The sequence below is a fragment of the Dermochelys coriacea genome, chromosome 8, assembly GCF_009764565.3.
Source record: "Dermochelys coriacea isolate rDerCor1 chromosome 8, rDerCor1.pri.v4, whole genome shotgun sequence".
In the NCBI taxonomy this organism is placed as follows: Eukaryota; Metazoa; Chordata; order Testudines; family Dermochelyidae; genus Dermochelys; species Dermochelys coriacea.
The window spans coordinates 7678495-7800390 of NC_050075.1; the positions used below are offsets into that span (position 1 = coordinate 7678495).

Below are 121896 nucleotides of genomic sequence, written 5' to 3' on the forward strand. Positions count from 1 at the left end.
CCTTAACTAAGATTAAATGTCTTTGCTAAAATGATAGCAAATGTGCACTGCAAAGCCACATTGATCAGGACATATTTGCATATTAAAATGTTCATAAAACTCTGCCAAGCATACCTGCAGGGACTTCAGTGGCTACATATAATAACTGGCCTGCTGGTTTGCCATAGAATGGTCATTTTATTAAACTTACATATTCTTAGAACCCACTAAATCAGTGGTTCTCAAACTTTTGTACTTTCATATAGCAAGCCTCTGAGTGTGACCCCCTTATAAATTAAAAACACCTTTTTATATATTTAACACCATTATAAATGCTGGAGGCAAAGCGTGGTTTGGGGTGGAGGCTGACAGCTCATGACCCCTCATGTAATAACCTTGTGACCCCCTGAGCAGTCCCCACCCCCAGTTTGAGAACCCCTGCACTAAATCATCTGAACGTTCCTATTGTGTCTTCATTATCCTTGCTATCCAAGGGCTTGTCTCCAAACAGTATTGGCACAGTTTACGATATAAGCACCTTTTATACCAGTATAACTGTGTCCATAGGGGTCTGTATCACTTTAACAATATCAGTTTATAAATTGATATAGTTAAAGCATTTTCACAAGCATTCCAACAGCCACTATAATCACTAGCTCTTACAAGCAAAGAGGGGTTTCATCTACTCTTGACATGTACAGGCAACTCTCACTAGTATCAGTGGAAATAGCATACATATATCAAACTACAAACAAACCCATTAGTTAAAATGTGAAGACCTTTCATACTCCATTGCTTCTTTTCCACTGTGTGACTAAGGCCTTGTCTATACTGGGTTTTTAATCACTAGTGCAAATCTTTTAGTGTAGCCGTTATTTTCATTGATGCAATGCTATTTGCAAATGGAATCAGGTACATTTTAAACTAGGGTAAACTGCACCAGTCCAGAACACACTGCCTCAGTCATGTCTACACAAAAGTGGTTGGCTAGAAATGAAGAGTAGACAAAGCCTCAGTAAGGACTATGGAATGGTAGTTATATCACGGTGTAAACAAGCACATCACAGAGTACCTGTTGAGGAAGCAGTAGTTTAGAAATAGGAAAGCTCCATTTACACAGAAATATCTTGGTAAAAGTCAATGTTGGGAAAGGAAATATGGGGGGAAACCAGTACATCACCATCTCAGAAAATGTTAATCAAATATCGTCTTTGAGAATCTGTCCAAGTGTAGCAATGCTCCCATGATGAACATTTCATGACCATATCGTGTACCTTGGGGGAATTGCTGTGACTGAGCTCCAGCCTCTTGTGACATAATTCCAACTCCAGTTACGGAACAACTATAATCCAGCGCAGAACGTCATGAATCAGTGCAGATATTCCATCATGCTCTGCAACAGAGGCTGCCAATCTAATCCCCTCCACTTTGTTGTCACACACTGCCTTTTTAAATCCTTGGCATATTTATTTATAATGATTTAGTTAGTCTTTCTGTAATAAAATATATTTCTGGTGTGCAGGGCCTTTGTCAATGACAGTCTATTTTGTTCTGCACTGTTTCAGCATATTTTCAATTTCATACCAAGTTCAATGAGCTATAGAGACAGCTAGAGAAAGCACTCAGAAATGTGCTTTGGATGATAAGGGTGACATATTGTGTGGGTGGAAGGGGTGATAAATTAGGTTATGACACAGGGGGTTTAATCCTACTTCTCTGGAATATTTAGTGTTTCCTGGGATGGAAAATAACATTACAAAATGAGAACTAGAGAGAAATGAGAACATTAGACTTGAGAACTAAACCTGTTGGAAAACACAGGATTGAACCCTTATATATTGTGCTGCCTTTATTGTACATTGTTCCTCCATTTCCGTTTCCTCTCCTTCATCCCACTAGAGACAAATGTATGTGTGGCACCAGTGCTTTGTGAATATAAATCTAAAGAAGGACCAGAGAGAGCTACACAATTCAGATCTGAAATCTGTATTTTGATACCCCCTTTCTCTGACAAAGTTTGGGGCTGCCTGGATCCAGGGTTTTGGTTTGGCCCATTACAGAGGTGGGGATCAGCTGCAAAACTCACCTTTAGATCTGGATTTAGATTCCAAATCCCTTAAGGGTTGGGAATGTTTGATTATGAGGTTTTAGTTGAAAGCAGCCTCTATACAAGAGAGCTCACAGGCATTCTCTCTTTCTCGCCCTCAGACCCCATCCATCACGCCATAGGCACCCAGTATAGCCAGGTAGCGCAAACCCACCTCTTAACTTCCATTTCCGAAATGGGAATAGTGACTCCACAAATACCACCCATGCTCCTCTCTCCCTCCGGTGCTCAAAGCCATGCTGGAAGCAGCAGGTGGCGCTGCTGGCTTGGCTGAGCCCAGTGCAGGACATCCGGACACATCACTTCCACTCCATTGCATTCCGTGTCTTCAATCAAACCTTAGAAATATCAGGAGGAGGTTAAAGATCCATGCTGGTTTTTGTGCTGCTTCTTCTTTAAGATTAACACAGAATGCAACCAATGTTAATGCAGTGTTTTTATTTTAATGGATCTTCTTTGACTTTTACTAGCAGGTACAAGCCACTGTGAGGCTATCAAGTGTATATTAATGATATACACTGAGAACATGAAACAATGGGTGTTACCATACACACTGTAACAAGAGTGATCCGGAAAGGTGAGCTATTACCAGCAAAGGGGGCGGGCACCTTTTGTGGTGATAATCAAGGTGGGCCATTTCCAGCAGTTGACAAGAGCTCAAATAAATTTGTTAGTCTCTAAGATATCACAAGTACTCCATTTCTTTTTGCGGATACAGACTAACACGGCTACTACTCTGAAACTAATGATATAGTATTTTTTTTATTATAGTGTTGCCTGCTACTGGCACTACTCCAGCTAAATGTATGTCTGTGTTTGTATTATAAACATTTCCCACCCCAACTCCTAAAATGACGTTTTAAATTTTGTCACGTAAAATGTTTTCCCAAAACTTTTAAGAACAATAATCCCCCTCATGCTGAAAGCTTCGCTATCAAGGACATAGTCTCACAGATGAATTGAGAGGGCCATTTAATGTAGATGATTCAGTCTTTTCCCTTATACAGTGGGGCTGAAAAAATCTGTAGGCTATAATCCTGTTTTTCCCCCAACATGTAGCACGTTTTAGTTGCCACAAAAGTGAGTATGCCTTCGCGTTCTCTAATGAAAAGTAAGGAAACACTTTTGAATATAATATCCCCAGCATCTGTGCACCTCCACACGCTGAAAACTACATCGATGTTAAAGCTGACACCAAGTAAAAATATTGACATTCTGAATATACTCAAAAAGATGAAGAATGAGGCACAATAAAGTGATTTAAGGCCGTAATTAATATGCTTGCAACTTAAATTTATGGTTTATTTACCCGCTAGCTGTGAATGTATTTGCTTTTATTGTTTTGGGTGTTTCATAATTTTCTTTTTTATATTTACATTTAAAAGTGTTAAAAGGCTATTGCAGAATGAATCTAATTTCATACAGCTATTCAAAAACCACGATTACATAAATCATCAAAAGGAAAACCAAACAGGAGGGCGCTTAATGAATAAGAGTTAGCAGTATTATCCAAAAAGAAAAGGAGTACTTGTGGCATTTCTTTTTGCGAATACAGACTAACACGGCTGCTACTCTGAAACCAGTATTATCCAATGTTTCATTATTTAAGACAAGGAATCATATTTAGAATTAATCGTAAAAGAGTGAGAGAGAAAATACCCAAAATGGGATTATTGCAGGGAAGCTCCCGGTTGCATATGGGAGAAGACGCTGTGTATTTCATATTATTATTCTTTTAATTTTTCAAAAAGAAAAGGAGTACTTGTGGCACCTTAGAGACTAACAAATTTATTAGAGCATAAGCTTTCGTGAGCTACAGCTCACTTCATTGGATGCATTTGGTGGAAAAAACAGAGGAGAGATTTATATACACACACACAGAGAACATGAAACAATGGGTTTATCATACATACTATAAGGAGAGTGATCACTTAAGATAAGCTTTGTCCTCACCCATAACTATTTCACATTTGGTGACAATGTATACCTTCAAATCAGCGGCACTTCGATGGGTACCCGCATGGCCCCACAGTATGCCAACATTTTTATGGCTGACTTAGAACAACGTTTCCTCAGCTCTCGTCCCCTAATGCCCCTACTCTACTTGCGCTACATTGATGACATCTTCATCATCTGGACCCATGGAAAAGAAGCTCTTGAGGAATTCCACCAGGATTTCAACAATTTCCATCCCACCATCAACCTCAGCCTGGACCAGTCCACACAAGAGATCCACTTCCTGGACACTACGCTGCTAATAAGTGATGGTCACATAAACACCACCCTATATCGGAAACCTACTGACCGCTATTCCTACCTACATGCCTCTAGCTTTCATCCAGATCATACCACTCGATCCATTGTCTACAGCCAAGCGCTACGATATAACCGCATTTGCTCCAACCCCTCAGACAGAGACAAACACCTACAAGATCTCTATCATGCATTCCTACAACTACAATACCCACCTGCTGAAGTGAAGAAACAGATTGACAGAGCCAGAAGAGTACCCAGAAGTCACCTACTACAGGACAGGCCCAACAAAGAAAACAACAGAACGCCACTAGCCATCACCTTCAGCCCCCAACTAAAAGCTCTCCAACGCATCATCAAGGATCTACAACCTATCCTGAAGGACGAGCCATCGCTCTCTCAGATCTTGGGAGACAGACCAGTCCTTGCTTACAGACAGCCCCCCAACCTGAAGCAAATACTCACCAGCAACCACACATCACACAACAGAACCACTAACCCAGGAACCTATCCTTGCAACAAAGCCTGTTGCCAACTCTGTCCACATATCTATTCAAGGAACACCATCATAGGACCTAGCCACACCATCAGGAGCTCATTCACTTGCACATCTACCAATGTGATATATGCCATCATGTGCCAGCAATGCCCCTCTGCCATGTACATTGGCCAAACTGGACAGTCTCTACGTAAAAGAATGAATGGACACAAATCAGACGTCAAGAATTATAACATTCAAAAACCAGTTGGAGAACACTTCAATCTCTCTGGTCACTCGATCACAGACCTAAGAGTGGCTATCCTTCAACAAAAACACTTCAAAAACAGACTCCAACGAGAGACTGCTGAATTGGAATTAATTTGCAAACTGGATACAATTAACTTAGGCTTGAATAGAGACTGGGAATGGATGAGTCATTACACAAAGTAAAACTATTTCCCCATGGTATTTCTCTCCCCCACCCCACCCCCCACTGTTCCTCTGATATTCTTGTTAACTGCTGGAATTAGCCTACCTTGCTTGTCACCATGAAAGGTTTTCCTCCTTTCCCCCCCCTGCTGCTGGTGATGGCTCATCTTAAGTGATCACTCTCCTTACAGTGTGTATGATAAACCCATTGTTTCATGTTCTCTGTGTGTGTATATAAATCTCTCCTCTGTTTTTTTCCACCAAATGCATCCGATGAAGTGAGCTGTAGCTCACGAAAGCTTATGCTCTAATAAATTTGTTAGTCTCTAAGGTGCCACAAGTCCTCCTTTTCTTTTTGCGAATACAGACTAACAGGGCTGCTACTCTGAAATCTTTAATTTTTCAGACAGTGAAGTCCCCAAAGCCTGTCGCCTGCCCGGCTGCGATTAGGTATCGCAACGGGCAAGGGCTTGGCCTGCCTTTCGTAGGGCAGTGTTAGAAGTTACCATCCTGCTGTTGATTGTGTCTTAGTAACACACACACACAGACATCTGCGGCGCGGATTTCCCTGCACACACACGCCTCATGCACACGCTTGCCCTCGCACGAGCCCAGGGCCCCGTTGGCACGGGCACGCCCGGGCACACTCACGAGTGTGCCCACGTGCATACGCCGCCACCTGTTCACGGAAAGCGCGCGCGGCGCCCTTGCACGCGCACCTTGCCCCTCCCCGGCACCTCCGCAGCACGTGCGCGGCTCCTTTAACTCGGTGCCATCCCCGCCCCCGCTCCGGGGACCGCGCGCCGCAGCCCCCCCCCCCCCAGCTGGAGCTGGCGGCCCGGCCGGGCGCGGCCAGTGCATGAGGGCAGCGGGCGAAGGCGGCGGCGAGTCCCTCCCCCTCCGCTCCTCGCCGGGGCCGGGGCCCGGGAGGCTGAGGCCGCGCCGCGCCCGGGACATGCGGCCTCCCCCCCCCCGCCGCCGCCGCGGAGGAGGAGGAGGCGGCGGCGATGAGGCTCCGCAACGGCACCTTCCTCACCCTGCTGCTCGGCTGCCTCTGCGCCCTGCTCTCGCTCTCCTGGTACGGGGCCTTCAGCGGGCACAAAGGTAAGCGGCGGCCGGAGCCCGCGGGCTGCCTCCCGGCCGGGCATCGCCAGGCGCCGGCCCGCTCCCGCGGCGCCCCTCGCCGTGCACCCCGTGGCGGGGCCTTGGGTGGCCGCAGACCCGGACCCGCAGCTGAGCCCCCTCCCCAGTCTCCTGGGGGCCTGCCCCTCCAGCCCGGCAAAGTCTCCCGGCCGCCCCCACTCCTCCTCCTAAAGCAGCCAGCCCCTTGCAAGCCTCTTGTGCAGTAAAGGGGCGGCGAAGGATCTCTTCCGTCCCCCTGACCCCACCTCCTGTGGAGCAAGGGGCCCGCAGGTCTGCCCTTCCCGCAGGGTCTGCCTCCTGGGTCCCTCTCCCCGTGCGCCGGCAGAAAGGCCGGAGGGAGCTGGACGCTGTCGGGAGCTGCCCGCCTTCCTTTCCCCCTGTGTTTAGCTCTGCTTGTCCTCCTCTTCCTGCGGCAGAACAGGGAGTTCCCTCTCCGCCCTCCTGGGGGGTACCCGCGCCCCCCCGGGCATACAGTGCTGTACACATACCCGCGCCAGGGTGCCTTCCTCTAGGGACTCAGCCTGAACTTTAGTCCTCGTTTGCAGCCCATTCCGCAGCCCAGAGTTGGGCTCTAAAGGTGCCTCCCATGGGCCAGTGATTCCCAACCAATGGTAATTCAGGCTTTTTAAACGGGTACCCTAAGTCAGTGGTTCTCGTCCAGGGGCTGCGAGCTGGTTTCGGGGGCTCTGCCAAGCAGGGCCGGCATTACACTTGCTAGGGCCCAGGGCCGAAAGACCAAGTCCCCACCCCATGGGGCTGAAACCTGAGCAACTTAGTTTTGCGGGGACCCCTGTGGTGCGGGCCCCTGGGCAATTGCCCTGATTACTACTCTCCAACACGGGCCCTGGCTTTTATATGCAGAAAAATAGCTGTGGCACAGGTGGGCCGTAGAGTTTTTAAATAGCATGTTGGGGGGGGGGGGGGCCTCAGAAAGAAAAAGGTTGAGAATCTCTGCTCTAGGTTCCCCTTCCTCTCCACCTTAGTGATGAGTCTCTGAACTAGACTCTTGTTCTCCCCCATTGTGAACTTCTCATTGTTTATGTGTGCTCTGGACCTGTAAGGAAAAGACTGGTGTTTGGAGTAGCAAAAGCTCCTGGGTGGGGTTGGATCCCAAATACTGAATGACAAGCAGCAGTTAATGCTTGGTACAGCCAAGTTTTTAGTCTGGTAAACTGATAGCTTCCTGAACTCACTGGGAACCCGTTATCATAGGCTGTACTTAATTCTCTCATTCCTGAGTAGCCCTGGCTGGACACTGGATTTTCCTTTGCCTTGCTACCTTGTCATCATCCTGGGCTACTTTATTTCTTCCTGTAGCTGAGTTCTGAGTGTGTCCATCTGTGGGTTGGCTGGTCTGGGGATTTCTTTTTCATTGTAGCATGCAAGTATTTTTCAGTCCTGGCTCACCCCTCTTTCAAACATCTCTGCTCCCCATCATGGCCACAATTCACTGGCTGAGGAAAGTGGATGCAGAGCTCTGTGGAGCTGATTTGATGAGAGGAGTCTTTGCAGAGTGATGTAAAGCAAGTGCCTGTTGGTCAGGATATAGATGAACAAATGAAGACATCTTTACCAAGGCGCTCTGTACTCCGTGGGAAGCATGACCTAAATTCTGTGGCAAGGCCCTTGAGTTCCACAGCACTCCAGTGCTGCAGACTGTAGATACTGCAGCAGCTGCAGAAAATTTTAAAAAGGAGTTTTGTATTGAATTAAATATGAAAATGAATAATAAAACCAGTACAGTAATCCCTGTGTTATTTAATACGATATCCAATTAAATTTATTTTACACTTCCCTTAAATATTTAATTTTCAAGTGTGCTGAAATTTGCATTGAGAACATGTAACTGTATTGTTTAAATGATTGGGGGCGGGGGGGAAGCTGGAGACTTTGGAAATGGAAAAGAGACATCTGGAGCTTTTGGCATGTGAAAAGGTGCAGGAAGCAGTTTGGGATAAGCTCACTAGCTGAATGTTGGTTAAAATGATCAGCAGTGAAACAGTTAACAGTATTAGACACTTAGCTGTAGCTCACGAAAGCTTATGCTCTAATAAATTTGTTAGTCTCTAAGGTGCCACAAGTACTCCTTTTCTTATTGTCATCACTAGGTTTCAAAATTAACACCGTATTCACTTTCTCTTTGAACACATATTTCAGATTGTTTTAAAATCCAGTCAGGCAATACATTGTAGATTTACAGCTCCAGTCAAATGTAGAACCTTTTCTTTAGTATAAGGGCTAGAAATATAACTTAAAAAAATCTAAAGTTTAGCTGATGGTGCACAATTCTGAAGAGTACACAGGGCCCTGCTTTTTAAGTTAGATTCCATTTACCACAGGCACCCCCCTCTGCCTGCAGTCACGTATATACATGTATTTGAGAGATTCTCCTGTGAAGCTTGGCCTTACTTTTTTCTAACAACGTAATAGCCACCTTTCCCCAGCCTGTCAGTCCACAGCTTCAAAGTCCTGTTTTTTTTACTTGGCTAGTGAAAAATTACTGTAGTTGCTTCTGTATTGCAGCTGTCTGTCTCTGGTTTGAGTTAGCTAGTGGGTACTGCACCTTGCACATGCAGTTGACCCTTCGTTCGGTTAGTGACTCTTCTCATTTCTAAATTTTGCTCTTCTAAAAGTCCTTAAGTCTGCACTATCCATCTGTCTAATGTAATGGTTGCTCTGCTCCCTCTCATCCTCCATTTAAACAACGATTCTTTTTTATTGTTGTAAAATTGATTTTAGCTTTTTATGAAACATTATTTGGTTTTCCCGCATTACTCATCAACTAAAAGGTTCTGCTAACTATGTTTCTAGCATGGTTTAAATCCCATTATAGCCACCTCCCTACAGAGCTCCAGATTGCAAGATTGTTGAGAATGATTTGAGGGCAGAAGTGTCTATAATTGTGTCATTGGCTGAATATTACTTTTCAGATGTCCCTTCTAAAAATGCATGACCTGTTTTGTTATGTTCTTTCAGTCAAAAATGCCAAACCCTGGGGTAACTTCCCCATATGTATATGTACAGGAACGGTCTGGAAAACTGCTTTCCCGTGATGGACACAGACACAGTTCATTATTTTAAAAGAACCTCAAACACCTCACTGTATGAGCAGAATGGCAAATTAGTAACTGGAGTTTCCTGAAGTGTGGCAGCCCTATTTAAAGAAGCAGGTGTTTTCTGCAATATTTCCTTAAAAATAGAATTCTAACCTTTCATTTAAGGATAATGCGTGTTGTGGCATGTTAAAAGGATGCCTGCTTTTTCCCTCCTTCCCAGTTTTGATAAGGTGCCAAACTGACCATACAAGAGACTTAAATAAAAGTACAGTGGAACCTCAGAGTTACGAACTGACCAGTCAACCATACACCTCATTTGGAACCGGAAGTACACAATCAGGCAGCAGCAGAGATCAAACAAACAAAAGGAAATACACTACAGTATTGTGTGAAACGTAAACTACTTTTTTAAAAAAAAAAAAAAAAAAAAGGAAAGCAGCATTTTTCTTCTGCATAGTAAAATTTCAAAGCTGTTTTAAGTCCACGTTCAGTTGTTGAAAAAACAACCTCAGCATTTTGTTCAGAGTTGCGAACAACCTCCATTCCTGAGGTGTTCATAACTTTGAGGTTCTGCTGTATCCCCATTGTATCTCAGTGCTGTTTTGGAACAACCATCTCTAGCGACCTGTTCATGCTCAAGCTATAGCTGTGATTTTGTTACTCAGTAGTGTCATGGCCACCAACTGATTACATGTAATAGAGTTCAGTGTGTGTCTATTCAGCAGCTTTCCTGCTATTGTAATGGCATTTGGGTGTCCACGCTTAGCTGGGACCAGGGCCAACGATAAGGCAAAAGGGCCAGGCAGATGCCATAGCCATCCTCCTCGAAACCCTCCACCTCAGCAGCCCGCTCAGTGCCTTGAACTCATCATCCGGAAGCCTGCCTAGTCACCCACCCAGCACCCCAATGCACTTCACAGGCACCCCCTGCCTGGGAATGAGGGAAGGGCTCAGGGGCCACCAGTGCCAGGTAGAAGCAGGTGCTCGGGTTGGGCCCGGCCATTACCTATGATGATCCCAAATACAGCATTGTCCAGGCAGAAATAGAGCGGCACCGCAGAGCCCCGCCCTGGAGGACTGTGGGGCTGATATTCCAGGAGGTCTGACAGCCACAGATCGTGGGGCGCAACATCTCAGAGCGGGAATGAACCCTCCAGCCTCCTCCAGCCGCCTTGGGAGCTGCCGCCTCTCGGGGTTGGCCTCTTCTCCTTGCCCTCCACCCGTCGGCTCTGGTTTCCCCTCCTCCGCCAGGGGTGCTGGTCTCTTATGGAAATGGGTGGGGGTCATTGACAACCACCACTCCGCCAGCAGGGGGCTGGCATCCAGCTCCTCCTCGCTGTCTGCTTCCCAGTCGGACAGGGTGGTGTCAGGTGCCCTGCGGGTGGGAGCGGGCCTTCCCGGGGTAGAGTCATGACTCAAGCTGTTGGGGGGTGGCCAAACTTTTAAATTGTGCCTTCCCCACTATCAATGTACACTGTTTGGGAGGGGGTGTTGCCTCCCCAAACTTCACCTATGGTTGTGCCAGCAGACCACCCGGGACTGTGTCACAGCCCACAGTTTGGGAACCTCTGCCCTAGTGTATAATGAAAGAAGCATTTATGGTGATCTCTTAGGGGCATCCTGTCATGCTCTCCTGGAGGAGAGAATGGTCATGCAGTTTTGGACTGGGGTTGCATGCCCAATGTGTGCTTACAAATTCTCTATGCAAGACTAAATTCTAACTTCTATATTACTTTTACTGTTATGATGAACGGAAATTACTTTTTGATTTAGTGCTCGTAGAGTTGTCTAGCACCCTCTTTTGAGGCTTTTGTGGTATTTTAGAAACTGAAAGTTTGGACATATCCACAGAGTGCTTTCACAGCAATAAGTACCCATCTTTTACAGTGCCACATATGGTGGGAGTCACTTTTCCTATGTGAACTTTGAAAATGTATTTTGAAAATAAAGTGAAGAAATCCCATGTAAAGAATTACCATTCGCATACTGCATTAGTATTCCCACTTCTTTGCTGAATAAGGGATCTTTATTCTAACCCCCCCCCCCCCGCAGTGTTGACTTGGGCTAAGTCCTAGAATAATAGAAGTGTCAGGTTGTTTGATGGGAAGAGGAATATTATTTAGGTCACTTCCTGATAATTCCACTAATGATCATTATTTCAGTTAATAGGTAAAGCATGGACAATGGCAGTAAGCCTTCAGATGAGGTGTGTGGGGAACCAAAACTCCGCTTTAGAAGGATAGTGTACGGGGGTAATTGAAAACCTGTTGGATGATTTTAATAGACTTTCCTCCAACAGCTTGTTGGTCCACTCTATTAAAGCTGGAACTCCAGCCTACTGTCGAAGTTTCTTTCTTGAGGAGTGACTGTAGAACATCACTTATACCGATGATGCAATTAGGAAAAATAGTGTAAAGCTGCATGGTGTATTTAATTCCTAATCCTGACTTTCAAGAGCCAGTCAAGGATCCTGTGCAGAAGAGACCTCAATATTGATGCAAAAATATTAATAAAATTATTATAACTTTTTTAAAGTTGTTATAAACTTGTTTGCTGCTTTACTGAATATTAAGGTATAGGGTACAAGAGTATTATACAGTAGAACACCAAAGTTATGAACTGACCAGTCAACCACACACCTCATTTGGAACCATAAGCACACAATCATGTAGCAGAGACAAAAAAAACCAAAACAAAGCAAATAACTGTACAGTATTGTGTTAAACATAAACTACTTTTAAAAAAAAAGGGAAAGTTTAAAAAATTTGACAAGGTAAATAAACTGTTTGTGCTTGTTTAATTTAAATTAAGATGGTTAAAAACAGCATTTTTCTTCTGCATAGTAAAGTTTCAAAGCTGTATTAAATCAGTGTTCAGTTGTAAGCTTTTGAAAGAACAACCATACTGTTTTGTTCAGAGTTACGAACATTTCAGCAAAAAGAAAAGGAGTACTTGTGGCACCTTAGAGACTTAACAAATTTATTTGAGCATAAGCTTTTGTGAGCTACAGCTCACTTCATCGGATGCATTTTAGCTCACAAAAGCTTATGCTCAAATAAATTTGTTAGTCTCTAAGGTGCCACAAGTACTCCTTTTCTTTTTGCGAATACAGACTAACACGGCTGCTACTCTGAAACCTGAACATTTCAGCATTATGAAGAACCACCATTCCCAAAGTGCTCATAACTCTGTGGTTCTACTGTAGCTAGAATGTTTAGAAATATAAAATTACACATTTAGCTTATTACATTACAAAATGTTAAAGCTAATCAAAGAAATTCCAGAAAGTTTCTGCTTCTGTCTTCCAAGGACAAGCAAACATCAAGCAGACTAACCAAGTGAACACTTTTTTTTGGAAGAAACGTGATTGTGAAAGGAATGCACGATTATGATATCCAAGCAATAAATCTAGAAGTCAAGTGGTCCTATTCCAATTTCCCCCTCCCCTTTTTTCCCCAAAGGAAAACTGGAGTTTAAGCCCACACAAAGACTTCTAGAAATATCCTTATTAAAATTGACTTGACTTCTTTTGTAAACACACTGAAGTCTTCGTTCTTTAAACTTGGAGAACATTTGTGGTGGGAAACATTTAACAGAACTGGTTACTTCCAACTTATGTTTCATTTAAAGGTAAAAACCTTTGTTTCTGGTGGGGAGGTTTACTTGGACTGGTTTCTTCTTGTTTCTTCTCTGATTTTCTTATCTGTCTGAGGCAGCTTAATTCTAGAGATGGACAGGATGAGTTGTGAAGTGCTTTCTCTCTAAGCAGAGTAGCAGGGGCTCTGAATGTGGGGTGCTCATTTCAGTCTTTTATACCCTTCTCCTTATTTTCATTAAATTATAGGAAAACACACCTCTTTCATGCTTGTTTAGATTCAAATTGGTTGCTGTCATTCTTATAATTGGCTCCATGCCTTCAGGATAGTCCTAATGACACTTTCAGCTCCTGAATATGCAGTTTGTTTAATTAATATGCAACATTTCTTTAACTGCCTTTGTTCTTCTTGTGGCAGGAAAGATTCAGATAACTTTGAAAGTTTTTGTTTCAACTCCATTTTCTGAGATATTGTTTCAAGTTTATCAAAGTTTTACAGGAAATTAAATACTGTTTTCAAAATGTCCAGACACTCCTGTTTTTCATAGAAGAGGTTTTAGTTCTCAAAACTGTCTTAAAATTAAATAACTCAATGTATTTAGCCTAAGTTGTTGACTCTATGGATATACCTGCATTGCACTGTAAACCCAGAGTTAAAAGAACTTGAGTTAGCAGTCCCTGGGTTTGTATCTACACTCATTTGCAACCCCAAGTTAGGAATTGTTGAATCCTAGGTCCCAACCTGAGGTTCCAGCACCTACATTAGGGGTAGGCAACTTATGGCATGCGTGCCAAAGGTGGCACGCAAGCCGATTTTCAGGGGCACTCACACTGCCCGGGTCCTGGTCACTGGTCCGGGGAGCTCTGCATTTTAATTTAATTTTAAATGAAGCTTCTTAAACATTTTAAACATTTTAAAAACCTTATTTACTTTACATACAACAATAGTTTAGTTATATATTATAGACTTATAGAAAGAGACCTTCTAAAAACTTTAAATTCTATCACTGGCACACAAAACCTTAAATTAGAGTGAATAAATGAAGACTCGGCACACCACTTCTGAAAGGTTGCCAACCCCTGACCTACACTATATTGTGGAGGCCTGAGTTCAATGCCCATATCCCAGACTTCCTATCTTCCTCCCAAAATGTGGCCACTCTAGCCTTTCTTTCATGGTGCAATGAGAGAAAAATTGACTGTCCATCAAATTTGGCTATCCAGAGGACAAAGAAAGACAGTCTGTGGGATTGTGGGATACTTTTGGATTTTGGCAGACTTTTAGATCAAGAATGCAGTGGGTCTGCATCTACACTGCAAAACAATAGGGCTTGAACCCTGGGTCCCAGCTTGACTCAGGCTCAGACCTTTTACCCCCGGGGACTCCTGGGACCTCGGGTCCGAGCCCTGGGTTAGCACAATTTGTGTGTAGATGAATGGGGTATTAGGCTTAAGCATGAGTTCAAACCCTTGACTTACACTGGGAGCACCTCGAAGGTGTACTCTTCTCTCTGTAAATTAAGACCAAAATATATTCTTTCCCAAACTTATTGTGAACCAATTCTTGAGTATATCCTTACATAAATAAGAATGTTTACAGATAGGCAAAAGAGCTTTGTTTCAGGGTAGGTGAACCTGTTGGTTATTAATAACCACTAACCAGTTTCTAGTTGGCAAAGTAAGCAATCTTACTATATCTTGTGAAAACAGGAGAAAATATTTAAATAGGTTACTAGAAGAAGGCATTTAAGGAGTTGTTGTCTTGAGACAGGCCAACTAAACAACACTAAGAATCTTAAATCCAGTTAAATCCCACTACTTCTCTGATTACCAATATTTAGCCCGTCTCCTCTCCAGGAATATATGGTCTAACCACCTGGGGACTAACAGGAAAAACTGTTAGTCTTTAAGTTATTTCAGTATTCCAACAAGATTTAAAATTCCTGTAATGATTTAAGCACTTGGCATCATCTTACTTAACGTCCTCTCATCAATACACGTGCTTAGGAGCCACCGGAGGTAAACCCAATCCCCTGAGCAACAATCCAAACCTGGAGCTCCTTCCTGCACCCTAAACCCCTCATCCCCAGCCCAGAGCCTGTACCCCCAGCCCAGAGCCCTGACCCCCTCCTGCAGCCCAGCCCTGAGCCTCTCCCACACCCCAAACCCCTCATCCCCAGCTCCATTGGATCACAGGCATCAACAATCTTCTTCAGATGGATCTTTTATTACTGACCTTGGCACAAAAAGTGGGAGTGTGCTAATAAAGTTTGCAGATGATACAAAGCTGGGAGGTATTGCCAATTTGGAGAAGGATCGGGATATTATACAGGAGGATCTGGATGACCTTGTAAACTGGAGTAATAGTAATAGGATGAAATTTAATAGTGAGAAGTGTAAGGTTACGCATTTAGGGATTAATAACAAGAATTTTAGTTATAAATTGGGGACGCATCAATTAGAAGCAACAGAAGAGGAGAAGGACCTTGGAGTATTGGTTGATCATAGGATGACTATGAGCTGCCAATGTGATATGGCTGTGAAAAAAGCTAATGTGGTTTTGGGATGCATCAGGAGAGGCATTTCCAGTAGGGATAAGGAGGTTTTAGTACCGTTATACAAGGCACTGGTGAGACCTCACCTAGAATACTGTGTGCAGTTCTGGTCTCCCATGTTTAAAAAGGATGAATTCAAGCTGGAGCAGGTACAGAGAAGGGCTACTAGGATGATCCGAGGAATGGAAAACTTGTCTTATGAAAGGAGACTTAAGGAGCTTGGCTTGTTTAGCCTAACTAAAAGAAGGTTGAGGGGAGATATGATTGCTCTCTATAAATATATCAGAGGGATAAATACAGGAGAGGGAGAGGAATTATTTCAGCTCAGCACCAATGTGGACACAAGAACAAATGGGTATAAATTGGCCACCAGGAAGTTTAGACTTGAAATCAGACGAAGGTTTCTAACCATCAGAGGAGTGAAGTTTTGGAATAGCCTTCCAAGGGAAGCAGTGGGGGCAAAAGCTCTATCTGGTTTTAAGATTCTACTTGATAAGTTTATGGAGGAGATGGTATGATGGGATAATGGGATTTTGGTAAGTAATTGATCTTTAAATATTCAGGGTAAATAGGCCAAATCCCCTGAGATGGGATATTAGATGGATGGGATCTGAGTTACCCAGGAAAGAATTTTCTGCAGTATCTGGCTGGTGAATCTTGCCCATATGCTCAGGGTTTAGCTGATTGCCATATTTGGGGTCGGGAAGGAATTTTCCTCCAGGGCAGATTGGAGAGGTCCTAGAGGTTTTTCGCCTTCCTCTGTAGCATGGGGCATGGTTGACTTGAGGGAGGCTTCTCTGTTCCTTGAAGTCTTTAAACCATGATTTAAGGACTTCAATAGCTCAGACATGGGTGAGGTTTTTCATAGGAGTGGGTGGGTGAGATTCTGTGGCCTGTGCTGTGCAGGAGGTCGGACTAGATGATCAGAATGGTCCCTTCTGACCTTAGTATCTATGAATCTATGAATCTCCAGGAAAAAAAAGTTTGAAAACCACTGATGTAGAGAGACACGTAGAAGAGATTGTAATGGAAGTAGCCAGGTTATCATTTGTGTTTGGTCATTTGTGGTGTTTAATATTTTCTTTTCCTTTATTTAATAATAAAACAGCTGTAGTTAATAATTGCGATTATTTTAGGGGACACCATGATCAAGACCACCCAAGGCAGTGTTTCTCAATAACTGGTCTATTGAGTGGTGACGGGCCCTGAGATTTCCCTGGTACAGTTTAGGAAGGCAGCAGGCCGGTCCTTGGTATCAGAAAGGTTGAGAAACATTGCCTGAAGGTATGTAAAAGGACCCCGGTGACTAAATAGTGGAAGCCAAACCCCTGAGTTGGCAATGAGAGAAGCAGTTGGTACGAGCTGGTCTTCCATTTCTTGTTTTTCTAAGTGAAATATTTTAGTAATTTTTTAAGACCAAATTACTTGGCGCCCAGCAGTTTAAAATTACCCTTTTCAACTCCTCTCCTGGTCTTTTGAGTGACTGTGTATGTGACCCATAAGCTTAAAGCAAAGAGCCTCTCTCATGAGGTTAGATGTTGATACCGTTGATATTTATTACAATTTGGCTCACTGTATCACAAACATTGGAATGATTCCAAGTGTAGCTTTCTAATGAGTTTGCAGTGGGGCAGGCTTAGAGACAGTGTTAGGGGGGAAAATAGTGTTTACTTGACTAAAACTGGATTTATAAGCCACACTTGTATGGTTTTGAAGTGCTTGCTTGGTAGGTCATTATGAAGAATAAGGCTCAGTAGATGCAGCTTCAATCCTTAAAGAAAATGACAGTCTAACAAAATCTCTGTATAAATATGCAAGCCAGTCTCTTCTTTACAGGCAGGAGGATCAGATCTTGCTGTACTGCTAAATAAGGGGGTATATTTTTATTTCAATATTCAGGACTTTCCTCATTTCCCATATGTGTTTCCAAAACTATATGCTGATTTCCTTTCATGTAAATTGTGAATGCTCTTCTGAGGCTTTGTCTATGCTGGGGATTTGCTCCAATTACAGCTATTATTGGACAGTCACAGGTTTTGTTTCACCAGTGCAACCCCCAATATAGACAGGGTAAATTAAGACTCATACGGGTGTAGCTTTATCCCACTTGAAACTGGTGTAGACAAAGTCTAAGAGTTCACCAATGTATGGTTCCACAGAACAACAATGGCAACACAAAAGCCTGGTTCTAAAGTCCCAGAGAGCCAGATCCATCCTGATTATCTACTAAGGGGCCAACACCGTCCTGGAGACTGCAGAATGTAGAAGGATATCATTCAAATGCCTGACAAACAAATTGTGCATGAGCAGATCTGACAACCGTCTCTTGCTCAGTATGTTGCTTATCATAACTTGTGTGATTGATGGCTTGAATGCAGCAGGATTTACAAATTGTTTTGCATACAATTAGATGAGATTTAGCCTCGCACTGACAAATTGCAGTCTGAGAAGATCTGAAGAAGAACTTTTTGTAAGCTCGAAAGCTTGTCTCTCCTACCAACAGAAGTTGGTCCAGTAAAAATATTATTTCAGCCACCTTGTCTCTCTAATATCCTGGGACAATATGGCTACAACAAAACTATATATAACATTGTGGCATTCACACACAGTTATCAGAATAGATCCCTCTCTGTACTTCTCTAACTTGTTATGTTTTGTTTTCAAATTTTGACATTCTTGTTCTTCATTTATACCTTTTTGTATGAATTATGATATTCGGGTGAACTTGAGAATTTCTGGGACAAGGAAGGATGGTCCAATGATTTAGCGTACCTGTATTGAATTCCCTGCTCTGTCAGATTTTCTGTGTGACTTTGGATAAGTTACTTTTAGTATCTCTGTGCCTCAGTTTCCTATCTCACAGGGATATTGTGAGGATAAATACATTAAATATTCAGGCACTCGGATTCTGTGATGATAGGGGCCAGAAATATATCCAAGATGGAAAGGTCATAACGTACAGAAAGGAGATGATAAACTGACTCAGATATATTTAGTATTTTCCCTGTACTTGTATACTATGAGTAGGCCAATTTCTCATTCATTTGATTCAACTGGATTCATTTAAAAGAAAACATTGATTTATGCTTATATCCTGAACACACATTGATTATTTACTTGGTTTCAGCTAGCAAACAATGGATTTGTTTTACATTAAAGTAACGCTACCAATCGTTTGTAGAAGGCTTTGAAGTCTGCATAACAGTGAACTAACTGCTTTAGTAATAAAACCTGGTAAATGACTGTTCTATCCCAAAATGTAACTACTAGTGGACAGAGTGGATGAAAATTGATTTAAAAAAAAAAAGCAAAGAAATTGGATTTTTTTATTTTATTTAAATGATAGGGTTTTTTTTCTTTTTAAAGATCTATTTAAAATGAAAACTGAATTTAATACAAAATATGTTAAGGCCTAAGTTTGTTATAATCTCTTAAAACATTTAAATAAAAAATAAATGTGGTGAATCCATGAGCCTCTATCAAAAACTTTGCGTTAAAGGCTGCTGTTTTATATAAAAGATGTTTTTCTCCTGATTCTAACTTTTGAGGTCTCAGCTTTATGAATATGGCACAACAGTCTCCCCAAGTAACTTCGGAGACTCCCATTTCAAGAGAATTAGCTGAGTAGGAACTTAAGCTCCAGTCACTTTCACTTAGGCATATTTAAACATCATCAGTTTAGTTCACTGACTACAGTTAATCCCTGTTTTATAAATCATTTTATTGTAAAGGTGAAACATATTTTGATAAACTTATCTTATGTATCTAAAATATTTGGTTGATTTGTTTAATAAAATAAATTTTATATGCACTTTTGTGTGTTTGTTTAATTAAATTCCGGTTACCATCCTAACACAAATCATAAGCAAAAAATTATCTGGTAAATAAGCAATATCTCATTCACCATTTTCTAAAATACTAAAAAGCTACAATTAGTAAGAATCTGAAAATATAACAATATATAATTGCTTAAACAAATTTATATAGTCATAGTGTACCTTCCTATGTAGCAAAAAGATGTACCAAATCTAGTATAAAGGTTCTCACTAGTTGTAAATCAGCATGTTTTGGATATTAAGCAGTGAAAATACATCTCTTTAAAAGATAACTAAAGTATAAAAGGAAAGTTGATTAAAATGGGTGATTGAAATCGAGGCTTTCCATGTGGTGATTTAAATCACTTTGATTTAAACAAATCTACCCTGTCAGTACATTTCTGCAGGTAGACTTTTGATTGTCCATTGAATTTACCACAGTTCATTATAAAGTGACTTTTTAAACCTTTGCACCAGTTCTCTTTATAGTAAACCTTCAGTTAATCTAAATACTTAGGTAAGGAAAATATGGCAAATATCAATTCTGTGGTATAGCTTAGTATTTGTATTACAGTAGTGCTTGGTGGGCTTTTGGGGGCCCTCCAAGTGCAGTGCTCCTGTGTAGACACTCACTACAGCGACGGGGGGGGTTCTTCTGTTGGCATCATTAATCCACCTCCCTGAGAGGGAGTAGCTAGGTTGATAGAGGAATTCTTCTATCAACCTGTCTACACCAGGAGTTAGGTCAGCTTAACTATATCACTCAGGGGGTGTGGATTTGTCACATAACTTTTGAGTGTAAACCTGGCCTAAGATGAGATGCAGCAGGTGGTGTAATAAGCAATGAGAAGGAACATGGGAGTGGGGAGGATGGGGGAAAGGATAAGTAATGTAAAGCTTGTTATAAGATTACCCAGTTCCTCTTTTTCTGCAGTATTTTTTCAACTGCAGAAAAATCAGTGCTGTGTAGAGGAATTAATTTCAAGCTGAAACCTGTAGAAGTTGGAGACTTTGAAATTGCATGGTGGTTTCTATACAGATGTTTTGCCTTGGCTTTGGTATGAAATGAGTTCCAAGATGCAGTAAATCTGTGTGGTGACATAAAATTCCCTGGAGACACTTCTTGTTAAAAGTTAAAAGTCTTTATAATCCTCTTTTGCAAAGTGAGAGTGTGGTTGAGCTGTTCTGGAACGTTAGTAAACTAAGGTAGAAATGGGCTAGAAAAATGTGAGAGCTTTTGAAGCGGAAAGCAGATACATGTGTTTGGGGGTTTTTTTGGTTTTGTTTTGTTTTTTAAAGATGTGGGAGAAGAAAATAGAATTTTTTATATACTCTGTCTTCCCCCTTCTCTTCCTGCGAACAGACAATGTTTTGAAAGGCTTCTTCTCCTACCACCTTCCTTGCATATTGTGTAAAGTGTACACCTGATACTGGGAAGGAGGAGAGAGCTAATTATAGGGTTGGTGTCTCTCCCCCCCCCCCCTTACACCCACACTCTGCAGTTTCCATCACAGAAGAGACTGCTCAGAGAGGGAAGGAAGAATGATATAAGTGTGAAGATGCATCTCATTACAAGTTGTGGATTTTTATTGTAGATGGATGGATAGCTAATAATTCCTGCAGTGGAGGTGTGTGCAGCATAATGCCAGGAAGGAGACCAGAGCGCAAGGAAGTGTGGTGAATTTTCCCCTTTAGAAGCTGGCGTTGGCGGATCACAAAGATGATTTTAATTTGATGGGGGGGGGGAGAGAAGATCTGTTTATAGTGGCCCCACCTTCATATATAGCAAACTTCTGGATCTCCATAGGCATGGACTTTGGGAACCATTTGCCAATGTGTTGCTACACAGATGGTTTTTAGAAGAAAATGTGTTGTAAGTATAAGTGATCACAAACCACATCCTCAACCCAGTACTGATGTCATCAATACAAAGTTTTGGAAATTTGATGCATCCTCCCACTTTCCTTCTTTTTTCAAATCAACACTGTATCCTCCATCCCTGTTGATTTAGAAGTAAAAGGAAACTGTGTGTGGGGGTATTTTCTCTTCCATGGAGAATGAATATGGTAAGAAAATGCACCATTTTTTACCACACTAAGATGAGAGATTCTAGCTCTGAATCTTAGAGGTTACAATGCAGACAAAAGGACTGGAAATGGGAAATTATTTTTGGAATGAGAATGGGGAAGAAAATCATCATGTATATCAAACACCAATGTGGCAGAACCACTACATGAAGAAAAACGTAATTGTTTATACACTTTTCCATTGCAGGAAAACAAGTGAAGGTAAACATTGGGCAGCAGCCTAAACAGTTGCATTGCAAACATGTTGAGCATTCTTTTGTTTTAAAATGCTAAACTTTAATCCTTAAGTAGTAACTGGCCAAATATTTATTCACCATTGATGTTGTTTCTGGTGAGATAAATGTGAGAGTCGGTTAGCATGTTTTAAATTCAAGGGTAACTAAACTCGGTGGAATTCTAGAAAGTTCATTTCTGAATTTGGTGTCTGAGCAGACACCAAAACATTGGAGCAGGAAGCTTTATTCCAGGTGTAGCATCAAAAACAGCTGCTAACCTCTTTGAGTTCCATTTGCAGCCAAGTGCAAGCTTCTTTGATTGTATCCCTTGGTGACATGCTACGTATGTGGAGGTATTGGAAAACCAAGGTTTTAATTTTTTTTTTTTTAAACTGCTGTTATTTTTAAGGTCACTTAGTTTTGGATTTCACTTTTTAACACATAGAAGTCCACTGGGTCAGCTAAGCTTGGTGAGGGGCAATAAGGTTGCCACTAGGCAGAAGTTACTAATCAGATTAAAAGATTATGGAAACTGTTAAAATAAGCAAGAGAGCTTTCTAGCTGGGGCTGGAAGGTTAGCTATGTTAAAGAGACAAGGGTGCCCAGAAGTTACCAAACACAACTCCTAAATTAAAAAAACCCCAAAACCATGTATTGTAGGTTCCTGTTCCAATTTCTTTTTTAACAGAGGCAAATGCAATTTATTTTCTGCCTCATTGTGGTTTTTGTATTTGACAAAGAAAAAAATTTTTTTTAAAAAGGTCAGTTTGATTTATTTTTAAACTACCGTTAAAAGACAACTTGTATCTGGCCTCAGACTTGAAGAGAGAATGTCCATAGAAAAAAAAAACTACTTATGCAGTCATTTTCTGTTAGCTTTATTATATCACTACTTCTCCTGCTTCCTCCTGCAGTTGAGTCTTGTGCTTGTGACATCAGTGCGTTGCTATAGAAATGATTGTGCTGTCACAAAGGCAGCATTGTGACTTCATAGTAGGATCAAATAAAATGGGATTGTTGTGGTATCAGCTAATGCCTTGTTGTGCTAGGCACTGTACAAACACAAAAAGACTGTAAAGGCTCTGAAGAGGAGAACATACTTATATAGAAGTAAAATAACTTAGTGGGCAAAATTGGCAAAAAAAAAAAATCATATGAATAGATTTGTGCTTTAATTCTAATATACGATACCTTCTCCAGTCTCTTCACTTCATTTTTTTTGTTTTTGTTTCATTTTGCTGCACTGCATAATCAAGCCTGGTCATTGGTCTTGGGCCCTGTCCATCGTATTAGCAACAACAGTGGTTAATCATTACTGTTTTGCTGCTGAACCCTACCAAAGTTACCTTGACCATAAGGAACGGGGACGGTATGGCCAGCATGATTTCAGCTACCCAGTAGACAGAGCAGAAGATAAGTTAGCTGCATTTCTTAAATTTGTTCTCAAAGACTTTGACTCACCAGTCAAAACGTTGCCTTAAAAAATTAGTGTTCTAGAGGTCTCTGTAATGCTAAGAGCTTTCCAGAACTAGGGTCTGACCTGGAGATTTATACTGGGACAGTCTGACACTCAGTATTTGTAGGTGGACAGTGGAGCTTGAGGGATGGGTTAAAAGGTTTGGAATACGGGAACTCAGCTGGACCACTGAACTGCCTTCTGTCAGTGGTTCAGCTGAGTACCGTATTCCATGATACAGCAGTTTTCATAAGAACATCTTCACAGTACTAACCAGAATGCATAAGTTGTATAGACACATTCCCCAAATTGTTACACCTTTTTACTGTATAAATTACTTGTTGCACGCCTTGATATATTTGCTATGAGGGCTAATGACACCAAGGAATTTGCACAACCTGTAAATGCTGTTGTATGTGTTCATAGAAGCAATAGCAGCAATGTGAGATACCTTGCTTGAAATAGGCAGGTTAATAATAGTACCTAGTACCGGGGTGGGCAAACTATGGCCCGCGGGCCGCATCCGGCTCATCAGACCTTTTAACCCGTCCCTCAAGCTCCACTGCCCCACTCCAGCGCTCCCGCTCCAGCCAGGGATGGGGGTTGGGGCTTGCCTCACTCCTGCTGCCCAGCGCTCCTGCGTTATGGGCATGAGGACACGCATGTTACTCGAGCTGCACTACCCTCATATGCCATCAGAGCCTGGAACGTGCAAGCCCAGGTGCTTGCTACTTGTTGGCTTAGGTGACTTTCCTAGCACCCAGAGGTGACTCGATTGTGGGCTGTTGGGACCTACGTGGGAGGAGATTTCTGAGAGCAGGGGGCTGGTGAATCTCAGAGTTCCAATGACTGAAAGCTGACGGTCGACAAATCCAGGCTAACATACAATTCATGTTCAGATAGGAGCAAAATTGTGTGGTAAAATCAACAAACAGCCCAGTAGTATAATTTTCTAACAGCGTGTTGTTCAACAGAATTATTTTAATAGTGTTGATTTTGAAACAAACTTGTATTGTCCCTGTTTGAACATGAATTGTTAATTTCGTCAGCATTTGTGGCCTGCCATACAATTTCCATACCCAGATGTGGCCCTTAGGCCAAACGGTTTGCCCGCCCCTGACTTAGCACATACATAGCACTGTACCAATATCAGCTCATCCTCTCAATACTCATGTATGTGGCTTGGAAAATTTTCCTGACTCATCCTAAAGAGAGTGAAACCGACCAGTACTACAATCCCCTGGTCCCCAAAAGCTACACACTGCAGTTTTAAGGAATAAAACAGTTGTACAATGTATTTAATGTAATATTTATCATTGACTTTCTATTACATTTTTAAAGATTTATTACATACTACTAATAGCAGAAGACATATTTCTTTAATATCTTGTACCGTATTTGTCATATGTATTTGCTGAGCAGTATTTGACTCTCTCATAGAGCTGCTTGAACACTACGTACAAAAATACTTGTCAAACTACTCCGCTAATATATTGATGAAATCTGAACAGTATTTTTGCAAGCGTCTGTGTGACTGTTCCTGCTTGCTTGAACTTCCTTGCTTTCGTTTGAGCTCCATCCCTTTCCTGTCTCAACACTACTCATTTTCCTGCCACAGATCATAGTGTATCTTTTCCGGAGCTGTCTTATGTGTCTGTTTCCTCTTTCCTTTTCTCTCCCTCCATCCTTGTACCCTCCCGCCCCCTGCCATCTCCTTCCCTCTGTTTTTCTTTTTGTCCAACTTTTTTTTTGCTCCACAAAATCAATCTATTTTGGTGAATTTATTACAATAATCTTTCCCGCACTCTCAATCCCACCCACTCTCATCTGCTCACCTACTTTGGGAAACTTTACGAGACACTTAATAGCCAAGTAACCCTGTTAGCCCTTAAGTCATACCAAAAATGGCATGAGGATGGAATGCCGCCCAAGAGTGACACTAATTCCTGCCTTTGTTTCCAGGAAAGGGGAGGGCGTTAGCATTGCTCAGACTGTTTACAAGAGCTCCGTCTTTTGTATCCTCTTCCAGCTAATAAGTTTGTGATGAATTTGAAGCCTAGATTCCACTCAGGGTACATCTATGCTTCACCTGGAGCTGTAATTTCCAGCTCAAGTAGATGTATGCTTTCTAGCTTTGACTGAGCTAGTGTGCTAAAAATAGCAATGTAGCTATGGTGGGGCAGGTGGCAGCATGAGCTAGCTGTCCGAGTACAGTACAGTATAGGGGCAAGACCCTAGATAAGCACTTGGACGGCTGGCCCGTGCTACTGCCCATGCTGTTGCACTTCCTCCGCTATTTTGTAGCACACTCACCTCATCAAAGCTAGCATGTGTACCTCTATCTGAGCTGGAAATTACACATCCAGCTGCAGTAGCTATGTACTCCTAGACTCCTCCAGCATTTGGCACAGTTTTTCCCTCATGATTCTTCAGCAGCCAGGAAGGACGTGAGGGTTCCCAAGTGCAGGCTGGTAACGTGTACAACACTCTCAGTACTTAGTGAGTGATGGTAGGTAAGATCCAGGCAAAGACGGCACTGGTCCCCTTAAAATATTTCCCTCTGTCCCCATGGAAGCAGAAGACTCTTCAGGAACAAGTGTGACTTATCTGCAAAATAAGAAGAAACATCTTCCCAATGGGGGGAACTCGATCTGGGCACCAACCATAGCCAGTCCTTGCTGCCTGTGCTGTGTGCCAGCCCCAAAACAAAGCTGCTGATTTGACTCTCTGCAGATGCTGTGGGGGGAGGCAATTAAGCATTTCTGTGCCTCCTGCAGAACTGTAGTGCAAGACTTTGTCTTAGTCAGCTTTGCTCTGAGATTTCTACCCCCAGCTCTGCAGCAGTCTTCCTTCATGTTTCAGTTGTCATAGGCCATCCATAAATTAAGATGATCTTTTGAGGCTGAAGCCAGGAAAGTGGGGGTGGAGCATGCATGGGTGGGGATGCGGGCATCTTATCAATGGCTGAGTACAAGGAGCATTCTAAAATTCCACCAAACTGTTGATAGAGAGGCTGCTGGCAAGGCAGCATTCTCTCTCAGATCCCTCTGGAAACATTCAGGGTCCATTAGTGTCCTAGGGCAGTCTAACAAAACAGGACAATTGCTCCAACTGATGACTACTCCTCACCCTTAAACTGAAGGAGGCAACAGCCCATTTGTGACATGAATATACGTTGTCCAATCTCTGACTCCAGTCCCAACCCAAATGCTAAAACAAGTGCAAAGCTAACTGTAGACATGTAGCTATAAACCTCTTGGGATAGCTGTTGCGGTAGCAGTGAAATCCTGAATCCAGTTGACTCATCCTCTTTATGAGTGTTTAAGTCACTGTGTAGTATCAGCTATGCACCTTCAACGCCACAGTGGTGATGAACATCAACAGCTGACGCAGGGACTATGCAGTACAGTGGAATGGTTGATGCGCCAAAACCAGTCCAACTGCCTGTATGCACTTTTTGTCTCTTGTCTTACATTTAGAATGTAATTTTCTTATGTCTGGGATTGTCTTTGCACAGGGCCCAGCAAAATGGATCCCTTCCGCAATACAAATAAATAACTTAACTCCATCAAGGGATTCTCATCAGAGATGGACACACCTGATCAATAGTGGAGTAGGACTTTAGTAGCTCTCATCCTGTTTAACCAAGTATCTGCACTTAATGTTGCTTCAGTGCACAGATGGCTAGTTACATCTGATATTGAATATGTTAATAACTTTGAGCAAACCTCTGCAGCAGCTCATCTGATTGAGTCTGCCTTTGTGAGAAAGCTCTGATATCAGTGGAGAGCAGGGGGTCTTTATGGACATGATGAAGCTGGGACAGGGAGTGTGGGGTGCTGGCACTGCATCCGAGCTTATAGAATGACAGGAGTAGGGTTTCCCATAACTTGACGATTGTGGTTGAGGTAAATAGTGGGGGCGAGGGAATAGCACTTCCAGCAAATGACAGGAGAAGTTATTTGGTGCTAATGGCAGATACGTTTCAGATATCTGGAAACAGGATTAACAGAGTAAAGTAAAATATCTATTTAGAAAAAAATTTGGAAGTGTAAACTTCTTGGTTTGTATCTTTAAAATCTTTTCTGCTTTATTGTTTCAGTAAACTTGCATGAAGTAGCCATTCTGGCTGAGTGTGATGATAGGCAAAAGCTGATGAGGGTTGAGTGTGTTGTATAGGGAGGGAACATAACAAGAATATGGGCTTTGGGTTCGCTGCTTATAGGTCAGTTTGTGTACCATGAATATCTGGTTCTGCCCTGCCTGCTGTCTTATTAGATTCATTTATTACTTTTGAAAGTACCTCTCCAGTGAGTTGCTAAAATATCTAGAGTCACTATAAGTGTTTAGATTATTTGGCATGTGCATGGCAAGCATTAACTATCTCTGTTTAATCACAAAATAAACACATCTCTACTTTGGCTGTTGATAGGGTCACCTATGGACTTGGTAATTATTTGCTAATTTTGAAAATAATGATTTAAGAGATCAAGTTCCACTTATTTTACAAGTATCTTGGTGTGTGTTCCTGAGAGAATGGAAGCTGTACTGCATCTGTTGGAACTAGTTACTTGTGAATATTTGGCATCTTAAAAACCACTTGTCTTGAGAGAATAACAATCATTGCTGGTATCTTCATCTTAAAACTGAACACATTATTGTAGACAGATAACAAGCCCTGCAGCCACAATTAAACAACATATTTTCTAACATTTTTATCAATAGGAATGGCTAGTTTCTATACAACCAAAATAAGAGGGGGAATAAAATGCTGCTAAATCGGTGGTGGTGGTGTTTTTTTTTTTTTTAATGTTCCACCTTCTGTCCTTTGCAGAATTGTTTGCTGGTTGAGACTCATGGGGTAAATCTGTGAAATGGACTGCAGATATGTGGTGGTTATGAAGCAGCATAGCATCTTTATTTGGAGGGGAAGAGATGAGAAATCTTCTGCAATATTTGTATGTTATCAAAGAAGTGTGTTAGAGTAGTGACATATCTTACTTTGGGGGAAGCTGAGAAATGGAAAATCCTTCACTGGAAGTTAAGAGAAATGGCACCTGCTATCACTGTATCTCCTGTCTTTATTACTTGGTGTAAATACAGCTATGTAAGACAACTCTTCCATGGAAACAGTTGCAGAGCTGTAAAGCATATCTGTTAAGGACTTACATTTAACTCCAGCCTCCACAGAGCACAGGAAACTGTTCTTCCATTCTTCTGTCCAGTCCCAAAGAGAAATTGTGGCATACTTGGGATGGTTCCAGAGTTCTCGAAGTGTATATTCACCACCCAGCTCAGCTCAGATAGAAAATGCTTTAGTTGTGCTTTATCCAGTGTCAAAGGGAAAGAAGGGTTTGAAATCCTCCATTTCCATGTGGCTCAGAGATATTGTCTGGCACAAATCAAAAAGCCTAACTCCATCTTCCAGTATCACAGCTCGCTCCCTCAGAGCCGTGGCAGCCTAATGGGCAGAAAGATTATATGTCTTATACAAGAAAATCAGTAAAGCAGACATCTGATCGTACCACCTTCAAAATTCTACAAGCTGAACATCCAATCATCATCTGATTCTACCTTCAGCAGATGGATGCTCCTCTCTGTAGCATCTTAATAATTATTAGGAAAGGGTTATCCCTTTTTGTATCTCTACATATCTGTGTGTAGTTCTCCCCCTGAATGGATACTACTATAAAAATCCAAGTGTCATGGATCTGTGGATCTCATTACAAATAAAAATAGGAAAATTTATTCATGACTCGCCTGAAAATTTCCTTTCTTGGAGTAAGGAGGGTCACAGATTCAACCCATCCTGAATACATTGTTAATTGGGAAAATATATTTAATCATTAATAGGCACTTGATGTTTGTTGTTCATTGCATTCTTGCTCTGTAGAAGGATTGTTCTATTTAGTCTTTATGCTTAATTTTCCTTACTGATATAGAGTGATCAGTTTTTCCTAGGCTATGGAAGGGTCTCAAGTGGTGGTTTCTCAGAGGTAGAGCCACACCTTCCCTGCCTCTGACAGGTTTGGTCTGCCTCCAAGGCTGCACAGAGCTGAGTACTCAGTGCCATGGATCTGTGGACCTCATTACTCCAAGAAAAGAAATTTTTCAGGTAAGACGTGGATAAATTTTCCTACGCTTAGTTAGCATAATTACAGACATTACTTAGTAGTTATAAAACTACTCTTTCAGTGCATGCCTAAATGACTTCCAGTTGCAGTGAATTTGGGGTGCATAAAGTGATTCTTTTAGTTGATTCTAAATGTTACTATCCTTCAATTTAATTGGGTCTCCTTGTTCTTTTGTTATGGGATAGCGGTAAAAAGGAGGCATTAATCAGATTTTTACTATATATTATTCATAATTTTGATTACCCAATCAGATCCTGTTAATTCTTCTACATGAAAGGTGAAATAGGTCATTGTATCTACTCCTCTAGGCTCACTTAGGGATGTGATATGGATGACACATCATCTAATTTTGTGGAGGGGGGAAGTAAGGAGGGGTGGAAGGTCAGTGTCTAGGTTGGTGATACTTTATTTTCAGATTCCATTCAGCACTTTGGTTTGCCAGGTGGTAAAGGAATCTCAGAAAAGAGGGCACTGCAGCTAGTCTTGGAAAGTGTGTAATCTTTTCTTGTTACCAGAGTATAAAGATAATTCTAATTGGGATTGAAACAACAGAGGGCAAATAATAGTTGAGGAATCCTCTTATAATATTCCAGGGCATGGATGAAACCCACTAATTGGATAAAGAGGGATCCAAATAATTATTAACTTATGCTGCATTAACTTGTGGCCTTCTAGTAGGTTGCTCTTGCTTTGACACAACTTTCATGTATATAGAAAGCTAAAGCTGTCAAGATATTTTCAGGATCTAACTGGTTATTTTTTTCTAAAATGGGGTATTTTCCCTTCAGAATCTGTATCTCTTTCCTTGGTGACGATCTTGCATTACCCTTGCTTTTTGGTCCCAATGAATCTGAATATGTTCTTGTCATCTACGTCTTGTCTTTGTATTGAGATGGATCATGCAAAGCCAAAGTCAATGTTTGTTTCTTCCTTGTCCAAATAAAGGTTGAATAAATAATTGCTCAAATAAAGCAATTGATCTGTAGAGTTGAGATTACATTTTTGGCACTATTGGTGCATGCTCAAAGATTTGGCGTTGAGTAGTCAGAGATGGAAGATCTCTCTATCCTAGTCCTCTTTTCTACAGGAGATTAAAATTAGGTGATATGGATTTCATATAGGCCAGTTTTAGAAACCTTTGTATCTTTGATTGCTGTGATTAAATAAACAAACAAAAAAAACCAGTAAAAACTTGTGGTTGAAGAGCTGCTTGTAATGTTAAGGTATGTGAACACTCTTTAATTACATAATCACATTATTTTTTCCAAAGGACCCCTGCCTCATTTATTGCGCAGGGTGGACTATGCTTAGAGAATTAATCAGGGTTGTGTAGTTGATGGAACTGTTGTCTGTAGGACTCCTGCTTGATTTGTTGCTGAAGCTGGAAGATGAGTAGGAATGAGGCAGGGAATTGCAGGAAGAGAAAGGATGTTCTTGTAGTTAAGGCAGTTGAAGGTTGTCCTAGAGAACAGGATTGTATACCTGCCTCTGCCATAGAGTTCCTCTGTCAAGCTGGCCAAATCACCTAAACTTTTTGCAGATTGACACTAAGTGTATGTTCTTCATTTTCTGGGCGTCAATCTTGAGACAGCTGTAGTCTGATTAGCTGAAATGCTAATCGCGCACAAGTGCAACTGAATCCGTGCAAGCTATTTTCTGAACCAGTAAAATCTTATAAAATACTAAGTTCTCTGATTTCAGAGTAGCAGCCGTGTTAGTCTGTATTCGCAAAAAGAAAAGGAGTACTTGTGGCACCTTAGAGTAACAAATTTATTTGAGCATAAGCTTTCGTGAGCTACAGCTCACTTCATCGGATGCATTCGGTGGAAAATACCGAAGTTCTCTGAAAAATCTGGCATTCGGAATCTCAAATGGGCGCCCAAAATTTCATTAATATTTGCAAAGAACTCAGATGCTACAGTGATGAGCATCATAGAGACTATGAAGAATTTAAAAATTCAGAATTCAGAGGAGGGTTTGAATTGTGTGCAGAAAATAAGGCATGGGACTGCTCACTGAACAATGACGATGAAATAGAATATTGAGTAGCTGTTTATCAGTGAGTTCCACCCACCCAGTGCAATGAATGAGGCTGGAGTCCTGTGGACTAAACAATACGTGATGGTGTAACGACAGATTGTATCATAGTGCATAGGCGCAAGGTTTCACAAGCAGCCTTACTTCTGCCCTTTCCAAACTTTTTTGAATGGATGACTTTGTAATCTTAACATTCTGTTAATTTAGTATTGTATGTAATTATTTAGATTGTGATTGCATCTAAAACATAAGTGCTTTCCAAACAGAAAGCCACAGTCCCTGTTCACAAAAGCATATCTGTTAATAGTATAGGAAGTTTAAAAAATTAAATTTTTAAAATTTAATGTATTTCTCACCATTCTTGTGGTCTGCCTTACGAATTCTCTTTTGAACTGTTGGTATTAGGCTAGTCAGTTTAGCGTTCTGGATTCCAGCACGTGCACAGAGCCTGGGGTGTTGAGATACTAACATTGAAGGGGACTGTTTTAAATCTAAGCAAACTTTGTTTAAACTTCATTTAAAAAGAAAAGGAGGACTTGTGGCACCTTGGAGACTAACAAATTTATTTGAGCATAAGCTTTCGTGAGCTACAGCTCACTTCATCGCATGCATCGAAAGCTTATGCTCAAATAAATTTGTTAGTCTCTAAGGTGCCACAAGTACTCCTTTTCTTTTTGCGAATACAGACTAACACGGCTGCTACTCTGAAACCTGACATTTAATTAAAAAGAAATTCCAGTGTATCTTTTAATACTGTGGATTGTAAATCTTTAAGCAAAGCCTACATTTTTACCCTAAATTATGTAAGTTTATCTTCAGTAGTCTTGAGTTAGCAGCATAAACTGTTATAATGTTCCCTACTTAGGGCTACCCTGGAAATCTATCTATCTACAGTAGAACCTCAGAGTTACGAACACCTTGGGAATGGAGGTTGTTTGTAACTCTAACAAAACATTATGGTTGACCTTTCAAAAGTTTACAACTGAACATTGACTTAACACAGCTTTGAAACTTTACTATGCAGAAGAAAAATGCTGCTTTTTCTTTATTTTTAAGTAGTTTATATTTAACAAAGTTCTGCACTGTATTTGCTTGTGTTTTGTGGTGTTTCTGCTGCTGCTGCCTGATTGTGTACTTCCAGTTCCAAATGAGGTGTGTGGTTGACTGGTCAATTCGTAACTCTGATGCTCATAACTCTGAGGTTCTATTATAGTAGCTCCACCTAGCACAGCTAGCTGCCCAGCTTCTGAGTGGTTTGGTCCAGGATGAGTCTTTGTATTGGCTACTTTTTAACTTCCAGATGCAGTTGGTGTTGGTGATGATCATCAACAGTCAGGTAAGATCATGACCCTGTAGTCCTTCGTGACAGTTAAGAACAGCTGGACAGTGTTTACAGCTGGAATCTAAGTGTAAACACTCTGTACTAGGGATTTCTTAATCAAGACTGTCCGTCTTTTGCAGTTCATTCTCCTTAAAACATCAGAACCAAAGATAGCAGCCTTATTATTTGTGTATCACAGTAACTGACAATCCCTATTGTGCTAAGAGTTGGAGATACACACAGTGTTAAAAAAGTAAGTCTCATCCCTGAAGAGTTCCTAATCTAAATACTGTAAATAAGCCCGACAAGGTTTGGAAGGGAAAACAGAGGCAGAGAGAAGAGATGTTACGTGACCAAGGAAATGTAGCAGATCTGTGACTGAACTGGAAATAAAACCTAGATCTGCCAACTTTCATTCCAGTGCCCTCTCCACTGGACTTGGTTGCAATGGTGCACATATCTTAAGTTTTGCATCATCAGAGCAAAATGTGTGTGTTGCTCAGTTTTTTGTTCTTGGTTTTTATGTCTTAATGAACCAGATTTTTTCCTTGGGCTGCTTAAAGTTGTTGTTTTTTTTTTTCATTCTTTTGAATATCTTTGTCATGCTGGAGTACTTATGTGAGAATAACAGTATTTGAAAGACTTTAGATGCTAGAAGAATAGGGCTGTAATTTCACTCTGAATACAAACTTCATTCTAAAAAGTTAAAAGGAAAGTAATGAGGTAGTAAGGTTCTTGTTAGGCCTACTAGACATATCGGGAAACTTCTAGAATTGAGTGGAAGTGTAGACAAGAAAGGGAAATGGGTGAATTCATTGATGACTGGAGAGTGGGGCGAGACATGGGCTAGTGGGTGAAATCAACTCTCCTGAGATGCTAAACAGAGCAGAACGGATCACATTTCCCCCAGCCCACCATGAAAATAGAAGTTCCTATTTTTCTTTTCCCTCCAATTTCCAATTCCTTCCCTCATGGGCAATTATCTGCCTGCCTAAATTTCCTCCAGCAGTTTCAGTTGGATATGGTATTCTTTTCTCCTAAACTGCCCTAACCTGCTGGGTAGCGTTGCTGTGCTCTGTAAAACACCTGCCACTTTCCAAACCTAGATGTGGCTGGACTTCACTGATAAGTGAAGTGATCTCTGTGTATAGCATTTGTAAAGCACTCTGGAATTCTTCAGGATGAAAAACGCTGTATAAGGGTAAGATTACAACCTGTTCTTACATTACAGAGGATTTTGATTTCAGGTGGGTAAATAATGATCCCCTTATTAAGAGAACACTACAGGTAATATGAAAAGAAAGGCAGAATTGTCTTTCAGTGGAGTATTAAAGCTTTTCATGAAACCTCATTAATCTTTTAATGGGGACATACCGTGCTGTCCGTTACATCAATATAAATCCTGAGCAACTACATTAAAGTCAATAAAGTTACCTTTAGGTTTAGGTGATTGTTACTGAGAGCACTATCCGTACCTAGATCTTATCTGCTGAAGTAATGCAATCTTATCACGGTTCAGTCTAAATGCAGAACCAAATTCAGAGAAACTACTAAATTGGACAGCTGAACCTGCCTGTTTAGTAATAATGTCACTGCTGCCCTTTTTGTCTGTACAAAGTTAATAATTGGGCAATAGTTGGGCAATGAACCAAAAGCATTTTTGGACTTTTTACCTCAATTGCTAACTTGTAGGGCTGTCAATTAATCGCAGTTAATTTGTGTGATTAACACATTTTTTTTTTTTAACAAGTGTTAATTGCACACCTCTGGAGATGGGATTCAGTGGTGGCCGGGAGGGGAGGGAGGCAGGCACCAGCAGTGAGCAGGAGATGGTCTGGGACAAAAGACTCCATAATATCCAGATGAAACGCGCAGATTACTGAAATGCCTGCCAACTTCTCGGAGCTGGTCTTGTGCCTATCCACCCTCCCCTCCCCACCCGTGATAATCTAGTGATTTCTTTTACATGAGGGGGGAGGGCTAAGGGCAATGGCCAATAGCTACAAGGACGTGAAGCAGGGAAAGAGTGCTTCAAAGCCACCATCATAGGACTCCACCCACCCTGGGTGACTTCAGCAGTCTTCTCTATGCCCTCCTCCTCTCTACTAAACAATCTTGATCCTGTCTGGTAGTCTGAAAATAAGAAGTGGGCAGCATTATCTCCTGTAAATGTAAACAAACTTGTTTGTCTTAGTGATGTCTGAACAAGAAGTAGGACTGAGTGGATTTGTAGGGCTCTAAAATGTTACATTGTTTTTATTTTTGAGTGCAGTTATGTAAAAAAAAAAATTATATTTGTAAATAGCACTTTCACGATAACAAGATTGCACTACAGTACTTGTATGAGGAGATTTGAAAAATACTATTTTTTGTTTATATTTTTGCAAATATTTGCACTGTAATAAAAAATAATATAAAATGAGCACTGTACACTTTGTATTCTGTGTTGTAATTTAAATCAATATATTTGAAAATATAGGAAACATTCTATTCTTGTTTAACAGTGCGATTAAAACTGATTAATCGCAATTAATTTTTAAAATCTTTTGACAGCCCTACTAACTTGCTAAAACTGAATGAACTCTCCCACAAAAGTGGAGAAACGTCTGTTATAATCTAGATTGGATTTGATGAGGTTGGAATTAAAGTATGGCTAACAGTTTAATGGTGGTTTCAGAGTAGCAGCCGTGTTAGTCTGTATTCGCAAAAAGAAAAGGAGTACTTGTGGCACCTTAGAGACTAACAAATTTATTAGAGCATAAGCTTTCGTGAGCTACAGCTCACTTCATCGGATGCAATGAATATACAAATCCCATTTTGTAAAATGATTCTCTTGTGCCTGTGTGTCTTAGCAAAATGTGAACGAGCACAATTTATCTAAGGAAGTGATATTTTTAGATGGAAGTGGCTTGACACAACTTGAAATCTAATTTATTTCTCATTTTTTTTGCGTTCCATCACAAGTCTTCCTGAAACGTTGAGCAATAGTCCTTTCTGTATGTGTAGTAATGTGTAATATTGCATTCGTAGTAAATCTCTGTCAAAGGTCAATATTTATGGTAATACAAATAATAATATAATATATGGGATTGTTACATGAAGGACTTGCCCTCTTTGTGGCTCAGCCATTTAACAGATTGAAGTAATTTTATAAGAGACGTATCTTAGGTTTGAGGAGCATTCCAAATAAACTCCTCAAGGACTCTGAATAAAATATAAAAATGCTTGTGAAGGCACATAACAAATCACAAGAGTGGTCATTGGCCAATGACCTAAAATAACCTTAATTTCACCCTGTTCAATAAAGTAAATGTGGAAGTTGTAACTTTCTGGTCATTGGACAGTAACTTGTAATTCAAAGTGCCTAATTTGATGTTACTTATGCTGCTTGGTACCTTCCTACTTTTGAGTCTTTAGGAACTGAGCTTTCATGGACAGAATGTGCTGATTTGCTGTGAGATAAGACTGTTTCCTGAGGTGAAGGAATTTTCACTTTGGGCATTTGACCTGTTATTTCCTGTTTTTCCTGAAGAAATGTCAGTTCCTTTGCTGGTATCTTAGAAGTGGTTTGTTTGGAAAAGGTGAGAGGGGTTGGGGATAGAAGCTCCATCACTGAAGTATTGTGGCAGAGCAACTGTCACAGATATCACTGGTGTTGGTGATGGTGCCATGTACAACTCTAAAGAGAATTGTCCTGTGAACATTTATGACCAGATTTTCAAAAGCACCAAAGCAGATTAGGTACCTAATTTGTTGACTTCAGTGGGAGCTAGGCATCTAACCTGTTTAGGCACTTTTGAAAATCCCACTAGATGCCTGTCTTCATCTTTAGATACTTAAATACCTTTGAAAACCTGGCACGTAGCTCTTTCTGGCAGGGAGAGCTACAGAAGCAGCTTACTCAAATTGTTTAGGAGTGCCTTGCATCACTCTGACTGACTGGGAAATGGCTTTATTGGATTAACAGGGGGCTGTGTGCATCCTTCTTGGGCTTGAAAGCTTGTCTGACAGTGCAGGACTCTTGAGAGTTGGGGAGAGCAAAGGAGGGTTGTGTTCTTGGAGTAACTGTAGAAGCTGAATGGGATCCCTGGAGAAGACATCAGTGTTTCTTGGTGCTGAGATGCTGCAGGTGGACTTGGATGGCAGGATCCTTATTCCATTCCCCTACATTTTGTACAACAAGACTATTGCTTTGGCAACAACTTCTTATGGCATAGATGTTACTGGAAAACAGCAGTTAACCATTAATTCCCTCTAAGGTTGGGATGAGTAAATTGATTCTCCTGTTGTGGAAACACAACTCTTTCCACAACAGGAAATAAGTTATCTATATATAGGTCCCCCTAGAATCTGCTACCATTGCAGAAGATTGGGATAGATTTTCTTTACATCTTTATAATACCTCTCTTGTTATCTGTCTTCATATTTACAGCCTTGTGAATATTTGGTAGGCTGGGCACTGTAATTTCACACAATTCCTTGGTGGCCAGGAATGAACTGTTCTAATAATTTATAGAAGGTGTTTATAATTGTTGGGCATTCCTCTTGTCTCAGAAGAGACACTGTCAACTTGAAATCTAGACAATTAAAAAAAACCTCTAAAAACTAAACTTAGTTCTATGTGCTATGCCTGCCCTTGAGCAACTCTGTCAATTTCTGTAGTCTTTCAACCACACGCTTCTATTTTTTTAATAATGTGTCTGCCATCCCTGTTGCTTCATGAAAGACCCACACAAATTGATTAACTCGCTCACTGTGGAAGACATGGGAGACTTCTGTATTATTTCTATGACTGTTATAGGTGCTTCCGTTTATTTGCTCAGTTTTGAACTGCTGCCTATTTGGACTCTCCAAGGGTTCTCGTATCTGAGCCATGGTCTGTCTGGATGGGGAAGGTGCAGGTAATGACTTGAGATAAGCCTAGTCACCATATTCAAAAGACAATACACATGTGAATTCCTTTGAAGGCCCACCTCTGATAGAACTCTGGCTGGGCTGGCAACACCAGGAGGAGGAGTAAGACTCAGAGGGAGAGGCATAAACTGGTTCTGTCTAAACTGAGAGCAAATGAAAAGACTTGGAAGGTGGCAGCATGGAGGAAAATCTGGAATAAAGACCTTTGAACTGGACCCCTGTCATGGGGGGTGGTGGTGGGAAGGGACGAGTAGGACTCTGGGAAAGGGTAACTGAAGTAGGAGCAGCAGGCATGCAAGCTCTCTCTCCCAGTCCAAGGCGAATGGTTGCCTGGGCTAATCAGGGCCTATGTAACAGAGGAAGGTAAGAGTCGTGCATATAGGCCTCCTTTGTTATTTTAATCCATTTCTCTGACTACTGTATTAGTGCTGGCTATTTTGAAAAGGCTGAATGGTGCCTCCACATACATTTTCTGGCTACAGAGCTCCCAAGAGAGAAGACTCCTGCAGGACCCCAAGCCAAATTGTCCCTGCTAAAGGAGCCACCATGAGAAATCTTGGGTGCTGAAGCCCAGGGGTGCAGTCTTAGAGTGCAGAGTTGCAGGACTCCCTCTGGAGTGAAGTGGAGGCCGAGGGAATGTTACTGGGAACGGTGCACTCCTGGACACTGCAGAGCGTTACAAGACATGGCATGTTCTGTGATCCATGACATTGTAAAGAGTAACTGGATAAACAAAGTGCTGTCAAATGCAATGTAAACAAAATGGGGACAAAAATATTTATTCTCTTATCTCTGTTATAGGAATGCTATGCGGTTAGAAACTGTAGGAAGAAAACATTTTTAAGTAGAAATGATTTTTTCTTAAAATGACCTTTTGATTTCTAGGCACTGGTTGATGCTTAGTTCTTTATCTCTTGTTGCAGTGCTTGCTTTGTTTCTTCTCCATTATAATCAAGATAATCCAATAAAATACTGCACTAAGAATTTCAGCTATTCAGTTATTTTTCAGAAGTTGGCTTAATTGTCTTTTGCTTTGTTAAATGATAGCTCTCTACTGTACATAATCAGACGAACTGAAGGAGGGAAGCATTAAGCAGATAAAGGATTTGTTTCTGATAAGTAAATAAAGGCTTTTGAAATATTACTACTTACAATTGTAATATAGGATAAATTACACTGAAAATAATGGTTCTAGCATTCTCTTGGGCACAGCTGTATAACAAAGTAAGAACTCTTTGTTGCAAGCAGGCATTGATTTTTGCTGTGCATTTCAAAGAAATCCAATCCTTTCCCTCTCGGATGTTTTCCTATATACAGTATTGCAGAAGACCAAAAAAGTCTGTGCTGGTGAGCTTAGTATACATAGTTTGGAAGATCCTAAAATATGGGGATTGATCACCTCAGAAATTATGCAAATGAATATGTGATAGAGGATTGATAATTCAAAATGAAGATGTGAGGCAAAGGGAGATTCCTTGGTTCTAAATGGAATATACATGAAAAATGAGGTTCTCCAATGGCAGATACTCTACAAATTAGTAAAGCAGGGAGCTCCCAAATTATGAGAAAACTCTAATGTTCTTTAGTCTTTTTATTTTTATTAGTCAGTAGTTCAAGATACTTAATAATTTATAGCAATTGAGGGGTCTTACTTCCCATCTACATGTAGGGAGGACTCTAGTCCATTGCTACTTATACATTAATAGGAAAACTCCCTAAATTGTGCAATACTAGGAGTGATGTAGGGCCTTAAGCCATGTTCAGTGAGAGAGAATTAAAGGGTGTCCTCAAAGTTTAATGCACATTGTCTCGTTGTAGAAACTGGGTGTGGCAGGTGGGTGGCTCCACAGTGGATGAAAGAGGCCAGCAGGTGCCTGGACAGGCAGACACCAGTGTATTAAAGCATAATAGTTCTGCACATGGGTTTTATCCATGCAACTTCCTGACTTATATTTACTAGTGTACAATGGGAGTGGTTTTGCATTTATTATATTTGTTTCTGCCGCTGCTGTTTTAAACTGGTGGTCATGATGCAAAGTACCCTTTTTTGAATCTGCCATGTTCCTAGTTCACCTGAATAGTGTATTTTAAAAATAAAGTTCCCAAGGTTCGTATTTTGCAGTGTAATTAGATAGTGATGAATTTGAAGGGATGGAAGCAAGGAATATTTCCCCTGGCCTCTTCTCACACCCCCATAATCTGTTTCTGGGGCTAAAGGTTCAATTCATTCACAGGAACAGAATGTGTATTCACTATTTTTTCTGTGGTTTGTGTTACCATTTGTTAGCCTTGCCTTGCAACATTCAGCATGCCCATTAGCCCGAGGTAAGCCAATTTGCCGGGCAAAATTGGTGGGTAAAATTAAATAAATACTAGGGCTGTCAAGCAATTAAAAAAATTAATCGCAATTAAACATACTGTTAAACATTAATAGAATATCATTTATTTAAATATTTTTGGATGTTTTCTATACTTTCAGATATATTGATTTCAATTATAACAGAATACAAAGTGTACAGTGCTCACTTTATATTTAATATTGATTACAAATATTTGCACTGTAAAACACAAAAGAAATAGTTTTTTTGATTCACCTAATACAAGTACTGTAGTGCAATCTCTTTATCATGAAAATTGGACTTACAAATGTAGAATTATTTTCCAAAAAAAATTCATTCAAAAATAAAACCATATTAAACTTTAGAGCCTACAAGTCCATTGAGTCCTATTTCTTATTCAGCCAGTCGCTCAGACAAATAAGTTTGTTTACATTTACAGGAGATAATGCTGCCCTCCTTTTGTTCACAATGTCACCTGAAAGTGAGAACAGGTGTTCTCATGGCACTGTTGTAGCTAGTGTCACAAGATATTTACATGCCAAATGTGCTAAAGATTCATATGTCCCTTCATGTTCTTCAACCACCATTCCAGAGAATGTGTCCATGCTGATGACGGGTTCTGCTCAATAACAATCCAAAGCAGTGCTGACCAATGCATGTTCATTTTCATCATCCGAGTCAGATGGCACCAGCAGAAGGTTGATTTTCTTTTTTGGTGGTTCGGGTTCTGTAGTTTCCACATCGGAGTGTTGCTCTTTGAAGACTTCTGAAAGCATGCTCCATACCTCAACCCTTTTTAGATTTTGGAAAGCACTTCAGATTCTTAAACCTTGGGTTGAGTGCTGTAGCTATCCTTAGAAATCTCACATTGGTACCTTCTTTGCATTTTGTCAGATCTGCAGTGAAAGTGTTCTTAAAATGAACAAGATACTGAGTCATCATCCGAGACTACTAGAACTTGAAATATATGGCAGAATGGAGGTAAAATAGAGCTGGTGACATACAATTCTCCCCCAAGGAGTTCAGTCACAAATTTAATTAACGCATTTTTTTTAACTAACATCATCAGCATGGAAGTATGTCCTCTGGAATGGTGGCCGCTGGATGAAGGGGCATATGAATGTTTAGCATATCTGGCACATAAATACCTTGCAGTGCTGGCTACAAAAGTCCCATGCGAATGTCTGTTCTCATTTTTTGGTGACATTGTAAATAAGAAGTGAGCAGCATTATCTCCTGTAAATATAAGCAAACTTGTTTGTCTTAGCAATTGGCTGAACAAGAAGTAGGATTGAGTGGACTTGTAGGCTCTAAAGTTTTTTGCATTGTTTTGTTTTTGAGTGCAGTTATGTAACAAAAAATCTTTATCATGAAAGTGCAACTTACAAATGAAGAGATTGCACTACAGTATTTGTATGAGGTGAACTGAAAAATACTGTTTCTTTTGTTTATCATTTTTCCCGTGCAAATATTTGTAATAAAAAAATAATAATATAAAGTGAGGAGTGTACACTTTGTATTCTGTGTTGTAATTGGAAATGTAGAAAAACATCCAAATATATTTAATAAATTTCAATTGGTATTCAATTGTTTGAGTGTGATTAAAAACTGCAATTAATTTTTTTTTAAATCGCGTGAGTTAACTGCGTTTAATCGACAGCCCTAATAAATACTTCCCCCCATTGTCATTTGAAGGGGTAGATGAATAGATCTTGTCTGATATCTTTTCCTGACAGTCTTGTAAGACAAAACCAAGTATATTATAATGCACCTTAGGCAGCAGATTCAGGACTATTTTATGTACCTGTTTCCTTGTAGGGGTTTAATAAATCAGTGAACCAAGTCGTATCTTAGTTTTGGCATAGAAGTGTGCATGTGTCTGAAGCCTTGTCTCTTTACTTAGTTGAAAATAGACTAGAAATCGTGGTGTTTGCCAAAGTGCCCTGATACACTTAGTAGCTTTAAATGTTTTTTGTTTTTGTTTTTTAAATTTCTGATAGTTTTGTGTAGCCATTGAATGGTGGTGGTTCCATACTATGTAAAATTATTTAAATCTAGGTTATTTTATAAAGAGTTGTTCCATAGTACTCTAGTATAGACCTGCACTGGCAGACAGAGATGGGACTAGACCAGGGGTGGGCAAACTTTTTGGGCCGAGGGCCACATCTGGGTGGGGAAATTGTATGTAGGGCTGGGGCAAGGGGGTTGGGGTGCGGGAGGGGGTGCAGTGTGCAGGAACGGGCTCAGGGCAAGGGATTGAGATGGAGGAGGGGTGCGGGGTGTATGAAGGGGCTCAAGGAAGGGGGTTGGGGTGCAGGAGTGGTGTGGAAGGGACAGGGAATTGGGGGGCAGGAGGGGTTCGGGCTCTGGCCTGACGCCGCTTACCTAAAGCGGCTCCGGGATGGCAGCGGCACGCACTGAGGCCTGGGCAGGCTCCCTGGCACCACGCCCCGTGTGGCCCCTGGGGGCCAGGGGGGCACAGGGCTCCGTGCTTTACCCTTGCCATGCCTCCAGGTACCTCCCCCGAAGCTCCCATTGGCCGCAGTTCCCAGTTCCCGGCCAATGGGAGCTGTGGAGAGCGGTGCCTGGAGGCAAGGGCTATGCACCGAGCCCTCTGCCCCTCCTCCCCCCGCCGGCTACAGGGACATGGTGCTGGCCACTTCTAAGAGCGGCTTGGGGCCTGCGGCACTACAGGGGGCAATCTCGAGGGCCAGATCCAAAGCCCTGAGGGATCAGATCCGGCCCGTGGCCATAGTTTGCCCACCCCTGGACTAGACGATCTAACATAATTTTGTATGATAATATTAATAACACTGTCAATTCATTTTTGCTGCAGTGGAGTTCTGCTGATCACCTTAAATACAGGATTACCCCCATGTTTACCATGCAGAAAACCATTTGATATGTAATACTTTGGTTAACATTCCTGTAACACTTTGGTTGCTGTATTGTTTGTAGCTTTCTCTGTAGAGCATTCACTGGGGTGATGGGAGAAAACATTTTCTCATTGTGAACCCATTTTGGGGTTTCCTTTTCTCTCAGGAGAGGGTATTATGATGGAAAGCCTTGTACATTTTACCATCTGCGCAGAAAGAGTGGAGCATTTATTTTTCAAATGAAATTTTGTGTGTCTGCTGCATTACCAATAATAAGAAAAGGAGTACTTGTGGCACCTTAGAGACTAACAAATTTATTTCAGCATAAGCTTTCGTGAGCTACAGCTCACTTCATCGGTAGCTCACGAAAGCTTATGCGCAAATAAATTTGTTAGTCTCTAAGGTGCCACAAGTCCTCCTTTTCTTTTTGCGAATACAGACTAACACGGCTGCTACTCTGAAACCTCTCATTACCAACAATGTTATTGAGTAGCTATTTTAGTGAAATATAACCTGAGAATTTATATTGACCTAGCACTTAAAACGTAGCCAAAAGAAGATGGAATATTCATCTTTATGATATTAGTTTCCCCCATAATGAGACATTACTTTCTTTATGATAGGAAGTCATCTTGTGCCCAAACCTACTGTGTGCATATTCAGTTATTTCTTCCTGCTCCATTAATTTGTTCAGAGTCCTTTTATATGTGTGCCTTTCAACTCGTTTATAATCCCTGCCAACTGCTCTTCTCCTTTATGAAATCCATTTCTCTAATGCTGGGTATTACACAAATTTGCTGGAGCTCTTAATGCAGATAATGTGGGTGTGAATCTATCTTGCCCTCTCGTTGCATTCCGACTTTCTAGTTTTCATCAGAAGTACACAAATGGCTTTATTTCTTACGGAAGGAATAACATGTCTGCAGTAAAGAAAAATAAAATTTGAAGGAGTAACCAGAGTACAGTAATAGCACTTGTATATAAAGTCAAAATGCTATAAAAATGATACAGCCCAATGTACACTAAGGAAATATTTTGAAATTTTTCCGCAATTGCTAATGCTGGGGTAGCAATATTGAGAGCCCTTCTGTAAATAGACCACTGGCTCTTCTTGCTATTTTAACTACTCTGTCATATAAAACTTCTTGGGGTGGGTCTCATTGACATGGCTCAAATGGTGATGGGACTGGCAGCCTGGCTGCTGATTGCTATTATGAATAGACATATTAATCATTTTGTTATATAGTGTTGTAAAAGGGCAGACCTTTGCGTTGCAGACTGACTGTCTTTTGTTGTGTGCATTGGGTGGTGAAGTATTGTTGGACTGTAAATTAGCATGTGGAGGAGGATGTTTTATCATGATGGTCGTGGGCGACTGCTTGGAGACTAGAATTGTGCTAAGTGTGGACTGTTCTTAATCTGATTTCTGTTATTTGCAGTATTTGTGTAGAAATGTCTAGTAGAAATTGATGCTCCTGACTGTTGTGCCATTCTTTCCCAGCTGTTTTAATCTATTGAATTTACCCATAATACTGTGACCAACAGAAATTACTACCTGCCAATACTAACAGTACTAATACCCGTCTGTGCTTTCTTTCCCAGTGAAGTATTGTGGAGTTCATTCAAAGTACTTAAGCACATGCCAAACATTAAGCCTATAGATAGTCCCATTGAAGTGCATGGGACAACTTGCATACTTAAAATTAGATATGAGATTTAATACCTTTCTGAATCTGGGCCTTAATATCTCACTTCTATGAATAAGAAAAGGCATCAATGCTTTGTGGCACATTTTGATGACTTGCATTGGGGAAACTTCATTTTATAACTTTTTTTTTTTTTTCCTTTCAGATTTCTTTCCTAATTCTTTATTACTAAGAATACTTGCAGAATCTGGTTTTAATCCTTTGACCTCATGATTATTTCCACAGTGACCTACTTTTATGCCACAAACAGGATTATGACATTAAAAATAAGTTGCAGGACCAGATGAAGCTTCAAAAAAGATGCTTTTATGGCAAAAGCCTAAACTGATAAACTTTTTAAACCAAGGTCTATAGTTATGCAAAAATAAATACCACATAGTAGAAGTAGAACAGTGCAGTCAGAAAAAGCTTAGGGGAAGAAAGTTCTTATGTTTTATGGGTTTTGTTCTGTTCCTATTGATTAAAATAGTAAAACTTGTACTTTTGTCTCAATGGCTGTCTTTAAAAGATGGTGTTGGCCACTTAAAAAAAAATATTTATTTTTTGGACTGGGCTTTTCAAAGTAGCCTAAAGGGAAATTTGTTGAGATTTGGGAACCCAACTCCTTTATGCTTCTTTTAAATTCCCAGTTTGTTTTTTGTACTCAGATAAGAGGACATAACAAGGCTATATTGCTCTCTTGCTTGCTTGCTTTGTTTTTTCTTTTCCTTGCATTGTGTTTTTTTTTTTGTTTTTAAAGGACGTGGCACATTTCACAAGCATGGAGTTTCATCCCTGAAGTAATTTCTCTTAGCTACAGAAGCTGTAGAGCAGAGCCCATGACAGTGCAAGGTGCCTCAAATTGCCCTGAAAAAGTTTCAACCCCAACCTTCAGAGACCACCTCTATCAGTGAGAGGGATTGGTTGGATTAACAGATCTTTCCTTGTCACCTGGATCTGGTTTATCTACAAAGTCTCTTCTGACTGTTTAAAGTGAATTAGCCAATTAGGCTATACTGCTTATGTAGCTGTTTAATTTAGGAAGGAAGCTAACTGAATAGGATACAACATACATCTGGAAATAATGTACCAAACATGCTACCACCATCTGAGCCAAGGAAACTTGAACAAGTTATTTACACACACAAGATGCCCTTGGAACAGCAAACCGTAGGTAAATTTAGTCTCACTTCTGAAAAGGTTTCAGCCTGGAGCTTGTTCCTCTTCATAAACCAGGGTCCTGTCTAAAAACTCTTTGTCCCTTAGCCTGCATATTTCATCTTCAAACTATCTTCCATGAGCTTTGGGGAAGCATCTTATGTCAGCACATCCAGAGTACAGCTCAGGAGGTTACCTGATGTCTTAAATGTGAATTTAATTGTGCACCTCATTCATGTGTGAATTGTAACAGATAGGTGTATGTTACTACTAAAATTCCAACAATTATTTTCCCTTGAACAGAATTCATGAATTGTAGGGAGGAAAACTAGACCAGAGGAGCTAATCAATGCTTTAGAAAGATAATGGGATCTGTCACTTTGCTGGTCTTGGTAGTGTAATTCTTTAAAGTCCGTGTAGTAAATAACAAATGGATGTTGTAAAGAGTAGAGTTATATAGTTCAGCAATTCTGTGCTTCAAGAAACTTGGCCAAAACAGATTTCTAAGAAACCATTGCAAGTTTTGGGGAAACTGTCTTAGGTGTCTGTTCTGCCATTGACGCATATTATTCTCAATAAAGGAGTTATTAGCATTAAAAGCAAAATAATTTCCCTTGATGTATAATGTTACAATATAACAGCACTTCCTCCCTTTCATAGCCTTGTAATCTGATGCTAAAGTCGGGAATAAATTTCTGTTAACATGTATAGTGAAACAGTTCAGTATGCAAGATTATATATGTTTCTATGTATGTATTGGTCATTAAGGCTCCATCAGTATACCATAGTGCAGGGGTTGGCAACCTGCAATATGCGAGCTGATTTTTAGTGGCACGCTGCTGCAAGCTGGTGTCCCAGCTGCTGGCCCCACTAAGCCCGCTGCTGGCCTGAGTGAACAGAACCCTAGGCCGGGACCCCGGCTGAGCGGGGCCGGTGGCCGGGACTCCGGCCTGCTGCCACTCTGGGATTCTGTCTGCCGGCCCCGCTCAGCCCGCTGCTGGTCTGGAGTTCTGGCTGCTGGCCCCTTGCCAGCCGGGGTCTTGGCCGCTAGCCCCGCTTAGCCCACAGCAGGCCTGAGTGAACAGAACTCCCGGCTGGCAGCAGGCTGAGCAGGGCCGGCTGCCGGGACCCCGGCTGACAGGAGCTGGTGGAACCCCGGACCGGCAGCGGGTGAGCTGCTGCCAGTCTGGGGTTCTGTCCGCCACCCCGCTCAGCCCGCTGACGGTCTGGGGTTCCGGCCGCCAGCCCCTTGCCAATTGGGGTCCTGGCCATCGGCCCCGCTGCCGGCCTGGGATACCTACCGCCGGCCGCGCTATCCTTGCTGCTGGTCTGGATTCCAGCTGCCTGGCCCCCTGCCAGCCGGGGTCCGGGCCTCCGGCCCTGCTCAGCCCTCCTGCCAGCTTGGGGTACTGGCAGCCAGCCCAGGGCTCTGCTCCTGGCCTGGGCCAAGCGCTCTGCAGCCCTTATCCAAAATTACACTACAATTAGCTTAAAAACTTGAAAACTTAAAAATTTTGTATATTACAAGTAATCGTTAAAAATGTATAATGTTAATAAATACATAGCTTTGATTAAACAAAGTAGTTGTACTTATGCGCCTGTTCTTAATTTGTTTTTGATGATTTATCTTCTAAAAAAATCTTACGCGTCTCGCATCCCCAGAAAGGGCATTTTGAACCCCCAGGGGGTGCGGGCACCCCAGGTTAAGAACCACTGTAATAAACTAATAAAATCTGCATTTTAATTTAATTTTAAATGAAGCTTCTTAAACATTTTAAAAACCTTGTTTGCTTTACATACAACAATAGTTTAGTTATATTATATAGACTTATAGAGCGAGACCTTCTAAAAATGTTAAAATGTATTACCAGCACGCAAAACCTTAAATTAGAGTGAATAAATGAAGACTCGGCACACCACTTCTGAAAGGTTGCCAACCCCTGCCATAGTGGAAAGTCACATTTTTAACAAGTTCTTGAGTTGGAACTCATTATGTTGACAATTTAACAGAGGTGTCCTCTGTATGCCCATTCTCATTCATAAATGATCACGTACCAGGTGGTGGTGGTGGTGATATGCAGTTCTTGCCTGGCTGTAAAATGTTTATGAATTCAACCGGGAAGGCCTAGGGGAATGCCACCATTGCTGCACCACCCACTCCCAAAAAGGATGCTACATCTCAGCACTTCATCCTTGCAGCCACTGGGCATATCTTCTGTCTGGAGCCCCTCCACGTTACTTCTGGTCCAACAGATAGGGCTGCATTTTGAAAGCATTTTGAGTCACTTTGTCTTCATTTCCCTACCTCGACATCAGGTGTTAGGCAAGCTGCCTGCATGGTTCTGCCAGCTCCTGCTTTCCTCCAGAGCAGAGGGCCCCAGCTTGAGTCCTCCACAACAGCATGGTATTCTATCATTAGACCACCAAGCTGATCTCCATGAGTGATGATCTTCAAGTAACTAGTTGAGGGTTATTAATATGGAGGTATCCAACCAAGCTAATTAATCTCTAAGTGCTATAGTGAGGACTCAGTGAAAAGTTTTAAGTTACGGGGTGGCAGGAGGAATAAAATAATGGCCCCTCCCAATAAATAAAATGTTTGGTACCCCACGTGCCCAAAGGGAGAGGTTCCATCTGTATTCCAATATAGTTGTGGATACTTAATAGGCAATGAGGGTATAAACAATTTCCCCTGGCCATTGCAGTTCATCAGAATCTAACAATAACGGGGGAGGGATAGCTCAGTGGTTTGAGCATTGGCCTGCTAAACCCAGGGTTGTGAGTTCAATCCTTGAGGGGTCCATTTAGGGATCTGGAGCAAAAACTGGGGATTGGTCCTGCTTTGAGCAGGGGGTTGGACTAGATGACCTCCTGAGGTCCCTTCCAACCCTGTTGCTCTATGATTCTATGAATAAATCCTGCTTTCTCTGGACGATAGGGGCTCAGGTTGGAGAATCAAACCGTTCGTGTCTCGTGTTCCAAGCATGAGGCCAGTTTTAATCTGTGCATATGAAATTTGGTTTGTTGTCCTGTTCTATTTACATGTTGTTTACTCTGATTATGGGGATCTCTTCCCACTGCGGGATTTGTCCTGATTTCACCCATCAGAGCCCACTAAGTAAACCATAATTTGCAACAATGTAGTTTACTATAGTTTCAAGCAGCAGTTAGCTTCACCAGTGCAATTAGTGCCTTTGCTTATCTATACAAGGGGCTTTTATTGTGCAGCTTCCCCAGTTACAGCTGTTAGGTAGAATTTCCAATGTATGTAATGTCTGAGTCTCTTCTTTTACCTTTCCAGAGCCACTAAGAGACTATCTGGACCAACCCCCACAACAGCTGAGTCCCCTCTTGTCAGTGGTGCAAGCAGAATTTATTTCTTATTGGTACGCTGCGCATAGGCAGCTCATGGGAGGGACACAAAGGGGGGGCACCAGCTAAAGGGGAGGTATGTGACCTCCCTGTGTGACTCCTCCCTGCCCCAGCCTGGGGCCCCCACGCTCTCCACGTCCCCTCCCCATCCCATGTTATCTGGAGTGGGGGCCCTGTCCTTCCACTGTGCCGGATACAGACTTCTGAATCACAGGGCTCTCCAGAACCACAGTGGCAAAAGGAGCAGAATGTGAGGCTGCCAGGTGGCCCACACCAGTACAGCTGTACCGCCCCCAGCGCTGTCCTCTGGCAGGGCTGTACAGACCCCAGACAGGAGACGCAGCTGTACGGAAGGGCTGGGGGCAGTGCAGCCGCACCAGAGGAGCTGTCGGTGTGGGTCTGCCCGGCAGCCCTACATTCTGCGCCTGTGTCTTTCTGCTACAGCATACCGGCAAAAAATATCTTAATGATACAGCGGACCGGACCGCCCTACTTGCACCACTGCCTTTTACTTTGTCTTTTGTCTGTTTCCCAGCCCCAAGTTCTTTCTCTCACTGTCACTTTGACTCTCCTCTCTTTCTGTTCCCCAAATTAAAAAGATATTTCCTCTTGTCAGAGCTTTAGAGCAAGCCTCACTGTCTCCAATATAATATAAAATTGATTGCAGTTTGTGGTGTTGATTATTTCTGAGATGTGGTTGACAGTGCACCGGGTTCATCCAAGTGAAATACAGCTATACGTGAAAGAGTGCATTCTCCTCACGCTGTCTGGATGTTTCCCTTTAAGTTTGTCTTGGAATGAGAATGTATTCTTTAAGTATTCATAGCTGGGCTGGTGCTTTCTGTGCTGAAGTCAGTTACAAGATGCAGTTGTTGTTTGTCATATAAAAATCCTTTATGGGCTCTAAAATTGATTGTTTGGGTCCATTTTGTGAACTCCTGTAAGAAGCTGAGGTTTTTTTTTCTTCTTGAATGAAGAAAGCTGCTCTTGCATTTTCCTTGCAGCCACTAAATGTGTCAAATTGAATCTTGCTTCTTACATGACTTCCCTCGTGGTGTAAAATCTGGACAATTGAGTCATGGCACCACATATAGTAATTATGCCACCAGTAAAAGGTAACCATGTGTGAAATAATGAAAATCCAACTATATGTACTTAATGTATTTAAATGGGCTTGTCCTAGGCAAGAAGAGAGTATTTTTGTACAGTTTTTTTTCTTTGCAAAATGTTTTTGTTCTGATTTGATCTTTGTCCAGCACTGATTCCAATATTCTACTTACAATAGTGATGGGAAAACAGCATTTTAGGGACTTTAGTGAAATAAAGCGCATGTAATGTGGCCTTGAATTTTGCAGGGCTTGTATGATATAGTGTAAAGGTAAGAACTGGGTTTACATGCTGGGTTGAAAAATGCACCAAGCATCTGCTAGTTGGAGGTAGGCACAAAAGAGGAAGCACCAATAAGGTCCAAGGACAGTACTAAGGGTATGTCTACATTACGAAATTAGGTCAAATTTATAGAAGTTGTTTTTTTAGAAATTGTTTTATATAGTCGATTGTGTGTCTCCACACAAAATGCTCTAAGTGCATTAACTCGGCAGAGTGCTTCCACAGTACCGAGGCTAGCGTCGACTCCTGGAGCATTGCACTGTGGGTAGCTATCCCACAGTTCCCGCAGTCTCCGCCGCCCATTGGAATTCTGGGTTGAGATCCCAGTGCCTGATGGGGCAAAAAACATTGTTGCGGATGGTTCTGGGTACGTCGTCAGGCCCTCCCTCCCTCCGTGAAAGCAATGGCAGACAATCGTTTCGCGCCTTTTTTCCTGAGTTACCTGTGCAGACGCCATATCACAGCAAGCATGGAGCCCGCTCAGCTCACTGTCACCGTATGTCTCCTGGTTGCTGGCAGACGCGCTACTGCATTGCTACACAGCAGCAGCAACCCATTGCCTTGTGGCAGCAGATGGTGCAATAGGCCTGAAAACCATCATTGTTGTGTCCCCGGTGCTCCTGGCCGCCTCGGTAAGGTCGGTCAGGAGTGCCTGGGCAGACATGGGCACAGGGACTAAATTAGGAGTGACTCGACCAGGTCATTTTCTTTAGTCCTGCAGGCAGTCCTATTGTACCATCTTAAGGTGAGCAGGCAGGAGATGAGGATGGCTAGCAGTTCTATTGCACCGTCTGCTGCCAGCCAAAGATGTAAAAGATAGACGGAGTGGATCAAAACAAGAAATAGACCAGATTTGTTTTGTATTCATTTGCTCCCCCATCCCTCCCTCCATGAAATCAACGGCCGGCAATCATTTTGGTGAGATCTGTCAGGGGCATATATCTTAGTGGGTTGAGCATTGGCCTGCTAAACCCAGGGTTTTGAGCTCAATCCTTGAGGGGGCCATTCTGTGTGACAGTTGTTTTTGTTTCTCCCTGATGTAAAGCCACCCCCTTTGTTGATTTTAATTCCCTGTAAATCAACCATGTAAGCCATTTCGTCAGTTGCCCCTTCCTCTATCAGAGCAATGGCAGACAATCGTTCTGCACCTTTTTTCTGTGCAGACACCATTCCACGGCAAGCATGGAGCCCGCTCAGATCACTTTGACAATTAGGAGCACATTAAACACCACACGCATTATCCAGAAGTATATGCAGCACCAGAACCTGGCAAAGCAAAACTGGGTGAGTAGGCGATGTCAGCGCGGTGACGAGAGTGATGAGGACATGGACACAAACTTCTCTCAAAGCACGGGCCCTGGCAATGTGGGCATCATGGTGCTAATGGGGCAGGTTCATGTGGTGGAACGCTGATTCTTGGCCCAGGAAACAAGCACAGACTGGTGGGACCGCATAGTGTTGCAGGTCTGGGACGATTCCCAGTGGCTGCGAAACTTTCGCATGCATACGGGCACTTTCATGGAACTTTGTGGCTCACTTTCCCTGCCCTGAAGCACATGAATAGCAAGATGAGGGCAGCCCTCACAGTTGAGAAGCGAGTGGCAATAGCCCTGTGGAAACTTGCAATGCTAGACAGCTACTGGTCAGTCGGGAATCATTTTGGAGTGGGCAAATCTACTGTGGGGGCTGCTGTGATGCAAGTAGCCAACACAATCAAAGATCTGCTGATATCAGGGGTAGTGACCCTGGGAAATGTGCAGGTCATAGTGGATGGCTTTGCTGCAATGGGATTCCCTAACTGTGGTGGGACCATAGACGGAACCCATATCCCTATCTTGGCACCAAGCCAAGCCAGTGAGTACATAAACCGCAAGGGGTACTTTTCAATAGTGCTGCAAGCACTGGTGGATCACAAGGGACGTTTCACCAACATCAACGTGGGATGGCCAGGAAAGGTACATAACGCTTGCATCTTCAGAAACTCTGGTCTGTTTCAAAAGCTGCAGGAAGGGATTTTCTTCCCAGACCAGAAAACAACCATTGGGGATGTTGAAATGCCTATAGTTATCCTTGGGGACCCAGCCTACCCCTTAATGCCATGGCTCATGAAGCCATACACAGGCAGCCTGGAGAGTAGTCAAGGGCTGTTCAACTACAGCCTGAGCAAGTGCAGAATGGTGGTAGAATGTGCATTTGGACATTTAAAAGCGCGCTGGCGCAGTTTACTGACTGTTAGACCTCAGTGAAACCAATATTCCCACTGTTATTACTGCTTGTTGTGCGCTCCACAATATCTGTGAGAGTAAGGGGGAGACGTTTATGGTGGGGTGGGAGGTTGAGGCAAATCGCCTGGCTGCTGGTTATGGACAGCCAGACACCAGGGTGGTTAGAAGAACACAGAAGAGTGTGGTGCGCATCAGAGAAACTTTGAAAACCAGTTTCATGACTGGCCAGGCTATGGTGTGAAAGTTCTGTTTGTTTCTCCTTGATGAAACTCCCCGCCCTTTGGTTCACTCTACTTCCCTGTAAACTAACCACCTTCCCCTCCTCCCTTCGATCACCGCTTGCAGAGGCAATAAAGTCATTGTTGCTTCACATTCATGCACTCTTTATTAATTCATCACACAAATAGGGGGATTACTGCCAAGGTAGCCTGGGATGGGTGGTGGAGGAGAGAAGCACCAGGAGGAGTGGTGGAGGAGGGAAGGACAAGGCCACACAGCACTTAAAGTTTAAAACTTTAAAACTTATTGAATGCCAGCCTTCTGTTGCTTGGACAATCCTCTGGGGTGGAGTGGCTGGGTGGCCGGAGGCCCCCACACCACATTCTTGGGTGTCTGGGTGAGGAGGCTATGGAACTTGGGGAGAAGGGCGGTTGGTTACACAGGGGCTGTAGTGGCGGTCTGTGCTCCTGCTGCCTTTCCTGCAGCTCAACCATATGCTGGAGCGTATTAGTTTGATCCTCCAGCAGCCTCAGCATTGAATTCTGCCTCCTCCCATCATGCTGCTGCCACCTTTCAGCTTCAGCCTCCTCTTCAGCCCGCCACTTACTCTCTTCAGCCCACCACCTCTCCTCCCTGTCATTTTGTGCTTTCCTGCACTCTGACATTCTCTGCCTCCACGCATTCGTCTGTGCTCTGTCAGTGTGGGAGGACGGCATGAGCTCAGAACATTTCATCGTGAGTGCGTTTTTTTTTCACCTTCTAATCTTCACTAGCCTCTGGGAAGGAGAAGATCCTGTGATACTTGAAACACATGCAGCTGGTGGAGGGGGGAAAAAAAGACACATTTCATAGAACAATGGGTACACTCTTTCACAGTAAACCTTGCTGTTAACATTACATACATAGCACATGTGCTTTCGTTCCAAGGTCACACTTTGCCTCCCCCTACTGCGTAGCTAGCCCCTCACCCCTCCCCATGGCTAACGGCGGGGAACATTTCTGTTCAGCCACAGGCAAACAGCCCAGCAGGAACGGGCACCTCTGAATGTCCTCTAAGTGTAACCCTTAAGAAAAGCAGCCTATTTCAACCAGGTGACCATGAATGATATCACTCTCCTGAGGATAACACAGAGAGATAAAGAACGGATGTTGTTTGAACACCAGCAAACATACACTGCAATGCTTTGTTCTACAATGATTCCCAAGTATGTGCTACTGGCCTGGAGTGGTAAAGTGTCCTACCATGGTGGACGGAATAAGGCTGCCCACCCCAGAAACCTTTTGCAAAGGCTTTGGGAGTACATCCAGGAGAGCCGCAAATGCCAGGGCAAATTAATCATTAAACATACTTGCTTTTAAACCATGTATACTATTTTAAAAGGTGCAGTCACCAGAGGTCCCTTCTGCGCCTGGTGGGTCCAGGAGGCAGCCTTGGGTGGGCTTGGGGGGTACTGGCTCCAGGTCCAGGGTGAGAAACAGTTCCTGGCTGTTGGGAAAACTGGTTTCTCCCCTTGCTTGCAGTGAGCTATCTACAACCTCCTCATCATCATCTTCCTCGTCCTCAAAACCTGCTTCCGTGTTGCCTTCATCTCCATTGAAGGAGTCAAACAACATGGCTGGGGTAGTGGTGGCTGAAGCCCTAAAATGGCATGCAGCTCATCATAGAAGTGGCATGTTTTGGACTCTGACCCAGAGTGGCCGTTTGCCTCTCTGGTTTTCTGGTAGGCTTGCCTCAGCTCCTTAAGTTTCACATGGCACTGCTTTGGGTCCCTGTTATGGCCTCTGTCCTTCATGCCCTGGGAGATTTTGACAAATGTTTTGGCATTTCGAAAACTGGAACGGAGTTCTGATAGCACAGATTCCTCTCCCCATACAGCGATCAGATCCCGTACCTCCCGTTCGGTCCATGCTGGAGCTCTTTTGCGATTCTGGGACTCCATCATGGTCAGCTCTGCTGATGAGCTCTGCACTCACCTGTAGCTTGCCACGCTGGCCAAACAGGAAATTGAAATTCAAAAGTTTGCGGGCCTTTTCCTGTCTACCTGGCCAGTGCATCTGATTTGAGAGCGCTGTCCAAAGTGGTCACAATGCAGCAGCTCCCGGAGGCCAATACTGTCTAATTGCGTCCACAGTACCCCAAATTTGACCTGGCAAGGCTGATTTCAGCATTAATCCTCTTGTTGGGGGTGGAGTAAGGAAATTGATTTTAAGAGAACTTTAAGTCGGGGGGGAAAAAGGGCTTCATCATGTGGAGGGTGCAGGGTTAAATCGATTTAACGCTGCTAAATTCGACCTCAGCTCCTAGTATAGACCAGGGCTATGTCTATCTCCCTGACCCTTGCCCTACCTGCCCGCTTGAATTGGGAAGAGTGAGATTTCTAAGAGGATAATATCACTGGACACTGGTTAGGGGCTCCATCTTTTTGTACATACCTGAGGCTACAAAGTGTCTGTTAAAATTTTATTCAAGTTTTTCTTCTGCCATTTCTAAAACTGCCTGGCTGCTGTGAGATGGGAGTGTCTCCATTACTCTCTATCTCTTTCCCACATCATCTTGGGTGCAGGGTGGAAGGGAGAAAGGTCTTGCTAATCTACTACTCCAGCAGTGTTTGTTTTTTGAGGTCTTTCACCCCAGGAATTATCCCAGTCCCTGCTTCTGCTGCTGTCAAGTAAGTTTCTACCACATGAAATTAGTTTTACTGCCCAAAAGGTTTTGAAAGTGACTAGTCTTACTAATTACACTCTGCTGCTACTTGTAAATGCTTTGAACAGAAACACAGATACTAAAGCTGTCTGTCTGCAATTTCAGAAAAAAACACAGAATTATTTGGTGTTCATATCTGGAAGGTTATCTTTTGCAATCTTAAAGACTAAAAACATTTTAAAAAACAACTTAAATTCTGAAGAAATTAGTAGTGTTTGGCCCCCTGGTTGTTAGCTACTTGATTTTTCAAGTCCTGATTATATCAATTCTATGTGTAGGCTTTTATACTGTGCTCACAATTGTAGTATCTGAGCACCTTCCCGTAGTGCATTAAGCAAGGTGACTAAGGAGCCATAAGGTGGTGGGTTAACAACCTTGCAGTCAGGCCAATGATTATTCCATATCTTAGTACCATGTATATGTATTTCATTTTTTATTTAGAATCAATAAAAAGTCCCCACAGAAGCTCTCTAAGCACCCTGCCAATTATTTAAAATTTATGAAAACAAAGTGCAATTCTGTCAGCTCACCCCATAATCTGTAATTGGTGGTTAAAAAAGTAATTTTTTTCTACCCGCTAGCACATCTTGTGCATCTTATCAGACATTAGTACAACAGAGGAATTGTAATTTGCTTACATCTGCATTATCTCTAGGTAGAGAAGAAATACAACTCATAGGCATAGCCAGCGGAGTTGATGTTTGGAGGGTACATGCTGAACACGCCTCCCCTGTGATACAGTGTTCAGTGCATGATAGATGAGCTAAGAATAAGGGTTGAAATCCTGATTCCATTGAAGTTAACTCCCATTAATTTCAGTGGAGCCAGTATTTTCCTCAAGATTTCCATGATCTGCTCTGCCAAAGCCTTGCTGTAAAATCGTGTATGAAGTGCTTTAAGATTCTCAAATGTACTGAAGATCTATTATGCTATTAGCTAAACAAATTCCAAAGTTTCTACTTGTTTCTGTTAATAGCTTCAGTGTGTAACACAAGCACTAAAAGGCCTTTTTGATGAAAAGGAACAATATCTGCATGTATTTTTTGCAGGGATTATGATGAATTCAAGGTACTTTTTAAGGTGAAAAATACCACACTACTTTGAAGTATTTGAACCTTCCAGAATTCCACTCTTGGAATAATTGGTGCTGCTTTCTTTAACTTGCTCCTCTCTCTGAGTTTATTGGAAAGGGGTGGTAATAGCTTATTCCATACAATAAATTTACCAGTAAGTCTGCAGATTTGAGGGTTTTTTCCTTCCACTATTTCTCCATCTGTTCTGGATGCTGGTCTAGCTAGTTCATCACTTGCTACACTAAAGTGTCAGTGACGTGTCATGGTTTGAAAATGTTGTTGGATCACAGTAATGTTTCGAGGAGGATTAACAAGAATTTTATTTTAACTCCATCACAGGTAATTAGCTGCAGCTGCTGTTGGAGAAAAAGGGTGAGATAATTAACAGCGTGACATTTCTAAAGATCAGCTTGTCTTCCTGAAGGAATTCCTTTCTAGTCAAGCTTATGAGGGAGATGGATTGGTGTGGTGGTTCAGCAAAAACAAGATCCCCTGTTCCTATAATGAAGTTAATTTCAAATTAAACATGAAAGTGCTGTAGAATTCTTTAATTGACTAGGCTTGTAGTGTTTTTTTGGAAAGAAAAGTGTTCACTATTCCAGTAAGCTATCTTTGTAGTACCATTGGAGCAGAGCAGTACTGCAAATTCCAGACATTTGTACTAATGTCTTCATCTTAGAATTTTAGGGACTGTATAACCTAACTACTAATTTATTTTGGAACCCATTGTGAGCACGGTATTAAGAGGAAGGGAAGGACACAGGGTTTGGAGGCTTTCAAGACCCATGTTGAGAGCAGACTGAACTCTTGATTTGGCGTCAAGTAAACTAGCATTTCAGGGATATGCAATAAACCCTAAAGGTTTACTGGTTCTATGCCTGGTATCCATAAGCATGTCACTTATTAGATTCCAAGACCAGAAGGGACCATTGTGATTATCTGATTTGTTCTCCTGTATAACACAGGCCAGAGAACTGGATAATTCCTAGAACATGCCTTTTAGAAAAACTTACAATTTTGATTTAAAAATTGTTAGTGATAGAGAATCCACTAGAACCCTTAGTAAATTTTTCCAATGACTGACAACTCTCACCGCTAACGATACTTATTTCCAGTCTGAATTTGTCTAGCTTCAACTTCCAGCCATTGGACCATGTTGTACCTTTCTCTGCTAGATTGAAGAGCCCATTATTAAATATTTGTTCCCTTTGTAGATACTTATAGATTGTAGTCAAATAATTGTAGTCAAAATCCTGTAGAGCTATGCTTATTTTTAGATTTAATGGCCCAGGGTTTCTGTAATATGTTGCTCACTTCCAGCATGTTTTTATTCCCCAACCAAATAAGAGCTTAAAAAAACAACAAAGCCTTTTGCTTTGTATGTGAGAGAAAATGCTTAGAGAGCTTTATTTGTGCTGCACAGCTAGAATAATTAGATGGCTAATGAAGAAGTTCTGCTATGGCAAAAAAATAACATTGCATTTGCAATTTCCATGTAAATTTGTAATACTGGTAGGAACTTTCTGGGCCTGTTTACAAATGTTGGGAGCATAGGAACTGCCGCATTGTATAACACCAGAGGACCATGTAGTCCATTATCCTGTCTCCAATAGTGGTCATTACCGGGTGCTACAAGTACTGTAATGCAATTTCTTTATAATGAAAGTTGAACTTACAAATGTAGAATTATGTACAAAAAATAACTGCATTCAAAAATAAAACAGTGTAAAGCTTTAGAGCCTACAACTCCACTCAGTCCTACTTCAGCCAATTGCTCAGACAAACAAGTTTGGTTACAATTTGCAGGAGATAATGCTGCCCACGTCTTGTTTACAATGTCACCTGAAAGTGAGAACAGGCATTCACATGGCACTGTTGTAGACAGCATTGCAAGATATTTACGTGCCAGATGCTCTAAAGATTCATATGTCCCTTCATGCTTCAACCACCATTCTAGAGGACATGCGTCCATGCTGATGACGGGTTCTGCTCAATAATGGTCCAAAGCGGAGCAAACCAACGCATGTTCATTTTCACCATCTGAGTCAGATTCCAGCAGCAGAAGGTTGATTTTCTTTTTTGGTGGTTCGGGTTCTGTAGTTTCTGCCTCCGAGTGTTGCTCTTTGAAGACTTCTGAAAGCATGCTCCACACCTCATCCCTCTCAAATTTTGGACGGTACTTCAGATTCCTAAACCTTGGGTCAAGTGCTGTATCTATCTGTAGAAATCTCACATTGGTACCTTCTTTGCGTTTTGTCAAATCTGCAGTGAAAGTGTTCTTAAAACAAACGTGCTGGGTCATCATCCGAGACTGCTATAACATGAAATATATGGCAGAATGTGGGTAAAACAGAACAGGAGACATACAATTCTCCCCCAAGGAATTCAGTCACAAATTTAATTAACACATTGTTTTTTTTAATGAGCATCATCAGCATGGAAGCATGTGCTCTGGAATGGTGGCCAAAGCATGAAGGGACATATGAATGTTTAGCATATCTGGCACATAAATACTATGCAGTGCCGGCTACAAAAGTGTCATGCGAACGCCTGTTCTCATTTTCAGGTGACATTGTAAATAAAAAGCAGTCAGCAGTATCTCCTGTAAATTTAAACAAACTTGTTTGTGTTAGCAGTTGGCTGAACAAGAAGTAGGACTGAGTGGACTTGTAGACTCTGAAGTTTTAAATTTATTTTTTTGAGTGCAGTTATGTAACAAAAAAAAATCTGCATTTGTAAGTTTCCCTTTCACGATAAAGGGATTGCTCTACAGTACTGGTATGAGGTGAATTGAAAAATACTATTTCTTTTATCATTTTTACATTGCAAATATTTGTAATAAAAATAAGATAAAATGAGCACTGTTCACTTTGTATTCTGTGTTGTAATAGAAATCAATATATTTGAAAATGTCAAAAAATATCCAAAACTATTTAATACATTTAAATTGGTATTCTATTGTTTATCAGTGCAATTAATCACAATTATTTTTAATCATTATTAATTTTTTTGAGCTAACTGTGATTAATCTACAGCCCTACTAAATAAATTGTATCAATTGCTTCTCTTTTATCCACTCATGTATTGATATGCTCAAAGAATTCTAAGAGATTAATTAGAGATTATATTCGTTGGCAGAAACTGCTGATGGGACCCCATCAGGAGATTTTCTTGTTCTTCGGCAATTTTCTGCCATTTAAATGCTAAAGCTAGCAGTGCAGATTGAGGCTCAAACCATTCAGTCTGATTCACCCACTTGGATCTGATTGTAGATTTGTCACCTAAAACCTGTTCTGGGAGTGTGTGATGGCAATTTCATTGTTTCAAGTGCTCTCCCTTCTCTAAAACTAGAAGCATCAGGCATGCATGACTGATTCATCACCTCATTTCTCAAACAGTGAGTCAAAGATTGCATGGATTATTATCCATCAGAATGTTGCATCTGTCAACTGTGTGTTCCAGCAAGCCTCTGCATCACAGCACGGAGCACTGCTTTGGGCCTTGGATCTAGGCTTTATCTCTGCTGACTGATTCTAGTCCCTCCCTTCCCATATGGCATGGGATTTGAGTTTTTTATCTGCGGTATTCGTGTGTGTATATATATGTGTGTGTGCACCCATTATGGCACTGTTGCAAGTCTCTGAAATAGTATGTGCTAAAAGTGTATTTTTAATGTTTGCAGAAGGTGTGGCTTGCATATTTTCTGAACCTAGATTTCAAATGTCAGCACCCACTCCTACTTTGAAATTTTGGAAGTACAATATGGGTACTCCTATAGTTCTTTATATATTTTCCCCTCCTTTGAATGAGTGTGTGGTGAGATGAAACTGAAATCAATAAGGAGATGGATTAGAATATCATTGCACATTTTGCAGCAAAAATGGTCACTGTGTGTTAAGTGTTCCTCTAGTTGGTGGTTCTTCACCATCTAATCACACATTGCATTTCTGGTTCATTCTGTGGTGGTGATGCAGGTTGAAATGTTAAATATACCACAGGCTCTTACTAAACGACTAAATAAAAAATCCATACAGATAGCAGTCTGTGGGAGTATTTCCTGCACTTGATTTCCCCCCCCCCCCTTAACAAGCTGACATTTAATAAATCTCCTATGAGGACTGACATGTTGGCTCAGCACAATAGTGGTGTAATAAGTGTGCTGATTTGTCTTTCAAATCCAAGAGCTACTGTCAACACTGGTGCTGGAAGAAGTGCTGTGAATCAGGGATCAACATGTTAGTAACATCAATAATGTGCTGAGCCAGCATGTTGGCCCTTGGGAAGGCTTACTGAAAATCTGCTTGTTCTCTAAAAAGCTGAATTATACTTCTGACAATCTCTATAGCCAGACTGTGTTTTGTGGAGTGAGGAGGTTACTAATGGTTACCAATTTGATAAATCTAAATATGTACTGTAAACTGCACCTATATGCAGTGGTGAGCACGTGAACCAGTTGTTAAATTTTGAAGCCAGTTTAGAACCGGTTGTTAAAGGGGTGGGCAAACTCCAGCCCGCGGGTCGCATGTGGCCCGTGGGACCATCCTGGCCATCCCACCTGAGCTCTCGGCTGGGGAAGCTCCCCTGAGAATTTTTACTCCCCCTGCGGCACTCTGGGCCTTCAGCGGCACTTCGGCAGCGGGTCCTTCACTCACTCCGGGCCTTCGGCAGCACTTGGGCAGCGGGCCCTTCAGTGCCACCGAAGACCCGGAGCAACTGAAGGACATGCCGCTGAAGTGCTGCCGAAGACCCGGAGCAACAGAAGGAACCGGTTCTTCAGCTTCTGGCAGCTCATCACTGCCTATATGGAAATGCAGTCTCGCTTAAATCTTGGTCCCAAAGCAGGAAAGTGCTTAAGCATGTGCTTAAAGTTAAGTATCATTGATGTCAGTGGTGCTTAAGTGCTTTTTTGATTAGTGGATGCTTTCCTGAATCTGGGCTTTACGTGTTTGAAAAATACACAAACATGTAAATAATGGCTGTTGAGTAGACTTGGAAGATTAGAAAAAACTCTAGAGTTTTTAGTCAATAACAACTTCTATTTCCATGCAGTTGTTTAGTGACAATGTGTCGTACTGCATCAGCCATGAGTTCTTTGAAAATGGCTCACAAGAGGAAGTAACTTCCTGGGTTTTACAAATGGTGCCTTTGTATATAACTGCTATTGTATAAAATAAGATTCCAGCCAAATTAGGGTTTTTAATCCCATCTCTCTTCACCGCTCTGACAGGCTATTTAATAGATCTAGTTAGAGCCCTGCACAGATACAAAATTTGTATCTGCATCCAATCCATGATTCACAAAATGGTCCACAGATGGTCCATATCTATGGATATAAAGTGCATATCTGTGGATTTGCAGGATTCTAGACATAGTAGTTACTTTGTTTAAATAATAAACCCCAATCAAATTTTGAGACCACTGTCACCCCTCAGGATAGGGGAAGGTGGCAGTTTGACCTATGATACGCTACCTCTGAGCAGAACACTTGTGTGTTACAGTAATTTGGAAAGTCTCCTCCTTTTTTTTTTTTTTTTTTTTTTTTTTTTTTTTTTTTTTTAACTTAGTTTAGGATCACCTAACTCCATATGAGCCTAGCAGTAGTTTCCAAAGATAAACAAAAATGAGCTTCTCAGTATTACCAATGATGGTTGTCCATATTGCTTTCCTATTGTGGCATAAGGTCTTCTAACACTGTAAAATGGGTCAAAACATATCCCCTCTTTGGCTTTTGATTTATAATCTTGAGGATCTCGGGTGGCTTAAATCAGATGGGTGGTAAGCATGGAGTAATGATCACTTGGGATATTTATAAAGTGGCAATACTGATATCCTGTGAACAAATAATAGATATGTGTCACTTACTTAAACAACATTTATCCAGCTATTGCAAATACAATATTTATTTAAGGGAGGCAATTAACTTAAGGTTGCTCAGAGCTTTTAATTCTCTTAAATGTGGTGTTGGTTATGGATAAATCAAAATAAAACTGAATTGTTTTTATTTATTTTTGGGTTAGGGGAAGCATGATAGGCTGTGATTGGGAGGCATAGGGAGCTGATGGGCAAATTAACTAGACCTTGAATATTCTCGCGGATGTGCAGACATGGGAAACAGAATCAGCCTCTGTGTCGCATAAAATGTGCTTTTTAAATTTCATGAATTGTGCCATAGAATGTGCATGGATCCAAGAAAAACACCCAGGATAAATTGTTCTAGTGCTAAATGTTCATATTATAAGGAAGGTATAGAATCATAGACTATTAGGATTGGAAGAGACCTCAGGAGGTCATCTAGCCCAACCCCTTGTTCAAAGCAGGACCAACCCCAAATAAATCATCCCAGCCAGGGCTTTGTCAAACCAGGCCTTAAAAACCATTAAAGATGGAGATTCCACCACCTCCTTAGGTAACCTATTCCAGTGCTTCACCACCCTCCTAGTGAAATAGTTTTTCCTAATATCCAACCTAGACCTCTCCAACTGCAACTTCAGACCATTGCTCCTTGTTCTGTCATCTGCTACCACTGAGAACAGCCTAGATCCATCCTCTTTGGAACCTCCCTTCAGGTAGTTGAAGGCTGCTATCAAATCCCCACTCTCTTCTCTTCTCTCCTCTTCTCTTCTCCAGACTAAATAAAACCAGTTCCCTCAGCCTCTCCTCATAAGTCATGTGCCCCAGGCCCCTAATCATTTTCGTTGCCCTCCACTGGACTCTCTCCAATTTGTCCACATCCTTTCTGTAGTTGGGGGCCAAAAACTGGATGCAATACTCCAGATGTGGCCTCACCAGTGCCAAATAGAGGGGAATAATCACTTCCCTTGATCTGCTGGCAGTGCTTCTACTAATGCAGCCCAATATGCCGTTAGCCTTCTTGGCAACAAGGGCACACTATTGACTCATATCCAGCTTCTCATCCACTGTAATGCCAAAGTCATTTTCTGCAGAACTGCCACTTAGCCAGTCGGTCCCCAGCCTGTAGCAGTGCATGGGATTCTTCTGTCCTAAGTGCAGGACTCTGCACTTGTCCTTGTTGAGCCTCATCAGATTTCTTTTAGCCCAATCCTCCAATTTGTCTCTGTCATCCTGGACCGTATCCCTACCCTCCAGCATATCTACCTCTCCCCCCAGCTTAGTGTCATCCGTGAACTTGCTGAGGGTGCAAACCATCCCATTATCCAGATCATTAATGAAGACGTTGAACAAAACCGGCCCCGGGACAGACCGCTGGGGCACTCCGCTTGATACTGGCTGCCAACTAGACATCGAGCCATTGATCACTACCCATTGAGCTGGACAGTCTAGCCAGCTTTCTATTCACCTTATAGTCCATTCATCCAGTGGTATGGAAACAGGTATAGGAAACTTAAGGTACATTTTATGTGAGATTATTATAAAATTGTCTATTTTGGACCGTGTGTGTGTGAGAGAGAGAGAGAGAGAGAGAGAGAGAGTGTGTGTGTGCTGGCATTTCAAATATATATACACACAATGGTTCATCTGATCTTTCGCTGAGAAGACGCAACAAGAGCTGTTAAATCTAATGTTGGCACTCCCTAGAATCTGTTACCTGACATGGGGGAAGACGACTTTATTTGTTCTGTGGCTGAATGGTGTTGATGCTTGTCTTTTTTGGACACTCAAGTTCTTGAACAAAATGTGGTACTTGTATATGGGCCTGTTATAAGGACTAACTTCATGACTGTTGATGATTGGATGCTTTTTTTCTCCTGTTTTGTTGTCTCCTGAATTTTACCTAAATACTGAAATATAAAGTAACTGATTCCAATTTGGGGTTTCTAGTAGTGATTGAGTGCCAGATTTTCTAAAAGCCCAGTTTGCATTCAGGCACCAAAATGAAGTACCCGGATCCTCAAATGAAAGCAGAGCTCCCTTGAAAATCCAGTTTCCATTGTGGATGTTGTGCATTCCTGAAAATCTGGCCTTGAGACATGGTTTATTTGTTACATAGTTTACTACTTTGCTAACCTTGAAGTGGGTTAGGGAGTTCTCTATGGTTTTTGTGTGAGGGTGCCTATCCCATTAAATGAAAATAGTTCAGTAATAAGATATTGTTCCCCAGTCTGTCTCTAGACGTTTTGCATCAAGGAAGACACCTTGTCAATCAAGAATCTTCCTGATGAGGGTCATTGCAGTGCTGTTGCTCTGAACCTGGCATTCAGCTGAGTGAAGGGGACAGCTAAGTATTTTGATTTCCTGGTAAATCGGTACTTTCTTGAACTCACTCTGAATGCTACAAGCTGTCACAAGCATGATCTATAGCACCAGATGGTCCAGCAGAATTGCCTTCTGCTCAGATTCCTTGTGGGATACATCTAAAATCATGTTTCATGCAGCAGTTTTCCTCCTTCCAGGAACAACTAGCAGACGGCAGGTCTAATTTAAAGACAAAAACTTATTCTTGGTGGCATTAGCAGTTTATTATGTAGTCATTACTGATACCTGTATAATCCTTGAAGGGTCTTTCACGCTCATAGTTCTGGTTGCAATGAGGTTTGCATTTAGAAAGAACTAAACATTCCTCTTTTTCACACTTAGGTAATCGAATTTAGTCCCCAAATTTGTGTGTGTGAAATTACTGTCTCAAACTCATTGGTTCAATGGAACTTGTTGAACCAGAACAATATACAGTATAACTTAAGAAAGCTACACTGACCCATATATAACTCACTCAACCGTAAGAGAACACAACCAGTAAATGTAGGTCTGCGTTCAGGGGTGCCTGGCTGGCTTACTTGGGATGAGGTTGATGAGATGTGAGTGGCATCAGGGAGGTAGCCGAAGTTGAGAAGGGGACTGAGGAGTGGAGTATTCTGGGATGTTGAATTACTTAACAACTTGTTTTTCTGCTTTCTGCAGTTTGCATTGGTGGACAATGCTGTCTAGAAACCTTTACTCAACCTCACCGTTTTTGTGAGAATTTTAAAGTACTGGTCTTTGTACTCCAGACAAGTCCACTTTGTGATACTAATGCAAAAAAGTGTCTGGAATTAGTAAATTGTATTGTAAGTCTGCCATATGTAATTTGAGTTGTAATATTAGCTAATTTAGTGCCCATATCTGCTTTATTTATGCCCACGAGCAAGGCCTGAGGATCAGATACTTGCATGTTAGAGCTACAGTGTGTTGGAGGCAAATATAACCTATTCTAGCTTGATGGTAAACATTTTACCCATATTTGAAATAAAACCGGAAGGGGAGATTCTCTCAGATTAGAATTAAATTCCTTGTTAGAGCATTTGCAGTTACCTGCAATAACTAGGCTTGGCTTGTAAGCAGAGAACTTGAACTTCCTTTCCAGGGAATTTATTTGTTTCCTTACCTTTCTGTTCTTAGGAACGAGCATTTGCTTCACAATACTCCCAGAATTTGCAACAAAATAATCAAAATATGCAGTTGCCCTCCCAAAACCAAGATTTTATAAAGATAAAAAGTCTGGTTTTTTTTTAATTTTAATAAAATTGTATGGAATGGCAAATGCAGTTTGCAAAGACTTGGTATTCATTTGCTGAAAGACTAAGGTAGAGAAATCTCAGGCTTTGGATATCAATATGCTCTGCTGGGAAAAGTTATCTTCAAAGAACAAAAATAAAGCTAATTGGTCCTGAAATGCTGACATATTTAAAATGCACAAAGGGCTTTCTAGGAGATTATGATGCGGTTTTAAAAACTAATATAGATAGAAGTCATAAAACTCCTGACAAATGTGGATGTGGACTAGTCTCAGAGGCTCACAAGGCTGGAATTTTAATTGCACTTGTGATACTGTGTGACTCCCCTGCTTAATTCTAAAGTTATATCTCTGCTTCAACGTTGAAACTGAAAACCTATGAGTAAGTGGTAACCTTGCTTCCTCCCCTCCCTAACTAGCAAACGTGGTCATTGTTTTTATATCAATTTAAGAAGAGCAAAGCCACAGCGAATTCTCTGTGGTGGTGAAGTATTTGGATGTTAAATGGGCACTGTCTTAGCTGGCCCAAAATTTTATCTGCTTCAGTGTTTCTGATCTGCTTGCCTAGTCCATATAAAGCTTATTTTATTTCCCCAAACAAATGTTTCAATCTTCTTCCTCCATCTCCTTAAGTGAGTCAAGAAAGACATATTTCAGAGTAGCAGCCGTGTTAGTCTGTATTCGCAAAAAGAAAAGGAGTACTTGTGGCACCTTAGAGACTAACACATTTATTAGAGCATAAGCTTTCGTGAGCTACAGCTCACTTCATCGGATGCATTTGGTGGAAAAAACAGAGGAGAGATTTATATACATATGTGAGTGGGTCCCACCATCACCAAAAAAAAACATGATGTATGCATGCCAGTAATTTCAGTGGGAACTGCTCAGCATCTCTGAAAATCAGGCCACTTGTACAGGTGCCTAAATATGGACTTGGAATCCTAACTTTAGGCACACTTTTAAAACAAATAATCTTTGCCATTGTTTTAAAGAGCAGTCCAGTGCAGGGAAGGAAGCCAGAGGGAAGGGCCTTCTGTGTGAGATAGTGAACTATTTAAGTGATTCTGAAAAAGTCACTCTAGCTCTTCTAGTGCAGTTAGCCTGACCACCAGCCTAGTTATGCTTCCATAAACTTTGCTAGTAAGATAATGAGTGTCACTTTTGTTTGAGAGCTAGCTGACTGTTCTGGGACTCAGTAGCTAGTCTGTAAACAGAGCCATCCCCTGTGTGAACTGTATGGTGGACTGTGTTGTAGAATAACTTTTCTCAATTCTGACTTTGATTCCTGAATGGGGGTAGGTTTCAAGAAAGACTGTCGCTAATGGCTGAGGACCAAACATAGCAATGTGTGAAACCTGGCATTCTCCCAGGCCTGTAGATTTTCATTCAGCACAGAATGTTCACTAGGTAGCAGAATACCATGTCTGAGGTATTTTGGTATCCCATTTGTACCGTCAAATCTCTGACCTAACACAGACATGCACTATGTCACAGGTCAATTTATGTTGTTTGCTTTCTTTGCAGCAATATATTGTATATTGAGAAAAGGGAAGCCACAAAGTAACAGACACACTTTGTTTTTTTGGTAGGTACAGTGAGAATTTGTATCTGGATCTCAGTGTGCTTGATTCTCCAGATACTTTACGAGAACTACCATTGCAATTATTTTTACACTTGGAGACCATGGAAGAAAAAAATGTAGATTTTTTTTTTTTTTTTTTTTTTCAGAATCTATCTGTTTGAGAAGTGTAGCTAGGAGCTATTTTGAATAGACACAAGCACAGAAATTTGTTCAGCCTAATTAGAAGCAAGTCCTGCCTTCTGTGTTTTGAACTTGCTTTTATGTGTCAGAACTAAGTTGGTTTTTCCTAATGGCTTTTCAGAGGATACCTACCATCACTCAGGAATTGGATTCTTCTTTTGGGAGGGCAAGGGGAGGAATCTTCCAACTATACATTATGTGCTGACATTTACAAAATGGCAGGATTGGTAATCCAGAAGAAACAAAATCATTCTATAGTTGCTTTAATGCCTTAGTTCTCACTTGTCCAAGCAGGAGGCACTGTAATTAAATCACAGGGTCATGTGTAACTTCACAGGGAAGTGAAAAGCCTCCTATAGACATTATAAAATAGAAGCATTAAAGTTAGATACAATTTCACTTTTTCTATTGTTCGTTGGAAATGCAGCAAATTGCTACAATTGGGCATCAGCACTCCAGTTTAATGAAAAGTAGTGCTGTCTGCTTGAGCAAGTAGGTCATTAGTGAATGAATAATCAGTGACATTTTCCATTTAACTCTGACATGAGCAGAGTGTAGTGCTTTAGAAAAATCCATTAAGCAATGCCTTGCCCCTTAACCCTGTTTCCAGTCTTTGCAGACCAGGCCCCAATATCCATCTTTAGTATTAGGAGAGGGGGAAAGATTAGATGATGATGTTTGGGTTGTTAGTACTTACTTTGCTACTGCAGTTGCCCCAACCATACTGAGAACCCATTGCACTAGGCACTGTACAAATATAAAAGGAGTACTTGTGGCACCTTAGAGACTAACAATTTTATTTGAGCATAAGCTTTTGTGAGCTACAGCTCACTTCATCAGATGCATTCAGTGGAAAATACAGTGGGGAGATTTATATACGCTACAAAAAGAAGGATTCTGGGTGGACTCCTCTTGAAGGTCGAAACAACAGACTGGACTTCTACGTAGAGTGCTTCCGCCAACGTGCACGGGCTGAAATTGTAGAAAAGCAGCATCACTTGCCCCATAACCTCAACCGTGCAGAACACAATGCCATCCACAGCCTTGGAAACAACTCTGACATCATAATCAAAAATGCTGACAAAGGAGGTGGTGTTGTCATCATGAATAGGTCGGAATATGAACAAGAGGCTACTAAGCAGCTCTCCAACACCACTTTCTACAAGCCATTACCCTCTGATCCCACTGAGAGTTACCAAAAGAAACTACAGCATTTGCTCAAGAAACTCCATGAAAAAGCATAAGAACAAATCCACACAGACAAACCCCGGAACCCCGACCTGGGGTATTCTATCTGCTACCCAAGATCCATAAATCTGAAAATCCTGGACTGCCCCATCATCTCAGGCATTGGCACCCAGACAGCAGGATTGTCTGGCTATGTAGACTCCCTCCTCAGGCCCTACGCTACCAGCACTCCTAGCTATCTTCGAAACACCACTGACTTCCTGAGGAAACTACAATCCATTGGTGATCTTCCTGAAAACACAATCCTGGCCACTATGGATGTAGAAGCCCTCTACACAACATTCCACACAAAGATGGACTACAAGCCGTCAGGAACAGTATCCCCGATTAATGTCACGGCTAACCTGGTGGCTGAACTTTGTGACTTTGTCCTCACCCATAACTGTTTCACATTTGGGGACAATGTATACCTTCAAATCAGTGACACTGCAATGGGTACCCACATGGCCCCACAGTATGCCAACATTTTTATGGCTGACTTAGAACAACGCTTCCTCAGCTCTTGTCCCCTAATGCCCCTACTCTACTTGCGTTACGTTGATGAATCTTCATCATCTGGACCCATGGAAAAGAAGCCCTTGAGGAATTCCACCATGATTTCAACAATTTCCATCCCACCATCAACCTCAGCCTGGACCAGTCCACACAAGAGATCCACTTCCTGGACACTACAGTGCTAATAAGCGATGGTCACATAAACACCACCCTATACTGGAAACCTACTGATCGCTATTCCTACCTACGTGCCTCCAGCTTTCACCCAGATCACACCACACGATCCATTGTCTACAGCTAAGCTCTACGATATAACCTCATTTGCTCCAACCCCTCAGACAGAGACAAACACCTACAAGACCTCTATCAAGCATTCTTACAACTACAGTACCCACCTGCTGAAGTGAAGAAACAGATTGACAGAGCCAGAGGAGTACCCAGAAGTCACCTACTACAGGACAGGCTCAGCAAAGAAAATAACAGAACGCTACTAGCCATCACCTTCAGCCCCCAACTAAAAGCTCTCCAACGCATCGTCAAGGATCTACAACCTATCCTGAAGGACGACCCGTCTCTCTCACAGATCTTGGGAGACAGGCCAGTCCTTGCTTACAGACAGCCCCCAACCTGCAGCAAATACTCACCAGCAACCACACAACAGAACCACTAACCCAGGAACCTATCCTTGCAACAAAGCCTGTTGCCAACTGTGTCCACATATTTATTCAGGGGACACCATCATAGGGTCTAATCACATCAGCCACGCTATCAGAGGCTCGTTCACCTGCACATCTACCAATGTGATATATGCTATCATGTGCCAGCAATGCCCCTCTGCCATGTACATTGGCCAAACTGGACAGTCTCTACGTAAAAGAATGAATGGACACAAATCAGACGTCAAGAATTATAACATTCAAAAACCAGTTGGAGAACACTTCAATCTCTCTGGTCACTCGATCACAGACCTAAGAGTGGCTATACTTCAACAAAAAAGCTTCAAAAACAGACTCCAACGAGAGACTGCTGAATTGGAATTAATTTGCAAACTGGATACAATTAACTTAGGCTTGAATAGAGACTGGGAGTGGATACACAAAGTAAAACTATTTCCCCCCTCCCCGCCCCAGTGTTCCTCAGACGTTCTTGTCAACAGCTGGAAATGGCCCATCTTGATTATCACTACTAAAGGCTTTCTCACCCCCCCCCCCCACCTCCCCGCTCCTGCTGGTAATAGCTCATCTTAAGTGATCACTCTCCTTACAGTGTGTATGGTAACACCCATTGTTTCATGTTCTCTGTGTGTGTATATAAATCTCCCCACTGTATTTTCCACCGAATGCATCTGATGAAGTGAGCTGTAGCTCACGAAAGCTTATGTTCAAATAAATTTGTTAGTCTCTAAGATGTCACAAGTCCTCCTTTTCTTTTTGTGAATACAGACTAACACAGCTGCTACTCTGAAACCTGTACAAATATAGTAAATGACAGTTCTTGTCACAAAAGTATTCAGTCTTGTTTAAATAGCTCTTATTTTTACTCCTTACTGGATGCTTTGTGTGTATTGTTTAGCTCAGTTAAAAGGTATAAATGGTATAAAAGCAATACTCTGGAGCATTTGGGAGTTCATGGGCATCTGCCTGTATTTGATTTAGACACCAGCAACCTAAAAAAAAAAATTTCAGATGCTACACCTCCTCTGAATCCCCCTGCCAGTTTTTTGTGATTTTTCAGATTTTTTTCATGTATTTCTAAATAGTTCTCTCTTTTTGCAACATTGCAGTGTGAAAAAACTCAAACACACAAAAAAAGGGAAAACTAATTGTTTAGAGAGGGAAAAAAAACATAGAACGGCTTATGGATAAAGTTCTGTCAAATGCACAAAGTAAATGGGGGGGAGGGGGTTTTCCAGTAATCTTAGCTCTTGCTTGTAAAAGTAGATAAAACATCTTGAAGCAGGAGTGTAATTTTTAAGTTAATGAGGTTTCTTTAACCTTGCAGCACAGCCTTAGTCCTAGTATAGTCTGTTTTATATGAATGAGAGCTTCAGAACTTTTAACAAATTCCAAAATCCTGGTTTCATCTGCTTAAATTATTAAACCTTTAAAGAAATGTGTGTGTATGTGTTAGAAGGGGGTTGGAGGTAATAGGAGTGAAAATTAACTTTCCCTGCAAATTCCAGCTAGGGGAAAGGATCAATTACAGAATTGACTGAAAACATGTCATGCCTTGGAAACTGCATTTTATAACTTATGTTTTAAGATGTAAGCTGTTTCTTATTTTAGGAATCTTCTCTCTCATTAAGGGGCCTAACTTATATTTAGAATTGTATTTGGAAATTTCAGTGTAATGTTTCAGTCCAGCCAGTTTACAAAACTGCAGAACCAAGCTAAGCCTCTGGAGTCAACAAGAAGCTTACATAGCCAGTGCCACAGTCAGCAAGGTAAAAAAAAAGCTCCTTTTTTCCTTTTTAATTCATTCTCAGTCATAAGCAGAGGTGCAGATTATATGTGACAGTGTTTTAGTTGTGTTTCAGTCTTGTTGTAAGATAATGTTTTTGGGGCATTCATAACTTCTAAAAAAGAAAACCCATCTTTAGCTTTGCTGGCTGTATTCTTGCCCTCAATCCAGGGTGACTGTGTGTAATGGGGAAAATGTGCTTTTCATGCTTCTAATAAACTTCCTATCATTTTGTGCATTAAACTTAGGTGGTTTCATTTTTAAAATTAAAACTTTGCAATGCCTGCCTCCCTTATTGAAGAATCTGTGTAAAATGGGGGACAGTTTGGGTCGAAATAGAAAATCTGTACTTGTGGAGCACCCATTGTTTATTAGTCTTCTTTAAAGCCTGCACAGAATAGTATATCAGCACACTGAAATAAAAGTAACTGCTGTTAAATATATGCCTAGAGATACTTGTATGAGAACACAAGACACTCCAAGCATACCAGATAGTGATTTCTTAAAATCCTCTTCTTTTCAGTATAGACAGAGCCCTGGTCCCCTGTAGGTGTTTGCTTAACAGATATGCACTAATTCCGTCTCTTTATTATGAAAACTGGCCTGGCCTCCTGCCTGTGTTAGACTTAGTAGTCTAATATTAGTTGAATAAATTTTGTCTTGGGCTAGGGTCTAGTGATTCATTCTGTAGCTTCTAACTTTGGTCAGTCACGCACTTGTGTTGTTGAATTTCCCAGTTTAATGAACAATAGAGTAAGAAGAAATATAGGAAAATTAAAAATGGTTAATTTATTAAAATTACTAGTCTATTGTACATGTGTAGTCAAATACCATGGAAAACAATTCTTTCCATATCTGCTTTAAAAAAAAAAAAAAGGCAGGCTGACATGTAGTTTTGCTTTGAAATAAAAGATTGCCTGTGTGTGCCTGGTGCACCCTTCACCATGGTGTGTGAGGACATATGGTTATATAAGCAACGAGGCAGGAGTTTGTTGCAGGAGTCAGTGTGTGGAATTCTTGGCCCTGCATTACACTGGATGTTGGATTAGATTATCATAATGATACTTTCTGGCCTTAAAATATTAATATGAACATACGAATGGCTCCCTTCTTACGCACTGTGGGAGGGTGCGCTTGGTTGGTTTGTTTCTCACCCTCACCCTACTTCTATTCTTCTCCCATTCTGTCTATCCTCTTTGAGCTATTCTAAGATTGTTGTTGCAAAGAGAGAACTGAGTTTTACTGTTCATTTCTGAGTATGATAAGCTCCATGGCTATTCACATGCCTCGTGGAAGGGAGATCCTTCACATCTGAGGGCCAGCTAACAAAAAGACCTGTTTCCCAATTCCTGTTCTCCTTTTTCTTGGCATTGTTACCTTGATCATAGCTGTGGTCATCAGTAATGGTCTCAGAGGTAGCCAGGGCCCAGTCTTACTGAAAGCCTTGAAGATTAGCGTCTTGTGTTGAATCTCTTTTTGGAAAAGGGACCCAGTTCAGCGTGAGGAATGCTGTGGTGATGTCTTAGTTGGCCTGTGTGGCTTAGAAGAGAGTCTACTGTGTGATGGACTTGGATCTGCTTTGTGATAGATAGTGTCAACCACAGGTGCTGTGCATTGCAGTAATTGAGCTTGGAGGAGATGAGCTTGTGGATCAGCCACCGCTACATCTGATAGCAAGGGATGCAACTTCCTGGCCAGTTAAATATGGTAAAAGGCATTTCTGCTTATTGGTGCCCTTTGGGTCCTCAGGAAATCCCTAAGACTGAGTACCACCTCAATAACTGGAGGCAGATGTCCTGAATAGAGAATGTGCCTGTTTATAATGTTTTCCTCTGTCTCTACAGGTTTTCATTTCCACCATATGGTTGTCATTCAGGTGCTTATCTTCCTCAAACACCAGGGCAGCTGAGTTCCTGGGTTCTGTGTCTGATGTGAATGTAGTATAGAGTATAGTGTTTCACCTGTTATCTGGTGTAAAAGTCCATGTCCTCTTACAAGCTCCAGTAGCAGTTTTCTTAAGTTGAGGGGGAGAAGAGAGGGCTAGAACTGAGCCATGTGGGGCTCTGCGGGGGAAAGCTATCAAGGCATGGGAGCAGCTGTTTCTCCATCACCACCTTTTGGGTAAGACCTGTCTAAATTACTGTGCAGCTGACTGCCTCCGTGTAAGTTCAAAAGTTTGTCTCTCACCAACAGAAGTTGGTCCAATAAAAGATCTTACCTCACCTTCCTTGTCTTGCTAATGCCTCTAATCAGAAATATAATTTACAAAATACTTTAACAAAAGGCTGTTTATTTCTTTAAATTCCCACTCCACCCACAGGTTTTTGGGTGATGGTTGTTTTTTTTTTTTATCATCCCAAGAACCTTCTTCTGCCATCTGGCTAAGAACACAATCTGAGGTCCTGCACCCTGTCCTTAATTATTCACGCTGATCCACTTGAAGCAGCTGGAACCATGGACACAGCTGGAGATTTGGCTTTTGGTCCTGGCTGTGATTTCCACACCCCATCCTGGAGTGGGTCGGAGTTATGGTTGCACTATTTCTAGCTGTATATCCAAGTAGTTTATATTTATGAAGCGAGGAAGCAATGTTGTTACTGAGCTTTTAAACTAGAATTTTAATTTAACCAGTGTGGTTTTTCCTTCGTACCAGCTTCCTCACTTCTTGGATGCCACACTGTAGTCCCGCTTCAGGGACACAGTGACTCATCCCCAGTTCTTCTTATCTTGCTTGGGGTCATCCTAAAGACTTCTTTGTTTTTTAATAAAACAGAATGGCATAACTGAACAGATTATAAATGGATTCAGGCAGGGATAGAAAAATGTTTTGTGTTAGCCTCTGTGTTACTAGAGGACAACCTGGTGAGACAGAGGGATTCAGTGTGTATGGAAACACCCATTGTTTCATGGTCTCTATGCATATAAATCTCCCCACTGTATTTTCCACTGAATGCATCCGATGAAGTGAGCTGTAGCTCACAAAAGCTTATGCTCAAATAAATTTGTTAGTCTCTAAGGTGCCACAAGTACTCCTCTTCTTTTTGCGAATACAGACTAACACGGCTGCTACTCTGACACTGTAGTTTGTACATAGTACTATCTGGAGAGTGGAAAACAAACTGGAGAGTTTCATGCAGGAGACAGGCTATTTTTTGTGTCTTTTTCTGTTGCCATAGTAAAAACAATAACATCATCTTGTGTGGTGGCATCCGTTTTTGCAAAGCGATTTGAGAGCCAGTTCAAAGAAGTTCTGATAACTTCACCCTCACTTGGACATAGCTCTGTCATTTTCAGAAGCTTCTGGTGCTGCTTCGTAAATGGAAATCACTCAAGGCAGCATGCACAAAAGATGAAAGTGCTGCCATTGGGGACTCTTAAAGCTGTGACCTACAAAGGATTTTTTTTTTTTTAAATCAGGCTCGTGCCTTCCTTAGTTCCCCTGTGATGTATAAAAGAGACCCAGGATGAGCTGTGTTTTGTTTTGCTTTGTTTAAATAAAATTCCAAAGTTTATTTTGTGTTGTGTGTTTTTTAAAAACGCGGGGGCATTGGAGGGAAGGGAAAGAGAAGCCAACGCTATCAGGAGCATCAAGCTGGTCTCCTCTAGTTTTGCTGGAGGAACAAAGCTTGTGTATCATGAGCTCTCATGGCTTAATTCAGCCTTGCAGAATTGTCTAGATTTGACAGGCAAAAATCTGCCAGCCCACCCTTTCCATACACTCCACATACCTCCCACAAATGCTCATTTGCATGTGCACGCCCCCTCTTCTCTGACTCATAAACATCTCTTGGACATATGCTCTGAAACTTGCAGAATCTTGGAGACATGCATATTGTAATTCAGGCTCTCGTATGCTGTCAGGTACACACATCTGGACATGCTTTCTAGTTCACGCACACTCGGAATGTCTTTCTTTTGTTTTTAAACCCAACTTTCAAGTCACCTTTATACAGTAGATTATAAAGAAGCAGAGAAGGGCAAATGCCCAATTTCTTTTCCTTTGTAGGAAATCTTTAACAACATGAGCAGTTCTTATATAGCACATTTTCAACCCAACGTGACTTTAAAATCAGCCAGGTTATATATTAAACTCCTGGAAAACTGAGTTGAAAAGAGAAATCAAGGTTGTGCCTATGTAGCTTTGCTACTATAATTGCCTGTAGATTCTGGAATCTTGCTCCAGGGTATAGACTTGAGACAGAACGGTAAATGCTTAACGTTCTAAATGGGATTACACACACAAACCAATGTTAAAATAACACTATTAAGGTCACAAAGTCAAGCACTCAGTACCAGCATTAATGGTGCCTGTGCTAGACTTGGGGTGGGGTGGGTAGGAAGCCTTGAAACCCTGGCATGTCAGAAAGTCCCTGGAGCTGCTGATCCGCAGCAGCCCACCAGGCGAGATGGTAGGGAACCCGGGCAGGTATCTGGCAGAATCCTGCCTGCATTTTGACAAAATTTCTTCAAACCTGAACTGTTTTCACAAGACCTTTCCAGTTTGATGGAGTTGCATTTTCCAACAAAACTCGGTTTCACTGGAAATTTTCCAGCCAACTCTACTCTAGGTGTGAGTGCTCAGCACTTCTACAAGTCGGGCTGCAGCGTCTCAAGTTGGGCACATAGAAAATTGAGGGACATACAATTAATGGCCATCTGTGAACAGTTTGGTTTAAATGACTTGACCAGCATCACATCAGAACTCTGTGGCAGAGATGTAGGGATAGAAAATAATTATCCAGGGCAGCACCATAAGACCATCCTTTCTATTTCTCACCCACTCTTTACAACCTTTCTAACTTCCTCAACAAATAAGGCAGGGATCCTACAGACCAGAGTCTCCTTTACTACACAATCCTGATTCAGGATTCCTGTGCACTGAATGAGCCAGGGGTCCTTTTGGAAAAAAAAAATAGTATGTGATCATGTAATTAAAGCATATCATAACACACATGCACAAGATTGCACGGGCAGACTGACTTCTGCATTTCCAAACTTTTGAATACTTGATTTTGCAATTTTCATGTTTTAAGCTAGGTTTCTTATACGTAATTTCCTAAATTTGTAAAAAAGCAAACTGCAAAAATACAAATTCCCTTATGTGGCGGCGTATTGAAGAACACATGGATCATCAGCAGGGTTGGAAGTTTTAGATCCACTGCATAGATCTCTGCCAGTGGAAATAACAGAGTAACTGATAGGAGCAGTAGTTTGTAATTGGCTCCTCCTTTCTATTGCATCGAACATAATAAATTACTTGTCTTCACTTTCAAGGCTCTTCATGGCCTGTGTCTTCACTATGTATTATCTCTTATTCACTATCGAGATGTCAGCTTTCACCACCAATCGGCCCATGATGCCTGCTTCCATTGCTCACTTGTTAAATTTTCAAACAAACACCTTTGTGCTTTATCTTATGCTGCCACTTGCACTTGGGAGGAGCTCCCCCCAACCATCTGCAGAGTTATCTCCTTAGCCTCTTTCAAACTCTCCTTTTCCATGGTGCCTACAAAAACTTAACAGCTGAGCTGCTGCGATGCTGAAACCTCTCTGCCTATCACACTGACCAATGTTGTTTCATTCTTTCCTTATACTCCCCTATCTGTCTGTATTGTATCATCTGTTGTCTTATATTTACACTGTAAGTTCTCTGGGGCAGGGACCATCTTTTTGTTCTGTGTTTGTACAGTCCCCAGCTAAATGGAGCCCTGGTCCATGACTAGGGATTGTACATGCTCTGGTAATACAAATAATAGTGATGGATGGGGGTGAGACACCCACTCTACCAGTGTGTTTTGCAAGTATGTGCTGACAGAAGAGGAATGTTGAGACAAGAATCTTAGGATCCATTCCAAGCTCTGGAGGGCCGTGTGCTCTAGTGGGCACAGACTCTTCTTCAAGCGTGACCCTTTCTGTGCTGCCTCCTGCAGCCTGTTCCTACCCTGGCTCTTAACCCCAAGCTTCTTGTCCCAGTCTCCACTTCCTCAGGCTACTCTTCCCAGTCCCAGATTCCTTGACATGCAGTCCTGGTCTCCCCATCTGTCAGAGCACCAATTCCCACCTGTCTTCCCCTCCACAGTCCAGTACCAGTTCTCCCACTCCTGCCCCAACTCCTTGTCCCCAGTCTCCTTATCCAACCATTTCCACTTCCCCACTTGGTGACGTCTCATCTGTCTAGTCTTTCTCCTCCCTATTCACTGGCTCCCACTCCTAGTCTTTCTTGTGGGGCCCCTCATCCAATCTCAATCCTCATCCCTTAGCTCCTTCCCCAGTCTCACCCCTCACTGGATCCTTCACTCATCTCATTGCCCAGGCAGTCCAGGTTTTCCACCTACACCCCAGCTCATGGGCAGCCAGTGACGCTAACTCCCAGCCCTTCTCCTTGTGCCCGAGACCATGCCCCTTCCCTTCTGCCACCCCCCCTTCTACTTCCCGCTCCCCCGCAGGAACCCAAAGCACCCCCATCGTGCCCCCGGCCCGGCCCGGCTGCGCCACAGCCTCAGCCCTGGGGCTCCAGGTGACCAGCGCAGCCCAGCACCAGCCGCCCTGGCGGCCCCGAGTCGATGGGGGAGGCACACTGGCCTGGGGACAGGGACACAGTAGGCTGTTTGGGGAGGCAAAGCCTCCCCTTGCCTATGATACCCGCCGCCCATGCCCCAGCTTCTGGTCAGATCTGTCTCCCCTGCTCTCATTCCCACACTGGTTCCTTGCCCAGCCACTCCCCATCTTACCCCTAGGCCTCATCAAATTGGTGTCTCCCCCCAGGCAACTGGGTCCCAGTCCTGTTCTCCCACTCCCAGTTTCCCTCACAGGTAAGGGTTGGCAAAGTTATAAGCACTGACAAAAGGGTGTTTTAACGGGAAGCACCAGGCCACATTAGTAAGTGGTGCTACCAGCTCTGCCTGCATTATAGAACCCTCAGGTAACATGGCCAGTGCGCTGAGAATTTTACTTACTGTGAAGCACACATGGGTGAGCAGTTACCTCCAAATCAGCCAGTGATTTGGCAATACTTCTCCCTCCCTCTGTTTTAGGTTTGGTGCCTAGGGCTGCAGAGTGGGAGAAAGGATGACTAATGACGCTTTGCCTTTTGGAACCTGTCACAGTAGGGGAAAAAGGTGTTTCCTCTCTCTTCTCTCTCCACAGGTGAGGTTGTGGATATGTATCAACGAGAGTTCCTAGCACTCAGAGACCGTCTGCATGCTGCTGAACAGGAGAGCCTAAAGCGCTCCAAGGAGTTGAACCTGGTCCTAGACGAGATAAAGAGAGCTATCTCTGAGAAGCAGGCCCTACGAGATGTAAACCGGACATGGAGCAATTTATCTGGTGAATCAGACTTTAACAGAGAGAAGCTGTTGCTATAGAGGAGGTAGTGAGGTGTGTGTTTGTGTAGGGCTGCAGATAGGATGGGCATCCTGTTGCTCCAAGAGCAAGTATAGGCCAAAGTCCAGATAATCTCCGATTTAGCATGAGGGGCTTAAGAGGTTCAGAAAATCTATTTGAATGGAGATGGCCATGCACCATTAGACATTGAATCACGCCTCTGCAGATAATATATGCTAAGTTGCTTGCTCAGGAGCTTTTATCACCAATTGTGTGCTCATTACTGAATGTTTATGAAAAGCAGATCACAGTGGAGGGTTTAGATTTTCTCAGTGCACCTCTCCTGTTTAAAAGTGCAAAAGTTGATTGGATGGGAAAATTGGATCTTTTTGATAAAATCTGATTGATCTTCATTCTCCTCCCCTCAAAGATTTTGGACCTTATTCAGTGCCTTTACACACAGCTGCCCCTTACATTAGAGTGAGTTCTGGGTGCACACTGAGAAGGCTGGGTGGATTAATCTAGTGATAATCTAAAACGGCCAGATTGCCCTGCGAGGGGGTTTTGTTGCTAGAAGCCTTGTGATCTCTCCCTGTATGGTATCCTGCATATTGACTTCCTTTTCCTCTTTAAGATGAAACCAAATTAAAACTGTGGAATATCACCAACAAGAATGTGCTGCATCTTCCCACCATCTTTCATCATTTGCCACATTTGCTGTCCAAGGAGAACAGTCTACAACCAGCTGTGCATGTGGGACAGGGACGCACTGGAGGTAAAACCAGCTGCAGCAGCAGCAAGATCCAACGCCTCTTGCCTTCACTATACGTCCGCCCTTCTACTCCCCTCCATTCCTGGCTCGAGATGAGTGGGACTGGAAGTAGGGCAGCACATTCCATGTAGGCTTCCTGACTGCATCAGTGCATTAGGGTGGATGTGCAGAGTGTAACCCTTGTAAGTTAAGAGGTGCAGGGAGATGCTGTCTGTGCTTTAACCAGCCCTAAAGTGCTATTTGATCCTTGTCTGTCTGTCTGTCTGTCCATCTGAGAGTTTTGCTGCCACCCATCAGTATAGTATTTGAGCTGCTCCCATGTAAAGTCAATGGAATGGCAAAGCCCCTAGTGGACTTGATGGAGTCCCTGGCACTTTTCCCCTTCTTGGGGTAAAAACTCTGCTTGGGATAGGGGTTTTTTGTTTTTGTTTTTTGTTTTTTACTTTTACTTTGATTTAAAAAGGTTTCTGTTGGTTGGTCTGTTCTGGGCAGAAGAGGTCTCAGTCTTGAGTGTCTTTTTAGGGTTGAAAGACCTTTCTGAAGTGGAACATTTTGGAGCATTTCCTAAATATCAGCCTTAAAGCTGTAATAACTGTACTGAATGCTTCAAAGGGAGGCCCTGCATGCTAGCACACCGTTCCTTTTTGTTCCCTGGCCAAATTGTTCATTAGAAAAAAAGTTAACCTGCTGATAGGGATAATTCAGTGAATTAGCCTTGGTAGCCACAGGCATTTTGGTCACTAGCCCATTTTCCTATTGATGGAAATAGTGCTAAAAGCAAGTAGAAAGTGAGATCTCGGGGGCTGAGTGAACAGTCTTGTTTGTTTTCCTGGCCCATTGCCCTGTGTTTGTTTTTCTGAAAACACTTTGCTTTGTTTCTGAGCAGTGTCCATAGTGATGGGAATCCCCAGCGTGAAGCGAGAGGTGCATTCATATCTTACGGACACCCTGAACTCCCTGATCTCAGAGCTTACCCAGCAGGAAAAGGAGGACACTGTGATTGTTGTTATGATTGCTGAGGTAACGTGGCCCTTGTATCTATTTATCCTGCTTCATCAGCTCTTCATCCCCTTTCTCCGTCTGGCAGGGACTTGGTGCTGGTCCAGGAGGCTGCATGCAGCCATAAAACAGCAGGATGTCTCCTCATGGATGAGGGCCAGATCCACTGCTGCAGAGGCAGATAAGCCCAACCTTGGGCTGCTGTCTGACAAGGCTCATCAAGCACATCCCCCGATGGAGGCCAGCAGCCTGTTTTTAATGTGAAACAGTGTTTGGATGCGCTATTCTACAGAGGGTCAATATGTTAGTAGATGATTACATTTTAGCTGCCAACATGGCCCTTGCATTCATCTTTTTCATTTAAGTTGTGCTCATTAACCTCACTCCTACAAACTCCAAAGCAGCTGTTGACTGAAGCCCTGCGAACACCACTCCACCTCATTCATGCTGCCCTCCGAAACCTCCATCATGTTTTCTCTGCCATCCCCCAGCCCATTTCTCCAGGGCTGAGACTAGCACATGTTGTTGCACTGATGCCTGGGTCCAGAATCAGTTGCTAAATTCAGGAGCTTGGTATGTTAATCCACTAGAGCTACTTTTATCTCGGGGTTTATGTGGTTATTTTTCTCCACCGCTTTCCCCTCTGGATTATTTTCTCAAGCCTAAAATGCATTTGTCATAGTTTTCAGAAATCCACTGAGCAAGCAAAACATCAGTGGTGTGTTGCCGGGAGCAGAGTGAAGATAAATACCCGTCTTTGCTACCTGTTCACCAGCAATTAGATGGTTTGAGTGGCATTTTGCTTTCAGGTCTCTAGCTTGCGTTTTTTATACAAAAGGAAAGCACACTCTTGAGGAGCAAGTGGCTGCTATCCAAAGTGCTAAGAGAGGGGAAGTTGGATTAGTTGGTTCCTCCTGGACTGGGGGACATGGGTATGATTCTCTCCCAAACTGCTTCGTTGTCAGGCTGTGATTTTGGGCAGTCACTTAATGCCTTCATGCTGCAATGTACATGTCTGTGAAATGGATCTCACAGGGATCATGTGAGGATTTAAAAGGAAGCATCAATGTGAAATTAACTTTTTTTTTTACATTGATTCGCAAGAAGTTTCAGATACTGAGTTTCCCCTGCCAAATTTTTTCCCCCCTCATTATATTTTAAAAAAGTTTTTCCTTCTTTTGAAGTATGAAAGACTCTGACAGATAGGGGAAACTGATTGTGGAGAAACAGTGAAATTAATTCTTAAATAAATTTGCCAAATGCACAAAAACAGAGGAAATCTTTCTCATGTCTCAGTCACAGTAATAGTAGGTGTTACAGGTAACAATAGAAGGTAAAACTACTTCAGACTCTGTCCTTTTAACTGTCAGGTGCTGCAAGATCTGCAGGAGGGCGCTATATAAGTGTGAACTATTGCGATGCTTGTTATACACCCAATCAAGACAGTGCATTTCTTCGTACATCACTGCCTGTTGGTCACGAGTCTTCAGGCCTAGGGTAGAAAATGATGTAAAAGATGGTATGAGATTTGAAGAGTCATCAGGTAGCTTGAAGAATCTAGTCAGCATCTAGCTGCCACTGTTGTCTTAGGAGGGGCAGGGGAGAAGATAAGAGAACTGACATCGTTCTGATGATACGGGCTCCATCCTGAGGGGGTTTTAATGGCTGCCTCTAAAATTTAGAGTACTTCAGAAACTGAGAATCGACTCCCAGTTCAACAGCATATGGCTGTGGCAGCTAACTTCCTTTTTACAAGTTGTGAAAAAAATTCCATTGGGTGACCGAGGGAAGCAGCCTGCTTATTATGTTATAAGACTCCAGCCTGAGTCCTCTAGCTGCATTGGCACTGGGACAGCTGTCCCTGTCAGAGCAGTTAAACACAGCTGTAATAGAAAGAGTCCTCAGGGAGTGGGATTGTTGCATTGCAATGTGTTGTCACTGTGGGGAGGAGCCCCATTCCTCCCCTACATCATCAATTAAAGCAGGATGGCATGTGTGGGCAGATGTGGTGTTTGCTATCCGATGCCAAGTGCTGAGGCAGTTATTGTGACAGATGGGAGTCGTATGTTCACTCCCAGAATATAAGGCCATCTTCCTTCCTTTTTTGTAGTTGTTTTCCCAGCTCTGCAAGGGTAAGAAATTAGCCTCTTGCGGTGGTTCTGAGAACCTCTTGAGAAGGAGAGCTTGTCTCTCTAGAAAAACTTGACTTGTCATTATTCTGAGTAAAGCACTGGCCTTGGCTTCTGGCCTAAACCCCTGACGTCTCACTCCTCACCCCACAGTGGGACCAAATCTGACACCACCTCGTACTGAGCAGGACATTGCAAGCACTTGTTTAGCACTTACTCCTGGTGACGGTGAAAGTCATTGTCCCTCCTTCTTTTCAAATCCTGGCCTGGGACTTGTGTTTGCTGTTTCAAGAGCAGTGGAACTGCTTGGAGCAGTAAACTTTGGAAGCCTCTTGATCCAGCATTCTGGAATAGTGGGCATGGGACCTTATTTTCTCTCCACTGGCCCCCTGCATAAGTCTTTGCATTTATATCTTTTATATTAGTGTCATGCAGCATGATTACCCTTTTCCCCTGAGCTGCTGAGAGTGACCAGGTCAAATCTCAGGACCAACTGAGAGATTCAGGTTTGCAGCTGAAATTAACCCAAAATGTAAATACATGTTATAATAGAAACCCTTCTGTTTTGCTGATGAAGGTAGAATTCCTTTTCTGTCGGGGACTGTTCATTTAGTTGAATGCCAACAGTCTGCTTGGCACTGTACAGAAAATAGAGGAGGATGCAATCCTTGAGCCCAGACTCTTAGCATTTCGGTTTGATTTAACACTGGCCAAACCAGAGGGATTTGAAGAAAGTTCAGTTCACCAAAATGGGGAGGGGATTTCAGGCACAAGGGCCTTACAGAAGAAGGCCTGGAGATGAATGAATAGTATGGAAGTGTTGACAGCACAGAATGGGGAATAATAGCAGTGGCTTCTGAGGTGCAGGCCCGGGGAGAGAATAAATCCGGATGAGGCATTTAAAGTATTGATGGTTGGTTTCTCTGAAACTGAATGAATGATTTCTTCTTACAATGTTTAATTTTTTATTTTCAGACTGATGAACAGTATACAACAGGAGTGGCAGAAAATATCAAAAACTTGTAAGCAATTCCTATTCGTTACCCTGATATGAACTAGGCTTGTAACAATGTAACAGCCTCGTTAAAGAAAATAAATGTCTTTTTGTTTACTTGATTTTTTCCGTTATAAATTCCAGAGTCTCATCCTGTCTCTTAATTAAGCTGATCCCAAATTCATCTAATTCTAAAACAATATACGGTATTTTAACTTTAACTTCTTTCTGATCTTATCCAACCGGTTTTGTGCTTTCATGCACTCAATGCAAATGATCATGCCATCTGAGTCACTCTTCCTGTATTATGAGAAGATGGATTATTTATATTTACAGTAATCCGGGGGGGCCTATTCTTGTATAGTTCAGCATCCTGCCTGCTCATAGAGTTAGAGCAGGTGAACAGCATGACTGGCACACATGATCTCAAACCAAAATAAGGCTGTTACAGCCTAAGTGTCCATTTCCCTGCCCCTTTTTGCATCTGTGATCTCTCTGGAATTACATGTAGTGTAACAAACTTCTGCCCTAGAGTTACAATGGCTGCTGCAGCTTCACAATTGCTAAGTGTTGGAGGGAAACCTGTGACAGGTTTCTCTCCAACACTTGGTTATTAGAGAGCTGGTCTAGGCATTAGCAGCATCAGAGCTCAAAGAGCAAGAAGAAAGCAATTGTAAAAACAGAGGCTCTGAATCCAGTCCAGCTTCCGTGTCTGCTTGTTTCCAAAGAACCACAGTAACTTTAAAAGCAAGACTTCTAAAAGGATGATGTGACCTAATGGCTCAATTCAGTTCCTGAGCTGGTGATGGGAGAGGAGTTGGGACATGCTTCCAATAATAGAAGAGCATTGTATTCCTACTGCACTCTGCAGAAGAGCTGAAACAAAGCCCTCTGTCTTGCTGTGCAAAGTGAGGCAAGATCCACCCGTCTGCCTTTTGTGGCAGGAGTGTATACTTAGCAGGAGATAATGAGCTGATTGTCTGATGTACCCTGATGAAATTACCAGGCACTATCAAAGGAAGGGCCCTTCCGTGAAAAGTCTAAAACTTTTTAATTAACTTAGTGATATGATTCCCTCCCTCCCCAATAAACTCATAAATTATATCTTAAATTCAATGGCGGGGGGGGAGCCTACAGTCTAAGCGTGTGTTGCTCAGGGAAAGCGCAAGTGCTCCTTTATCAACGTTCAAGCATCTTTAATGAGAACCCATGTTTCAGACATCACATGAGGAACGGTAATTTAAAGGGACACCATGAAGTCAGCTGGAAATGTTATCCATTTAAAAACAAGTTAAAAGTAGGTTCGGGGACTACTGTCCTGGAGTCTCTCTGTCAGTCGTGTCTGTTCCGCCCCTTGTGGCGTAAATGCTCACACATAAATAAGAGAGTGACTGACTGTAGGGGTTAAACAATGAAACTGATGATTAAGACTACGATTATGTCATGGAGGTCATGGAATCTGTGACTTCCATTGACCTCTGTGACATTTTCTGCCCTGGGGCTGGAGCTCCCAGCCAGCCCTGCCCTCACAGCTCCCGCTCCCAACCTGGTGAGGGGACCTTGCGCTGCAGCGAGCAGGTGGGGGACCCCGCGCCACTGCCCAGCTGCGGTGGGCAGGAGGGGGGACCCTGCAGCTACCAGCTGCCCGGGGTGAGGGGACCCCACAACAGCCCAGCCCCAGGGGCAGGGGAACCCCGGAGCTCCTGTGGCTATTTTTAGTGAAAGTCAGGGATAGGTCACAGGTTGTTTGTTTATTTCCCGTGACCTGTCCCTGACTTTTACTAAAAATATCCATGTCAAAAACTTAGCCTTACTGATGATACATGGAGTGCTGTCAAAATGTACACTGTAAAACACTGGGGGAAAGCTGTCTTTATGTCTAATCCCTTGCAGTTACAGTAATCTTTGGATATGGTTTGTAACAATAATGGGTACACATTTTTCAGACAAGTGACTTTTTTAATTGACTGTGACCCTTTAAATTGTTCTTAACCATATCACAAAAAATATACTTTGGTAGCTTTGTCTGGCACGATAGGAAATCAAATCAGCAGTAGAAAACAGGCAGAATTCCTGGTGGTCTTCTAATAACCGCTACGACCAACTACAATGGTTTTGATAACCTATCAAATAAGCATAATATAATCTCCGCAAACTGGCATTTACTTTAACACTTTGCAAACACTTGTATATCCACCTTATATTAGTAAATCAGACTTTGGGTCTGCCAGATTTGCTGGGATCAAACTAATTGTCTGTAGGGCTTTACCTGTAAATAAATGCTTATGTTTTTCTTCAAAACAGATGAATATTTTAAGGGGTTAAATGCAGATCACCCCAAGCAGAAGTGATAGGTGGGACACTTAGACACCAGTGGATCCAAATTGCTTCTTCAGGTTCCTCTACCTCTGAAGTGGCAGCTGGTCTGCTCCCACTCTGCTGCAGCACAACTACCACGGGAACCTATTGGGATGAGTTTGTGGGGGTGGGCCTCGTAAGTGACCTTTTTTAAAGCATGTGCTGGGGCTTTGCCAAGTTACCTTTAAAATATTCTAGAATCTTTTCAAAAGCTCATCATATGCTTATTAACACCCCGATAGTATTCCCCTCCTCTTCCAAACGTGCCAACTTGGGGCTCCTATAGGGATGCCGCCTTATCACCAGGTTGGACTTTCGTGGCACAGTGGGAACTGGACAGTGTGACTTGAGGGGAGAAACCTGAAAGGAAGAAATAAGGCTTAGATTCCCTTATGTGGTGAGTGTCGTTTCTCTTGCCAATGTTTGGGGCATTCCACACATAACACTTGTGGGTCACTTAAAAAAGAAAATCTATGCTATCAGCCCAACATCCCTGAGCAACCTACCATAACAAATCAACATGTTTGCATGCAGTAGAGAGACAAATACCAGTAAACAAATAGATTGCAGTTCCAGGCTTAAATGGGGCTTTTAGAAACAGTCGGGGGAAGAGGAGATTTAAAATCCCATGACAAGAACCCTGTCGGTGTCCTTTTGTTAGAACTAAGCCTGCAAGTGCATTGACTTCTATAGAGGTTTTATCTTGGAGGTTAATTTTGTTTGGCTCCATGGTCTGGTGTTTTCCAAGTGACTTCAGTCTGAATCTGTCATGTATATGCCTGGTACAGCAATTGCTTGCTTCCACCTTTCTTTCTCAGGTTCCCCAAGGAAATACACTCTGGTCTCCTGGAAGTCATTTCCCCCTCTCCACATTTCTATCCAGACTTTTCTCATCTCCGGGAATCTTTTGGCGACCCCAAGGAAAGAGTCAGGTAATAACAGATGACTTAAAAATCTGAATGAGTAATAGTTACTTTCTCCATAGTCCTGAATCAGAAAGGATAAACACTTCTGTGGATTTATGCAAGGCCCTTACATTTGCTTTTTGTTAGAATTAAGGAGCTAGTGAATATGCATTATTGTTAGCTTCATGTGACTTGGCTTGCTCTGCTGTTTCCCATGTCTCTTTTCCACAAGTCAAACTGAGACAAAGCTGCTAACCTACAGGATACTTACCTCGAGAAGCCACTTGTTTTCCAATTAACTCCAAACTAATCATATAGTAAAGAACAGGCTTTCTTTATCCCATCTTCTCTTCCAGTGAAAGAGAAAGGTGTATTGTGTTGGCTCTCTGACACTAATGATCTGGAGGATGGCGTGGATTGCACCCTCAGCAAGTTTGCAGATGACACTAAACTGGGAGGAGAGGTAGATACGCTGGAGGGTAGGGATAGGATACAGAGGGACCTAGACAAATTAGAGGATTGGACCACAAGAAATCTGATGAGGTTCAACAGTGACAAGTGCAGAGTCCTGCACTTAGGATGGAAGAATCCCATATACTGCTATATATACCGAATGGCTAGGCAGCAGTTCTGCAGAAAAGGACCTAGGGGTTACAGTGGACGAGAAGCTGGATATGTGTCAACAGTGTGCCCTTGTTGCCAAGAAGGCCAATGGCATTTTGGGATGTATAAGTAGGGGCATTGCCAGCAGATAGAGGGACGTGATCGTTCCCCTCTATTTGACATTGGTGAGGACTCATCTGGAGTCCTGTGTCCAGTTTTGGGCCCCACACTACAAGAAGGATGTGGAAAAATTGGAAAGAGTCCAGCAGAGGGCAACAAAAATAATTAGGGACTGGAACACATGACTTATGAGGAGAGGCTGAGGGAACTGGGATTGTTTAGTCTGCGGAAGAGAAGAATGAGGAGGGATTTGATAGCTGCTTTCCATTACCTTAAAAGGGGTTCCAAAGAGGATGGATCTAGACTGTTCAGTGGTAGCAGATAACAGAACGAGGAGTAATGGTCTCAAGTTTCAGTGGGGGAGGTTTAGGTTGGATATTAGGAAAAACTTTTTCACTAGGAGGGTGGTGAAGCACTGGAATGCGTTACCTAGGAAGGTGGTGGAATCTCCTTCCTCAGAATTTTTTAAGATCAGGCTTGACAAAGCCCTGGCTGGGATGATTTAGTTGGGGATTGGTCCTGCTTTGAGCAGGGGGTTGGACTGGATGACCTCCAGAGGTCCCTTCCAACCCTGATATTCTATGATGATATTACCCGGGGTACAATCTGGACTGATTAACAGCTTTGTCCCTTCAGTTCTCCAATCTGGGATGCCTTTTAATACTGCTTCGCTGTGAGAGCAGCCACTCTTGGTCTGCTCACACACAGTCTCCAGCATGTAACTTACTCCCAGTTATAGTATATGAGTGCTATGGCCAGCCACTCATGCGTTACACTGCAGAGCAACACCAGCATATTCCCAGTCCCAGACTTCCCCCAGAAATGTGTGTCTTGTACTGCCCAGCCCTCTCCTGGGCAATGCAAGCTCATATAAAGTCTGTCATTTTATTAATAGAAAATGATATGCACACATCCTATTATCGCAAATGGAGTGTCCCAAACACACACTGGTTTAAAATAAACAAGTGTATTATCTTCAAAAGATAGATTTTTAAATGACTACAAGTAACGAGGCATAAGTCAGAATTGGGTTACAAGAAAATAAAAGTAAAATGCAACTAATGCTTAACTTAACAAGCTAAGTGAATTCAAAGCAAAGTCTCTCCCGCCACATGTTCTAGCAGTCTTACTGCCTGAATTCCTTTTAGTCAGGATCCCTCCCCCCCAAAGCTTTTTCCTTTGTTCTTCAGGTATTGTGGATGCCATTGAGAGAAAAGGAGGGATAATTTGTGGTGTCTCCTCTCTCTTCTGATAGTTGTTTCTCTTATTTGGGAATCATCTCCAACTGAGGTTCAGGAGACAGAAAGTCTGTATGGATGGGAACGCCCAGCTGTTTCTTTGTCAAGATGTAGATTTTCACTCACATCCTCGTTCCTGCCAAAGAATGGCCACTTAACCAAGCAGTGGTTCATTTGATTTTGTAGACACCTGGCTGGGGCGTTGGCTAGGCTTTTGTTTCTGGGGAACTGATCTGAGGCTGCTCCCCCAGACTTGGAACATGTCTTAATAATACCATACAGAGGAATATTATAAATTTACATGCAGTGTTGCCACACATACTTTACCAGGACAATAATGATTAGCAAATTGTGAGTTTTCAAATGACACCTTACAAGGTATACTTTGTACAAAATTTATCATAGTCCTGTAAAGGGGTGAATGTAAGGGTACACAGACTGTCAAACTCCCCAAATGAAGCATCTGCTGACTGATGGTAAGGCAGTGGTGTTCTTATCACATTTGTCTGGTTTGCAGGTGGAGAACTAAACAGAACCTAGATTACTGCTTTTTAATGATGTATGCCCAGTCCAAAGGCATTTACTATGTGCAGGTAATTTTGATGGTGGGGTGGGAATGTATGAATTTGCTGAGACACGTATCTTGTACCAGTGAGTGAGGGGAGAGGGGGTGTGTGTGTGTGTGTGTGTGTGTCTGTGTAAAACATAAAGTGAAGTCTTTGGGTGGGGAGGGGAAGAAAGGAGAGGTTAATTCAAATGCTGTTGGAATGTTTCTGGTGTTGACTCTTCTCCAAATGTGACACTCGTAGGATATGCAGTCTCTTTCACATCCAGTCCTCCCAAGTCTGATTCAGGAACTCCTCTGCCTTTCTCCTTCAACCAGCTCGTGCGCTCTCTCTCTCTCTCTCTCTCTCTCTCTCTCCCTCCTCCTCCCCCTCCCCCCCACACATGCACAGATATTTACTTTGGACCAGGTTAGATTAACCCTTTGTAAGCCAAAACATAAGTCTACATTGTAGTGTGAGGTAGATTCTCCTGAAAACAAAGCATATTAGCTCTACATTATGGGCAGTATGCGGCTGTGGGAGGGATGGCTCACTTTGAAATTTGCCAGCCTCTGGTGCCACACTGCAGAAAAACTTTACAATGGAACCTGCTCTAATGGCTGGAAAAGTAGCAATCCCTCTGCTGTCATGTATGAGCTGCAGCTTACCCAACACAGCTGTTAAAGTTCCCTTTGGCCAAACAAGCTAAAGAATTTTGCCCAGGAATGGAAGAGGTGAAGATTCACAAAGAGTAGGAGTCAGTTTTCCCTTAGCTTGTTGGACTAGGTTAGAAGTGTATGTTTCCACAATAAACTTTCTTTGCCAAAACCACCTTTCCCTGCCCTCCTGTGTTGAATGTTGTGCAGCGGAGAGACTGGAACAGAACATATGTTTTTGTTGCATGTGCTAAGTTTCCTTTTCCCCTTGCAGCTGGAGGACGACATTGTAGCCAAACCAAACTATCTCAGCACAATGAAGAACTTTGCTCTGCAGCAGCCATCTGAGGAGTGGATGATCCTGGAATTCTCACAGCTTGGGTTTATTGGTAACTGACTCTCTATCTCTCTCCCCCCCCCGCCCCCCGAGCACCTTCCAGATGTGGCTATCGCATAGCTGGCTAGATCTTACAAACAGCAGCCCCCTTGCTTGGAGATGTTTTCCCATAATAAGGGTAAATTCCATATGCTTGGCTTCTTCTAACACTTTTATAGTGACCCTTTGACTTGCTCAGGAAATAAACTATCTCAAAGTTTTCTGTCCTGAGCCTCCTGGCCCTGGGATAGTTACATAGCTGGAATGAGAACCTGTGTGTCAGTCATCTTCCTGTTGACACAGTTCAGATAAAACACACAGCATGGCAAGAGCAACTGCCTCTAACTTCTCATTGCCTTTCAGTGGCATAAAGTTTTATTGATGTGCTGTGTTAAAACAGGCCAAGCTGCCTGCGAGACTTTGCTTACAAGTGGGTAGGGACGGTGCAAGTCCATGCTTGTCCATGTTGCATCTTCCACAAGTATTAAACTACTGATATTCTGATTCATTTTTAATAAAAAAGTAAATCTACCCAGTGGCCCAGCAGAGAGGCTTGCTTCCTGGAGGTGACTGGTTGCTTCTTGCTTGGACGGGATCTAGAAGCACCTGCCATAACACAATCAGTCTGTGGGCCTGAAGAAGTTTTACATCAGCTGAGAACTATTTCGGGAGCAGCACTGTATGGTTATACAAGCAGTTTGGATATTCCTCTGCTGGGTGTTGGCTGTTAGTTTAACAGGGTTTGATGTCTTTCTGAACTCTCAGGGCAGGAAAATAATCTATGCTAGAACTGTGCGTGAATGCCATTTTCACCCATACCTCTCTGGTGTCCCCTCCCACCTGGTATTAGTGTTCCATGCTATTGACCTTGACTTCAGTGAGACCTGTAACTGTGTGTGTGTGTGTGTGTGTGTGTGTGTTGCTAACTTGCTAGCAACTGTCTATAATGAATGCTAATTTTAGAACTGTACTGGCAGCATCAGTGATGCTGGTGCATAAGCTCCAACTGCGCAGATCCATGGTTACTTGAAACTCCATTAGAGATGCCAGGAGAGAGACCAGTTTTCCCAGCTTATGCTCAGATAAATTTGTTAGTCTCTAAGGTGCCACAAGTACTCCTGTTCTTTTTGTGGATACAGACTAACACAGCTACTACTCTGAAACCTGAGGAACTTGTAATTCTTTTTCAGTTGCTGGATCTTGTTTGTTTCACACTGTATTTGCTTTGTCTCTTCTCCATCCAAATATGCTTGCAGGAAAGATGTTCAAATCGCTGGATCTCAGCCTGATTGTGGAGTTTATACTCATGTTCTACAAGGACAAGCCCATTGACTGGCTCCTTGATCACATCCTTTGGGTGAAAGTCTGCAATCCAGAAAAAGATGCAGTAAGTAAACAATTCCCACAGAGGGCACTGAGAATCTTTCCACTCTGCACTTGCTCTGAATTTCCAGAACTTGCTGGGAAAGACGGGAAGATCTCTTTTTTTATAAGTAGTGATGATGAAATTTTGTTCTGAATCTTTGTTAATCTCATTTAGCCAGGAAAGTTTCGTTCAGGATCTTACCTAGGAAAAAAAGTTTGGAAAGTTCAATATGTTGCCTTCCAGATTAGCATGTTGCTAAGAGATGCTTTATGGGGATTCTTTGTGATGGGTAGAAAAGTCAGAACCTCCCTTCTGTAGAAGGATACTTCCCATTCTGGGCAATAATCTCTCTGTTGCTAGTGGAAATTGAGTCCGGCTCCTTGTTTAACTCCATTAGTAGAGGATTTTTCTCCAAACCCTAAGGAGAGTGGTCTCTTCCCCTCCATGGTTTTATCTTATCTTTAACTTCTGTGTGTTCCCTTTCTTGAAGCGTCCCTCCTCCCAGCCCCCTTCACTTATTGTAACAGCAAAATAACCCTTTGGAATTGCACTTGCGTGCCCTCTCAATTTGGAGCACAGGTGCATGCTGACTCGTGTGTCTCAACTTAACCAGAGCAGATCAAGGATCCCATTGCAGCTCTCTGAGCTTCTCCACAGCCAGGAGGGTGGTAGCCATGTAGAGATGTGGAGAGTGGGGGGAATCTAAGGGAATCCTTATTGCTGTACTGTAGTCATTGTGATCTATTGTTTATTGTGCTATGTGTGTCTGATGCTTTACAGATGACAATAAAAAAGGGACATCCTTTCTGGTGTTCTAAATTAAACTAGCAACATACAAGAGATTAGAGTAACCGGGGTGGAGTGGAGGGCATGGGAGGATGAGGGTTGCAGCCGTGAGTGTGAGATGAACTCGTTGCCAGATGCACACTCTGGTTTTGTATTTTGAATACATTTAAATCTGAGGCAGAGGTCAGTGCTGCAGAGACCCCAGAGAAGCAGGGCTAGTATCTGTCTCCTAATAGGTTTTTATCTTTCCTCCTCTGCTCACTCTGAGAGGTAGTAGTATCCATTAGATCCTCTTGTGTGTAGGGTGATTTGTGTTCCGAACACCTTTTGTTTGTTCTTCAGGTGGTTTTGGCCTGGTGTGCTCTTGGGTGACAGACCCATTCTCAATCAGCATGTCCTACAGAACCTCTTCTCCTGGTCTGGGCAAGATTGGGATTTGTTTGTGCATCTGCTCCATGCAGGAGTGATGAGATGCAGCTGGTGCTCCCCACCCCCTTGTAAAGCCTTTAGCTTGAGCAGTGTTTTAATGCAATTCCCACTGCACAGCCAGGTTAGCTCATGCTCTCCTACCTGAATGCTTCTCCTCCACTGTCTTCTTGGGATGCTGCAAACCTCTGAATTGTTGCTTTGCTACAAATTTAACCTAATTCTAGTGTGGATTTCTGGCTCCTTCTCACACTGTGTGCATGATTAACTCTGTGCAGCGCCCCTTCAAACGTGACTTGTAAATCCCACTGTGTTGAATCAAACTGGTAGCTACTAGGATTTGCTTTCTTGATTCAAAGTTTGCTTGACCTGAGCTTTTTGGGAAATGCTTTGCCTGATCTGGATATATCCTGTTCTCTTTACATTTGAAAACTAATTGTAGATTTAGTAAAGTTGCATATGAAGAGCTGACCTTGCTGTTACTAGTGGAGCAATTCCCCACCCTAATGTGCCTAGGACAACATTGCTTTCATTAAATGTGTCCTTAATACCCCCGCCACCCCTTACTCATTTTGTTAAGGGCACTAACAAATGCCCTAACCTGTTTTTCCCATCTAGGTTAAAATAGGGACCTGAAATGAGCTCTGTTTTTTGCTGGTAGTGCAAAGGGATTGTCCCATTAACATGGCCAGTTTTAATTTTATAATGTAATGAGAGTTGGATTAACGGATTAGCTCAAATGCAGCCTGCAGAGAATACCCCTGGAATGTCCAGGTTCCAGGGAGGCACAGACAGACATTCCAACTCTCATGGATTGATCATGAGAGTCACAATTGCTGAGTAAAATTAAGCCTCGCTCATGATTTCACGATAGAACTCTCAAAGGTCAGGATTGGGGGAGGTTACCAGCTGCGGCTAGGGGCGTGGGGGAGGGAATGGTCTTGACATCTGAGAGTTCTAAAAGTGAGGCTTAATTTTACTTGGCAATCCTGTCAGCCACTGGGGGCTCCCCCTGTGAAGCCTCGGGTGTGGGGGCGGCAGGGCCAGACTCCCACTGTCAAGTGCAAGTGGCTGCTCCCCTGCCAGCGTGGGAAACGGGAGAGGGGACCTCACTGTAGCCCCCCTGCCCCACACCTGGGGAGGGTGAAGAAACCTAAGAGGAGCAGAGGTGAAGCTGGGAGGGTTGATCCATGGCCTGAGGGCTGCAGGGGGACTGAAATGAGGAGAGTGGGTGATGATGGGGTAGGGCGCCTGTATTGATGGTGGGTTCTGAGCAGATGGGGTGAGTTCTGGGAGGGTGAACTGAGGGAAGTGGGGGTTGATGGGGTGGGAGGGCTGAACTGATGGGGTGGTGATGATGGGGGGGACTGAATTGAGGGGGAATGGGTAAGGACAAACTGATGGGGGGGCTGGGGAACAGATTAATTGCTGGGCAGAAGATGGGCAGATGTGGGGGGTGAGAGCTCCTGCAGCAGGGGCCAAAGTCACCTTATCCAGTACATGTGGGAGAGTGGGCAACACTACCATGCACACACCTTGGGGATGGGCAGGGGGAGTTCAAATATCAAGAGACTGAGCTAAAAAACACACTATAATCTATTTTTAAAATGTCATGATTTTGGGGCCCATTTCATGATTTCTAGGAGTCAAACATGATTTATGGGAGTCCAACTCATGATTTTTGATCTCTTGAAGTTGGCAGTACTGCACAGGTAACCAGCTGTGCCAAGGGCTTGCTTAGCAGGGAAGGCTTGAGTACCACTGATGGGATTCTATACAGCTTGTCCCCCTCTTTAGGTCTTAGTATAGTGCAGGGACTGCATTCAGAGAGCCCATGTAAAAGGTACATAGAGAGACCGCAATGAGTTTGAAACTTTGCAAACATCCCTATAAGTGGAGTCACAAAAATTGTTGTACCATAAAAACTCTTTATTTTTCCCTGTGCTTAAATTCATATTTGCATCCCATTGCCCTCCCCACATGGAAAACTGAATTAAATTTCTAGCTAATGCGACTTCGGGGCAATATACTGGGGATAAATCCCCACAAGGCAGGGACTTCCAATAGAGGTCCTGAATATGATATAACTAGACTGTCCTTTCCCTAGGACTCCTCTCTGCTCCTTTCCCCAATCTCTCTCTGTCTGGTTTCCTCTCTAATCCAAATTTATAACATTTTCCTCATTGTTTTTTGCCTTTGTCCCTTTCTGCTCTCTCTTTCTCTCTCCTCTGTAGAATGTGAACCTGATAAGGTAGTTCAGATTAGAGTTGAACTTTCAACCTCACCTTGTTGAGATGGTTTGAAATCAGGCCAAACAGCTTTGCCAGAGGAACTAGCAAACTAAGAAAAACCCTCCGGAGCCTGTACCCAACTTGCCCAAATAGAGAGGAGCGTTGTATGGGAGGAAGAACTAAACCAGCTGAACGCTCTGCTCTTCAGTCAATGAAGATCCAGGGATTGAAGAAGGGAGGAACGAAATGAGTTTCCAGGCAAACCAGAGAAGCTGATCTATTTTGTTCCTTTGATATTCACAGCTGAGAACTTAGGGAGGAAGGGCACTGATTAGGCAGATGGCAAAATACACTCGGCAGTGTTGGGTGAGGAGGAGAGTTTGAAATGTAGGAACTTGGAATTAATAAGAGCATAGGTGCCATTGCTCCCGCTGGTGGAGCAGCTCACCAAATCCTGCTGCATAATCAGCTGAAAGTCACTGACAGATTCATCTTACTTGCAAATCAAAGGCAGAGTAAAGTGTCACCAGTCACAGGTCACTCTGTTAAAGAGTGTTACCCACCCTTCTCTTCCCCCATGATCTGACCTGACCTTTGCTTTCCCCCACTCCTGGTGATCTGGGCGCTCTGAACGACAAAGGCAGAAGCCAGAGTTCTCATAGTGCTTTCTCATTTCAGAAACATTGTGACAGGCAGAAGGCGAACCTGAGAATCCGCTTCAAGCCCTCACTCTTCCAGCATGTGGGAACCCATTCCTCCTTGGCTGGGAAGATACAGAAATTGAAAGTGGGTACCTGATACCGTGGCATGGCATTCTTCCCCCACCCATAAAGATCTCCCTGATGTCAGGACCTTCTTGCACGCTGGATTCACGTGCACACGCCAACTTGCTGCATTTGGAAATCAGATGTGGTGCTTGGAGTTTCATATCTTAATGGCCAGGTTTCCATTTGTTTCCATTTACCTCTGCTCCTTGTTTTGTTTTTTCAACATGGGACACCTTCAAGCTCAGCAAATTTAAATGAACATTTTAGACACCTTTATTAAACTGCCCTGTGTCTCCTTTTTCTTCCTGTCATCAGTGGACTGATGGTTGCTAGGCAATTTGTCTGCTGGTTGCTAGGCAATCTGTCTGTACTAAAAACTGCTTGTTAATGCTTTGGTGGTTGGTGTAATGCAAATTCATAGATTCAATGGCATTTGAGTTTTCTAACTTTTGAGCAGGGTAAGCAGATGCTTCATTCAGGGCATTACAGGATGAAAGGGAGGCACCAAACAGAAGAGGAATGTTTTACTTCCTGAGATAATGAAGTTTTTAAAATGTGTTGGAAGGAAATCGGAATTCAGTCAGGAAACCAGGTCTTGAAGCAGGGCAAGTGCCATGACTGAAGAAGTTAGGACAAGTTCACTAGCCAAGTTTCCCTAATTCCGTTTGTTTCAGTGCATCAGAGCTGCACTTGAAGTGAGGGCGAGGTTGACAGGTGTTTCCACCCTTCTCCAGAGACTGGAGGTACTTGACCATCAGTCTTGAGCATCACAACACAGCTGTAGCTTGTAGTATAACAGCCCTTCTTGTCATATCGCGGTCTTGCCGGGTTGCTGTGTTTTATCTGATTCTTGGTGTTTATTTTTAGGCAAATTAAGACTCACTTCTTCAGAGTGTAAATTGTGGGGCGGGGTATTTAAATTTTAACAAAATCCAACTACAAAATAGTGCCGCTAATTTTTTTCATAAAGTATATTGTATAATAAAAATGTGAGCAGCATGATTTGTACTCAGCTATAGCTCTGTAACTGATACAAAATATCACTTCTGTATAAATATATGGTATCATCCTGTCCATATACCTCAGTCAATCTCTGATATAACTCAACCACTGGCAAATCATTTGACCCAAGTTAACTAAGACTTTCCTTAGCTTATAAGATGCTTGAGGCAGGGTTCTGTGTTTGTATGACACCTACCACAATGGGGCCTCCGTCCCTGAGCGGGCCTCCTATGTGCTACCACAGTGCATATGATGATGATTTCCCCTTTGCAGCCTTTTGCTTCTGGGAATCGGCTCCCCAAAAGAACCCGAGGGCTCTGTTGTTCCCCATGCCCTTTGCAAACCAGTTTCCATCTCACATTATGTAAATGTTGCACTGATACTTTGGCATTGGGATGTTGGGGCCTTTAATCTGTGTCTCCCTAAAGCTGGAAACCCTATTTATTTCTCATTCAATGAAAGCCAATTGTGAGAGTTCACTCTTGCTTTGCATTGTATGTGTTGAGGACAAAGACTTTGGAAAGCAAGCCCTGCGAAAAGAACATGTCAACCCTCCCGCAGAGGTGAGCACCAGTCTGAAAACCTACCAACACTTTACCTTGGAGAAAGCCTACCTGAGAGAAGACTTCTTCTGGGCATTCACCCCCATGGCAGGAGACTTCATCCGATTCAGATTCTTTAAACCACTCCACATCGAAAGGTCAGTTTGTTGGGGTGTGCTCGGTGGTGGGGAAAATATACAAAACCGAGGACTGAGATGTGCTTCCCCTTTTTTCTGCCCCCCTTTCCCCATATTACCCTGATTTTTATCCCAAGTGGTGCAAGCTGGTTCTCTGACTCCATTTTATTTTCCTTTGCATTTAACTTGTTGCTGCCCCGCCCCTCCTTGCAAAGGCAAGCCTTTGTCATTTCACTCCTTATGTCTTGATTTTCCTCTCTGGAGTGTTGTCCCTCGTGCCCAGACAGGTGTCCCCATCCTGCTGGCTGCAGGGCAGAAACTTGCACACCCTGATTCTAGACTTGGCTTTGCATAGCTCTGACCACTGTCAGGGTAATAGAAACAGGTGTAGTCAATACCCTGTTCTGTGTTGCTGACAGATAACACAGCTCTGTGAATGCATTGTGTCTAAAGGGCAGAGGGTCTCCTGACTCAGTTCAGTTCCCTTGGGGGTGGATGGTCTTTGTAGGAAAATAAGATTGGATCTGAACTGGGGAGAGTAGTTCATGGGTCAGATTTCTTCCCTTCTTGATAGTCAGTAGTAGGACACTAACTTTTCTGAGAAACAGTCCTGCCTAGGTTTTTCATTCCTAAGCATGCCCCAGAGTAAGGCCTTGCTCATCCCTCCCCGCAACCCCCCAACTACTGCAAGTAACCCTTTCAGTCTTCCGCTACCTGGTAGCAGGTGTTGCGGAAACCCTTTCTCTTTTTGAGGACAAGTAGTAGTATCAATGCTGCTCTTTGGCTTTGCCTACAATAATAGCACTACTCAGCACTTCCATTATACATGGTATGCAAACAGTATGCAAACATCCATCCCAGAGCCTCCCCTCCCCTGTGAGGCAAGTGTGCACTGTTGTCGCTCTCCTGCTTTTATAGGTGAGGGGAAGCAGTGCCAGATGCCAAGGGTCTAGAGGGACCTGTTTTTTCAGAGAAGAAAAACCTCATCTTCACATGGCTCTTGTTCAGGCCCAGGATGTGGTGGTGTGTGCACTTCACAAGGCCTGGCAGTTTTGTCTTGATCTGGGGTTGAGGCATCTCATCTCTGAGACTCCCTTTTCCGTGCGTGTGTGTTAGTTATAATCCCAATTCACCTGCGGCAAGGGTGACACAAAAAACTCTGTATCCAGAGGTCCATTTATGCCCAGAACTCCCACAGCCGTCCATCACCCAGAGTTCACTCTGTTACCTCTTAAGTTCCTCTCATTGGGATAACAACTGCTTATGTTTGCTCCCATACGCACTGAAACCCTTCATTTGTAAATGCAATGAAACAATAATCCATAATTAGCTGTTTTTGCATAAAGAGCTATCTCAGTGTCCCCATCTCAATGAAAGCAGCTCTCCGTGAGTGTAAAACTGCCTGTTTGGTTCAGACATTCAATAAATCACTCCTGACAGGAGACATGATGGTCCTGCCACACTTCTAAATCCAATCAGATTCTTACAGCTTTGGTCTCTGTTGCACAGATTCTTCTTCCGCAGTGGCAACATTGAACACCCTGAAGACAAACTCTTCAATACAACTGTGGAGGTTTTGCCCTTTGATGTAAGTTATGGGGGATCGGGCTGGAGGTTGGGAGTAGGGAGAAGTGGAAGTTTTTTGGATGGGGGAATTTAAAATTCTAAGGAAAAAGTTTAGTAAGTGCACGTGATCTATTGGCTGTGACATGTTTGCTGGTTCTGCTAGTATCAGATTCTTCTGACTTTGTTATTAATAATCATACCTATTACAGTGGTGCCTTTGGCCCACTGTGCTAGGTGCTCCACAAACAACAGGAGCAGACAGTCCCTGCAGAGCTTACAGTCTAAACAGACGAGACAGGCACCAGTGGGGAAAAGGGTCTAACACACAAGTGATCAGAGTGATTGCACCAAATGTCATGTTTGTCCAATGACTTTTGCTGGGCACTTGGTTTAATTCAGAGGGGAATCAGGTAAACAGACAGAAAGATGAAAGGAAAGGAAATGCTGAAGGGAAGTGGGATGAGCGGGACAGGGCAGGGGACAAGAGGGGCAGGTGTGGAATGAAGCTGAAGGGAGGGGCAGGGAGAGGGTTGGAGTAAACAGCCAATCAGCACAGGGTAGAGAAAATCTAATCAAAACTGTAGAAAGTTTTCTGAATGTCCAGTGGTCCCTGCTGTGGCTACTTCTGCAGCTGCTTGTACTGCCTGGAGTCTGGCTGGCTCCATTCTGCACTTTTCCCCCACAACCACATGAGGAAGGGAGGCACTGCTGCGTTCTACTGCCGCCAGAGAGGGGCGGGGTCTCCCTTGCATGCTTCTGTTGGGGCGAGAGGTAGCCCGAGCAGGGCCCCATTTTTTGCTCCCCACTCCCTCCAAATGCAGCAATCCCTGCTTTGGTTGCATCTGCAGCTGCTTCTACCAGCTGGAGACTCTAGCTGGTTCCTTCCTGCAGTTTGTCCTCAGTCACATGGCAGCCTGGTGTTGGATATATAACTTTTATATAGGTTAATATTAGACCAGAACCTGCAATCCAAAAACAATCAAATTACAAGGTGCGTGGGAGGGCAGGTAGATTCAGATTCCCAATCTGAACCATCCCCCTATGGTTTTTGTTCCAATTCAGATCAGAAACCATTAGGTGCATACTTTCCAGTCCAGATGCCAATGGAATCTTGCAGAACACCTGTTCTCTTTTTATTCTAATCCAGGATCTCATTAAGCCCAGAACAGATAATCTTATCAGATTTCCACTACTTTGGGATAAAATCTTTCAAGAAGAGCATATAAAACTTCTGTGCTGTCTAATCAGAACCCAAAACCTAGTCCTGACTCATACCCAAAGCAATGAAGTAAACCAGGTGCTGCTGCTGCCTGTCTGTAGTTAAGACACAAGCCCATGGCAGCAGAGAGACCTCATGGTTTAATAACTCCCATATGTGTTTTAATATACTATACTTGTGCTTGAAAGGAAAAACCTTAGAACAAATCTACATGTTGCTGCAGTGATTTCCTTTGAAAGTTGTAATGCTGTTTGCTTTATGGTTCTGCCTATTAATGCTGTACCCACAGCAGGCTTCCTAAATTCTTGTCACTGGCTTTCTGCAATGACTGTCTGTTTCCTGCACAGAGTCTCCAGTCAGATAAGGAAGCCCTGCAGGAGGGAAGAGGGACAGTGTTCAAGTACCACAGGACATCAGATGGCTACATACAGATAGGTAAATTACTAGTTCAAGGCAAAAGCTGGCCTGCTGTTTGCTGATAATGCGCCACATTGAATAAATGAATAAAGACCACTAAAAACCTTCCTTGGAATTGATTTGCCTGGAAATGAGATTGAAAGTCAATCATGTAGAGCAAGTTAGGATTTTTTTCTCTCCATGAGCCAAAACTTGGATGGGTTTTAATCACAGTTCTCCTTTGTGCAGGTCACTCTCTCTCTCTCATATAACTATAGAATGATTAAAGCTGATTCCCAGAGCAGGGAGAGAGGAATTGAACAGACCTGAAGGGAATAAACAAAGTTGACTTTCAATTAAGCAAAATGCAGTCGTGGTGCATTCGTTAGTAACTTCCAGCAAGTTTCTTCTCAGAAGCACCAACAGGAGTAGTTTTCAGATGCCTTGTGCTAGGATCCTTGCTGCTGCTATATGGCTTTGAGGGTTCCCAAGTGGGGCATTGTTGGAGATAGCAAAAGCTTTCACCATGAGGGAAAAACTATAGATGTGATTTTTAAGTCAATTTCACCTTCTTTTTTCTGCTATGCAGAGCAGGCAGTACTGTGGGCTCATGCATACATTGATGTGGACACACGAATCAAATACACCACCCAGGGAGATCCTAGGGCTGGAAAGGTCCCTACAGGAACAATTCTTCCAGCACACCTTAAAGAGCTGAAGAAAATCTCTGGAGATGGAGCTCCTTTATCACAAAGTACAGGCTCCAGCTTGTGGTTCAGGGTAGCCAGTGCTGAGTGAGGAATTCCTGGGCTGCTGTTTGCATTCTGGTGGCCTTTGCCACCGTATAGACATGCTCAGGAAAGTTAAGGGGCTAAATATTCTCCTTACAATGTCATTTTCTCCATGACCCTGTTCAACTTTACAAGGCTTTGATAGACGCATTAAATGTTAACTTGTGAAACTCTGCCACCTACGGCCATGTAGGTCTCTGCACTTCTAGACGTCTGAATCCAGTTTCTTTGGTTGAGATACATCACTTTTTTTAAAGGTATTGCTATTCTGGGAAGGGCTTATGTTTGACCTCACAATGCCCTGACTCCCCTTCATTTGAGAGAGTGCAGTGGATCAGTCAGGTAGTTTGGTGCTCTGTGCAAACTAAAAACCAATGAGCACAGGCAGTTACCCTCTGTGAGGTTCAGTGGTAGGCAACACTTAAATGTTGCAGCTGCTTAAAGAATAAGTGTGGTTGGTTTGGTTTGTACAGGACCATAATCTGTCAACGGCTCCCAGTGAAGGCCTGGGTTAGTACTCTGTAACAGCTACTGGAAAACTGGACTGAAAATGAGACTGCTTGATGCTGGGGGGCACTGCTTGCTTAGCAGTCTAAGTTCAGTTCAGCTGCTCTTGGGAGGATATTCTACTGCAGACCTGTCTGCTTTTTTCCATCAGGCTCCTTTTCTAAGGGTGTTGCAGAAGGGGAAGTGGACCCTTCATTTGGGCCTCTAGAAGCCATCCGACTGGTCATCCAGACTGATTCTCCAGTGTGGATCATCTTGAGTGAGGTAATTTGTTTTTCTGGCTTAAAAAAAAGTAACTTGGATCTGGACAGCTTCTTCCAACAGCCTGGAACAGACAGAACCCCTCCCCTCCCACCAAATTCTTCCCACACGGGAGGAGCAGATATCAGGGTAAAAGGGGTGGGGGGATTTTGAGTTCTCCTTGAGGGGAGAAAGGTGAGTGGCTTTTCAACCTGTTGTTGAAGCCAGAGTGCCTGGTCTTAGAAGCACAATCCTGCTCCCATGAAAGCTAATGAAAAAGCTCACCTGGATGTCCATGGGAGTAGGATAAGCCCTAAGTGGCAATGCATTTTGTACAGAAGCTTTTAATGTAGGGAGATGAACCTATGGAGTTCTAGTGAGTTGCACAAAGGGATTGTTACTCTAGTTGGGGCATATGCTTTCCTGGCCATGTGACTGTTAAAACCAGCCTTTTGTGTCCTTTGGAGAAAGGAATAGGTGCTTGCCCCTTACTACTGGCCAGACAACCGAGAAGGGAGAGAATGGGCTTGTACAAGGAATGTTTAAACATCCAGAGTATTTTTTAAACATTAATTAAATTCTTGATCGTGTCCCTTCAAACCCACCACAGTTCTAATAGCCTGAGGGTCTGGCCAGTGGATTTGGCTTTTTCTGCCCTCTAACATCATTTGTGTCTTGCATTTCTAAGGGGGCAAATGCCCCAGAGCTGTCACCTTGCTTGCTTGTCCCCCGAACCAGCATCGCTAAGTAAGGGGTGTGTGCACTGCCCTTTGAAGGCTAGTCGCAGGCTGCAGTCATGCGATCTTCTGGTATCACCTCAAGATGGTGTCCTGTCGACAACAAATTAGCAAAAAACAAAACAAAACAAAACAAAACAACCCCCCCCCTCATTTGAATACCATTCCTGGGTGTCTTCTGTAAAACAAACTTCACACGTGTGTCCTCTCTTCCTGCTAGCGTGGGGACTGCCTGGAAGTTTTGTACCTGAGAAAGTGCCCAACTCTGAGGCCTTTTGCTTCCTTTCTCTTATTCTCCCCCATTCTATCTTTTCAGATTTTTCTGAAAAAAGCAGAATGAAATTCCCAGGACGAAGGGTGGATGCGCAAAGCCGTTGCTCAGTCCCTCCTCCAAATCTTCCTCTCCTTTTTATTCCCTTCCCCCAGTCTGCAAAGGGTGTGAAACTGTTGCATGCACAGCACCACCATCTGCTACAAGCCAGGAAGAAGAAAAAAAGTCTGTGGCCAAAATACACGAATCCTGGGAAGCTCTGCAACAGACTACATGGAGGGGAAACATTTCCATAGGTGGGTGCTGGCTGGAATTAAACAAGAGAGCACCAATGTCCACACTGGCATGTGTTGGCTGCAGCTGACTTTGTGGGGGGTGGTCAAACTGTCCGCTCTTGCTGTATAGAGACCAAGGGAAAATAATCCTAGTTAAAAGGTTTGGTTTGTTCCCCTGGGCGAGGACCACACTGTCACTCGTCCTCTCAGGGACATGGCTCCCTGAGTGTAGCAGCTGGGTCAGATAAACATACAGCATGGTTTGGCATGCTTACAGAACGAAGGATCTAATGAGCAGAAGGCCATATGTATCTTCAGCCCAGGAAAGGGCAGACCCTGGCTATATTGGGTGGGAGTCCTATTGCTGGAGCAGTGAAGGGGGAGGGTTTTGGCAATGAGCACAGGGTGACTGAATTCCCCTTACCAACTGCAGAGCAGGGTTGAGGTGTATTGGGAGAAACAATCACTGCCTGAATCGCTTCATTTCCCCTTGCCCCAGCAAGAGGCAGTTCCTCCAGGACTACATCTGAGGATTAAGTGAGTAGGAAGATGGAGCTCTCCTCTTGGTCCAGGAAGAGTCATGGTTCTACCAGAGGAGATTACGTATATCGGTATGGCAGGGAAATAATAAACCACACTGTGCCTGCCAGGGTTGAACATGGCCCCTGAATAAAACTATGTTGAAGGCACCAACGTCTTCATGCCTTGAGATTTTGAGTGCAAAATCCATCTTTTTAATAAATATTTCAGTTACTGGTTGATGTGAATTTTGAAAATAAGTAGCCCAGTTCTAAAATGGTAGGAAGTCGTGTAATTTCTCAAAGTTTTTTCTGAAATCCCAATGTCTCTTCAGCTATACACTGGAATGCATTATACTACTTTAATGTGCTGTATTTTTTATTATTGGATACATTTGATTTTTCAAGTACATCTCTATATAAATGCATATTAAAAATAACGTGCACTGTAATAAAGTTTAATTAAATTTAAAATCCTTGCCCTTGTCTTCACTCAGGTTTTAACTTTCTAGCAAGAGGCTCTTCATATTTAACTTGCCGATTTATAAAATTATTTTCCCTTCCCATGACTTGGCAATGTAACTCTGGATTATAAATTAGCCACGGCAGTGCTGCTTGTGGCACTGGTGCCATTTCCAGGTGCCCTGCTTCTACAGGCAGGGTGCTGTAGTAGCATAATTGAACAGACTGTACTCCAGCTCTGCATAAATAAGGAAAAGGAACCATTGCTAAACTCTCACTTGTAATACATTACATCTAAAATGTGCTTTTTATCCCCCCTTACTAGTCTACTACTGAGAAGGGCCACCTGATGCTGAAAACATTCTCAGTGGCTCTGAATCCAAGTAGAGGGACTTAATTCCTAATTCCTTTATTAAAACCAAATGCAAGTTTCTGTTAGGTTAGGAGAGAGCCTTTCTTTGAATGGCTTTTGCTTTTAAAGTGTGGTTATAAAACAATACTTTAGCAATTTTCTTCTATGTTCCTCCCCTTCAAACCAGTATATCTAAAGCTGTAAGTTTGGGAAAGTATTTCTTCACCTTTTCTGGCTCTTTTCTGTCTCCACTCACCAACTGTGTATGCAATGTTCCCCTGACTGTCCTATGACATTAGATGCATTGACTCTTGTAGCAGAAAACCTGTGTATGCTTCCCATTGCTCAGGTAAGTGCAGCAACAAGTAACTACAACAGAGTAAAAATGTCAAATTTTCAAGGCAACTTGTAGTTCAGCAAAGATAAGCAACATCAGACTGTGACAGCTCTTGGTTTGGCAATGGAAATTAAAGCTCATCTTTTTCAGTTATTGTCATGCTTTTGAGTGCCCAATTTGATAGCTAGGAGCACCCAGAACTTCAGCAAAGCAGATCCTAGCAATCTCATCTTGGGTGCCCAGTGCCATAAGCCATTAGAAAACATGGGCCTAAAAGCATTTAAGTATTATATGAACAAATGTCCTAGAAATAGGTGGTCTAGACCTTGCCTCCCACTAACACTCCATTTGAAGTACTGCTACCTGCTGTATAGACACAGCAGCTGAGAATTACAACAGCCTCTTTTCATTAGCTTAAGCAACATCCTGCAGAAGCTGAGTCTGGTGCAAAATCCTTAGTTTCAGTGGGGTGCACAGAAAAGCATGTGCTGCTAATCATGTCTGCCTTTAGCTTCTCTAGCAAGCCTGAGCTTTTCTACATGCATATGCACAACGTTTAGTGGGGGAAGAGAAGGGGTTTTAAAAGCCAACTGAGGCAAATGGATGTAGCATTGCTCTATTCTCCACTTGTGATTAAAACTGTTTCCTAATAAGTGGAACTTGCTGTGGATAACTTGGGGTGGCGGGCGGGAGAGGACCGCTTTCTCCCTCTTCCTCCTTGTTAAAGGAAGAGAACAGACGCAGGGGACAACTGGCTGAATACAAGTTTGGGAGTATTTTAGATCTCTTCAACCACAGCACGCTTGTGCTTTTTAGCTCTATTTTGAACGGCTTTAGTGTGGAGAAAGTAAAGGTTAAAATCTCATCAGCCTGGCAGCATTGGAGGAGATGCTGAGTTGAAGTTTAGGTCACAGGTGCTGTTTACCACTGGAAGAGCAGTTGCAGTTTGCTTGGAATTTCCATTCTCCACACAAAAGAACTGAGCGAAAGGAAGTGAACCAAAAGCCCAGCCATGGACAAACCAATCAAAATCCACAGAACTTTGGCACTGAAGTACATAGGCCCCAATCTGTGTGAGGAGAAAACATTCATTAAAAGAGAACAATGACCTCCTCTGCCAGCAAGGAGAGAGATATATATTTTTTAATATAAAACAAGCAGGGTCTGTAACAGGCGTTGAAAACAGCCACCTTCTGCCCTCTAAATAAATAGCTTTAAAAACCCCTTGATTTTTAAGTTCTGTGCAGCCTAGCAAAGTGTCTTTGCCGCTGACAAACAGTAAGACCACTCCATTTGCATATGTGGTTGTGACACTGAAGCTGCTGCATGCTAGAACAGCCAGCTTCCCAAGTGCTTGTGGGTGACGAGGTGGGCTGTACAAACTCAGTAAGCCACTGAGCGGCTGGGCCAGGCAATTATTTAACAGGAAACTTTTGTGTTATCTTTAGCATGCTTAAAAACCCTTCAGCCAGTACGCAATCAATTTACTTTGTTATAACCTTGCTTCTCAAACTAGTAACTTTCAGCAGCAGCATTTTTAAAGTTATAAATGCAGCTGGCTACAGTTATTGTTAAGCACCCTGGAGTCAGCCTTGAGTGCCGTTTGAGTTTTATGGACTGTGACCATTCCAGAGGTAAGATGTACGCTTCATTTAGAGGAACTGCACTGCCCATTGTTACGCTCCAGGTTAGACCCACTTGATGAATTGGTAACACGTTCATGGTGCTCTTGCCATGGGGGGCAGGGAAGAAATTAATAGCAGCATTGGGTTTCTAACAGCAAAGTGGGTAAGGATACAGGCCCAGATCCTCCTCATAGGTATTTCGCCACCCAACTCTCACTGATTATAAGGCAGGCTCGTTGTTGGGCACTTTCACCCACACGATTTCAGGTCTGGATACATACTCACCTTCCAAGAGCAGAGAGCGAATATCCCTGGAAGTACTGGTACCGAGCATACAAGTAGAGTAGCCCACAGACTGCAGCCACACCTACATGTGAAACCAAGAACCAAAATCATTACCATGGAGCAGTGCGCCAAATGCTTCACTGCCAGAGTCTGAAGGCTACAAAGTCCGACAAGTAATTGGAAAAGAACAATTCAGCAAAATCAGAATTACAAATGGACTGTGACACATCTGACCAGTGCACCCAGTGCTGACTAGGAAGCAGAGGCCTACTGCTCTTCCACTATTTACTGGCCATAAAGATGAACGAGAAGGGGCAGGGGCTGGGGGAAGACGTGGTGTGGGGGGGGGGGAGGAACCTTCTGCCACCCCTGCTAGGAGAGGTAGTCATGGCTTTTTCCCCAGGCTAAAAGCCATATTTCCACACCTCTCCCTCTTTAGGAGAAATAAATTAATAGTAGTATATTGACCTTTATAAAGGACCTGAGACCTTTAGGAACTCCTGCACGTTGGGGCCAAATATGAGCAAAGTTTAGCAGCTTGAGTAGGAGGAGGAAGACAGGACTAGTTCATCTCTAAAGCCCAGAAGCACTAACTAGCCACAGGACAATGCGATCATGTAAATGTCTCCCTTGGGAATGGCACAAATACCTCCATCTATTATCAAGAGGTTGGCATGTCAGATTTTCAGTATTAAAATATAGCTGCCCAAACCAACCGAGTTTCATTTAAGTAACTCTGGCCTATTTCTCCCCTCCCACTTCCCATGCCAAAACAGCTCATCCTTGAGCTCCAGGAGGTGGCTTGCTTAGCTAGCAATGGTTTGCTGTAAGTGCACCAATGCTATAAACCCAGTACAGTGTCTGGATTTTGGTGGGATTTTTTTAATTATTTTACCTTGTTGGAAGAAGAGTCCAGCCACCCATAGGACAGACACAAAGATTGGAAAGTATTCGGAGCAGTTTGCCCTGAGGAGAACCAGAGAAGAGAAAGTTAAAACTGAAAGCAAAAGCCCATATAAACCCCCTCTCAGAACAGTGCATTTAATAATTCTTTTTCAAAAATATATTTTGTCGCACGTGGGCAGGATCGGTTTGTGGTATTATGGACAATGGGCCCCCTTTCTGCATGGAAGGGCAAATATGCAACATGGGCTAAGGAAAAGCACCAGTAAACCAATATTTGCAGTGCTGTCAATCTTCTGAACATGTTGCCAAAATTAGCATCTCCCACCAATCCTGAGCAGAAGTGGCATAATCTCCTCTTCAGAGATTTACAGACTAAGGCAGAGGTCATATAGTTTGCCCCAACCCACAGGCTTTCTGCATCAGATCTGGAATTAAACATGTGTAAGGTATTTCCCCCCTTTAGGTTATTAATAGGAAATTACACAATCAACTAAAGTTGTAGGTGTTTAAGAATTGCTCTGCACCACACTACGTTGCTGAGTCAAACTCTTGCTCAACCTTAAAAGTCCCCAGAGGAGCATTCTGGCAACCTCCAGATCCTTTTTTTTTAAAATGGCAAAAGGCACAAAATCGTGTGCAAGCAAGTACATGGCGACGCGTCCAAATGTGAAAAGTTTTATAATTCCATGGACAACTCATCTAAAATCTTCTCCTCTGGCCCTAGGGGATATGCCATATTTGAGTCAGAAACGGGAGTGCTGCAAATTTTATAAAGCAAATGCATTTAAAACCTTAGCTAGAGAGAGGCTGCCGGTTTTCCACTATGAAGTAATAAATGTGTTTTTAAAAACATATCAAAGCAACTCATCTATCAGAATCCATTGCCACAGAAATAACCTTCCCCAGGTAACAATGATCACATCACTTCCCCTACAAAAGATGCAATAGAGATTCTCAGCCTCACATCTTCTGTCATGCACAGAATTAAATAAAGGTTTGTGGGCTGGAACTGGCTGTTGCATTTCACTCCAGGTGTCTTATATGAACTCTCGCGAGCATTTCTGCCAGTCCAAACATTGACTGTTTGCTGAATGAGGAACTCTACAGCCTATCATCTGTTCAAAATTTACTGCTAGATTGAAACGAGCATTCCAGTCATCACAAATCGCAGCCCATGTCTTTTGACTTCTTGTGGAAATAAGAGGCAGAACATGGTTAAAATGAGTAAATGCTTCCTCTCCCCTTTTGAATGGCGAAACAACTGAGTCCCACGTTCGTTAGCAGTGTGGCGGACCTGAGCAAGAACCTGTTTCCAAGGCCTTGTGTCTTGCCTCAGGAATAGCTGAGTCAGACCCTCCTCAAACTGCAGAGATTAAAGAAAGGCTGGGCCTTAGGGTTTTTGCAGCTACAGCAGTCTCTTACTATGCACCCCTTCACTCTACAGTGCAAATGGGAACACAGACTGGGCAGAATTTACTTCCTGAGCTGGCATGTTATACCTCAAAGGAACCCTGCATGACCCCCTTCAAAAGAGGAGCCTGGGAGCTTAAATTCATAATGCTGCTAAACATCAGACAGGATCTGTGGCTGGAACCAGCAGTAAGCCTGAGTGGCGAAGATCTGATCTGGATCAGTCTTTCAAGGGAGATTGGATGTAGCGTCTGGCTCTAGCCTCGGTTTAGGTGTAAACACAACGAGTAAAGGAAAACTCTCTTACTGAGCTCTGAAGACTCTCTCAAATTCTGGTGGGCCTGCTGTATCCGGGGGGGAGACTTTGTACTTCCGTCTGGCATAGATCACCTGCAGTGCAAAATAGGCTGGAAGAAGAGAACAAAGCTGTACATTGTATGTTACACTCATTACACTAGCCCATGCATTATCTGGTTTGGAACTAAGGGAGTTCTAAAAATAGCCACCATGATTATAGGTTTTAATTACAAAGTCTATGAAAATCAGACACTATTAATGGGTAGACTAAATAAATACCCATTTATTTCATATATGTGCATTGTATTGAACAGACTGTATAGCACAGACAATTTAGACTTTGACTTGTGCTTTGCATAGCAATCTCACACACAGCTAGCAGCAGTAACAGACACCCTAGTGTATACTGTTTCATAACCAGCTAAAGTTAGACACAGCTCCAGTTGCATTCTGCTCCAGAACAATGCAGGACTGCCAACCCCCCGAGTTCAAAAATCATGATTCAGAAACCCCCAAATCATGACATTAAAAGAAATTTCATTATTTTTAGGCCAAAATATTAATCTTAGTTTTGGACAGTCTTCTGGTTAATGCCCCTGACAATGCTCAGCATGTGTGGGGTGATTATAGGCTGAAAATTCAACCTTAAATGCATACAAATGATCATAATAATTAATGTCCTAGCTCTTATCCTAGCACTTTTAATCAGCAGCTCTCAAGTGAAGTATTTTTGTATTCCCATTTTACAGATGGGGAAACTGAGGCAGAGCCAGAGTCACTTGCCCAAGGTCACACACAATCCAGTGACAGAGCCAAGAGCATAACTCAGGTCTATTGAGTTCCAGGCCAGTGCTCTTCCACTAGCCCACATGTCTTCTGCCCCAGGTCCTCTGTGCTTAGGGTGACCAGACAGCAAGGGTGAAAATTCGAGACGGGGTGGGGAGGGGGGGTAATAGGAGCCTATTAGACAAAGCCCCAAATATCGGGACTGTCCCCATAAAATCGGGACATCGGGTCACCCTATCTATGCTCCTGCTTCTCACAACTCGGTTCCCTGAAAGCTGGCCCATCTCCAAGGGACAGGGCTGCCCTAAGAACCTACCTCCATTAAAACTGCCTGACTGGTGAGGCTGCAGTGCAACAGCTGAGCTTTGGGGGGGGGCAGGAACATGCCCACACAGCCCTGCTCCAGCTCTGACCCACTCCAGTTGTAAAGTGGCGCCTGGCTGCTAAAGGAGGAACCGCAGGGAGCGCTTGCCAAATTCTTGAGCACAACCACAGAGCGCCACCCCCATGATAACATTGCGAGAGTTGGTGACACTGGCAATATCTCTCTGCCCCTCAAGCCCTCAGAAAAGGGAAATGTTCAGGGCCAAAGCAAAGAACAGGACTCAAAAAGACCTGTTCAATACCCACCTCCTCCTTTTGTTAAACACAATCAGTGAAGACGTATCTGGAGCCTGTGGGATGGACAGCTGACGCATAAGAATGGATCTGGACGTGTCAGGATCCAGGCACAAGGACTAAGAACACTGATGCTGCCAGAGCTAGAGCCAAACACTATCAGCTGGCATCGGTGTAAAGACCAACACCCTGCCCTGGAAGGATGATTTTTGCAGCTTTCGCAATAAAGCGCAGCAGCTTGAGTCTTTTTAAACTGAACTTTGCCAAATTCAACTCTGTGCCTTAAGAATGGGTGCTGGCTGCTCCTTTGAAGCCTGTACCCGGTTGCTACACTCAGCAGCACTTTGCATGCAGCTGGGCCACTTTCACCAGTGTCAGATTCAGCTGTTCTCCAGAAACTCAATGCCTAAGGAGGCACAGTCAGGTGCAAAGCACGCAGCAGATGAAAAAAAAAAAAGTCGGTTTGGAAAAGCACAACCTTGTGGGCTTTCAAGTCACCAAATTCAGTTGCCTGAAGTGCACACACATGGAAGATAGGTTAAGAATCCCTCCCGCCCCACACTGTCCTTCTTGCCCCAAGCTTGTTTACACAATAGACACACTGAACCCTAATTGGGAACCTGGGTGATGTAATTCCCTGTTTTTATAGGACAATTCAAATAAACATGGGCTCCTCTCTCTCTCCAGTGTTATATTCTGATGGGATCAATGTGTCAATAACAATATCTATTATCTTAGAGGCAACCTGCAAAACATTCACTCTCTTGTAGCCATGCTGGGTTTTTAGCACCTATAGGCTGCAGCCACTAGAGGAGACATTTACTATTCAGTATTTATAAGGCTTTGGAAAGCTACAACGCACTTCACAGTACATACAAAAATACAGCCGCGATCCAGAGCCATTACAATCTAACACAGACAAGTGATGACCAGGACAATGGTTCAGATAAAGGAAAATACTGAGAGATCAATATAGATGGGCTTAAGGAACAGAAATCAGTTTTAAGGTGTAGAAAGACATTACAGCTGAGCAGCGCTCATGCCCTGTATAGTAGAGGAGGCTGGTATAGACACACTTGGAGGAAAGAAGAATTATATTAGAGATTTACATAATCTGATGTTGTAATGCAACTTCAATAAATATTACTTAATCATAGAATAGAATACCAGAGTTGGAAGGGGCCTAAGAAGATCATCTAGTCCAACCCCCTGCTCAAAGCAGGACCAATCCCCAATTTTTGCCCCAGAGCCCTAAATGGCTCCCTCAAGGATTGAACTGACAACCCCAGGTTTAGCAGGCTAACGGCCAAACCACTGAGCTATCCTTCCCCCATGCTTAATTACTATTTTAAAAACACACATGTCCTTATCCAATTGTTGATCTGTTCAGCACGTTTCTTCCTATTAATCCGAATTCAGATGTAAATATAATATTGGGGAGGAAACTTGTAAAAGAGCTAGAACCCAGTGAATAACAGCTACATCATCACTTTGATTGTGATATGACAAACGCCATCGATGTACCATTCAGCTACAGAGTTCAGTAAAACCCCAAGAAAAGAGCCAGAGAGCAGATACAGCTGATATCATGCCTGGCTACGTACACAATTCAGTACTAGCTACAGGATACGTGGGGAGAGTTTCAGAAGCAAGATCTAATCAAATATTAATTCCTGTCAACTCCTCTGCACATCAGTAAAACACAGCCCCCTAATAAAGGTTGCTTTTTTCTCTCTCTCTTCATTTTGTTGTCCCCAAGGCACCTCTCAAAAAAGTGCAGACTGATTTAAAGACACTGCATAGACTAGTGCTCACAGTGCTGGATTTTGGCATAACCCTGAGAACATCAGGTGTCACCACATATTCTCAATTCCCCTATAAACAGTCAATAATGCATGGGATTAGTTTCATTACACAACCCTGTTACTGCACTTTTTTTTATGCTTAGTCAATAAACGAAGTTTAAACCTGTTACAAGTTTACTTGCACCTGGGAACAATAGAACAGCACGTTCCCATAGGAAACCCCATGTGTGCAACAAGAATTTGTATAATTAACCATCCCCATCAGAGAGCAGTGAGGGCCGCTTGAGAACCCTACCCCTGCTGTAGGGATCTGAAATATATGCACAGTGTAAGAATGAAGGATTACACACTACAGGTGGCTCTTAGAATGATACATTACAAAACCCACCCCAAGCTTTGCAATAACCCACGTTCAAGCTTTTTCCTCAGAGGCAACTCCCAGAGGGAAGCCAGTTGAATCGGTTCAGACTTTACATTTTTGTCAATAGAGCTTTTTATGCATCTCTGGACAAACACAATATTACACTGACGCAAGGGGGCAAAAGGGGAAAGCGCTTCCCAAAAGAAAAAGAAAACAGAAGCCCAGTGTGCTTTCAACACTTTGGAATAGGACATTTGTGTACATTTACTGAACACTAAGCTTCCACCTTTGTTAAACTGTGATTAAGTGTATTAATAACTTACTATCAGCCAAACAACCTTAATTCAGCCTCATCTCATCATCTGTTCATCACTGTTTCTCCTCCTTAAGTGTAAGTGTAGACAAACCCAACAGACAAACTTCCTAGGCATAAAATGATGCTACTTTGCATGACCAAGGCTGTGACACAGTCCAACATTTGTTAGCAAAGACCTGTAGGTATAAAACTAGTGCTCTATGACTCACTTTCAATATGCCATCTGCAAAGTGCAAGATGCCTACAGTTGAATACTTCTAAAAACCCCTGGAAAAATTCCTTGATCCAATAATATATGTGTCTCCTTACTTGAGACAAAGTTGTCAAAGTCGAAGCTAGGATGTAGGGGCATTCTAGGGGCAGTTGCTCTAAACATACCTAAAAAGCCTAAATAATAAGCAATTTACTACATCCAAACAGTACAAAAAATTTATAAGCATCAAACTACTTACAAACAGGCTAAACCCTTGGGTACTTAGACCCATTTTGGTTGGCTCCAGAATGATCAGGAGAGTATTCGCAATGAACCCTTTAAGCATTTACTTTTTAATACCTTTAAACAAGCGATGTCACTGCCAATTACAGACTTCAGCACACACACCCCCCAAAAAAAGTTAAGACAGTTCACCCTTATTTCCAGTCTTAATCCAGGGTAATCTTTACAACCTTCTTTCTTCCCAAGGCCTTTACTCCCCTCTTTCTTGTTGTTCAACAGCTTTTTCATCGCACCTGGGTTCACACAGGATTTTACACTGCTGTTTGAGTTGGGGAAGGGCCATGTTGGCTCATTTTAAAACAGATTATCTTTGTTTGATTTAAAACTACCTGCAGTCACCCCTTTTTTATAAACTTATTTTTAGAAACTTCCCCTTATCTCATTATTCTTTAAACCAGACAGACATTCTCCCTACTTCATTCCTTTTGGTTTTATCTCATTATTTTCAAGGCCTTCCTTCTACTTGGTAGTCGGGGACTTTCTTTACAACACAGATTTATTTCCTTAACCAAATTTAAGATAACTTTAATTTTTTTCATATTAGACTTATCCTATACTTTCAATCCCCCTCTGTTTCAGGGACTCTCTGAAACATCTGATGGTCCTGTTTCAAACATGAAACTTTCACATTTCCAGGGACCAACACGGCTACAACTGCACTGCACATTTGCTACAAGGCTCTAGTGGTCACCAAAAATCCAACAAAAACATTCCCAGTTTGCAGTTTCTCAGGCTTACCATTGTAGACACAGGACATAAAACAAGTGTTACAAGTTTTCCAGTCAGGGAAAAAACAATGTTTTATGTATTTATTTTTATATTACAGGCACACTTTCAACATCAGCCCATTCTCCCCCAAATTTAGGAGTGATTCTTCTCCCAAAAGGACATTCCCTCCTACAATTTTAGAACAGCAGCAAATTGCTCTTTGTACTGAAACCGCTTTTGAGACCTTAACTACAGAGAAATGACCAACATCTTTAGAATGACATAAATCGGGAGAGAGTACAAAACCTGAGTCTTCAATTGCAAATTCAGGTGAACTGAATGTTTTGAGGGAGGTAGAATTCCTCTATTCAACTGCAGAGTATACTCAGAGTAATAGAGCAATTAGACCTTAAAAGGCTAGCTCATCTCACGGCCAGTGGAGGATTACCCTGTTACACTACACTTTCAAATTCCTTGTTCAGTCTGGTTTTAAGTGTGCCAGAGCAATGGTGCTTCCACCATCTAATAATTCTTATGGTCAGGAAACATTTCTTTAATCCCAGACCAAGCCTACGTTAAAATGGAATTAAAGATGAATTCTGAGTAAAATACAGTACAGGGCTATTTCAATTATTCCCCCAATCAAGTCTTAAATACCCAGGAAATTTGGAGTTAAGCTTAAACTGAAAAGAAATTCAGACATGCTCAAATATGGAAACAAGCAAGCACCCAAAATGACCTTCACATTCTCTCCTATAGGCACAAAATGGCTAAAATCATGACAGTGTTTGGGGCCCAGATTAGATTTAGATGATTTCTGAGGACACGTTACTTTAGGCAAGCCATTCATCTGGTTTTAAACTGAACGGTCCTGTTTTCTAAGGTTTGCCACCTACCCAGCACTAGAGTGACCAAATAGCAAGTGTGAAAAATTGGGATGGACGTGAGGGGTAATAGGCGCCTATACAAGAAAAAGCCCCAAATATCGGGACTGTCTCTATAAAATCGGGACATCTGGTCACCCTACCCGGCACTGGGGCAAAACCAGTCATGGTTTTGTCTGGCAGTTGACAGGGGACACCATGTTGAAGAGTGCACTACCCTGCCTCTCTGACTGCACACATGAGGTCACCTGGGCAGGGCAGGGTGCGCTTCAAAATGGCTTGCCAGGTAACCTTGCATGCGCACATGGCAGCATGGGCAGGATCACGCAGGCCCATGTCATTCCCCGAAGTACCAGATTGTCTGGTGTTGTGGGGATCTGTGAGTGGCCAATCTATATTAATTCCACCTCCCCATGGGAAATTAGGATGTCATAATTTTTCATAACAAATTTGTCATAACAGAAGCTGATGCATAAAATCTCTTTCAGAGGAACTCATGAACAAGTGTCCTCTTTCAAAACAGCCACTATTTCCCATTGTTTTCAATGGGATTGAGACGACACAATGCCCCTCTGGGAAGATGGTGTCTATCCTTTTTTTCAAAATGGCTAATTGAGGGCACCCTGTGGCCTCACTCCCAGTGGGAACAAGATAAATATGGAAGCCATTTTGAAAGAATGCAGTTCTTTGTGCAAGTCTCTGTATAGAACATTCTTCAGCCTCTACTTGAAAAAACTTTCACTTAATGAATATGCAAAATGGCCATTAGTTCCAAAAAGTGTAGCCCATGAGTTCAGCTTTAACTGTACGAAAAGTTTGAAGAGTCTGTCATTCCATTATTAGAATTGTTAGGGACAAAAAATGATCTGACAAGGTGCCAGATTCCTTAAAGGGCACATTTTAAAATGAATTATAACTCCTAAACTAATTAACAGATTTACTTGTAAATTCTCAGAAAATTCATTCTAAACTCTAAGATGAGAACTGTGATTGTAGTGAGATTGCTATGTATGAAAAATACAGTGTAAAGAGATTGAATCCCTGCTTCAAGTAAAAAAAACAACCTTCCTCCACCCCCAAAACCCATTCAACTCAACCTTCTCTATACAGCTGCAACAGTCTCGTCCATGATGTTCAACCTGAGGATCTCTTCTCTTAACTCTAATCCCAGTACTCCTTGGACTGGACTAAATAAATTTTCTACCTCTGGTATATACTTTTCAAACACTAGTTGTATGTAGTGTTGTAGTAACCCTGTTGGTCCCACAATATTAGCGAGACAAGGTGGGTGAGGTAATATCTGTTATTGGACCAACTTCTCTGGGTGAGAGAGACAAGCTTTCGAGCCACACGGAGCTCTTTTTCAGGTCTGGGAAAGATACTTCTAATGTCACAGCTAAATGCAAGATGGAACAGATTGTTTAGCATATTCTAATCTGTTCCACCATGTATTAAACTGTGACGCTGAGAGTACCTTTCTCAGAGCTGAAGAGCTCTGTGTAGCTCAGAAGCTTGTCTCTCTCACCAACAGAAGTTGGTCCAATAAAAGATATTACCTCACACACCTTGTCTCCTAAATATGGGTGGACAGTTATAGTCTGTCATACCTCTCCTCCCTCCTTTGTAGGCATTACTGCTTAATCAAGCGGTACTTCTTAAAAATCTCTTACCTCAAAAATTCACTCTCTCCACCCCTTGATCAGTTTTGTTGCTTTTTTCTGAATTCTTCCAGTTTATCAATACCTAAAATTTAATGCAGGGATGTAGGCACGGGCTCAGAGTCCTAGAGCAGTGGTTCTCAACTGGGGTATGTGTACCCCTGGGGTTATGCAGAGGTCTTCCTGGGGGTACCTCAGCTCATCTAGATATTTGTCTAGTTTTACAAGCTACATAACAAGCACTAGCAAAGTCAGTACAAATTAAAATTTCAGACAGACAAAATGAGAAAGGAAGCAATTTTTCAGTAATAGGTTGCTGCGACACTTTTGTATTTCTACGTCTGATTTTGTAAGCAAGTAGTTTTTAAGTGAGGTGTAACTTGGGAGGACGCAAAACAAATTAGATTCCTGAAAGGGGTACAGTAGTCTGGAAAGGCTAAGAACCACTGTCCTAGAGAGAGAGACTAATTAATGCCTCCTGCTCTGATGCTTGTGATGATACAGCCTAGAAAGTCATATTGGCTTTTTTGTTACATTGCTTTATCAGCTCTTCTTATTTATCATCCACTATTAATACATTTAATAGATTTAAATAAGCTGTATAGAAACAGAATACCTACTACAGAGAATGTAGCATACAATATATTGACATTGCTCATGAAGCAATAGGAATAGATCTGTACGTTAAACTACAATATACAACAGTGCCACAGATATTTTACACCTATACGTGTGCACGCAAACCTTCAAATACCATAAAAGTTTCCTCAAAGCACTGAGTAGTATCCCACTGACTTTAGTTTGGATACTTTGCGACCACGCTTTTATTTGAAAAATTACAGCCACTAAAAAAAAAAAAAAAAATCAACCGTGGAGAATAGTGAATTGATAACACCGGTGAGTCAATTGTTAAGTTTCCAGTTAACATTTCATTTTCATTTCTGACAGGTTTCAGACTAGCAGCCGTGTTAGTCTGTATTCGCAAAAAGAAAAGGAGGACTTGTGGCACCTTAGAGACTAACAAATTTATTTGAGCATAAGCTTTCGTGAGCTACAGCTCACTTCATCGGATGCATTTCGATGAAGTGAGCTGTAGCTCACGAAAGCTTATGCTCAAATAAATTTGTTAGTCTCTAAGGTGCCACAAGTCCTCCTTCCCTATTTTCATTTCTGTAGCACATGATGAGGTGTGAGGGCTGCAGATCATTCAAGCTCTTTGCAACTCAAAAGCCAGCGGTGGTGATGACCATCTTCATCCCGAGCATGCCCCGAACAATTTGCACCATTTACTGCCCTGGCCAAAAGCAACCTTTCATCCCGCACAGCCTGGTGACCCCCCCGCGGCGATGACACAGCGGTCGTGAATGGGAAAGGGCCGGGCACCGTACCTTGCTCCAAGACTCCCAGGACGGTCACAGCGGCTAGCAACGCGATCTGATCCAGCATCTTGGGGCTGCCGGGCGCTGTGGCAAAAAACCGGTCCCAGCTCCTGCAGGGGGGGCGACTGCGGAGTGCGGTGCGGTCCGCTCCCTCTGCCGGGTGTGCACCGCCACCGACAATTATTGCTCCGCGCGAGCATGTGCTTCCTCCTCGCAGCGCTAGTTAACCCCTCGCATGCTGCAGAGCTGTTCCTGGACAGCCGCAGGGAGCGCGGGCAGGCGAAGGCCTGGCTCGGGGCAGGCGTGGCCAGCCCTCGGGGCGAGGTCAGAAAAGCAAACTCTTGCTCTTGAGGGGTCGGCGGCTGGGCGGGTACAGGCTTGAGAGCGCGCGCGAGCGGCCGCCCCCCGGGCCAGCAGCTCGCGCGGGGGAATCCCGGGCCGGGCTGCGCTGCGCTGCGCTTCCCAGCGGGCTCTGCAAGCGCGTCCCTGCAGCCGGGGGGTGGAAGGACCGAGAGGGAGACGAGCAGGGGTGGGGAAGAGGCAGGAGAAAGGGGCGGGAGCGGAGCCCGTGGGCAAGGGGGGGAACTAACGCATCCCTGCCTCGACTGGTACTGGGGGGAGAGGCGCTGTTTTTTCCTTTTCGTGCCTGGGTCAAGGAGACTCCAAACCACACCGGCCAGCGAGGGGTTTGGGTTTTTTAATTTATTTAAAAGCTGCAACCTAAAAGCTGGACTCCCTCCCGCGGCCTTTTCTTTGGGGCGGTTAGTCTTGGCCAGTTTGAAATACTTAGACTTCTGGAGGAGTCCGGGTTCTAGCCTCCTCTTGGCCTAGGGATCTTAGGGAGGTGGTACAGCTGTTTTTCCTTCTCCATTACCCAGTCCAGCTTTCAGAAGCTTTTTTACATTCCACCCAAACCGATTTTTTCCCCCTGGCCAAGTTCTCAGCCCAGGAAGGGACTGTTTGCATACCCCAGGGGTAGCGGGAACAATATGAAATACATGGGGAAAAATTAAACATTAAACAAAAAACACAGTTTATCAACATTAAAAGAGGCAAAATTCAATTCTGCTCTTTATCTTACTCACACAACAACATTTTCTTGAAGTGGGCAAAAGTACAAGAATACACTTGTGAACATTTTACCCAGAGTTCTTACGGTTCGAATTTGGAATTCCCGAGGTGCTAAGGTGGAGCAACTGTTTCCTTGTTTAAGGGAACAGAACTGTAAATTAAGGAGTAGATTATGGGTCAAATAAGTTTAGACTGGCATCAGAATCCTCTAAAACACAACTCTAAGATGTAAAACTTGGGTAGCAGGAGTTCCATAACTCTTGAACAATGCTTCTCCCTGGTCCACAAGTGCCTAATTTGCTTTTAGCAAAATGCTAAACAAATTCTTGCTCCAAAACAGGGGATGTAAATGAATAGATTGATTTTGGCTTTTTAACTCCCCTATTTAAGAAATCAAAATACCGTTCAACATCCATGGAGGATGTTTTCCTTAATTTTTGTTGTAGAGAGAAGATATTATGCTTGAAAGAGCCTCTTAAAAATTCCATAGACGATAGGAACAGTGGCTTGCCAATGGAATAAGTGCACTAGCTGGAGCAAAAGAAACATGCTGCCCTCCCCCCTGAGGTAAGACTTGATGATACAAGTCAGAAGCTAGAAGCTAGAAATTGTAGTTTAGATTGTGTGTCACTCTCATCAAATTAAAATAACTCAGTAAATTCAAGTGTCCACTACAGATAAGCCCAAATTTTGCAATACTCATCCAACATGGCTGTGTCCTCCAACCTTATAGGCTATTTTCCTCCAATTGTATTACATCTTTAGGTGTCCCAACATTTTCATAAAATTTAGATTTTACCCATTTGAGGTCTCTATTATAAATAGTATGGGAAATGTCACTTAGGGCCTGCTCTCGCTCCCATTGACTTCAATACAGTAGAACCTTAGAGTTACAAACACCCTGGGAAGGGAGGTTGTTCATAGCTGTGAATGTAACTCTGAACAAAGTTACGGGTGTTTTTTGAAAAGTTTACAACTCAACATTGACTTAATACAACTTTGAACCTTTACTATGCAGGAAAAAAAAATGGTGCTTTTAACCATCTTAATTTAAATGAGACAAGTACAGAAAGTTTCCTTACCATGTCAAAAAAAATTTAAACTTTTCCCTTTAAATTTTTTAGTAGTTTATATTTAACACAGTGCTGTACTGTATTTGCTTTTCTTTTTTTGGTCTCTGGTGTTCATAACTCTGTAGAAGCAGAATCAAGGTTTAGAATCTGCTGATAAACCACACTTATTTTAACTACAGACAAAAGTCATCAGTTTACAAGCCAAAGATGCAGACAAGTAG

General features: G+C 42.7%; 2 protein-coding genes across 3 annotated transcripts; one reads left to right on the top strand and one right to left on the bottom strand.

Moving 5' to 3' along the window:
• The first annotated feature begins 6031 nt into the window (after positions 1-6031).
• MGAT4B (alpha-1,3-mannosyl-glycoprotein 4-beta-N-acetylglucosaminyltransferase B) lies at positions 6032-104267 on the top strand. Of its 2 annotated transcripts, none has more exons than XM_038414281.2 (15): positions 6032-6353; positions 79198-79377; positions 80009-80149; positions 81033-81166; positions 84250-84296; positions 87445-87558; positions 90010-90085; positions 90968-91082; positions 92326-92456; positions 96557-96664; positions 98154-98347; positions 99836-99914; positions 101459-101546; positions 102957-103069; positions 104099-104267. In XM_038414281.2, exons 1-15 carry the CDS (start codon positions 6257-6259, stop codon positions 104120-104122), a joined length of 1641 nt encoding a protein of 546 aa, XP_038270209.1. In that variant the 5' UTR covers positions 6032-6256; the 3' UTR covers positions 104123-104267. The 2 variants fall into 2 exon arrangements, with proteins under 2 accessions (XP_038270209.1, XP_043346857.1); XM_043490922.1 differs by having other exon boundaries at positions 6116-6353; positions 99851-99914.
• On the bottom strand, positions 104115-120014 carry LOC119860490 (leukotriene C4 synthase-like). The gene is made up of 6 exons (XM_043490928.1): positions 119541-120014; positions 110531-110630; positions 108803-108873; positions 107908-107989; positions 106873-107066; positions 104115-106715 (listed from the first exon to the last, which is right to left on the bottom strand). Exons 1-5 carry the CDS (start codon positions 119596-119598, stop codon positions 106919-106921), a joined length of 459 nt encoding a protein of 152 aa, XP_043346863.1. The 5' UTR covers positions 119599-120014; the 3' UTR covers positions 104115-106715; positions 106873-106918.
• Between the last annotated feature and the right edge of the window lie 1882 nt (positions 120015-121896).

Coding starts and splice junctions, on each gene's coding strand:
- MGAT4B (XM_038414281.2), top strand. CDS start 6,257: ATGAGGCTCCGCAACGGCACCTTCCTCACCCTGCTGCTCGGCTGCCTC. Junction 6,354..79,197: donor GGCCTTCAGCGGGCACAAAG/GTAAGCGGCGGC, acceptor CTCTCTCCACAG/GTGAGGTTGTGGATATGTAT. Junction 103,070..104,098: donor TGTGGATCATCTTGAGTGAG/GTAATTTGTTTT, acceptor CTATCTTTTCAG/ATTTTTCTGAAAAAAGCAGA.
- LOC119860490 (XM_043490928.1), bottom strand. CDS start 119,598: ATGCTGGATCAGATCGCGTTGCTAGCCGCTGTGACCGTCCTGGGAGTC. Junction 110,631..119,540: donor CCTGGGAGTCTTGGAGCAAG/GTACGGTGCCCG, acceptor CTCTTCTTCCAG/CCTATTTTGCACTGCAGGTG. Junction 108,874..110,530: donor GAGAGAGTCTTCAGAGCTCA/GTAAGAGAGTTT, acceptor GGTTCTCCTCAG/GGCAAACTGCTCCGAATACT.